The sequence below is a fragment of the Pristis pectinata genome, chromosome 5 (genome assembly GCF_009764475.1).
Source record: "Pristis pectinata isolate sPriPec2 chromosome 5, sPriPec2.1.pri, whole genome shotgun sequence".
Classification (NCBI taxonomy): Eukaryota; Metazoa; Chordata; class Chondrichthyes; order Rhinopristiformes; family Pristidae; genus Pristis; species Pristis pectinata.
The window spans coordinates 25,608,420-25,714,310 of NC_067409.1; the positions used below are offsets into that span (position 1 = coordinate 25,608,420).

Here is a 105,891-nt window from a genome sequence, read left to right on the forward strand (position 1 = left end):
AGTTCAAGAGGGATTTAGTGATTAGTTGGAGCATTTGGACATGTTCTTCATGCTAACATAACTTGTAGAAGCTGTGGGCAACAATGATGAAGAATAATGTGCAGTGATCTGTGAGTGGGAAAAGCCAAAATATCAGTAGAGGTGGGCTCCATCATTCACATAACATTGGCATCATATAGGGCAATGCAAGCCCCATTTCAAGCAGCCCACAGTTATAATTGTAGCAAAATTAGACATATTGCAGAGTTTGCAGAATCAAACAGAATGTGACTGATAACTGCAGTACATAGTTTGCTGGCAGGCAAGGAAAGTTCCTACTGAATACACCCAGAGAGATGCTCTGAATACCAAAGGAGTTAATGCTGACATAGAGGAATGATGTTGATCTCCATCTCTGGCTCTGATAGTGACGTAACAAAAGACATCAGTGAACTGGGTTAGCACATTGGCACAGCTGGTAGAGCTGCTGCCTCACAGCTCCAGCAACCTGGGTTCAATCCTGACCTCCGGTGTTGCCTGTGAGCACATTCTCCCTGTGACTGCATGGGTTTGGGTTTCCTTTGGGTTGCTCCATTTTCTTCCCATTTCCCAAAAATGTGGGTTGGTGGGTTAATTGACCACTGTATTACTGCCACCAATGTGTAACTGAGTGTTCGCAAGTAGAAGGGCAGGAGGAGTTAACGGGAATGTGACGAGAACAAAATAGGTTCAGGTAGGCTGAGTATGAAAATGGGTGCTTGATGGTTGGCATGGACTTGGTGAGCTGAAGGTTTGTTTCTGTGCTGTATCTCTTTATGACTCCGAGACTATGAGTTCACAACTACCATTAAAAAAACTGCAGGTGTTGGAAATCTGATGTAAAAGCTGGAAAGACTCAGCACATTAGGCAGCATCTGAGGAAGATGAAACAGAATTAATGTTTTGATCCCACATTAGATAGAGCCAGAATGTAGACTGTTCAATTAGTTAAAGAATTGGTCACGCCATTTAATTGGATCATTTGACCCTTCATCGAATGATTTACAAAGGTTCTAATGAAGGCCCAGGGCCTGAAACATTAACTCTGCTTTGCTTTCCAGTACTACTTTGTTTCTGTTAAGGTAAACAGTATAGTCATGTTAATGAGTGTGGTTGCTGCAGTAGATTGCTCTATAATAGGGTGAGATACCACAGAGACAATTTTACCAAGTTTTTCTAAAGAAAGGCAACGTTCTATTATTGAATTCAGTTTCAAATTTGAGAAGGAGAAGCTGATAACTGGTGCAACAATATTTCAGTGAAACAAAGGAAATTACAGTGGCATGAGAGAGGAGCTGGCCCATATTGATTAGAAGAGTAAGCTAGCTGGAAGGACGGCAGAGCAGAAATGGATGGAATTTCTACAAGAAATAAGGAAAATGCAGGATGGATATATTCCAAGAAAAAAGGTTTTGAATGGAAAAAAGGCACAAATGTGGATAACGAGAGAGGTGAAGGCTAAAATAAAAGCAAAAGGGAGGGCATACAAGGAAGCAAAAATTAGTGGGAAGACAGAAGACTGGGAAACTTTTAAAAACCTGCAGAAAGAAACTAAGAAGGTCATTAGGAAAGAAAAGATGAATTATGAAAGAAAGTTGGCAGATAACACTCAAAAGGATACTAAGAGTTTTTTTAAATATATAAGGAGTAAAAGAGAGACACGGGTTGATATAGGACCAATCAATAACAGTGTGGGAGAGATTATAATGGATGATAAAGAGATGGCAGAGGAACTAAATAAGTATTTTGCATCGGTCTTCACTGTGGAGGACATCAGCATTATACCAGTTAGTCAGGGGTCTCAAGGAATGGAACTGAGTTCAGTTAAGATTACTAGAGAGAAGGTGCTAGGAAAGCTAAATCGACTAAAGACTGATAAGTCTCCCAGACCGGATGAGGTGGCTTTAGAGATTGCGGAGGCACTGGTGATAATTTTCCAGGAATCGATAGACTCCAGCATGGTTCCGGAGGACTGGAGGGTCGCAAATGTAGTTCCGCTGTATAAGAAAGGTGGGAGGCAGCATAAAGGAAATTACAGACCTATTAGTCTGACGTCAGTGGTGGGAAAGTTATTAGAATCAATCCTCAAGGATGAGGTTATGGAATACCTAGAGGTGCAAGGCAAGATAGGTCCTAGCCAACATGGTTTTGTGAAGGGAAGATCCTGCCTGACCAACCTATTAGAGTTTTTTGAGGAAATCTCAGGCAGGGTGGATAAGGGAGAGGCGGTAGATGTTGTGAATTTAGACTTTCAAAAGGCCTTTGACAAGGTGCCGCACAAGAGGCTGATTAATAAGATGAGAGGTCATGGAATTACAGGTAGGATATTGGAATGGGTGGAGCATTGGCTGGTTGGCAGAAAGCAAAGGGATCCTGTTCTGGTTGGCTACTGGTTACTAATGGTGTTCCGCAGGGGTCGGTGTTGGGGCCGCTTCTTTTTACTCTGTACATTAACGATTTGGGTAATGGAGTAAATGGTTTTGTGGCTAAGTTTGCAGACGACACCAAGATAGGTGGAGGAGTAGGGAGTATTGAGGAGACAGGAAGGTTGCAGAGAGACCTAGATAGTTTAGGAGAATGGGCAAGGAAATGGCAGATGAGATTCAATGTTGAGAAATGTGCAGTTGTACACTTCGGAAACAGAAATAAATGGGCAGATTATCATCTAGAAGGGGAAAAAATTCAAAGTACAGAAGTACAAAGGGACTTGGGGGTACTCGTGCAGGATACCCTAAAGTTTAACCACCAGGTCGTATCGGTGGTAAGGAAAGCGAATGCTTTGTTGGCATTCATTTCGAGAGGTACAGTGTATAAAAGTAAGGAAGTGTTGATGAGGCTCTACGGGGCACTAGTGAGGCCTCATTTGGAATACTGTGTACAGTTTTGGGCCCCATATCTTAGGAAGGATGTGCTGATGTTGGAGAGGGTTCAGAGGAGATTTACAAGGATGATTTCTGGAATGAAAGGGTTTACATATGATGAGCGTTTGTCGGCTCTTGGACTACTCACTGGAGTGCAGAAGAATGAGAGGGGACCTTATAGAAACATTCAAAATGTTGAAAGGACTGGATAGAGTAGATGTGGCTAGACTGTTTCCCTTGGTGGGTGAGTCCAGGACCAGAGGGCACAATCTTAGAATTAGAGGGTACAGGTTTAAAACAGAGATGAGGAGAAATTTCTTTAGCCAGAAGGTAGTGAATTTATGGAATTCCTTGCCACGTATAGCAGTGGAGGCCAGATCATTGGAGGCGTTTAAGGAGGAGATAGATATCTAATTAGTCAAGGTATCAAGGGATATGGGGATAAAGCCAGAAATTGGGGTTAGGATAGTTTTTTTTCTGCTCATGGAGCAGACTCGCCCCCCACCCCCATTTCTCATTTCTTTTCACTTTTTCCCCTTTTCTTTGGAGCAGACTCGATGGGCCAAATGGCCTGCTTCTGCTCCCTTGTCTTGAGATTATCTACGTAGTACAGAGAAGCACCGTAGAAGCATGGAGAAGTATGGTGAGATGCTCCATAGACCAAGGTATTAGAAAGTTGAGCTGCTGAATCCATTGGTTGATGTCCATTTGCGGCATATTGCACCTAAAACCACCAATGTTGGACAGGGGCTGGATGCCAATTTACCAAGGACTTGGGGCTAACATCTTCTGTTCACACTGCATGTTCAGTGGAGCAGGGAAAGGTGAGGAGCAAACAGTCAGGTCTTTCCTTCCAGAGGCATTTGCTTTGCCTTTTGTTCTGCACAGTGGCAAGGAGAGGGGCAGATGCCCAGGGAAGTTGATGAGATGTCAGAATGGAAAGTCCTCATGGATTCGGTTCAGTTTGAAGAGATAGAAGGGAAGGGGGAGATCGGATTCAACTAAACTGGAGCAAGTGCAGCCGAGGTCTGGTAACTGCATAGAAAGCATAGTCCATAGTGAGGCTTCCGGGGATCACTCAAAGTACAAGATGAAACCACAATAAGCATCAGAGAATGAATAAGGTATCAGTCTCAAAACATGTGGAATTACAATTGGTTGAAAGCAAGGATGTAATGCTGAGGCTTTATAAAGTGTTGGTCATACCACATTTAGAGTATTGTGAGCTGTTTTAGGCCCCATATCTAAGGAAGGATGTACTGGCCTTGGAGAGGGTCCAGAGCAGGTTTACGAGAATGATCCCAGGTATGAAATGATTAACATATGCGGAGCATCTGATGGTTCTGGGCCTGTACTCGCTGGAGTTTAGAAGGATGAGGGAGGATCTCATTGAAACCTACTGAATATTAAAAGGCCTGGATAGAGTGGATGTGGAGAAGATGTTTCCAGTAGTGGGAGAGTCGAGGACCAGAGGGCACAGCCTCAGAGTAAAAGGATGTCCCTTTAGAACAGAGATGAGGAGGAATTTCTTTAGCCAGAGGGTGTTGGATCTGTGGAATTCATTGCCACAGAGGGCTGTGGAGGCCAAGTCATTGGATATATTTAAAGCGGAGGTTGATAGGTTCTTGATTAGTAAGGGTGTCAAGGGTTACAGGGAGAAGGCAGGAGAATGGGGTTGAGAGGGAAAAATAAATCAGCCATGATCGAATGGAGGAGCAGACTAGATGCACCAAATGGCCTAATTCTGCTCCTATGTCTTATGGACTGCTTTATGGATTACCTTTGCTAAGTCTGCCCTCCCCTCCCGCCAAGACTTTCCTTTTTGTCCTATCCATCCTTCATCTGGGTGTGGATGTGAAAATGCTACGTGGGAGTTCAGTACAGAAGTCAGCCGCAAACGCAGGTGGGGTGTCCACAACCATGGATCATACCCTCAAAATAAGGGTTTGTGTGTTTAGAACAGCGATGAGAAAAAATTCCTTCCACCTGAGGGCTGTGAAGGCACAGTCGTTGAGTACATTCAAGACTGAGTTTGAGATTTAAAGGAAACAAGGAAAGAGGTGCTGAAGTAAAAAATCAGCCATGTTCATCTTCAGTGGTGCAGCTGACACAAGGGGTGAATGCCCTACTTCTGCTTCTGGTTCTTGTGTTCTAATGTCACTGCCAGAGGAAGTTGTAGAGACGGGTACAATTACAATGTTTAAAAGATATTTAGACATGTACTTGGATAGGAAATGCTTAGAAGGATATGAGCCAAATGCAGGCAAATTGGACTAACTCAGATAGACATCTTGAACAGCAATTCTACGACCTCTTGACTGACTACAAAACCCTAGTCTCTGTGTTGGTGGCTCAGACCACATTTTTATTGTGGTGATCAAATAGCTCACTGGCAGAAGTACAGTACTTTTAATGCTGCAGGTTTTGTAACTACTGAAGTTCTGCGGTGACTGATAACCAAGAGAACTGTATTGTGTTCAGAGACGGGAGCTCTGATGAGATCATCAGGCAGAAATAATCAACTGTCAGTTTTAGGACAATAACATTTATACAACCTGCAAATACAGATTAAAGTCCATTTCAAATGAAATTGGGATAGATTTCCCTTTGGCTGGCATCTGTCAAACTTATCTATATCCTTGTAATAATTTCAATAACAACAAAATTGCACAAAATACTGACTTTTTAGTAATAGCAGAGATCTGCAAAAGTCAATAGATACGTTCATTTGTAGAGTCCTAGAGTTATACAGCACAGAAACAGGCCCTTCAGTCCAACTGATCCATGCCGACCAAGTTGCCCCTTCCAAGCTACTCCCATTTGCTCGTGTTTAGCCCATAACCTTCTGAACCTTTCCTATCCATGTACCTGTCCAACTGTCTTTTAAAAGTTGTTATTATACCTGCCTCAACCACTTCCTCTGGTAAGTCATTCCATATACATATCACCCTCTGGGTAGAAAAAGTTGCCCCTCAAGTTCCAATTAAATCTTTCTCCTCTCACCTGAAATCTATCCCCTCTAGCTCTTGATTCCCCAATCCTGGGAAATCACCCTGAGTGCATTCACCCTATCTATGCCCTTCATGATCTTATACATCTTCATAAGATCTTCTCTTAGTCTCCTACTCTTCACAGAAAAATGTCCTAGCTTGTCCAATCTCTCCCTATAATTCAGTCCTTTAAGTCCTGGAAACAGCCTTGTAAATCCTTTCTGCACTCTTCCCAGTTTAATAACATCTGTCCTATAGCAGGGTGGCCTGAACTGAACTGACAATATTCCAAGTGCAGCCTCACCAGTGTTTTGTATGCTGCAATATAATGTTCCAACTCCTATACTCAATGCCCTGACTGATTAAGGCCAGCATGCAAAAGCCCTCTTCACCACCGTCTACCTGTGACTCCATTTTCAGGGAACCATATACCTGAACTCCAAGATCCTTCTGTTCTATAATACTCCCCAGGGCCCTACCACTTACTGTGAAAGTCCTACCTGGATTTGACTTTCCAAAGTACAACACCTCTCACTTACTGTATCTGAATTAAACTCCATTTGCCATTCCTTGGCCCACTTATCCAGCTGATCTGTAATTTTTGATAATCTTCACTGTCAATGATACCAAACTTACTGACCAGTTTCTGGGAGTAGGAATGGTTTAAGTTGTACAAACAATTACTATAATTCTCAAGACTTTTTGTACTTGCTGATAAAGGTTTGTGGCTCCTATTGAGAATGACCTGCTGAACTTCCAAGCTATCAGACTTTATTTCTCATCAGAACGAAAGAAGCAGAAGCAGCCCTTTAAGCCTCTTCTGCCTGCTCTGCCATTTAACATCAAACCTCACCTGCACTAATCCCATATCCCATTTTCCCTATAATATCTAAAAATATATATTTTTGTGTCTTGAACACACTCGGTGACTGCGCCTCCACAGCCCCCTTGGGTAGAAGATTCCAAAGATTCATAACCCTTGGGTGGAGAAATTTCTTTTCATCTCCATCCTGAATGGCTGACTCTTTATTTTGATACTGTGACTCCTGCTTCTCGACACACGGTCAGGGGAAACGTCATCCCAGCAGCTTTCATGTCAAGCCCCATGGGAATTTTGTATGTTTTTTTGAGATTACCTGTTGCTCTTCTAAACTCAAGATTATAGGACCAGTCTCCTTAATCATTCCTCATACGGTAAACCCACTATGCCTGGAATCATGTGTTTTTGTTGCATTTCCTCTATTGGGATATTGTTCACCTCGTGCACAGTATTCCAGACATGGCCTCACTGGGGCTCTATATAATTGGAGCAAGATATCTCTTTTACTCAAATCTTCTTGCAATAACAGCCAACTTACTACTTGCCTTTCTAACAGCTTGCTGTACTTGCGTGTTAGCTTTCAGTGATTTCTGTGCAGGGACACCCAGAGCTCTCGAAACACCATTCAAGCTCTCACCATTTAAAAAATACCCCCCCCCCTTTCTATTTTTTTCTGTCAAAGTGGATGATGTCACATTTTTCCATGTAACATTCCATCTACTTTGTTGCTGCCCAGTTACTTGTCCATATCCTTTCTATATCCTCCTCATAAGCCACATTACCACTTGCTTTGTATCATCAACAAACTTAGATATATTACATTTAATCCCCTCATTAATATCATCGATAGTGATTGTGAATAGCTGGGACTCCAGCACCGATCTCTGCCGCGCTCCACTTGTCACAGCTTTCCAATCCAAAAATCACCCTTTATTCCTAATTTCTGCTTGCTGTCCATTAACCAATCCTCGATCCAGACCAGTATGTTAACCTCAATAATGTGTGCTTTAATTTTGTATAAAAATCTCATGTGTAAGGATCAGGGAATGAACAGAGAGAGTCATAGAGTCATAGAGCAGTACAGCACAGAAATGGGTCTATTGGCCAAACTAGTCCTTGCCAATTGTGATGCCTATCTATGCTAATTACATTTGCCCATGTTAGTCCCTATCCCTCCACTCCTTTCCTATCCAAGTACCTATCCAAATGCCTTTTAAACTTTGTAACTGTATCTGCCTCCACCACCTCCTCTGGCAACTTGTTCCATATAATAACCATATAATGTGTGGAAAAACTTGCCCCTCAGTAGTCTTTTAAAATTTTCAACAGTGATAGATGATAGGGGGGTGAAGCAAGGGGTGGGTGGTGTTGGTAATGTTTTTCCCCATTTCACATCCACTTTTCCCACTCTCTGACAGACACTGAGGCCTGACCTGGGTTCGCATGCACCAATCCCTCCATGCTCTCCACCTCACTGCACCACCCTGTCTCTTCACCATCTCTCCCTCTGGAACAGATGTCCAGCACAGACAGAGTCAGCTGCAAGGATGTTAGTTGAATCACATTTGGCACTGATGGCCCAGACCCAAAATATTACAGTAAACACCTAATATTGAGCAATCCACAACTTCTGCAAAATCACACTGTAGAGAACACATTATCCAAGAGCAATGTCCTCTCTGTTTACACTGCAATTACAAATCCTATGGAACTGGGAACTGATACTCCAATTGATTTAGTAGTCATCAGCAGATTAAATTTTCTCTATTTTTATGTTACACTTGTTATGTGCCTGTTATTGGAAAGTGCAAAAAAATTATTAAATTCATCGTAGCTGAGATCTAAAATGTGCTTGCATTTGTACTGCTCACAGATTACTTGAACATAAGTCACAGAACACTACAGTACTGGAACAGACCCACGATGTCTGTGCTGACAGTGATCCCAATTTAAACTAATACTATCTGCCCTCACATGGTCTGGATCCCTCCACTACCTAAGTCCTGTCCACCAGTGATATTTTCTGACCCTCCTTTGCCTTCCTACACTTTTTATACTCATGACAGGCCTACCCTTTCTTCACTCCTCTTTACCTGCTATAAGCTTCCTTTTTTCTCTTTATCCAACCCTTGATATCGCTCCAGGTTCTGGGTTCCCTTCCTTGTTAGCCCTGGCTTTTACCCTTACAGGATCATGTTGGCCTTGAGTTCTTGGTATTTCTCATTTGAATGCTTCCCACAGTACAGATGTAGACTTACCTGCAACTGGATGCTCCCAGTCTACCCTTGCCAGCTCTGTCTTATTTTATTGAAGTTCATCTTCCCCCAATTTAAGACCTTTATTCCTGGTCCATCCCTATCTTTTTTCCATAATCACTTTGAAATATACAGAGTTAGCCTCACCATCTCCAAAGTGCTCCCCCACTGACACTTCCTCCCCACCTGACCAGATACATTTCCCAAGACAAGACCCAGTAATGCTCCTTCCCTCATTGGTCTACCTATATACTGTGGCAACAAGCTCTCCTGGACACACTCAAAAATTCCACCCATTTAACGCTCAGGCAATCCCAGATAATATTTGGGAAATTGAAATCCCCCTGTACAATAACCCTATTTTTCTGCCTATATGTAGGCAGTTATCGATCTGATATCTGCCTACATATCTGTTCCTCTATCTCTGTTGACTGTTGGGAGGTCTGTAATATGCTTCCAGCAAAGTGACAACACCCTTTTTGTTCCTAATTTCTACCCATAAGGAGCAAAAACAGATCACTGAAAGTGTCAAGCAGCAGCTGTGGAGGCAAAAGGTTACATTGATGTTTTGGTTCAAGACCCTGCATCAGGATTGAGAGGAAACAGGAAAGATTGCCTGTATGTAGCATTATTGGGGCTGGGGTGGGGAAGATAGAAGCAGGTACGTGACAGGTGGAACCAAGATGGGGAGGGGATGATGGGCAGATGGGGAGGGGTGGGTGGGGAGGGATGGGGGGGGGGGGTCATAGTTCCTGTGGAAAGCAGAAAGGTGGGGGGGAGAAGGGAAGATGTGACTAGCAGTGAGATCCTGTTGCAGCAGGCAGAAATGGCAGAGGATGATGTGTTGGATGAGGAGGCTGGTGGAGTGAAAGGTGAGCACCAAGGGAACTCTATCTCTATTCTGTCAGAGGGGAGGGACAGGTGAGAACGTGTGAGGGCTCCATCAACTATAGCAGAGGGGAAGCCATGTTTCCAGAAGGAGGACATTTCAGAAGCCTAGAGCAGAAGGTCTCATCTTGAGAACCAATGCAGTAGAGATGCAATTGAGAAAAAAGGGAAAGCATTCTTACAGGAGGCAGGGTGGAGGAGGTACAGTCAAGGTCGCTGTGGGAGTTGATGGGTTTATAGAATATGTCGTCTTCCTTTGTTCGCCTCTCCCATACTCCTCCCACACCTGGATCCATCTGCTCATCATCCCTTCCCCATCTGGTTCCACCTATCACCTACCAACCTCTGTCTCAACTGAAAATTCTTTACCCCTGGATATTGAGTTGCCAGTCCTGCCTGTTTTCAACCATGTCTTTATGATGGCAACAATATCATAGTCCCACATGTTAATTAAAGCCTTGAGTTCATCTAACTTGTGGCAGGCATGGTAGTGTAGCGGTTAACGTAACGCTTTACAGTGTCAGCGACCCTGTTTCGATTCCAGCTGCTGTCTGTAAGGAGTTTGTATGTTCTCCCCATGTCTGCGTGGGTTTCCTCTGGGTGCTCTGGTTTCCTCCCACATTCCAAAAATGTACATGTTAGGAAGTTGTGGGTGTGCTGTGTTGGCACCAGAAGGTGGCAACACTTGCGGGCTGCCCCCAGAACACTCTACGTAAAAGATGCATTTCACTGTGTGTTTCAATGTACGTGTGACTGATAAAGATATCTTTATCTTATAAGTTAGACTCCTTGCATTAAAATACATGCAATTTAGCCTTGTATTCCCCTTATGTGCAATTTACCCTCCTGCCCTGCCAACTGGACTTACTAACCTTTTCTCCTTTAGGTGAATATACCTCCCCATCTGAACATCTGCTCAGAGCCCCAATATACACAACCACTTAAATTAACAACATTTTTTTGTGTTTTCCACTGCAGGGCCCTATTGTTGTAAGGCAATGCAGGATGCTCATGTGCTGGTAACTTTGGTCCTACCATCAAATGGAATACATGATGAATGAGTAACCTGACATCCATTATAACTGGATGTAGCTCTCAATCCAGAACAGTTTTTTGAGCTTTGAGAATGTTCTAAGTAGTCTACAGTGTGTTGTTCATTATGTGGAGACTGACAATTTTTCAGCAAACCAGATGCAGGTTATACATTTAGAGAAATCAGTCCCAATTTTCATGGTCAGTCTTTGTTTAGAATTTAGAAATAATAAAAGATCTCAGGGTGGTCCTCAGTGTAATTATTTCAGAAGCATCAAAACCAATCCATCTTCAGAAGCATTTACCAATCCATCTTCTGAATGATTTCTACAAGGAAGGTTTCTTTGTAGAAATCGTTCAGAAGATGGATTGGTAAATACATCACCTTTAGTGAGCTTTGTGCGTAATATGGTTTCTTTTTATGCAATTCCATACAAGGTTTCCATCTGCATGAATTTTACTTCTGTTAAGTGACTATCAATCCATTATTGAGCACAGCTTTTTATGGAACATGCTTAGTTTTATAGACCTGAGTATGATTTTTATTTTTGAACTCTCTATACTAAAATCTTTAGCATTTCAGCAGCATCAAATGGAGTGGTGGTAGAGTATTGTCTGCCATTTCTCTTATGGCCACATTAATTTTCAATATGAAATAAGGAAAAGATATACTTCAAAATACTCACCAAGTTAGGCAGTATCTGTGGAGAGAGAAAAACAAAGTTAATTTATCAGAGTCAATGATCTTTCATTCTGAGAAAATGTCATCAACTTGAAACATTAATTGAAATCATATTTTTAATCACAGTCCCTCAATCAATATCAAATCATATTTTTATCAAAATACTTGCTTAAGAAATTGTCTCTAAAGTCACATCAATTGCTGCTTCTTTTAGATTCAATAAATAACATAATCTAATCTTGATTTATGGCTTTTTTGGTTAATTCCCATCACAATCAAACCTAACAAACTATTGAGCCATATAGATCAGATTTGACTTCACTGAAGATTACAGAGTACCTGCCTAATTGGATAAAACAACCACATTAAGTTGGCTGAATGAATGGACCCAGATTTTGCAGTTGTAAATGCACTGAAACTGTCAACATTTGCCATTATTTCACCATGAAATGGACAGCAACATCTGGCGTGCACACATGCACAGTTAAATGTGAAATCCAGAACTTGCTGTCAGTGCTCCCAGCTCTGCCTTGCAGCTTTCTCCAGCATAACAAGGGAAGTCAGCAAACCAATGAGAACTTAAGGAGTTTAACAACTATTCCCACTGCAAAATATCCAGAAAATACTCCTCAGTTGGATAAAAGAGAGGTTTTAATACCATATTATTTTATTTTCTATTCAAAAACTTTCCCACACCTATAAAAATAATGTACCTGGGCTGTAACATCCTCAGATAATTTTTCAAAAATAAATATTTATAGCACTTTTTAATTTTAAAAATCAGTTTATGACACCTGGTTTTACTTTAATATCATGTGCACATTCTGAGCTTTACTATCTACAGCATTAGTTAAAAATTGGCTACATAGTCTATTGGTTGACATCATTTTTGCTGCACTGCAGGCATCCAATAGAAATGATGGCCAACAGCAAGCAACATCAGAAGGCAGGTACGGTAGTGTAGCGGTTAGCGTAACTCTTTACAGTGCCAGCAACCTGGGTTCAAATCCAGCCACTGTCTGTAAGGAGTTCGTACATTCTCCCTGTGTCTACGTGGGTTTCCTCTGGGCGCTCCGGTTTCCTCCCACATTCCAAAAGACGTACCGGTTAGGAAGTTGTGGGCATGCTATGTTGGTGCCGGAAGTGTGGCAACACTTGCAGCCTGCCCCCAGAACACTCTACGCAAAAAGATGTATTTCACTGTGTGTTTTGATGTACATGTGACTGATAAAGATACACACAAAAAAAGGAAGTTCAAGCCACAGAGCTCACTAGGTCTTTGTGAGAAATTTACTCCTACATTGACCACTAAATGCATCCCTTAATTTGAGACATTAATTCATTATGAATATGTATATTGTTGAATCATTTTAACCTTAGACCATTACATTCCATGTGTAGCTACTTCACTTCATTGTCTGCTTGTACCACACCCTACTGAGACATTGAGGCATTCAGATATGTAATATGTCCTGACTAATCCAGTTTTGGGGATGCTGTCTAATTCTTTATGAATAAGCTGAGATGGTGAATATTATTCATACATTTTGTTATACCTGAACTTCACCAAATATCCACAAGTAGGATCGTACCAACCAAGTCAATTGGAAGGTGGAGCTGAATGTTATCAAAACCAACAATTTGTTTGTAGGGCAGCAGTTGACCCTGTTTGATTCAATTAGAGAACAAGACAGAAGCTGGCTAAAACCAATCTGTTTGGAAGATTGTACTTGAGTCTTCAAATTAAAGGGGGTTTTAGCTCGAGCCAGAATGATTGTAATGCCATAATGATTCACTATGCTTTACTATTAGATGCAACATACAAATTACACACAGCAAGGCCACTCAAATAGCAATATGAATGGTGGATAATTAATCTGTTATTCACCATTGATGTTGTTGGTTGAGAAAGGACTACTGATCCTTGGGGAACCCATAGATTCCTTCCTCTATGGTGCCTTGGGAAGGGATGGATAAACCTTCATTTAACCTCCCTCAACTGAAAGGAGGAAGTATGAGAATCTTCTAAATCAAGGCTTGCACTGTTCCCTATGATAAAAATAGTTCAAAATTGTAGTTCATCTGGACCCTGCTTGTGTTCAATTATCAGTATAACTTCTTGTTTTAAATTGAAATAAATCTTGGAAGATCCTTAAGAGCATTGATGTACAGAGGGATCTTAGGTTGCAAGTCCATTGCTCCCTGAAAGTGGCAACACAAGAAGATAGGGTGGTAAAGAAGGTGTACGGCATACTTGTTTTCATTGGTCAGGGCATTGCGTATAAAAGTTGGCAAGTCATGCTTGGTAACGCCATAGTTGGAATATTATGTGCAGCTCTGGTCACCCCATTACAGGAAGGATGAAGAGGGTGTAGAAGAGTTTCACCAGGGTGTTGCCTAGATTAGAGGGTATTAGATATAAGGAAAGGTTAGACAAACTTGGATTGTTTTCTCTGGAGCACTAGAGGCTGAGGGATGACCTGATAGAAGGATATAAAATTATGGGCCGCATTGATGGGTAGTCAGAGTCTTTCTCCCAGGTGGAAATGTCAAATACTAGTGAGCATAGCTTTAAGGTGAGAGGGGGAATTATTAATGAAATTTGCAGGGTAAGTTTTATTTTTACACAGAGAGTGGTAGTTGCCTGGAACACCCTGCCAGGGAAGGTTGTAGAAGCCGATACAATAGCAACGTTTTACAGGCATTTTAACAGGCACATCAACAGACAGGGAATGGAGGCATATCAAGGACCATATGCAGGCAGATGGGATTTGGCATCATCATTGGCACATTCATTATGGGCCGAAGGGCCTGTTCCTGTGCTGTACCGTTCTACAGCCTATGTTCTAACTGAAGTAACTAAATTGCAGAATATATAACAAGTCAGCCAAATCATTAACAAGTGTAGAGACATTTTTCTCTGGAATTGACAGGGCAGTGAATACTGGTCTTGCCACTTATCTTCTCATCCTATGTCTAAACAAAGTTAAAAATTAGATGTCATCAAGACTGGATGTAAAAGATCATTTTAGCAAAGCCAGGAAATAAGGCCCAGACAGTAATGATAACCTTACAATTAAAAACAGAATGTAATTTAGCAAACAGGCTCTTCACACTTGTCAATTTAAGGAAGTGACTGTCATCTAGTGGCACAAAAGCAGACCTTTCTTTAAAACAGTGGGAATTCTTAATCAGCAGGCAGTAAAGCTAAAAGGGAGAAAGGTGCAATCTGTACATACGCTTGAAAATAACATTTAACTTTTTCCTCATTCCTACTTCCTTACATTTTTATTTAAATGTAAACCAGAAATAAGTTATTTTCTCTAGAGAAGAGAAGGCTGAGGTGTGGCCTCTCATGGACATCTTTAGCACTATGGAAGTGCTTGATAAGCTTGACATAAGAAGATGGTTCTGTTTGTAGGGATTCAAAATAAGGGATTATATGTATGGTAGGCATTAATAAATCCAATAAGGAATTCGGGAGAATTCTTATCTCAAGAGAGTGGTTAGAGTACAAAACTTGTTACCACATAGAATACTTGAGACAAATGACACAGATAGATGCATATTAAGAGAAACAGAGAGAGGAATAAACAGTAATACTTAAAGGATTGTAAGTAAAATGGGACAGTATTTCTGAAATAATCACACTGGTATAGACCAGTTGGATGGAATGGTCTGTTACTGTGCAGTAACTTCCATTGTAAAACCATAAAACTTTGTTGAAATCTCGAATGGAATATGAGGATAACAATGTAATTTTTCTTGTGTTATAATTATTTTCCATGAAGGATGAGTATGTTGTTTGGAAGGTGTTTGTCATTTCGCTGGTGGGCAAAAGACTTATTTTAGAAGCTTAAATATGTGGAAAGTGGCATATGTGTTATCCAGTGAAGTATTGATAATGGTGGGAATGAGTTCAATAGTCAGGTATGGTGCTGATGGAGCATATATAATGTGTGCTCACTAGTCTAGTGTTATCCGTGCTAAGGAATAAAAACAGAAAACATTAGAAACACTCAGCAAGCCAGGAAACATCTGTGGAAAGTGAAACAGAGTTAACTTTAGGGCAGGCAGGGTAGTGTACTGGTTAGTGCAATGCTATTACAATTCCAGCCACTGTCTGTAAGGAGTTTGTATGTTCTCCCCGTGTCTGCCTGGGTTTCCTCTGGGTACTCCGGTTTCCTCCCACATTGCAAAGATGTACGGGTTAGGAAGTGTGGACGTGTTGTGGTGGCGCCATAAGCATGGCGACACTTGCAGGCTGCCCCCAGAACACTATGCAAAAAGATGCATTTCACTGTGTGTTTCGATGGACACGTGACTAATAAAGATATCTTTTCAGGTCCAAGACCCTTTGTCAGAATTTGGAAAGTGAGAAAACAAGCTAGTTTTTAGTTGTACAAAAGGTGGGGAAGCAACGGGTAGAACAAAGAGAATGTCACTGATGTGGTAGTAAGAGGCAGGTTATACTTCTTTGCCCCTGTTGTGTCAAAGTGAAAGACAAAGTTGAGTTTATTGTCATCTGCACAAGTACATGTGTGCGCAGGTACAATGAAAAACTTACTTGCAGCAGCATCACAAGCACATAGCATCACATAGGCAGCATTCACAAGAAAAACGTAAGTTAAACATAAACACAATTTTCACAGAAAAGAACACAATTAGAACAAAAAAAAAACAAAGTCCCTTTTAGAGTTACGCACAGCAGTGCTGTGGGACATACACAGCAGATCAGTCAATTGTAATGTAGGGAGTAAAATGGAGCCAAAGTCACAGAAGGATGACTGCTAGAAATGGCCAGTTCTGAGACACAACAGAAAGAAAGAGTCTATCTAAAGTCAGAGAATTCAATATCTGGGCAATGTGCCCAGACAGAAGATGAAATGTTGTCCCTCAAGCTTGCCTTGGGCCTCATAATAGACCAAGGACAGATGTGTCAGAGTGGGAGTGGGATGGGGAATTGAAGTGACAGGCAACCAGAAACTCAGGGTCAATAATATTATTGCCCAATTTTCATTTAGTTTCTCCAGTGCACAGGAGACCAATTGCGAGCACAAGATGCAGTACACTAAATTGGAAAAAAAAGTGAGTCACTACTTCACCTCTCCGTCCCCATTTTTTCTCCAGTTTTCGCTCTCCATTAGTATAGCCTAGCCTGCTGGGCATCACAAGATCACAAGAAAAGGGAGCAGAAGTAGGCCATTCGGCCCATCGAGTCTGCTCCAAAGAAAAGGGAAAAAAAGAAAAAGAAATGAGAAATTGGGGGGGTGGGGGGAAGGGTGGTTAAAATAACCACTATTCTAGCCCCAATTTCTGGCCTTATCCCCATATCCCTTGATACCCCGACTATTTAGATATCTACCTATCTCTTCCTTAAATGCCTCCAATGATCTGGCCTCCACTGCTGTACGTGGCAAGGAATTCCACAAATTCACTACCCTCTGGCTAAAGAAATTTCTGCTCATCTCTGTTTTAAACCTGTACCCTCTAATTCTAAGATTGTGCCCTCTGGTCCTGGACTCACCCATCAAGGGAAACAGCTTGACCACATCAACTCTGTCCAGTCCTTTCAACATTTTTAATGTCTCTATGAGGTCCCCTCTCATTCTTTTCTACTCCAGTGAGTACAGTCCAAGAGCCGACAAGCGCTCATCATATGTAAGCCCTTTCATTCCGGGAATCATCCTCGTAAATCTCCTCTGAACCCTCTCCAACATCAGCACATCTTTCCTAAGGTATGGGCCCAAAACTGTGCACAGTATTCCAAATGAGGCCTCACTAGTGCTCCATAGAGCCTCATCAACACTTCCTTACTTTTATAAACTATACCTCTCGAAATGAATGCCAACATAGCATTCGCTTTCTTTACCACTGATCCGACCTGGTGGTTAACCTTTAGGGTATCCTGCACGAGTACCCCCAAGTCCCTTTGTACTTCTGTACTTTGAATTTTCTCTCCTTCTAGATAATAATCTGCCCGTTTATTTCTGTTTCCAAAGTGTACAACTGCACATTTCTCAACATTGAATCTCATCTGCCATTTCCTTGCCCATTCTCCTAAACTATCTAGGTCTCTCTGCAACCTTCCTGTCTCCTCAATACTCCCTACTCCTCCACCTATCTTGGTGTCATCCGCAAAGTTAGCCACAAAACCATTTACTCCATCATCCAAATCATTAATGTACAAGGTAAAAAGAAGTGGCCCCAACACCGACCCCTGCGGCACACCACTAGTAACCGGTAGCCAACCAGAACAAGATCCTTTTATTCCCACCCTTTGCTTTCTGCCAACCAGCCAATGCTCCACCCATTCTGTTATCCTACCTGTAATTCCGTGACCTCTCATCTTATTAATGAGTCTCTTATGCGGCACCTTGTCGAAGGCCTTTTGAAAGTCTAAATTCACAACATCTACCGCCTCTCCCTTATCCACCCTACCTGTGATTTCTTCAAAAAACTCCAATAGGTTGGTCAGGCAGGATCTTCCCTTCACAAAACCATGTTGGCTAGGACCTATCTTGCCTTGCACCTCTAGGTATTCCATAACCTCATCCTTGAGGATCGATTCTAATAACTTTCCCACCACTGACGTCAGACTAATAGGTCTGTAATTTCCTTTATGCTGCCTCCCACCTTTCTTATACGGTGGAACTACATTTGCGACCCTCCAGTCCTCCGGAACCATGCTGGAGTCTATCGATTCCTGGAAAATTATCACCAATGCCTCCGCTATCTCTAAAGCCACCTCCTTCAGAACCCGGGGATGCACCTCATCCGGTCCGGGAGACTTATCAGTCTTTAGCCCATTTAGTTTTCCTAGCACCTTCTCTCTAGTAATCTTAACTGAACTGAGTTCCATTCCATGAGACCCCTGACTAACTGGTAGATTGCTGATGTCCTCCACAGTGAAGACCGATGCAAAATACTCATTTAGTTCTCCTGCCATCTCTTTATCATCCATTATAATCTCTCCCGCACCGTTATCAATTGGTCCTATATCAACCCCTGTCTGTCTTTTACTCCTTATATGTTTAAAAAAAACTCTTAGTATCCTTTCGAATGTTATCTGCCAACTTCCTTTCATAATTCATCTTTTCTTTCCTAACGACCTTCTTAGTTTCTTTCTGCAGGTTTTTAAAAGTTTCCCAGTCTTCTGTTTTCCCACTAATTTCTGCTTCCTTGTATGCCCTCCCTTTTGCTTTTATTTTAGCCTTAACATCTCTCGTTATCCATATTTGTGCCTTTTTTCCATTCAAAACCTTCTTTTTTCTTCGAATATATCTATCCTGCATTTTCCTTATTACTTGTAGAAATTCCTTCCATTTCTGCTCCGCCGTCCCTCCAGCTAGCTTACTCTTCCAATCAATATGGGCCAGCTCCTCTCTCATACCACTGTAATTTCCTTTGTTCCACTGAAATATCGATACACCAGTTATCAGCTTCTCCTTCTCAAATTTGAAACTGAACTCAGTCATATTGTGATCACTGGTTCCCAGTGGTTCCCTTACCTTTAGTTCCCTAATCACCTCCGGTTCATTACACAGCACCCAATCCAAAACAGCCGATCCCCTGGTGGGCTCATCAACAAGTTGCTCCAAAAAACTGTCCCGTAGACATTCCACAAACTCACTCTCCTGAGATCTACTGCCTTGCTGGATTTCCCAGTCCACCTTCATGTTAAAATCCCCCATAATTATCTTCACGTTGTCACTCTGACACACTTTTTCTATTTCAAACTGCAACTTATGGTCCACTTCCTGACTGCTATTAGGGGGCCTATATATAACTGCTACTATTGTCCTTTTACCCTTGCTATTTCTTAGCTCCACCCATAAGGATTCCACCTCTTCTGACCCAATGTCCTTCCTTTCTATTGATTTTATATCATTACTAACCATCATGGCCACACCTCCCCCTCTGCCTACCCGCCTATCCTTCCTATACACTGTGTACCCCTGGACATTCAGTTCCCAATCACATCCGTCATAAAGCCATGACTCAGTGATTGCCACAATGTCGTATTTATTAACCTGTAGTTGTGCCACTAGGTCATTTACTTTATTCCTAATGCTACGTGCATTTAAATATAGTACATTTAGTCCAGTATCTGCTACTGATTTTGTTGTACTTCTATTGTTCAGCAAATTATCCTGACTTTTCACCTGCCTGTCCTTCTTACCGTCCTCACTACACACTATCTTAGACATGTTTCTATATACCTCATCCTCTATCCTAACATCCTGTATCCTAACATCCCGATTTGTTGTACTTCTATTTTTCAGCAAATTATCCTGACTTCTCACCTGCCTGTCCTTCTTGCCATCCTCACTGCACACTGTCTTGGACTTGTTTCAATAAACCTCCTCCCTTACCCTAACATCTTGTATTCTAACATCCTGGTTTCCATCCCCCTGCCAGATTAGTTTAAACCCTCCCCAACAGCTAAACTAAACATTCCCGCCAGGATATTGGACCCTTTGGAGTTTAGGTGTAACCCATCTTTAGTGAATAGGTCATGCCTCCCCCAAAAAAGGTCCCAATGATCCAGAAATCTGAAGCCCTGCCCCCTGCACCAGTCACTCAGCCACGCATTCATCTGCCAGATCTTTCTATTCTTTCTACCATTGACACGTGGCACAGGTAGTAATCCTGAAATTACCACCCTTGAGGTCCTACTTCTCAACTTTCTCCCTAACTCCTTGTATTCCTCCTTCAGGACCTCTTCTCTTTTTCTACCTATGTCATTGGTACCTACATGTACCAAGACTTCTGGCTGATCACCCTCTCCCCTCAGAATATTCTGGACCCGGTCCGTGACATCCCGTACCCTGGCACCAGGGAGGCAACACACCATCCGGGATTCGTTGTCGGTTTCGCAGAATCTGTTATCCGTTCCCCTCACTATAGAATCCCCAATAACCACTGCATTACTCTTTCCCCGCTGGACCACAGTACCAGGCACGGTGCCAAGGTCCCATGGTCTTCCTCTGTCAGGTCATCCTCTCCAACAGAATCTAAAATGAGATACTGATTTTCGAGGGGGACCGCCACAGAGGTACTCTCTACAAACTCTATAACTCCTGTCTATTTCCTGCTCGCTCTCCCTAATCAGCCGAAGGTCATCAAGCAGCTGCTCCAGACTCTCAACACGTTCCTTGAGGAGCCGCATCTCGGTGCACTTGGTGCAGATGTAGTTATCGGGGAGGCTGGTAGTCTCCCAGAGTCCCCACATCTGGCACTCCAAACATAAGACCAACCCCAGATGCATACTGCTAAATACCACTGAGATAAATAAATAAACTAATAACTTACCCCCTCTCTATAAATCTCGCCTCTTACCCGGTCTCGCCGAAGCCTGTTGAGCCAAAGCCCAAACCACTCTGCTCCCTCTCACTCCACTGACTGCTCCGACGCTGCCCGCTGGATATAGCAGTCTTCTTTTTAAATCGCCTGCGCGCTTCTGAGTGATGTCACGCACGTGCGTAGTCACTCGCCGCTATCCCGAACGCTATGTCCCATAGCCCTGCTTTAACAACGCATAATACAAGCAAAGAAGCACAAGATATATATTTCTAACTGCCACATTAACACATTTTGGTCTCACTCTATCACAGATCTTCCCTTTGTCCTACCCATGCTCCCCCACCTTCTCTATAACAAAAACTAGTATTTTCTCTCTTTTCCAGTTCTGGCAAAAAGTCTCAGATCTGAGGAGTTTACTCTATTTCTCTTTCTACAGGGTATGCCTGACCTGCTGTTCAAGTCAAGTTCTTAGATGTGAATATCACCAATAGCTTGTCCTAGTCCAATCATATAGACGTTATGACCAAGGAAGCACACCAGTGCCTCAGAAGGAGAAGGAAATTCAGCATGTTCCCGATGACCCTCACCTATTTTTATTGATGCACCATAGAAAGCATCCTATCTGGATGAATCACAGGTTGGTATGGCAACTGCTCTGCCCTACACTGCAAGAAATTGCAGAGTTGTGGACACAGCCCAGTCTATCACAAAAACTATCAATCCATAGACTCTGCCTACACTTCCCACTGCCTCAGGAAAGCAGCCAACATAATCAAAAACCCCTCCCACCCCGGTCATTCTCTCTTCTCCCCCCCTTCACAGGGCCACTGAGTAGGGAAATGCAGGATTTAGACCAAGTAAGTCCCCAACCATTGGAGTATTTTCTCTTTAGTTTCTATTGAGTTATTTTCCAAGTCTCTACAATGCCACACACAGTCAATGGTTCCTTGATGTCAAGGGCAATGTCACCTCTGTAATTAATCTCTCTAGTCCACGTTTGAACCAAGGCTTTAATGAGATCTAGAGCTGAACCCCAAACATACTCATTGATGAAAAGATTTGATGGGCAGCAGAGAGAGAGGAACAGAAAGAAGATTGAGAATACACATTGACGCACATCGACACAGATAAAATGTTGGAAATTCAACAATGTTGAAAGGATGACGTTAAGGTTTGTAACAGATTAAATTCATAGTTAGGGTTTATTCTCAGTGAGATGCAGAAACTGGTGTTATTTAACTGTCATCAGCCTTCACTGGAATGATAAATTGCTTCTATATCACTAAACCGTTTCAGAGCTGCAGGCTTTATTCAGTCAGCACTTCCTGGGCTTCCGTGTCCTTTAAATGTTATTAATATGCTTGGTTTGGGGAATTAATCTAAATTAGTAAAAGGAAACCATGTTCACTGATGCATTGGACACTTTTTTTGTAGCTCTCTGGCAACGTTTCCCTGACATTGTAGTGTCATTTACCACACACATTACCACAGATAATTGTTCTGTGATCAGGTGATTGTTTCTGTTATGTCACTGGGTGACCCTTTATCCACCATAACAGCCATTGTTGTCAAAGTCAGACCAAGTTTTACACTGAACCTCAAGTTAGAGGTTATAACAATCTCCATGAAAATTTGGCTTGGCCACTAAGTTTTATTAAGCTGGCAAATGGCACCAGCTTGGATGGGGCATCTTGGTCTGCATGGACCAGTTGGGCTGAAGGGCTTCTTTAAATCCAGCCTTGTCAAGTAGAATGGAAGTCTCCATTTTTATGACTCTTATGTAGAACTTTAATTCCAAAAAATACTTATGTTATCAGTAGTGGCTGTCCCACTGTGCTATTAGACAGAGGTTCCAAGATTTTGACTGAGCAATGATGTAAGAACAGGAACATATTCGCAAGTCAGAATGGTCTACAGCCTGGGGGTGCAGCATTCCCATGCATCTGGTGAGCTTGTCCTTCTAAGCAATGCAGGTCACATGGTGAAGGTGGTGATGAAGGAGTCTTGACAAATTGATGTAGATCCTGCAACCACTTTGATGATCTCGATTGCTTCTGGGTTGTGGATAATATTAGAGCAGAAAAAAATGGTCATACTCTTTAATACAAAAATTACACTTAGGGAGTAGGGTAAATCCCAGCAAACAATTATGTGCAGTTTTTTTTAAATGACCACACTTGTCAAGTTGTATGATTTACTTCAAAACAAAATTTCCCTCATATTAAATGCCTCGCTCTGTTAATAGAGACTTTTAAAGTCACTACAAACATCCAACATGACTTTTATATATCTTCTATGTCTTTCAGCACCTGTGTTATTACATTCGGTGTTCCCTAAGGAACCTTCTACTTCTTATCCGCATGCTACCCCTTGGCAAAAACACAGCATCTATTCCCCGTGTACGGGGATGTGGCAAAGACATAGAACATAGAACAGCAGCACAGGAAAAGGCCTATTAGCTCACCATGCCTGCACCAATCATGATGCCAATCTAAGCTGATCCCATCTGCCTGCACATGCTCTGCATCCTTCTATTCTCTGTCTGTTCATGTGTCTGTCTAAATGCCTCTTAAATGTTGCTTTTGTTGCACCTCCCTTGGCAGTGCATCCTGGATAGAGGTTCACCAGGACTGGAGAGGCTTAGCTACAAGGATAGGTCAGACAATCTTGGATTGTTTCCCCTGGAGCGTTGGAAGTTGAGTAGCAACCTGATGGAAGTATATAAACTTTTGAGTGCATAGGTGAGGTAGATAGACAGGATCTTTTTCCCAGATTATAAATATCAAATACTAGAGGGTTTAAGTTTAAGCTAAGAGGGGGAAAGCTTAAAGGAGATCTGCGAGGCAAGATTTTCACACACACAGTGGTGGGTGTCTGGAATGCATTGCCAGTGGATGTGGTAGAAGCAGTACGATAGCAACATTTAAGAGGCATTTAGACAGACGGAGAATAGAAGTACATCAATGCTCCTAAGGTCCTGCCACTTACTGCGTACTGAGGTTTCTACATAATTGTGTCTACTTTAAACAACATCACACAAAAATTGTTGATGAATTATTTGACATAACGAAGTATTTATTTGCTTTTGTTATTGTTAGAAGCAAGAAATGCAATAACATAGAAATCATTCTAACAAAATAGTGCAATGTTTCTTCTATATTATTAATTACTTTTAATGGTCCGTAGAACATGTAAGTGCACCTCTAACCACTGATTCCATCCCTCTCCTTGGCTTTCACGTCTGAATCTGAAGTAGGCTGCTCACAGTCTTGGTGTCAAGCAACTCAGATGAAACACATTTGGGTAACAAAATTAACTTCAAACTACTTTTCTCAGTGAAGATGTGGCACCTGTAAAAAAAAAAAATGCATGTCCATTACCACTGGACTTCATTACCATGTTTTGTTTTCCATTTACCTGTCTAATTATGGAATATTAACAAGTATTTCTTTGACTTAATCAAGATTCATTAAAAAATAAAATTCTGTAGCAAATTTATATTTTAGTAACTAAGTAACTATTCAAATGCTAATGTGTGCATGATTAATTAAAATGCATGACAGATAAAACTAAGTATGAAAGGTTTTTGCTGAATAAGATTATGTAAAGAGCTCATTATTTCTAAATTTATTAAAATCATTCAGCTGAGGCAACAGATGTTTTCAAAGGAACAATTGTAAAAATGTGAGTCCATCTCTCCTTCTGCAATAGGTAAGGTTTTTAAGAAAATAATTCACAGCAAAATGATAACTTTTAACTAACGCACAAAAGGTAAATACAGCAGCTGTTCAAAATATGAAATAGAAACTGAGGAGGTAGAAATGCTCAGCAGGTCAGGCAGAATCTGTGAAGAGAGATGAAGAAAAGAGCAGAGTTATTGTTTCAGATCAAAAACCTTTCTTCAGAACTGTAAAAGTTAAGAGATAAGTAAGGAAAGAGGTGGGGAAACAACAAAAACCATTGACCAGAAACTCAACTGGAGTAGCCACATTAATTCAGTGGTTACAGGAGACTGACTCACCTCCTGACACCCCAGAACCTTTCCACCAACTACCACACACAAATCAGCAGTGTGATGGAATATTCTCCATTTGCTTGAGTGAGTGTAGCTTTAACAATACCCAAGAAACTCAGCACCACCTAAGGTAAAGCAGCCCACTTGATTGGTACCCCACAATCAGCAATCCTAAACATTCATTCCCTCCACCACCAGCACATACTGGCTGCATTGTGTACCATATACAAAAGCACAGCTGTTACTTGCTTAGGCTACTCTGACAGCACCTTCTAAACCCAAGAAAAAATCTCCTCAACTTCCTTCTTCATTTGCCAATTATCTTAAATCTGTGATTATTGACTCTTCTGAGAAAGGAAAAAGTTTACCTTTACTTACTCTGTCAAAACTTCACATAATTTCAAACATTTCTATTAAATCTCTCCTTATCTAATTCAACTTGTCCTGTCTCAACACTTAATTGAAGTCCTGTGTTCTTGGGACCAGTCCATCAAATTTTCTCTGCAGCCTCTCCAGGGCTGTGAGATTCTTCTGAAGTGCAGTGCGCAGAATGGGAGACACTTCAGGCCTAATCAGTCATTTATGAATATTTAGCCATTTTCTATTCATGAGTATACTTGCTGATTTAAAGCAAACCTCAAACAGCTTCTTGTGATTCCACGGCTGAGCTAAGCACTATCAGGAGTCTGACAGGAAAGGTTTTCAATTCACATGGGACTTGTACTCCCCCTTTCTAAACATCCTTTCATCTGCATTCATTTAACTCAGTGGAGGACATGTCTCATTACTCAGAGAATATTCAGTGACAGATTTGTCTCAGATGCCAGAGATCATGGAATAATTATTGCCGTTGCTATGGTAATAGTGGTTCTAATTTCAGATTTGTGCTTTCAATAATACACAAGTGTAATAGAGACCAAGTTGCATTAGACTATCCATTTTCATTTTGAATGCATAGAATTCAAAGTGACATTCAATAAACAGAATGGTTTAAGTTTAGTTCCTGTTATTTTTCTTTGCCCTCTGTTCTTTGCCAAAATACCATAGGAAACAGGGTGGATATCCTGACTGCTCATTAAAGTTTGAAACAGATGAGCAGCACTTCTTATATTCTTCCCCATGTTTATTACTGCAAATGCAAATCAGCAATATAACATGATGTGCTATTGTCTATGTGACCTCATCTACAGGTCCTCCCCAGCCCATGAACGCCCAACTTACGTACATACAAATGAGCATCTGGGAGACCAGCGGGATGGATTTGTCAGCTGTTGCGGGGCTGCAGGCATCTTCAGTGTGAGAACTTGGTTTGCGGCTGCATTTCAGACTTGTGAACTGTTCAGGTTACAAACTGTTTGCGGGAATGGAACCCCACTATAAACTGGGAGGGCCTGTAAAGTCAAAGTTAATCTCATCAATGCAAGCACTCAGAAAAATAAGGGGAAATTTTTCCATCAATAGTTTTAAAGAAGATCGCTTTTATGTAATAAAAAATTTTTCTTCAGTAAAGCTATCATTGGCCAGTTTCAGCTGCACAAGTGAGAAGGTTTAATGAAATACTAGGAGCTTCCAATCGTTGTGAGCCATATGGCTGCATACAGTCTTTTTCCCAGGGTTGGAGAATCAAGAACTAGAGGACGTAGCTTTAGGGTGAGAAATTTAATAGGAACCTTAGGGTCAACTTTTTCACCCAGAGAGTGGTCCATATATGGAACAAGCTGCTTGAGACAGGTACATTAACAATATTTAAAAGGCACTTGGACAGGTACATGGATAGGAAAGGTTTAGAAGGATATGGGCCAAATGTGCGAAAATAAGACTAGCTTAGACGGGAATCTTGGTCAGCATGGACCAGTTGGGCCAAAGAGCCTGTTTCCGTGCTTATGACTCTATGGCTGCCGATCATGGCATTCTACTTTAAACCTTCTCTCTTTAAGTTAGATATGCTTTCAGTTTTGTTGATAATAGATACCGATATTCTGATTTAGGATTCATCCAGCGATGAGAACAAAGAGCAGTCCTTTCCAAGCCACTGCATAAATCAAATGGGCAAACCAACATGTATGATACAGAGGTGCTGAACTAATCAGGGCCATTGATAGATAGAGTCATGGTCCCAGGAGTATTTTGACATTCTTGTAGAATATCATTAGCTGATGAGAGTTTAATAAACATTACAGGATTGAGGTAGCTAAATAGAATGGAAGCATCTATTATGTGATCGGACAAGTAATTCAAAAGCTTCCAATAATTCAGAGTAGTTCAATAAGTGTGGACTAACCATTTGGATTTAAGAGTTCAAATCCCATATGGTAAGTGGGACATTTAAAATCAATTAGTTATATAATCTGGAATAAAGAGCTAGTATCAGTAATAGTGATCACAAAACTACCAGATTGCTGTAAAAACATCTGGTTCACTTACTCAGCTTGGCCTGTATGTGACTCCAACCCCACAGCAACAATTGGTGTTTAGCACCCCTTTGAACAGCAGTGTGATGGAGTAAAGGTTCAGACTACAGTCTCTCTAAGGCAACTTCTCCAGGTCATGGAGCAGAACTTCTGAGTAGCATAGAAAATGAGACATTTCCCTCAAATTCAAGGCAGTATTTCATAACTTCAACATAAGACAACTTTTTATTTTTTTTACAAAAGGTGAACTATTTTGAGCGACCATTTCACTCACCAGGTACTTGCTTCTACTTCATATCAATACTGTATCCTTCTTGATTCCAATTATCCTGTTAGCTTTATCTTCCCACCTGACTTTTCCAAAAATACTACAATAAAATGATATGTCAGCCACAAAACACAGAATATATTTTATGTTACTGCAACTGATTATTGAAGAGTCATAGGAAAACAGGGAGATCCTGCCCAGCACTCCCCACAGGTGAAGGTGTTGCCACACCAGGAGAGGGAGACTCTCACACATCTTTTCATGAGTGTAAAGAAAGAAAGGTTTACATCTATCTGGCATCTTTCACAACCTCAGAATTTCCCAAAGTGCTTTTACCACTAGCAGTACTTTTAAAGAAAAAGAACTGCAGATGCTGGAATCTGGATGAAAAACACGATGATGCTGCAGGAACTCAGCAGGCCAGGCAGCATCCGTGGAGAAAAGCAGACAGTCAATGTTTCAGGTCAGGAGCCTTCCTCAGGACTGAAGATAGGAAAAGGGGAAGCCCAATATATAGGGAAAAGCAGAGCAGTGATAGGTGGACAAAAGAGGGGAGGCGGGGTGGGTTCAGGGTGGTGATAGGTAGATGCAGGTAAGAGATAGTGATAGGCAGGTGCGGGGGAGGAGGGGAGTGTGGTGAAAATAGTAATGTGATCATAACCATGTCATTTGTCATTCAATGAACACAGAACAGTACATCACAAGGACAGGCCCTTCAGCCCACAATGCCTGTGCCAAACATGATGCAGAATTAAACTAATTCTCTTCTGCCTGCACATGATCTATATCCATCCATTCCCTGCATATTCATGCGCCTATCTAACAGCCTCTTAAACACCACTATAGTATCTGATTCCACCACCACCCCTGGCAGCCTGTTCCAGGCACCTACCACTTTGTGTAAAAAAAACTTGCCCCACACATCTCCCTTAAACTTTCCCCCTCTCACCTTAAATGCATGTCCTCTAGCACTTGAGAATTCTGTCCTGGGAAAAAGATTCTGACTGTTTACCCTATCTATGCCTCAGAATTTAAGAAAATTATATCAAGTCTCCCCTCGGACTCCACGCTCCAGTGAAAACAAGCCAAGTTTGTCCAAGCTCTCCTTATAGCTCATACCTTCTAATCCAGGCAGTACCTTAGTAAACCTCTTCTGCACCCTTTCCAAAGCCTCCATATCCCCCACCACCATTGGCAGTATCTATAGGAGGTGTTGTCTCAAAAAGGCAACATCTATCATCAAGGATCCCCATCATCCAGGCCATGCCATCTTCCCGCAGCTACCATCAGGCAGGAGGCACAGAAGCCTGAAGTCCCAAACCACAGGTTCAAGAACAGCGACTTCCCTTCAACCATTTAGTTCTTGATCCAACTGGCAAAACCCTAAACACTACTGTTCAGCAACACTAATATCACTTTGCACGAAAATGGACTTCGTTCTTTTTTGTTCTAATTGTGTTCTTTCTTGTAAAAATTGTGTATAATTTATGTTTAATTTATGTTTTTCTTGTGAATGCTACTTACAAGATGCTATGTGACTCTGATGCTGCCGCAAGTAAGTGTTTTCATTGCACCTGTGCATACATGTACTTGTGCATATGATAATAGACTCAACTCTGACTTTAATGGGGCAACCAGAATTGCACACAATAATGAAACTCAAAACAAACCTTGCAATTTTTAAGAGTAAAGAGCTGACAGAAATTCTACTTTCTCCAACTCTGCATGGAACAGCAGAGGTTGGCACAGGTGATCTCATTCTATGTTGCTATGATATGGGTGAGGAATCATCCACCTTATACTTTTTAAATAGTAAATTGGGTATGAGTGCATTCAGTGTTTAAATGTCCTACTTACCTTTAGCAGATCCAGGTGGGTGAGGTTTACAGTGCCAATGTCCTATACAGCTCTTGGCAACATGCATCGATGTGCTCTAAACATATTTAACAATGAATATTCTTTTGAAGGCAAATAAAACCTAATCTCTAAGTATATGAAGATAGACAGTGAATATATAACTAGTTACTAGGCAAAGAATATCAATTTCATGTGTTAGCTTTGCCATCTGCTGGTTAAACTAAAGTCTTTCAAATTTTAAGTCTTCCATTGTTGGAGAATTACCTCAGGATGTTTTTAGCTGTGACTTCATTCTCTATATTTGTTTGTTTTAAAGAGGAACTAACATTTATACAACGCCATCTGAGTCTCTTTCAGAATGTCCCAAGGTGCTTTACAGCCAATGACGTGCTTCTGAAATGTAGTCACTGTTGTGATGTAGGAAATGTGAGAGTCAACATATTTACAGCAAATTCCAAAAAACAGCATTGTAATAATCACTACATATAACACTGATCATTTGCTATCCCATTGCTCTTAAATCCTAATGGTTCAGCATCTGGTTCATTTGGTGCTGTAAACTCACTGGAGCCCTATTTCCTGAACTACCTTTAAACTCACTGGGGCCCCATTTCCCGCACTCCCTTTAAACTCCCCAGGACCCCGGTTCCCATGCTTCCTTTAAACTCACTAGGGCCTATTTCCGTGCTCTGTTTAAACTCGCTTATTTCACTGGAAGATTTATTATACTAGTGTGTTACATCTTAAAAACTGTGCAATAATTGTGTGTTGGAGCCTTAATGGAAATAACATCAAATAGTCTGGAAAATCTGCCAGCCTGGAGCTTGACAGATTGTCAGAGTTTTTCTGTTAACCTTTTCATTTAAGTCATGTTGGCTGAGGGATAAATATTGGCCAGGACAGAGGGGATAACTTAAATAAAAACAGACAATCCTGGAAATACAAATCAGCTCAGGCAGCATCAGTTGAGAGAGGAACAGTTATCATTTCAATGACATTCATATAAACGTGCAAATTAGGAGCAGGAGAAGGTTACTCAACGCCTCTTGCCTGCTTACTACGTTGCCCAATGCCTCATGCCATGCCATTCAGTAAGATTGCAGTTGATCTGATTGTAACCTCAAGCCTTGACCCCCTTGCTCATCATAAGAAGAAGGAACAAGAGTAGGCCATTCAGCTCCATGAGTTTGTTCTGGCTATCAACAGGATCATGGCTGGTCTGACATTCCTCAAGTCCACTGTCCTGCCTTTCCCCATCAGCTTTAATTCCCTAAGTAGAAATCTATCTCGGACTTAAATATACAAAAGGACTCTGCCCCTACAGATCCCTGGGGCAAGGAATTCTGAAGACCTACAACTTTCTGAGACAAAAATTCTTCCTCAGCTTATTCTTAAATGAGAGCCCCTTATTCTGACGTTATGCCTTTGGTTCTGGACTCTCCCGTGAGAGGAAACATCTCTCAGCATTTACCCTGTCCAGCCTCATAAGATCACTTCTCATTCTTCTAAACTCCAATGAGTAGAGACTCAATCCATTAAACCTTTCCTTCCAGGTCAACCACTCCAAACATGGGATCATCTCAGTAAACCTTCTCTGAACCACCTCCAGTGAAATAATATCATTCATTAAGCAGCGAGATCAAAACTGTTCACAGTATTCCAGATATGGTCTTACTGGTGCCTTATTCAGTTGCAAAAGGCTTTCCCCACTTTTATACTCCAACCTCCTTGAAATAAAAGCCAGCATTCCACCAGTTTTTCCTATTGCCTGCTGCACTTGAGTGAAATATTTCTGTGCTTCATGCACAAGGAGCCCCAAATCCCTTTGTGCTGCAGCCTTCTACAATTTTTCTCAAATAATACTCTTTAGTTCTTCCTTCCAAAATAAACAACTTCACATTTTCCCACATCATGCTCCATTTGCCAACTTTTTGCCCACTCATCCAATCTGCCAACGCCTCTCTGTAAATTGTCTCCTCCCTGCAACTTGCCCTCTCACCTATTTTTGTGTTCTTCACAAATGTGACTACCATACTTCCACTTCCTTCCTTTGTCAGTAATATCTATGCAAACATTTTTAGCTCCACCACTGATCCCTGTGACACACAATTAGCCACGAGTTGCCAACCTGAAAATGACCTCCTTATATCTACTTGCTGCTTCCTATCCGTTAGCCAATCCCCTGTCAATGCCAATGTGTTACCTCCAACACCATGAGCCCTTATCTATTGACTTAAACTCTTATGAAACACCTAATCAAAATCTTCTGAAAGTTCAAATGCAAAGCATCTATCCATTCTGGTAGAGACTTCCTCAAAAAACAGTCTATGACTCTCTACAGCACGGTACAGGTCCTTTGGCCAAACTCGACCATGCCAGCTAAGTTGCCTCCCTGAGCTACTCCTATTTGCCTGCATTTAGCCCATAACCCTCTAAACCTTTCCTATCCATTAACCTGTCTAAATGTCTTTTAAACATTGTAATTGTACCCGCCTCTAATACAGCTCATTCTGCATACTCACGGCCCTCTGTGTGAAATTTTCCCCTCACATCCCCTTTACTCGCACCTTATTGTCTGCCTGCACTGCGCTTTCTCTGTAACTGTAACACTTTACTTTGCACTCTGTTATTGTTTTCCCTTGTACTGCTTCAATGCACTGATGTGATGAAATGATCTGTACGGATGTCATGCAAAACAAAGTTTTTCACTGTACCTTGGTACATGCGACAATAATAAACCAATTTACCAATTTAAACCTATGCCCTCTAGTTTTAGACTCCCTTACCCTGGGAAAAAGACTGTGACAATTCACATTATTGATGCCCTCGTGACTTTCTATCCCTCTATAACGCCCACTACTCGGCCTCCTTCACTCCAGGGAAAAAGTCTGTTCGGTCTCTCCTTATACCTCAGGCCCTCCAGTCCCAGCAACATCCTTTGGAATCTTTACTGTATCCTCTCTAGTTTAATCACATTCTTTCAATAGTATGGCAACCAGAACTGCTCACAGTATTCCAGCTGTGGTTTCACCAATGTCCTGTACCATTGTAACATGACATCCCAACTTTTGTACTCAATACCTCCCATCTGACGAAGGCAAGTGTGCCAATCGCCTCCTTCACCACCCTGTCTAACTGTGTCGTCACTTTCAGGGAAACGTGTACTTATACCCCAAGGTCTCACTGTTCAACATCATTTCCCAGAGCCTTGTCATTTACTGTGTAAGTTCTGCCTCGGCTTAACTTCCCGAAATGCATCACTTCGCACCACCTATGTTAAATTCCATCTGCCATTCCTTTGCCCACTTTCCTAGTTCCTCTTGTGAAACATCTTATCAAATATCTTCTGGAAGTTCAAATACAAAACATCTGCTGATTTGCCTCTATCCACTTTTGAGACTTCCTCAAAAAAGCTTTAGTAATTTGCCAGACACTATTTCCCCTTCATGAAGCCATGGTGACTCTGTCTGATTAGATTATAGTTTCCTTAATGTTGTTAAATAATGATCCTAACAATTTTCCAACATAGATATTGGGTTAATTGGCCTGTAGTTAACACTTTTTGTCTCCCTCCCTTGTTGAATATGGGTGTCATATTGGCAGTTTTTTTAATCCTTTGGCATTTCTGCAGAATCAAAAGATTTTTCAAAGATTATTACTAATTCACCCACTATCTCATTAGCTACTTCTCTTAGGATCATCAGATGTAAGCCTTTCAGCCAGGGGACTTATCAGCCTTTCGCCCAATATTTTGCCTATTTCTGTAGTGATGCTGATGATATTTAATTCCTCCCCAGCATTATTCAGTATTAATGGGATGTTAATAGAATCAAGTAACTATCTCCTCTCTAACCCTACCTCAGCAATGGAACACTACGGACCACCTCTTGCACTAGCATGGACTTCTCTCTGATTGTGTCTGTCTTTTTTTCTCCCTCTCTTCACTGTCTTGTATAATTTATGTATAATTTATAACCTGTGTGTTGCCTGTACCTACGTGCCTGTGATGCTGCTGCAAGCAAGTTTTCCATTGTACCTGTACCTCACTGTATTTATGCACATGACAATAAACTTGACTTGACTTGATCTACCTCTGCTTTAAAAATATTCAAAGACTCGGCTTCAACTGCCCCTTGAGGAAAAGAGTTCCAAAGATGCACAACTGTCTGACCAAATGGCCTTTCATTCAAGCCGTCAACTGGAAACATTAACTCTGTTTCTCTCTCCACAGATGTTGCCTAAACTGCAGAGTATTTCTGGAATTTTCCAGTTCTTTTTCAGATGCCTAGCTTCTGAAATATTTTGTTTTTTGATTACCACAGATAACTTCCCACCAAGTCAACATAGAGCTAGTGGGTTTTGTTCCCATCCTCTTGTGAGTAGACAGACCTTGATATAACACCTCACTTAAAAGACATGATCTGAGTGGAGACCGGAAGGAACATGGATGCATTTGCAGCAAAGTGCTAAGCTTTCTTTGGCAGCAGGGCAAGAATGTTGAGACCTCTGTCACCTAGAAGCAAAGTGGCAATAAAGACAATGTGAACACCAATACCTCAAACCTCCCTCCAAATCATTCACCTTCCCTTCATCGATGTTGTGTGACAAACCCAATATGCCTCTCCTGAGGGCACTATGGCTTACCTTCACAACAGAGACGGTCCCATTCTGTAAAGCATACTCAGTCATTGACCATGTCTGAGACTGAGATCGATACATTTTTGGGCAGCATGGGAATTATGAGGTTGGGGATTGTAGGGGAGGAAAGAACTGTTCGATTGGTAGAACGGATTCAAGGGCCCATGCTCCTGCTTCTGTCCTTGTACTCTTACAATCTGACTGTGGATGGACAATAAATGAAGGCCTTGCTGGTGACTCCCAATGAATGGCTGGGGCGGGAGGGGTCTCAAGAGTGGGTACAGTCAACATTACGAACAGAAACTAAGTATTTTTTTAAATCATGATTGGATTAGCTCCCAAATACAAGCAAACAGGTACTGGGTTTACCAGATGTATATGATGGAAAAGTCCAATGCGGTTCTGCCATCCTTGTACAAGTGAATACACCTCATATTCCACCTGGGTAGTCAACAGCCCAATGGTATGGACATTGAATTTTCCAATTTCAGGTAACCTGCACTCACTATGCTCCTCTCTCCCTCCTCCTGATCCACCCAGGTTCTCCTCTCCTCCACATCTGCCCATCATCCCTTCCTTATTGTACCACTTATCATTTCCCTTATTTATCAGATTCCAGCATCTGCAGCCTTTTGTTTTCTCTCTCTCTCTCTCCTTATCTATCTTTACTTATCACCCACCAACCACTTGTCTCCCAACTCCACTTTCCCTACTCACCTGGTTCTACCTATCAATTACCAGCCCCGGTCTCACCCCTCCCCCTCACCTCTTTCTGCTGGCTATCTCCTCTCTACACTCTCAGCCCTGATGCAGGGTCTCAACCTGAAATGTTGACAATCCCTTTGCCTCCACAGATGCTGCTCGACCCACTGAGTTCCTCCAGCAGTTTGTTTTTGCTTGTATAAGTAAGCTTCCCCTTCTCACCAGACTGTAAAACTGGCAGGATCAGCGCTGTCTACAGGAGCAAAATGTATACCCTGCCTACATTTATAAATACTAATTTGGTAATGTAGTCTCAACCCATGAATTACTGTCAGTACATGGACATTGGATTTTCAGGGCCAAAGTCTTTATTGCCTCTTTGAAACTCTTCATTGTAAAATGTGCCTTGGGAACCTATAAAGCCTGGCATTCCTTTTAAGAACATATGATTATAGATGATCCTCTCCCTCAAACTTACTTTCCCAACCAATCTCCATTTCCTCAAAATTCCTTAGTGTCTGAAAAATTATAGCTTTCAACTTTGAATGTATTGAAAAGCCCTCTGCAACTGAGAACTCCACAAAGACTTACATTCACTGCGTAATAAAATGTCTTATTTCAGGCATAACTGGCTGATCCAAAGTCAGAGGAAGCAGCCTCCCAGCGTCCTCCCTGACAATCCCTCTAGGGATATTGTATGCTTCAGTCAGTTTGCCTCTCATTCTTCTCAACTCCAATGGTGATAATTCTTATTCAGTCTCACCTCATGGGACTATCCCACTATTCCTGGAATCAATCTAGTAAATCTATACTAAATTGACTCCAAGGCAAGGATATCATTCTTTAGGTACGGAGAGTGCAAGAGCATGCAGTACATCAATGAGTATTGTTTCCAACTGCTGGTGAAATTGCCTTACAGAATTTCAAAAAGGGAATCTTTTATGCCGGCTGATGCAAATATTAGCATAAATTTCATAAATGCTGGACTGGCAATCCAGAGAATGGGACTAATGATTCAGAAATGTGAGTTCAGATTCCATCACCAGAATTAGAAATTCACAATTGTTTAAATAAATAGTCAGAAATTATTATCAGTAACGTTTTGTCAATCATGTTCATTGGAAGTTAGTCCATCCGTGACCCCAGACCCACATAATTGGCCCTCTGAAATGTCCCAGCATGCTCTTGGGAGCAAATATAGATGAGCAATTAATACTAATCTTGTTTACATTCTGTGAATGAATAAAAACAATTGTATTTCATTCAGGAACTACTGAATTATGTTTGGTCTTTGTCAGCCTATCTAATGAAGTTAAAGTTTCTGAACCAACTATGTGGTGGTGTAATGCACTGGACTAGCAGCCAGTGATAAAACACCATTGATCAAAGGGAATGAGTACTTAAGTAAATCTGGAATTTAATTCTCAATAATGATAATGATGGAACTACCAGACCGTGTAAAAGTCCCAGCCTTTTGGCTAAGATCAAGTGTAGTATCGATTCGTGGTGGATCTTGACAGACACCGACATTGAAGAAAAGACATCGAGGACTCTTCGCAATCAAGCAGCTGCCTGACGAGAGTTTAACCTGCTGACACAGAAGAGGGTCCTAATGCTGACTGGGAAACCAGTCCAACTCCTCTGTTCAGCAAACAACCACATCGGGATGGCGGCAGTGACGAGCACCTCGGGAGGAATCCGCAACACGGTCCGACTGACGGTGAAGGATCTCAGCAAGGGGAACCCTTTCATGCCGGACCTCTTCATCAGAAAGGTCTTGCTGAAGACTTGCAAGTTCGAGGCGAAGGATACCTACTGCCTCCAGGACTTCACGGGTAACGGATACTTCGACGTTACCTTCAAGCACCCGATGTTACCTTCAAGCATCCCAGGATGGCAGAAGCTGTTGCAAGACTTTCGGGAGAAGGGGAATAAAGCTCCGCTGTCACTGCTGAAGGTGCAGCCACTCTTCACCCTCCCCACCCAGAAGGAACGCGTGGTAACGGTGCACATGTTTAACCCACATGGACCCGTGGTGGATGTCCTCACCTTCCTGGTTCATTACGTCGAGGGAGTGGGAAACTGCGTCGACATCAAGGACCTGTTTGGGATCTGGACCAGTGAGTGCCAGGTGAAGGTCAAGCTGAGAACTGACGCAAATGGACCCATCATCCACCCCCCCCACCCCCCCTCTGTATTCGCCATCAGAGGGAACCGTGGATACATGGTGTACACGGGACAACCCAGGGTGTGTCTCAACTGCAACAAACCCGGACACGTGGCGGCCCAGTGCAGCGCAGTCATCTGCAAGAACTGCAAGCAGGAAGGTCACCAGACAAAGGACTGTCAGGAGAGCAAACAGTGCAACCTGTGTGGGGAAGCAGGCCACCTCTACAAGGCCTGCCCAAACGGGTCTGTACGTAGGCACAGGCAATAAGAGGCAGTGTCAGCACCAACAACACCCCGAGGAACACCGACACACCCCCCACCAGCACAGTGGCCCCAAAAGAGACCAAGACTGGGGAGGGTGAGGACAGCCCGACCGCCTCGAGCTCCCAATCCCCAGCCACGAACTCCCAGCCCCTTCCCTAAGAGGAGGAGTCAATGGAAGAGGGAATGGGGGACAGACACGAAAGGGAATGGCAGACTGTAAAGAGGAAGAAGGCGCAAAAGACACCACCCAAGAGACAACGGGCCACAGAAAACAAGGGTAGCGGAAAGAAAAGAGTAATGCAGCAGACGGACACCAGCAACCTCTCCTCGTCAGAGGATGAAAGCAGCAGCAGAAGCCAACGACGGAGGCAGAGGAAGCGGCAAAATGGAGGAGAGAAGGTGGAAGAGAACCAACAGACAGGAACAAGTGAAGGAACAACCCTGCCCGTCGCCCCCCGGCTCCAGGAGACAGGGAGCAGCGCAGAGGCCGTCGCCCCCCAGCTCTGGGAGACTGGGAGCAGCACCGCATCCGATGCAACCCAGCACCGAGAGAGGAAAGAAACTGAACCACCAGGGAAAGGAACAGGGGCACAGTCGGATCCCCCCCCCAGCGACACCACCAGCCTCGCCACAAGGGGCCCCACACCCGGGGGAGACCCCTCCCAGTACCTGAGCCCGGAATCGGTGAGGCAGTTCACCAAAGCTGTGGGCATGAGGGCCCAGGACAAATGAAAATGGACTGTGTAACTGGAACTGAACTCCAAAAGAGCCATGGAGATAAAACTGGCATCTCTAAATGTGCGCAGTGTGAAGCGCACTGCACGATGTGTTAACACCTTGCAGTACCTTGGCAAGGTCAAGGCGGATGTGACTTTCTTACAAGAGTGCGGGCTGCCACACCTCCGCAACTATTGGGAAGGTGAAGCAGAAACTGGTACTATGGGAACGGCACTCCCTATCAATAACTGGGAAGAACCTGGTCATCAGGTGTGAGGTGCTCTGAGGGCTGCTGTACTTGGCGCAGGTGTGGCCTGTTCCTCGCTCCTCCAGCTTGGAAATCACCCGGGCTGTTTTCCGGTTCATCTGGGGATCCAAGATGGAGCGGGTCCAACGGGTCACCATGCACAAGTCCCTGGACAATGGGGGTAAAGTTGTCCCCAATGTCGCCCTCATCCTGACGACCACCTTCGTCTGTGGCTGCATCAGGTTGTGTGTGGAACCCAAGTACGTGGGCACCAAGTGTCACTACGTACCGAGGTTCTACCTGTCCCGGCTGTTGCGAAGGATGGGCCTGGCCCCGTGGCCACATGGCGTCCCAGTCAGCTGCACATTGCCGCACTACCTGTCCTTCGTGGAAAAGTTCTTCCGGACCAATCCCTTGGACCACAAGTCCATCAGGAAGTGGTCAGCACTAAACATCCTGCAGACACTGCAGGAGAAGGACTCGATGGACACTGTGGGGTGGTTCCCGGAGCAGACTGTCCAGACCATCTGGCAGAATGCCTCACCTCCAGAACTCACCAACAAGCACCAAGACCTCGCTTGGCTGGTGGTGAGAGGGGCCCTCCCAGTCAGATCCTTCTTGCATGGTTGGGGCATCACCCCTAGTGCATGCTGCCCTCGGGAGGACTGCACTGGGGACGAGACGGTCGCCCACCTCTTTGCGGGCTGTGGGTTTGCGAGGAGGGTGTGGCGAAAGACGCAGGGGTCTTTGTCACGGTTCATCCCCAGCAGCTGCATAACAGAGGATTCTCTGATCTATGGGCTGTTCCCGGGGACGCACACAGAGACAGACATCAACTGCTGCTGGAAGGTCATCAACTCGGTGAAAGACGCCCTTTGGTCTGCCTGAAACTTGTTGGTGTCCCAGCACTGTGAGATGTCCGTAGGGGAATGCTGCCGACTGGTACATTCCAGGCTGCAGGAGTACGTGCTGAGGGACGCACTGAAGCTGTGTGCAGCCAATGCAAGGGCTTGGCGGGGAAGGACGACAGTTTAGGGTTCTCCTGCCACAGGAGAGGGTGGGGCAGGGTCAGGCGAGGAAGCCCCTCAAATATTGTAAATATGGGACTGGGGTATCACCCCAGGGAGCCACACGTGTGGCATCGGTGCAGTGTTTTTTATATACCAAAAGGTAACACTAAGAATGGAACTGTACACGAATATAAAGGTTTGAACTGTTTTATTATTGTATATAGTTTCTTTTATTATGAATAAAGTTTATTTTGTTAAAAAAAAGTCCATCTATTTATTCACTTAAATCTTACATATAATTCCAGACCCACCACTGTGGTTCACTGTTAACTGATTCCATGTTTTGTGCATCAAATGCTTTCAACTAGGAGTTCCAGGCAGATAGCCAGGGAAATATTTTGAGGCGGAAACGTGTGCCCTCTACAGAGAAGGCATCAGGACGTCACATCACAAACCCAATCACAACTTCTCCAATCAAAACATCAACGCTGCCTACTTCTGTTGGAAATTTCTCTCCTCCTCACTTATGTGGAAAGTCTCTGTTCTTTTAAAATTATCTATTACATGCTCCAGCAGACTCTTTAATATCACAAGCTCTGTGATGTTAAAGTGTCTGCTGGAGCGTGTAATAGATAAATTCAGTGGCTGTGTTTTCATTTGCTCATGGTGCAAGGTACTGGTTGTAATCCAGCTACTCTTCCACTAGGCGGCAGCACAGACGATAAAATCACAGTCAACTGATGAGGTTTGCTATTAATCATTTTCATGAATGAATCCTTCAGTTCATACTCCTTTTCTAAATATTCAAAATAAATCCTATTTCATGAAAACAATAAAAGTGAGTACTTTTAAAACCACCTCCTCTGTTTCCTCGTCCAACAAGTGAGAGTGTTCTTTTTTCGCAGAGATCAAGACGCTCCAATTGTTTGCCTTTTCCTCTTACTTCTCTTCACCATGTGCACCAGACCAAACATTCCTAGATGTTCCCTGCTGCCTTGGTCCTTAAGTCACGTCTTTTTCTACATTCTGCGGTCTTGTTCCCTCCAAGCTAATCTTGGAGGGCACAACATGGTGGGCTGAAGGGCCTGTTTTGTGCTGTATGGTTCTATGGTTCTATGAGACCCACCTCCCATTCACTTGATCCTATTCTGGCCAAACTATTAACCAACGAACTTTCCTTCCTGGACCAATGTTGTGTGATGTTGTTGGTGTTTCCCTGTTCTTGGTTAAACAAACACCCTCGACCCCACTGTCCTTGGAAATTACAGCCCTATGTTCAACCTCCCTTTCCTTTCCAAACTTGTTGAATTGGCCTTCCAAATCCCCATCCACCTTTCCCTCAATTCTAGGTTTTAATCCCTTCAATCTGGCTTCCAGCCTTGTCACAGAGTCAAAGTTACAAATAACCATAAACATGCACTGACCTACACCCACACATAATGGCAGCATTAGCTGGCCCGCACCGGCTCTGACCCACACATAATGGCAGCATTAGCTGGCCCGCACCGGCTCTGACCCACACATAATGGCAGCATTAGCTGGCCCGCACCGGCTCTGACCCACACATAATGGCAGCATTAGCTGGCCCGCACCGGCTCTGACCCACACATAATGGCAGCATTAGCTGGCCCGCACCGGCTCTGACCCACACATAATGGCAGCATTAGCTGGCCCGCACCGGCTCTGACCCACACATAATGGCAGCATTAGCTGGCCCGCACCGGCTCTGACCCACACATAATGGCAGCATTAGCTGGCCCGCACCGGCTCTGACCCACACATAATGGCAGCATTAGCTGGCCCGCACCGGCTCTGACCCACACATAATGGCAGCATTAGCTGGCCCGCACCGGCTCTGACCCACACATAATGGCAGCATTAGCTGGCCCGCACCGGCTCTGACCCACACATAATGGCAGCATTAGCTGGCCCGCACCGGCTCTGACCCACACATAATGGCAGCATTAGCTGGCCCGCACCGGCTCTGACCCACACATAATGGCAGCATTAGCTGGCCCGCACCGGCTCTGACCCACACATAATGGCAGCATTAGCTGGCCCGCACCGGCTCTGACCCACACATAATGGCAGCATTAGCTGGCCCGCACCGGCTCTGACCCACACATAACGGCAGCATTAGCTGGCTTACACTGGCTCTCTCCCACATATCTTAATTTTAGAACTCTTCTCTATTTTTAAGTCCTTCTATGGCAGTGATGCCACATCCCACCGCACCCCACCCCCCGTCACTATTCTATGCAATGTCTGTCCGAGCTACAAATAGTCATCTAACCCTGGCCTCTGCCTCACTCCTGATACAAATCACCTCACCGTTTATGGTCAGGCTTCAGCCCTCTGCACCCTAACGTACTGGATAAAAAATTTTTTTAAAACTGCAGATGGTGGAAACTGGATATAAAAACAGAAACAGAAAATGCTGGAAAGCTGGATAGTATGAACATACTTGTGATCCAAATGGTAAAAGTGGAATTTCAGCTGGAATCCAGTGGAATGAGTTGGAATCAGAGAGATTTGTTAAGGAAAGAGATGTGTCTTGAAAGACAAGTAGTTTCTGGTTTAACTCCCAACTCCAGAGTTCTCTCCCCCAAACTGTCCACTTCTATCTCATCCTTTATGATCCTCCTTAATATCTGCAACCTTGGTTGAAGATTTTGGTCATCAGTCCTTTCAAATCACATATTAAATGCATTTCATTATGTTAAAGATGACATATATATGTTTCCTGTCAAAATGGCAGGTGTGTAAGAAGTTGTATGCAAAGTGCAGTTAGGAGCAATGTTATTTCAGTCTTGTTTTGGCACTAAAGCCAGAAATATACTCACAGGTGAAATCTTTATCTGGAGAGGATGGATGCCATGTAAATGTAGAATGTACTCAGTGATTTACATTGTCCTGTAACTGGAGAATGTACTCAGTGATTTACATTGTCCTGTAACTGGAGAATGTACTCAGTGATTTACATCGTCCTGTAACTGGAGAATGTACTCAGTGATTTTCATTGTTCCCAAGGCTTGAGGACACTTTCAAAGCGACCAGCACAAACTGGTTAAGTGACTGGTAGCTCCATATTTTCTTTGTGCTCCTTGAAGGATAATTGACGGCCTAATAATTGAAAGAACTGTTGCTCTTCTGTTCCTCAAAACTGGAATCAATGCCAAGATTTCACACCGTTTGACTGTGGCTTGAATAATTTTTGAAGTGCCTTTTCTTGATTCGAAAAGGAACATCAAAGCTATTTGCCAGCGCATCAATGCCAGTGACAGTATCTACAGACAAATTCTCTCCACTTTACCACATAGTGCTTCCCTGTTGTCTTTTACCTTCTATTATGGAGACTTTGCGAATATAATGCCAGCCACCTAGCATTCCCTCCCAGGCCAACATCCCCAGTGCTGAGGCCCTAATTACACTCAGTCAATTCCACTGGGCATTGTTGTACACATTTCTGATCCCCAAAACAGACACTCTTTTCCAAGTTCTGTCACAGAAAGACATTACCAGGCTGATAAAAATTAAGGATGTTCTCAAAACCTTTGAGAAAAAAATGCAATGACCCTACCCGCTCTGCGAATCTCTGGTCAATGTCTGTTCAAAGTTGAGACGGTACTGTGAACCTCGGGTCTTTGCTTTGAGAGTACACAAAATCCCTGCATGAGCAGCAGAAGGAGTGCACCACCTCATAAACAACAGACCCCATGCCCTGTTGGGTATCTCCTGCCCCATCTGTGGAAGAGTCTGCAGTTCCCACATTGGCCTTACCAGTCACCTCAGCACAAAACCAAAGTGGAAGCAAGTCATCCTCAGTCCTGGGGGACTGCCTATGAAGAAGAAGGTTCCTTCTAATTGGGCTTAGACCGTGAACTGATAAACGGAACAAGTCAAGAAGCACATCTGGAATAAAATGCTTGTAACACAATGACCTTTCATCTCCTCATTCACAGGCCAGAAGTGGTGGCACTCCAGACTATGAACTCTTCATATATGGTCCTGCCCTAACCCAACCAGAGGCCTGCTCTCGGAGACTTGAGCATTGACAGCAAATGGAGAGTTAGAAGGTTAAGGAGAAAAACACGATGATGCTGGAGGAACTCAGTAGGCCAGACAACATCCGTGGAGAGCAGCAGGCGTCAATGTTTTGGGTCAGGACCCTGCTTCAAGACAGGACCCTCCTCCAGCATCATTGTGTTTTTCATCTAGATTCCATCATTTGCAGTCCTTTGTTTCTCTAGAAGGTTAAGGAGATTTGGCTTGTCACTAAACTAACAAACTTCTGCAGATGTACTGTTGAAAGTATCCTGACTGGTTGCATCATAGTCTGGTACAGCAATTCGAATACATAGGAACACAAGAAGCTGCAGAGAGCTGTGGACTCTGCCCAGTAAATCACTGGCACATCCCTCCCCACCATTGGTAATATCTACGTGAGCCACTGCTTCAACATCTATCATGCCCACCATCCAAGCCACGACATTTTCTCACAGCTATCATCAGGCAAAAGGTACAGAAGCCTGAAGTCCCACATGAGAGATTCAAGAACAGCTACTTCCCTTCAACCATTTGGTTCTTGAATCAACCTGCACAACCTTAACTGTTACCTCATTATAATAACAACACGAACACTTTGCACTACAATGGACCTTTTTTTGTTCCAATTGTGTTCTTTCTTGTATAATATGTTTTTCTTGTGACACAAGTAAGTTTTTCATTGCACCTGTGCATACATGTGGTTGTGTACATGATAATAAACTAGACTTTGACTTTGATCACCTTCTTTTATCACATCCACTTCAATTACACTATGAGGATGATACTGGGGAGGCTGTCATTTACTGCCAATCCTGAACAGTCATTCAGAGGTCAGGTACTTCCACAGTACTGCTGGTGAGGGAGTTCCAGGACGGAGACCCAGTGATGATGTAAGAAAGACAACGTACGGGTGGTAGTGCCCTTGCTCCTGCTCAGGCACCTGCTGCCCTTGTCTCTTCTTGATGGTCAGGAGTGTGCACCGGTATTTAAACATGACTTCTTTTGAAAGGGGACGGTTAGCGGGCAGCACAGTGGCACAGCAGGTAGAGCTGCTGCCCCACAGCCCCAGTGGCCAGGGTTCAATGCTGACCTCCGGTGATGTCGGTGTGGAGCTTGCACATTTTCCCTGTAACAACATGGATTTCCACCAGGTGCTCTGGTTTCCTCCCACATACAGGTTGGGAGGTCTATTGGCAATTGTCGATTACACCAGGTTTAGGTGGGTGGTAAAATCTGGGGAAGTTGATGGGAACCTGGGAAGAAAAGATTACAGGGAGAATTAGTGGGGGGATGGGATTGCTCTGAGAGCCAGCATAGACTCGATTGGCCGAAATGGCCTCCTTCTAAATCATGAGGAAGTATGAAATATGGAAAGAGATACACATTCTGATTTGTATTTTATGTGTCTAGTGTTTACTGGGAGCCTGTGCTCCCACTTGTACACCACAGTCCCATCACCTCCGGTGCACACACTCCTCCTTTAGGTGGAAGTTGCATGTTTGGGAGGTGCTGTCAGAATTGCTCGGGCAAGTAAATGCGGTACATTTTATTGAAGCACACTAGTAGATGGAATGAATGTTTAGGATGTGAATGGGGTGCTTGAAGCCTCTCATCTGCTGAGACACAGAGCAGAGAGATTTAGTCATATCACGGAACTCTGTCCCTTTCTTAAACCTCATTCGGACAAATTCCGTGGTGACTTCAATGCAGTGGTGTGATTAGAGTCCAGATTAAGCCTTGGATGGCAGCTGTTTGAGCTGTTAGTGCAGACTCTCTTGTGAGATGCTGCAACACAAATAGGTTCACAGTTGATGGACAGGAATCAATGAGCTGGAGTAAATTGGTGCTGCTCTAAATGAGGAAGAGTTGCATGCTGTGGCCCCCAGGGGTCAGTGCTGAGTCCATAAATACCATGAAGGGTTTGAAGCCAATATAGATGCAGTTTAAATACACAATTCCCTGACAGTGTGAGAGATCAGTTGTTTTGACCAGAAATCTAAACAGCACTCACATAAATACTGTGGCCACAAGAGTAGGTCAGAGGCTACACATCTGACTTGGCTTCTCCCATCAGGCAAAAGATACAAAAGCCTGAAAACATGTACCACCAGGCCCAAGGACAGCTTTTATCCCACTGTTATAAGACTACTGAACGGACCTCTTATACAATAAATGGACTCTTGACCTCACAGTCTACGTCGTCATGGCCTTGCACCTTGTTGTCTTTCTGCTCTGCACTTTGTCTGTAACTGTAACACTATATTCTGCATTCTGTTATTGCTTTTCCCTTGTGCTACCTCAATGCACTGATGTGATGAAATGATCTGTATGGATGGCATGCAAAACAAAGTTTTTCACTGTACCTTGGTACATGTGACAATAATAAACCAATTACCAATTTTAGAATGCCAAAAACTTTTCACCATCTACAAGGCACAACACAGGAGTGTGATGGAACGCGCTCCCCTTTTGTTGATGAGCACAGCTGCTGCAACAGGCTCAACACCATCCTATCCTGGACAAACCAGCTTGCATGACAGGTATTCACCACGCTAAAAACTGATTCCCTCCTGCACTGGCACACCCTGGTGGCAGCGTGTACAATCTACAATTTTTTTAGTATTCATTTTTTGGGAGCTGGGCAGCTCCAGCAAGGCCAGCTTTTATTGCACTTCCTTAATTGCCCTTGAGAAGGTGATGGTGAGCTGCCTTCTTGAACTGCTGCAGTCGTTGTAAAGACAAGGGGCAGTCATTTAAAAGAGAGGTGAATGGGAATCTCTTTTCCCAGAGAGTGGTGAATCCCAGGAATTCTCTATCCCAGAGGGTTGCGGAGGCTAGATCACTGGGGGCATTTAAAGAGGAGGTAGATACATTTTTGAAAGCTCAGGGCTATGGGAAAATGGCATAAATAAGGTTAGTCTGGGGCAGATCAGCCATGATAGTATTGAATGGTGCTGCACCCTCCTAGGGCCAAGTGTCTACTCCTATTATTTTCTTGTATTCTTCTGGTGAAGGAATTCCCACTGTGTTTCTGGAGAGGGAGATGCAGGATTTAAACCCAGCAACAATGAAAGACTGGCAATATACTTCCATATCCGGATAGTGTGCAAATTGGAGGGGAATCTGCATATGGCAGTGACTCCAGTACTTCCTGCCCTTGTCCTCAATGGCATTGGAGGTCGTGGGTTTACTAGGTGCTGTCGGAGTAGCCTGGCTGAGTAAATGTAGCGCATTTTGTAAATGGTGCACACTACAGTCACTGTCTGAGGGAATGAATGTTTCGGGCAGTAGATGGGATGCTTTGTCCTAGATGTCAAACTTCTTGAGAGTTTCTGGCATAGCATTCATCCAGGCAGGGGGAGGGACTTCCTGAATTGTGCTTTGTAGGTAGTGGAAATGTCTTTGGGTGTCAGGAGGTGAGATACTCACCACAGCCTCTGGTCTGGTCTTAGTAAATGCCACAGCATTTAAGTAGTCAGTCTTGTTGAGTTTCTGGTTACTGGTAACCCCAGGATATTGACAGCTGGGGGACTCAGCAAGGGTAATAGGTGGTTAGATTCTCTCTTGTTGAACATGGTCATTGCATGGCACTTTGTACAGTGAACAGTAAACGTTAGATGTTATCTGGGTCTTGCTGCATACTTCATTTGTTGCAGAGTGGCGAATGGAATTGAACATTGTGCAAGCAACAGCATTCCTCCCTATATCTGATCTTATGATGTAAGGAAAGTCATTGATGAAGCAGTTGAACGTGGGTGGGCCTCAAAACTGCCCTGAGGGGGCAACAGAGTGGTGCAGCTAGTAGAGCTGCTGCTTCATAGTGCCACAGACCCCGGTTCAATCCCGACTGTTCTCCCTGTGGCCATGTGGGTTTCCTCTGGGTGCTCCGTTTTCCTCCCACATCTCAAAGATGTGTGGATTTTTAGGTTAAATGGCTGCTATAAATTGTCCCTAGTGGGTAGGTGAGTGGTAAAGTTTGGGGGGGGGGGGAGAGGGGGAGTTGATGAGAATGTGGGGAGTATGAAAAAAAATTGGATTAGTGTAAATGGTGGTTGATGGTGAGCATGGACTTGGTGGACCAAAGAGCCTGTTTCCATGCAGTGTCTCTCTATGATTCTATAACTCCTGCAGTGATGTCCTGGGACTAAGATGATTGACCTCCAACAGCCACAACGATGTTCCTTTATGGGAGGTGTGACTACATCCATTGGAGTGTTTTCCCTTTGATGCCCATTGACTTCAGTGCCACACTCAGTCAAACGCTGCCTAGGTATCTCTTGACACTCTCGCATAACCTTACAATTTAGCTTGTTGGTCCACGTTTGGAGCTCGGTCTGGAGGCAAATGGTCCTGGGAAAACTCAGACTGTGCATCGGCGAATAGGTTATGATGAGTAGGAGCCATTTGATAGCACTGTCAATGGCACCTTCCATCACGTTGCTGATGGTGGAGAGTACACTGATGAGATAGTAATTAACTATGGATTTTTCTTCTTTTTGAGAATGGGACATATTTGGGAATCTTGCACATTGTTTGATAGATGACATTGTTGTAACTGTACTGGAACAGCTTAGCTAAAGGTACATTTAGTTCTGAAGCACAGATCTTTATAAGACTATTGAATGGACCTCTTGTACGATAAGATGGACACTTGACCTCACAACCTACCTTGTCATGCCCTTACCCCTTATTATCTGCCTGCACTGCACCTTCTCTGTAACTGTAACACTTTATTCTGCATTCTGTTATTGCTTTTCCCTTGTACTACCTCGATGCACTGATGTGATGAAATGATCTGTATGGATGGCATGCAAAACAAAGTTTTTCACTGTGCCTCAGTACAGGTGACAATAATAAACCAATTACTACAGCTGGTTGTTTCACTGCAGGTACTGCAGAACAAAATCCCAGCACTGCACATCCCCTCCCAGCATTGCAAAATCCACTGAAGGTACTCACCTGAGCTACTCCGACAGTTACTCCCACACCCACAACCTCTTACCACTAAGAAGAATAAGGGTAGTTAAGTTGGTACAGGGCAACACTATTGCCTGCAGGTTCCCAATGTCACCTGGTCTAAATCCTGGAACTCCCTCCCGACAGTACCACAGGAGTATCTTCTCCAGAAGAACTGCAGCAGTTCAACAATGTTGCTCTCCATCACCTACTAAATGGTAATTAAGGATGATTAATAAATGCTGTTCTCATCCCATGAATAGTAAAAAGTTCAATCGCACTTAACTTTATAAACAATGTACAGAATAAAGAAGCAACAATGGAATCATAACAAATATTGTTTTGGCCACAGTCAGAGCATTCTGGGCACTACCCACCCCGACAGCCTCCACTGCACCTGATCCCATGGTCACCACTGCGGACATAAGATCAGTCTTCTGGAGAGTGAACCGCGGAAAGCATCTGGCCCAGATGGTGTCCCTGGCCGTGTGCTCAGATCCTGCGCAGATCAGCATGCGGGAGTATTTGCAGACATTCTTAACCTCTCCCTGCTTCAGTTTGAGGTTCCCATCTGCTTTAAGAAGACCACTATCATCCCGGTACCTAAGAAAAATAAGGTAACATGCCTTAATGACTACCACCCAATGGCTCTGACATCCACCATCATGAAGTGCTTCGAGAAGCTGGTCATGGCACACATTAACTCCAGCCTCCCAGACAACCTCGACCCACTGCAATTCACCTACTGCTGAAAAAGGGTCTATGGCAGATGCTATCTCCCTAGCCCCACACTCATCTCTGAAGCATCTGGACAGTAAAGACACCTACGCTAGACTATTATTTATTGACTACAGCTCCACCTTCAACAATATAATTCCAAGCAAACTCATCACCAAACTCCGAGACCTGGGACTCACCACCTCCCCTTGCAACTGGACCCTTGACTTCCTGACCAACAGACCACAATCAGTGAGGATAGGCAGCAACACCTCCGCCACGATTATTCTCAACACCTCTGCGCCACAAAGCTGCATCCTCAGCTCCCTACTCTACTCCCTATACACTCACGTCTGTGTGGCCAGATTCTGCTCTAACTCCATCTACAAGTTTGCATAGTGGGCCGTATCTCAAATGAGTTGGAGTACAGGAAGGAGATAGAGAGCCTGGTGTCATGGTGTCATGACAACAACCTTTCCCTTAATGTCAACAAAACAAAAGAGCTAGTCATTGACTTCAGGAAGGGCGGCAGTGCACATGCACCTGTCTACATCAATGGTGCTGAGGTTGAGAGGGTTGAGAGCTTCAAGTTCCTAGGAGTGAACATCACCAATAGGCTGTCTTGGTCCAACCGCATAGAAGCCACGGCCAAGAAAGTTTACCAGCACCTCTACTTCCTCAGAAGGCTAAAGAAATTTGCCATGTCCCCTCTGACCCTCACTAATTTTTATTGATGCACCATAGAATGCATCCTATCTGGATGCATCACAGATTGGTATGGCAACTGCTCTGCCCATGACCGCAAGAAACTGCAGAGTTGTAGACACAGCTCAGCACATCATGGAAATCAGCCTCACCTCCATTGACTGTGTCTACACTTCTCGCTGCCTCGGTAAAGCAGCCAGCATAATCAAAGACCCCACCCACCCCAGACATTCTCACTTTTACCCTCTCCCATTGGACAGAAGATACAAAAGCCTGAAAGCACGTATCACCAGGCTCAAGGACAGCTTCTATCTCACTATTATAAGACTATTGAATGGTCCCCTAGAATGATAAGATGGACTCCTGACCTCACAATCTACCTTGATATGACCTTGCACCTTATTGTCTACCTGCATTGCACTTTCTCTGGAACTTTATTCTGCATTCTGTTATTGTTTTACCCTGTACTACCTCAATGCACTGTGTAAGAATTGATCTGTATGAACGGAATGCAAGGCAAGTTTCTCACTGTACCTCAGTACATATGACAATAATAAACCAATTTACCTTTAGGTTCCCATTGTGGAAAGGGCATTAACACACCGTGAATGGAAACATTAGGGGAAAGTTCTAATCTAATTCACCTGCCAGAAAACCAATTGGATTGGCTGCCTATTTCGTACATCGTCAATTTTATTTTCTTTTAAAGTCAATCCTTGCTGTTATGAAATCCTAGAACTACTTCTGTTGGAGCAGAGGGGAGGAACAATCAATAGGAACAGTTTGCAGCAAGTCCCCAAGGAGCCTGTTCCATAAATTATTCACTCACCTACTGAAATATTGTTTCCACAAATTTGCTTACATTGGCAGCAAGAAGGCACCAATTTGTGGGAGTCCATTGGACAGATAAAAAGATTATCTGTGCCATTTCCTTCAGTGCTATTGTATGCTATTCAGTGCCAGTGTGGTGTGCTGGTGCTGAAGGGAACCAATGCTATTCTATGTCCCTCCCAATACTGTTTATAAAAAAAGCTCTGGAAAAAATGTTTAAAAACAGTGTTGTCCAGCTCTTTAGTGCATCAGCATGTGCAGTTTCAGGGATATCAGGTGTTATTGGTCAAATATCTCCCTATAGCTGAGAGCTCATCTGTCAGCCCTTAAAGGCACACACCCACACAATACCACCAGCTCTCTTCCTATTACAGGAGAGTGTTTACTACATGCAGATGGCAGGGGACATGCTCCTGAGGGCTGGACCTACAGGGACCTACAATGGTGAAGTACTCTGTTCAAAGAAGCTGCAGCAAAGTCTCCAGCCTCACAGCCAACTGCTCGTGGCAGGAGACTGCCAGGTATGTCCCTGTGAGAATGTGAGTCCAGCTTGCATGTGGCTACTCTTTCAGGATGTAGCAAATGCATGTGCCTGCTTTGTGTGTTCCTGTGGGCAGATGGAGAACAGGGGCAGAGAAGTGTCAATAATCCCTCTAATGCAGTTGTGATCAGTAACCTGTGATATGTGGCATGTATCAGCAGATGAGGATTGGAACGATCCCAGAACCAGGATGTTAGTGTGACCCTGATAGTGCCATGTAAGCGCATATGTGAGTTTGTATAAGATATTTATTTACTAGTCACATGTACATCGAAACACACAGTGAAATGCATCTTCTTGCGTTACTGAGAATGTGCTGGGGGCAGCCCACAAGTGTCGCCACTCCTCTGGCACCAACATAGCATGCCCACAACTCCTAACCTGTACATCTTTGGAATGTGGGAGGAAACTGGAGAACCCTGAGGAAACCCATGCAGACACGGGGAGAACATGCAAACTCCTTACAGACAGCAGCGGAAATTGAACCCAGGTCACTGGCGCTCTAATAGCATTATGCTAACCGCTACACTATTGTGCTGCCATCTACACTATCGTGCTGAGGTTATATGAGGTTACAGATGTTAGAAAGCATGGCCTCCAAGAAGTACAGATCAGAGCATGGCTCCTGGTGAAGCCTATAGGTGGGTAGAGTGTTGGATGCTGTGTCCCTGTCCTCTGATGTAATGCCAGTAGGTGTGATATGTGCCTGGGAAATGTCCTTTTCATGTCTGTGTCATCCATGAAGAAGTGTTGTCCAAATGCTGGACATTGGAAGGGATTCTGGATGCAGCAGAGTGCTTGAGATGCAAGTGTTGACAGCGAACTATTATATAGTCTTCAGTGAATCAGTCTGGAGACTGGCCTCCTTAGTCCACTTGAGTGGCTCAATTGCATACTTGTCTTTGACATACACTTTCCTAGAACTTCCCAACTGAACTCACTATTACCCTCTGACTCTTGAACAGCAGTTGAGTCTGTATCAGTGTAGGAACAGATTCATTGCTGTACTTGACTGCACCTTCTACAGGTACATTCCTTGCCTTGATCACTTGATTTACATTTTGAGCACAAATTCTGAGAAGGGCTAAATAGCTTTTTAGGACTACAGATTTGGACTATTTCATCCACTGTGTTTTGCCCACCGGTTTAATGACTCTAATTTCCTTACTAATCAAAATTGCATTCCATTTCCTTGAAACATTGATCATTGCTTCATTAGCAGCCTCCCTACTCTCCCCTCTATGTTACGCAGTACCAAGCTCAATCGTGAGCAAAAACAAGCCACTGACAATTCTGCAAGAAACCAGTAGTGGAGTGTGGACTCATAGTATTCAAACAAGGTAGCCAATTGATGATACGTTGTGTAGCCAGAATAACTTTGGCTGCTCCTAATTCATATGCAGATCTTTCTCCTGCCCCAGTGGAAGCTAGGTGCAATGTGTTCAATGCTCATCATTTAAAACTCTCAAATAAATGCAAAGTGAACTGTGGTCCATTGCCAAACACTAATTCTGTCAGTATTCCACATGTAGCTAAGATCTACCTCGACTCTTCAATGGTACACTGCCATGTGCAAGTATCTACACGTCGACCTCAGTGCAGATGAGTACAGGAAATGATCATTTCCCTTTCAATAAAAAGAGACACAGAATCATGTTCGTCATTTTCCTGGCTGTAATGGTGTTTTTGGTGGTATTGCTCTGCACTGCTAGCAAACTCTATAAAGGCCATCTCCTGGTATCAAATAAGTTTCATTTTTATAAACATCTTTAAATCAATTTTATCCATAAGTCAGAAAATACACAAGATTCACTTGATGCGGTATTGCAATGAATGGCACCAAAAACACACAACGCTGATAAGAAAGAACAATTACTAAAAGTGGAAAGAGAGTCTTTACCTCTCGCTGTCTTGGTGTAGCAGCCAGCATAATCAAAGACCCCACCCACTCGGGACATTCTCTCTTCTCTCATCAGGTAGAAGATACAGGAGCCTGAAGGCACGTACCACCAGACTTAAGGACAGCTTCTACCCCACTGTGATGAGACTATTGAACAGTTCCCTTATACAATGAGATGGACTATGGTCTCATGATCTACCTTGTTGTGACCTCGCATCTTATTGCACTGCACTTTATCTGTAGCTGTGACACTTTACTCTGTACTGTTATTGTTTTTACCTGTACTACATCAATGCACTCTGTACTGACTGAATGTAACTGCACTGTGTAAGTGACAATAACAAGTGACAATAACAAACCAACACCAAACTAGTTCTGCTGTTCACAGGAATGAACATAGGTATGTACGTCAGACTTTTGAATTTAATAATATCATGGGAGCTTGTTCGTATGTACAGGTGTCTGTAAGTTGGGTGTTTGTAACCCGGGGACACAAGTTACTCCAACCCCATCACTATTCTGTCAAAACACTTCTGGAAAAGGTCTTCATATTCACAATTCCAGTGTGTTCAGCTTGTAGCTCAACCACAGTCCTTCTCCTGAGAACACTTATGAATACTCAATGTCCCTGTTTTAGACATCCTTTTTGTTGGTTGATAATTCAACCTTACAGGACAGCTATGAAGCTTCATGAGGGCCCTTATCCATGCTGATCCAAGTGAGCTCAGGGACCTGCTTTCCCAATGCATCCTACTGAATCACCTAAGCAATCTCAGTGGCTGTTACTGAGAAATCTTGGTCTACTAGTTGTAGTGTGAAAATCAAACTTCCATCACCAGGAACAAATGATTCCTGTGGTAATCTGGACAGAGATCAGCTGTAACACTTTGCCTTGGTGAACACTGTTCAATCATACAAGCATATTGTGACAGCAAAACAGCCCACCTTTGTATCCTGGAAACTCCCACTGTTGGAGTTGCTATTTTAGGACAAAAACTCCCAATAACAGAACAAAGGTAAACGCAATAGGAACTGATGAAGTTTCTTCACACTGAAGATAATTGCTAGCTCTTTTTTGCAATTTGCACACAGCATTGCCATTTTTGTTAAGGTTGTGTGAAGCAGATGGTTCTACCTAAGTATCACCCATTATATCTCATACAAGCATTAGGGTTCTCATATTACAGTGAACTAGTAAAAAAAATTGATACTCCCACTATTTTTACATTGATAAGACACTTTCTGTTTTGCATCACTTCAACTCTATTTCTTGTACTTCTTAAGAAATTGGTGCATGGTTAGCACCATGCCTATAACAGTCAAGAACCTGGAACAAATCTGAATCATTCCAGGATAAGAATTAAGCTCTGCAACATTAAAGGCTTGGATTTCAAAATAGCATCAACCTTGATCAAGGACTGAGATGAAAAGAAATTTCTTCAGTCAGAGGTTAGTAAACCTGTGGAATTCACCATCACAGAAGACCCCAGAGGCCAAATAGCAGAATACGTTAAAGAAGGAGAAAGATAAATTTCTAAATGCCAAAAATATCTAGGGGTATGGGGAGAGAGCGGGAGTATGGTATCAAGATAGATGATCAGCCATAATTGTGTTGAATTACAAAGTAAGCTTGAAAGGCCAAACGGCCTACTCCTGCCTCTATTTTTGGTGTTTCTATTGTGCCAAATAAATGGCAATCCACTATCTCAAACAATGTAGGTTGAAATATTTGTCCAATTTCTGAACTACTTCTGCAAATATGCTACCTGTAACTTTGTGCAGAGCTCCTACGTTAGTGAATGAGTGATACACTCCGGAGCTGACTTCTTTCTGTAAGTAATACTGCTTTCCTATGTTCTCTCACTGCTGCATACAATGCCTGCACATTCTTAGTGCTGTGTTGGACTAACACTGTGTAGCTGTAATTTTGCTTTAAACTTAGTTGGAGGGAGCCTATAAAATCAAGTGCTGTTATGTAGCATGCAAATATAGCCACCTGCAGTTCTCCCAGTCTGCCTTTGATCTAACCAGTAGGACCTGTGCACTTACACAGCCTGAACTGAATGTTTTGAATCCATTGACTTCCATTTTTGCCATTTTGTCGGGTCTTGAGAGGTCTGGAACAGAGAAGCAACACTTCAAAAATAAAAGAAAAATTTGCCTTCTGCCAACTTTTCCTATCGAGTCCGTAAGTTCAAACAGATTGACAAATGCTGCTTTTCAGAAGACCTTGTACACGAATAACTGAAAGTTAACATGTAGGTACAGCAAAGCAATTAAGAAGGGAAATGATATATTACTTTTAGGGCAAGAGGATTTCAGTATGAGATTAAAGATGATTTACTATAATTATATAGGTCCTTGATGATACTGCACCCGGAGTACTGTGTAATGGTTGGTCCCTACTTAAGGAAGGATATACTTGAGATAGAAGGAGTGCAACAAAGGTTCACCAGATTGATTCCTGTGACAGGGTTTTGGTCCAATAAAGAAGAATTAGGCAGACTGCGCCTATACTATCCAGAGTTTAGAAGAAAAAAAGTGATCTCATTGAAACACATAGAATTCTGACAGAGTTTGGTAGGTAAATGCAAGGGTGATATCTCTCCACAGAGGCTGCCTGACCTGCTGAGTATTTCCAGCATTTTCTGTATTCCAGCATCTGTAATTCTTTTGCCTTTCTACACCACTATGTCCTCTGACTGTCTGAGTCACATACATAACTAAATACAAATAAACTGCACTGAGCTCCTCGAGTGTCACTGGAGCCACGTTCATCCAAGCAAGAGCTGAACATTCCATCACACTCCTGTATTGTACCTTGACGACAGAAAGACTATGGGAAGTCATGACGGAAGGCACGTGCTGCAGGTTATCCAGACCTTCTCTTATAGCCACGGTATTTATGAGGCTGGTCCAGTTGAGTTACTTGTCAATTATGAGCCTCGGGCTGTTGATAATGGGAGACTTGGTGAAGGTAAATGCATTGAACATCACGAATAGGTAGTTAGACTGTCTTAAGTTAGAGATAGTCATTGCTTGACCCGTTATGACACATATGGGAATTCTCACATCTGAATGTTTTCTAGGTTTTGCTACATGCAGTCATGGACTGGTTCACTTTCTGAGGAATTGAACATTGTGCAATCATCAGCAAACATCTCAACATTTGAACTTATGAAGAAAGGAAGATCCTAATGATGCAGCTAAAAATGGTCAAGCCTTAGACATGGTCCTGAGGAACTTTTGAAGTGATATCCAAGGGATAACTGACCTCCAACAATTGCAATGATAATCCTTTGTCTGAGATATCTATCTAATGCATTGTTTATTCAATGTTGCCCACTGATTTTAGTTTTACTGGGATTTTGTAGTCAAACAAACTCAACAGGGATCTCAACTGTGCCTGTTCCATTTACCATGTTTCTGATCTCTCCTTCTCTCTCTTCCATCTCTACTAATACTCACTCCTCTTTCCATTGCACCTTCCTATGCATCACCTTCCCTTTTACCTCCTCTCTTCCCACCATCCAGAGTCCCAAACCCTCCTTTGAAGGGAAGTAGCAATTCACTTGTACTTCTTCTAACTTAGTGTACTGCTTTTGGTCCTTATAAAGTGGACTCCTCCATACTGGAGAAACCAAACACAGATTGACAAGTAACTCTGCTGGACGAGCCACATGAATACTGTGACTACAAGACCACTTTCTAGAACATGTTCATTCAGACTGCAAGGATGACCTTAGACCATAACGTTATAGGAAGCAGGAACAGAAGTAGGCCATTCACCCTCTTGAGCCTGTTCTCCCATTCATTGTGATGATGGCTGATCCAACATCCACTTTCCTGCCTTTCGCCATAATCTTTGATTCCCTTAATGATTAGAAACCTATCCCTCTCAGCCTTAAATACGCACAAGGACTCTGGAGTTCCTTGCTACAGAGAGCTATGGGGACAAACACTCACAACCCTTAGAGAGTGGAAAATTGTTCTTCGCCTCAGTTTTAAATGGACACCCCCTTATTCTGAGACTATACCCCCTGCCATTCAGATTTAAACCCTCCACAACAGTACCAGAAAACACCTCCACTAGGACATTGGTCCCAATCCTGACTGAGTGTAAGTCAGGACTGGGACCACTTGCACAAATCTCACCCTCCTCAGAACTGGTTTTGGTGTCCCAGGGATCTAAGTCCATCCCTCCTGCACCATATCTTCAGCCATGCATTCATCTGGTCTATTCTCCTGTTTCTATACTCACTAGCACATGGTCCTGGAAATAATCCTGAGATTTCTAACTTGAACATCCTGCTTTTTAGCTCATCTCCTAACTCATTAAACTCATTTTGCAGATCGTTGGTACCGATATGGACCACAACATCTGGTTGTTCATCTTCACCTTTCAGGATCTTTGCAGCCGCTCCATGACATCCTTGATTCTAGCACCAGGGAAACAACAAACCACCCTGAAGTCACATCTGCAGCTGTCAAAGTGCCTCTCTGTTCCCCTTACAATGGAACCCCTATCGCTGTAGCTCTACACTCTTCCCCACCACTCTCCCACCTCACTGCCTAACAGAACCTTCTGTGTTGCCACAATCTTGGCTCTCACTACTTTCCCCTAAGAAGCCATCTCCTCCATACAGGATTGGAAACAGTATAACTGTTTGACAAGGCACTGACCACAAGGGACTCCTGCACTACTTGCCTTCCTCTACTTAAGCTTCCAGCCGCTTATCACTTTAATTTTCCACCTCACTCCCACTCTGACCTGTCTCTTTTTGGTCTCTTACAGTATTACAACAAAGCTCAAGAAAAAGCAACTTATCTTCCAAGTTGGCACATTACAGCCCTCAGAACTCAACATCCTGACCAGCAGTTACAGACAACCAGCCTTTCCAGTTTGTACAAGAACGTTAACTCAGGTTTTCTCTTTCCATACAAACTCTCTGACCTGTCAGGTAGATCCAGCATTCTCTTCTATTTCATATTTGCAGCAGCTGCTTCAGTTTGTATTTCACAGTCCCCGTGTTATTATTTTTCTCTCTCTCCTCATTCTTCTCCCTCCATTTACCTGTCCTTCAAATTAGCTCCAATTGGCATGTCTCCATCACCTTATGTCAGGCAAAGAGCATAAAACAGTACAACACAGGAACAGGCCCTTTGGCCCACAATGGCTGTGCCAACCATGATGCCAATTTAAACTACACACCTGCCTGTATGTGTCTATATCCCTCAATTCCTTACCTATTCACATGTCTGTCTAAATGCCTCTTAAACATTGCTATCATATTTGCTTCCACTGCCTCCTCTGGTAGCACATTCCAGGCACCTACCACTCATAAATAAGAAAACTTGCCTCATAAATCTCCTTTAAACTTTCCCCCCTCACCTTAAACCTATGCCCTGTAGTATTTGACATTTCCATCCCGGGAAAAAGGCTCTATTTACCAGTCCAGATGAAGGGTCTTGACCTGAAATGCCGATTGTCCATTTCCCTCCACAAATGCTGCCTGAGCTGCTGAGTTCCTCCGGCATTCTGTGTGTTGCTCTATCTACCCTGTCTATGCTTCTCACCACCACGGTGGCAAAGGCACCATTATCTGCATCACAGTTTCTCTTGGTCTCACCTTGTAATAGGCATTCCCTTTGTCTTTATCCACCCCTTCCCCTTCTTTATAACTTACCTTGTACAGTAGTGTAGTGGTCAGCGTTAACGCTATTACACCGCCAGCGACCCAGGTTCAATTCCGGCCGCTGTCTGTAAGGAGTTTGTACATTCTCCCAGTGACTGCGTGGGTTTCCTCCAGGTGCTCCGGTTTCCTCCCACAATCCAAAGACGTACGGGTTAGGAAGATGTGGGCATGCTATGTCGGCACCGGAAAAGTGGCAACACTTGCGGGCTGCCCCCAGCACATTCTGCACAAAACACAAAAAGTGCTGGAGGAACTCAGTAAGTCAGGCAGCATCCATGGAGGGAAAAAAAACAGTTGACATTTCAGGCTGAGACCCTTCATCAGGACTGGAAAGGAAGAGGGCAGACACCAGAATAAGAAGGTGGAGGGAAGGGGAGGAGCACACGCAGGCAGGGGATAGGTGAGTTCAGGTGAGAGGGGGAAGGATGGGGGGGGGAGATGCAAAAAGCTGAGAGGTGATAGGCAGAAGAGGCAAAGAGCTGAAGAAAGAGGAATCCAGTAGGAGAGGGCAGTGGACCATGGAATAAACGATGGAGGAGAGGAGATGGGCAGGTCATCAAGGTAGGGGAAGGGAGTCACAGGAATAAGGGAAGACGGGTACATGTGACTAATAAAAAAATGTTATCAAGATATCTTTATTAGTCACATGTACATTGAAACACACAGTGAAATGCATCTTTTGCGCAGAGTGTTCTGGGGGCAGCCCGCAAGTGTCGCCATGCTTCCGGCGCCAACATAGCATGCCCACAACTTCCTAACCCGTACATCTTTGGAATGTGGGAGGAAACCAGAGCACCCAGAGGAAACCCACGCAGACACGGGGAGAACGTACAAACTCCTTACAGATAGGGGCCGGAATTGAACCCAGGTCACTGGCACTGTAAAGCGTTATGCTAACCACTACACTACCATGCCTGCTATCTTATCTTTCTCAGTTCCGATGAAAGGTCGTCAACCTGAAATGTTAACTTTGTCTCTTGCTCCACAGGTGCTGTCTGGCTTGCCGAGTACTTCCAGCACTTTCTGATTTTATTTCTATCAGGTACTGCCTTGACACCAAGGGGAGTCTGTTTCATGTCACCTCCAGAAATTAGGACTGTCAGCTCAGCATAAAGCCTGGAGGAGTATGGATGTATAGGAGTGAAACGAGAAAGGGAATTAGGAAGCCAAAGAGAGTTCATGAAAAATATTGTCAAGTAAAATCAAGAAAAATCTTAAGATCCTTTATAAATACATGAAGTAAAAAAAGTTAAGAAAGGAAAGAGTGGGTCTGCAAAAGACCAAAATGGCCTCAGTATGGAGGCAAAAAATGTGTGAAGTTCTGAAATAAAAACTTTGCATTCATCTTCACAGAAAAAGGAGGTGATAAAGATTTTGACATTAAGGATGAAAAATATGAAGTATTAGAAATGATAAAAACTGAGAGAAAATGGACACATTAAGGGGCATATCATCTATAAAAGTAGATAAATCAACAGGCCTATATAAAATGTCTGCCTGTTTTTTTTAAAAGAGGAATGGAAGGAAATAATTAAGATTTGACTACAGTTTTTCAATGCTTTTTCGTAAAGGGGTGGCACTAACATTTGCTGATATGGTACTGTTGTTTAAAATGGGAGAAAGGATAGAACAAGTAACAACAGGCCACAGTCAGTCTGAGGAGTGGCATAAACCTGCATGCAGTGAGTTGCAGCTTAATCAGCATGGATTTGTTAGGGGAAGGTCATGCCTGACTAACTTAATTGAACCTTTTGAGAAGGTCAGTAATCTATCATTGCTCCAGGATACATTTATGGTTCAAATATTTTGGCTGCAGGACTCTTGCGTTACAAGATTTCCACTCATATAAATTAGAAACAGTGGTAACCTCTTGATCTTCTCAGTTTGGGTTCACATTCAGCCAGAATCTTGATCTGGAGTGGGCTGCTGCTGGGAGAGCACTCATTGTGGGGGAGAGTGTAAAATCTGGCACAGCTTTAGCTACAGCTGCCACTTAAAAGGTAAAATCAATTTGCTGGAATTAAGAGGATTGCAGGCAGCAAGTGAATCACTGGAAAGCAATGGCACAGCTGTGCAAAAGCTCCAGTGTCCAATTTTTCAGCTGTGGAAGTGGGCCAAATAATATTTTCTGTATTTGGCTCTGAAGGGCAGTTTCCCCAAAGGATAACTGTAGGAACTGCAAGAGGTAATATAGCCCAAAAACAACGTGATAATGACCAGATAATCTGCATCGGTGATGCTGAAGCGGCAAAAATGTTGGCCAGGGCAATTGGGGATAACTCCCCTGCCTTTCACATTTAATGGACCTGGAATCAGATGATGAAGCAGTTTGCTAACCTCAGGAATATCAGCCAAGGATCTTTAGTATTTCTCTGCAGAAAGAATGTCACAAGGAATTTCCTTTCATACTGACACTTCATGCAAAAGCACGGGCACCTGGCAGCACTTACAAATGTACTGGGCCACACAGATCAGAATGACTCAAATAATTGAATTGGTCTTCCTAAAAGAAAAAGAATTGCATTTATGAAGCATTTGTCACAAGCAAGAGTCCTCCCAAATCACTTTGCAGCCTTTGAAGTCACAGTTGCAATCTAGGAAATGCAGCAGTCAGTGTTCACAGAGCAAGCTCTCACCGACAGCAGTGTGATTGTAGCCAAATCACCTCTGCATGTGATGTTGACTGGAGGATCAACATTGTTCAGGATACTGAGGGAAGATGCCCCCAAGCTTTTTCAAAATAATTGTATGAGATTTTCTTTGTCCAGCTGAGAGATATTCAAGTGAAAGCATGTCTGAAAGTGCAGCACTCCCCTCAACACCAGAGCATCAACCTACAGTTGTACTTCAGTCTCTTAAATAGGACTTAAACCCATGAATTGTGACTCTAGAAGAGTTCTACAAGCTCACTACCAGCTCTTTGTGCCTGCCCAATCTGCAGCAGGGCATGATTTCACTTTGAGGATACAATACAGAATGAAGTGCATAATACGAATCAACAGGGCAGGTGACTATAGTAGAAGTAGGTTAGCAAGGATCTGCTGCTCAATGGGTCAGTTCACATCCTTCCTGAATGTCCTGAGATATGGATTTCACTGGGACTGCCTGTAATTATCACCACTGGAAATTTGGCTCACTTTGTGTTTCTTTGGAGGTCCTGACTTTGGTAAGAGGGATATGTTTGGTTTGAAGGATTGACTCTGAGAAACAATCTACCTTATTTTTCAACTAACAAAGGGACAGACAATTTCCTCCAAATGCAGGAATCACCACCTTGTTGAAGGAATGGATATTCAACTGCAAGAAATTGGGTTGCCCTTCAGTAACTAAGAAATAACAGGAGTAGGCCTTTGGACCATCATGCCTGCAGCATCATTCAATAGAATCAAAGGTAACCTCTTGTGTCAGTGCCATTTTCCTGCACTAACCCCATATCTACCCAACTCTGTTTGGTATATATTCAGTGACTGATCCTCCACAGCCATTTGGGAAGAGAATTCTGTAGATTTACTACTCACTGAATGAAGAAATGTTTTCTTATCTCTGTTGTGAATGACAGATGTAAAAACTGTAGGTGCAAAAATCAAACTCAGTGGGCTGAGCAGCATGTGTGGGGGATAGGAACTGTCAACATTTTGAACATCATGATGCAAGGTCCCGACCTGAAACGTTGACAGTTTTAAGACAGTTATTGATAAAGATAGGAGTGGTCCTTGGGGCAGGGAGTATTAAATTCAGGGAAAGACTAATTACCCTTGGGAGATACAGAGGGAGCAGGAAAGGTCTCATCAGGGAGGGATATGCTGATGTTCTAGAGCACCTTGATATCAAGAAGGAGTATGAGGCAGGAGCTGGGGAGATTAGATTGGGAGCAGCTGCTATTGGGTAAGATCCGACATGTGGGAGACGTTTAAAGGCCAGCTGGTCAGAATTCAAGACCAACCTGTTCCTTTGAAGAAGAAAGAGGAGGATGGTAAGGTCCAGGAACCTTGGATCATGAAAGATGTTGCAAATTTAATCAAAAAGCATAAAGAGAGCATATGTAAGGTTCAGGAAGCTGATATAGGACAGGACCCTTGAGAAATATAGAGGGAGCAGGAAAGAACACCAGCTGATATTCTAGAGCATCTTGATATCAAGAAGGAGGAAGTGTTGGGTGTCTTGAAGAACATTAAGATGGATAAGTCCCTTAAGCCTGATGGGATCTATCCCAGGTTATTGAGAGAGACCAGTGAGGAGATTTCTGGGGTCTTGATGGAGATCTTTGAATCTTCTCTAGCCACAGGCGAAGTCTCAGAGGACCGGAGAGTAGCCACTGATTTTCCTTTGTTTAAGAAGGACGATAATGATAACCCAGCAAATTATAGGCCGGTGAGCCTTAAATCAGTGGCAGAGAAATTATTGGAGGAAATTCTTAGGGATAGGATCTACTCGCATCTGGAAAAACATACACGTATTAGAGATAGTCAGCATAGCTTTGTGTGGGGGAGGGCATGTCTTACAAACTTTGAGTTTTTTGAGTATGTGACGAAGATGATTGATGAGGATAGTCCAGTGGATGTTGTATACATAGACTTTAGTTAAGCATTCAACAAAGTTCCTCATGGAAGGCTGATCTAGAAGATTAAGGACATGGGATCTATGTTGACTTGGTAGATTGGATTCAAAATTGAGTTGGCCAAAGAAGACAGAGGGTAGTGGTGGAGGGATACTTCTCTGACTGGAGGTCTGTGACCAAAGGTGTTCCGCAAGGATCGGTGCTGGAACCTCTGTTGTTTGTGATATACGTTTATGAATGATTTGGATGAAAATGTAAGTGGGGTGATTAGTAAGTTTGCAGATGATACAGAAATTAGCAGAGCTGTGATTAGTGAGGAAGGTTGTCAAAGGATATGGAAGGATGTACAACAGTTAGAAATATGGGCGGAGAAATGGCAGATGGAGTTTAATCTGGACAAGTGTGAGGTGTGGCTCCTTGGGAGGTCAAATGTAGATGTATCCAGTAAATGGCAGGACCTTTAGGAGCACTGATGTACAGAGGGATCTTGGGGTGCAAGTCCATGGCTCACTGAAAGTGGCAACACAAGTAGATATGGTGGTAAAGAGGGTGTACTGTGTACTTTCTTTCATCATCCGGGTTATGTCCAGGACAGCCTTTTGACGCAGTCTGTAGATAGACCAATGAAGAAGGAGCATTACTGGGCCATGTCTGGGGGAATGTAGCTGGTCAAATGGAGGGAATGTCAATGGAGGAGCATTTTGGAAATAGTGACCATAACTCCATATGTTTTTAAATGGTTATGGAAAAGGACATTGATGGACCAGTAATAGAGATCTTAAATTCCGGGAAGGCCAATTTCATTAACACATGGAGGGACCTGGCAAAGGTAGATTGGGAGCATCCACTTGTGGGTAGGTCTACACCTGCACAATGGAAGCATTCAAAGAAATAGCACAAGTTCAAGGTCAACATGTTCCTGTCAGGGTAAAAGCCAGGGTTAACAAGTATAAGGATCCTGGATGCTGAGGGATACCAAAGGTTGGATTATGAGAAAAAAGGGAGCACATGACAGGTATAGGGACTAAAGACAGGGAAGACCTGACAAGAATAAAAGAAGTATAGGAAGGTGCTTAAAAAGGAAATTAGAAAGGCTATGAGGGGTCACAAAATATCATTGGATTAAGATAAATCCGAAGGAGTTTTGTAGGTATATTTAGGGGAAATAAAAGAGAAAGAGTAGGGCTCATTAGGGACAACATGAACAATGTGTGTGTGGAGCCAGAAAGTATAGTTGAGGTCCTAAATGATTGGAATTCACACAGAAAACAGAATTTGTCATTGGAGGGGTAGGAGAGGTGTCATTGGAGAATTTGTCAGTGACGAGGTAGGTGCAAGTCAAGTGGAGGTCTACACAAGTAAAGAGGAGATACTCAATGCCTTAGCATACTTAAAGGTGGATAAATCCCTAGAGCTAGACAGGATTTATCCCAGGCTGCTACAGAGGCACGGGGCTCTGGCTGAGATTTTTAAATCTTCGCTGGACATGTGAGGTACCAGGTGACTGGAGGACAGCAAACGTGCCGTGGCTTGCCCCGCACCCACCCACCTTTCAAGGAAGGCAGCAGGGAAAACCCTGATAACTATAGATCCGTGTGCCTAACATCAGTGGTAGGGAAGGTACCGGAAAAAATTCTGAAGGAAAGGATTAATGATCACTTGGAAAGGCAGGGACTAATCAGAGACAGCCTACATGGCTTTGTCAAGGTCAAATCCTACCTGACCAATTTGATTTAATTCTTTGAAGAGGTAACAAATTGTATCAATGAGACCGGGGCAGAGGGTGTGATTTACAAGGACTTTGACAAGGTCTCACATGGGAGACTGGTTCAAAAAGTTAGGGCCCATGAGATCCATGGCAAGTTGGCAAACTGGATCCAAAATTGGCTTGGCGATAGGAGACCCAGTGTTATGGTAGAGGGTTGTCTTTGCGATTGGATGCCTGGGATTAGTGGTGTCCTACAAGGATCAATGCTGGGACCCTTGCTGTTTGTAATACATGTGAATGACTTGGATGTGGGTGTGGGAGGCAAGATCAGTAAGATTGGCGGAGTTGTTGATAGTGTGGAAGATAGGTTGCAGAGTGATATTGGTGAAAAGGGCTGAAAAATGACAGATGGAGTTTAATCCAGACAAATGTGAAGTGATGTATTTTGGGAGTACTAATGAGACTAGGACATGCACCATGAACGATTGGGTCTTAGGCAGTGTTAAGGATCAGATGGGCCTTGGAGTACAAGGTGGCAACACAGGTAGATATTGTGATTAGGCATATAGGATACTGGCCTTCATTAATCAGGGCATTGAATACAGAGGTAGGGAGCAAAAACAAACTGCTGGAGGACTGCTGACAGGATGAATGTACACAGTCTTTTTTTCCAGGGAAAGGGAACAAAAAACTAGAGGGCATAGTTTTAAGGTGAGTGGGGAAAGATTTAAAAGGGACCTGAAGGGCAACTTCTTAACATAGAGGGTGTTGTGTAAATGGAATGGTAGTTGAGGCAGGTACAATAACAACATTTAAAACACATTTGGATAAGTATATGGATCAGAAAGGTTTAGAGGTATATGGGCAAATGGGATTAGCTCAGGTGGGCACCTTTGTGGGAATGGATGAGTTGGGCCAAAGTGCCTGTTCCCATGCTGTATTACTCTACAACTCTATGACCTCAGTGAATCAGGCAGCATCTGTGGAGGCAGAGCGATAGTCAATGTTTCAGATCAAGACCCTCCACAGATGCTGCCAGACCTGCTGAGTTCCTCCAGTAGTTAGCTTTTTTGCTCCAGATTCCAGCACTTCTCTTGTGTCTACAGAAGTAGGGAGGTTATTTCCAACTTCATAAAACCTTGGTCAGACCTCAGCTGAATTACTGCGTCCAGTTCTGTTCATCATGCAGTAGAAAGGATGTGACAGTGCTGGAGAAGGTGCAGGGAAGACTCACCAGGATGTTGCCTGGCCATTTTTGTGGTGAGACTGGAGAAGCCAGGTCTGTTTTCCCTGGAGTGGAGGAGGTTTAGAGGGAACATGATTGAGGTATATTAAATTATGAGGGGTATAGATGGGGTGGACTGCAGGAAAGTTTTCCCCATATCAGAGGTAGATAAAACTAGAGCATAGAGATTTAGGGTAAGAGGTGACAGAATTAGCGGGGGACCTTCTTCGCCCTGAGAGTGGCAAATACCTGGAATACACTGCCTGAGATTGAACCTGGGTTAATGACAGCACTTAAGAAGTGTTTACATGAGTACATGAATCACCAAGGCATAGAAAGCTATGGACCAACTGCTGGGAGATGGAATTTATAATAGAAGGATGCTCAATGGTCAGTGTGGACAAGTTGGGCTGAATGGCTTGATTCTATGCTGTAAGGTTCTAAGACTATATGATTCTGACTTGATGGTTCTATAAATTAAGATTTTATTGATGTTGCTGGAGTATCCATCTATGGTGTATAATGAACCTTGTACATAAAAATTCAAGACCCTGATGACCTTTACTGATGATCACAATGCTGTCCCATTGGTGGAAGTTATTTCCATGTCCAGTTTCAGCAGATAGCATAACTCTTATCACTGTCTCCTTTGCAAAGTGTGCGCACATACTCATGCTCCAGGAGAGTATGCCTGAACAAAAGACACAATTATCTAAGAGAAGATACTGAGAGACCTCAAAGCTACACAACAATCTTTCTTTCAGTCCTTTCTTCTCTCTCCAAAAATAGTCTCAAATTGAAAGTTCAGGCTGCATCTGTGGGAAGAGAAACAGAGCTTGTGTTTCAGGTTGAAGACCCTTTGTTAGGAGAAAAAAGATGCTTGTGAAGCTGTAGAGAGGGCAGGGAAAGCTAACAGGGTGAAACCGGGTGACCATGGGGATAAGCTGTTAACAGGTTATCTGATAAGTGTGTGAATGGGAGCAGTTAGAGAGTGGGAGCATAGACAAAAGAATGTAGGAGTTGTGAAATGCAGAACAGGAGGTCAGGCCTAGCAGGGTCAGGCTGGGCATCTCCTCCAATCCCACAGAAAGAGAAAAAGAAATGAAGAAAAGGGGAGAAAAGACAAGCTGAGCTAATGTCATAGATGGATGGCTGACAGACAAGTTACTGGAAATTGTAGAATTCAATATTGAGTCCAAAAACTTTTCAATTGGGTAGGGAAAACAAAGAAACCAATCTGCACATAGTAAGATACCACAAACAACAAATGAATGAGTAATTAGATAATCTCTTTTGGTATCACAGAATGGTTACAGAATGAAACGAGGCTATTTAGCCTCCGGAGTCAGTAAACATATAATGTAAGAGCAATCCAGTTAGACACTCCCAGCCCTCTCTCCAACATCCTGCAAGTTCATCCCTGTCAGATATCATCCAGCTCCCTTTGAACAATAAAGTTGAATCCACCTTCAATACTACCCATAGCAGTGCATTCTATACCCTAACACTTACTGTGTAAAAGTATTTTCCTCATGCCTGAAGACCCACACTCAACAATTTAAGAGCAGCTCCTTCCCCTCCGTCATCAGATTTTTGACTGGTCCACGAACACTACCTCATTGTTCCTTTTTCTTTTGCACTATTTATTTTGTAATTTATAGTAGTTTTATGTCTTTGCATTGTACTGCTGCCACAAAACAACAAATTTCATGTCATACAAGACAGTGATAATAAACCTGATTCTGGTTCTTTTGCTAATCACTATCAATCCATGTCCACTTGTTCTTGATCCATCCATCAATGGGAACAGTGTCTCTCTATCTACTCTGTTTATATCCTTCATGATGTTGTCTACATGGACTTTAGGAAGGTTTTTGACAAGGTCCCGCATGGTAGGCTGGTCTGGAAGGTTACATCACATGGGATCCAGAGTGACTAGCCAATTAGATACAAAATTGGCTTGGTGGAAGGAGAGAGGGGGGTCATAATGGAGGGTTGGAGTTCTGATTGGAGACCTGTAACCAGCAGTGTGCCACAGGAATCGAAACTGAGTCCCCTGCTGTTTGTTATCTATATTAACAACTTGGATGACAATGCTGTTAACGTGGTTAGTAAGCAGATGACACCAAAATTGGTGGTGTAGTGGACAGTGAAAAAGGCTATCTAAGATTACAACAGGATTTAGAATAACTGGGAAGTGGGCCATGGAATGGTAGATGGAATTTAACTTGGACAAGTACAAGGTGTTGCATTTTATTAAGTTAAACCAGGACAAGACTTACACAATAAATGGTAAGGCCCTGGAGAGTGTCGTAGAGCAGAGGGACCCAGGGGTATAGGTACATAATTCCCTGAAAGTGGCAACACGAGTAGACAGGGTGGTGAAGGTGGTGTTTGGCATACTTGCCTTCATCGTTCAGGGCATTGAGTTGGCAGTTGGAACGTCATGTTGTAACTGTACAAGACATTGATGAGACCACACTTGACATATTGTGTACAGTTCTGTTCACCCAGCTAGAGGAAGGACATCATTAAGCTGGAAAGGGTGCAGGAATGATTCACAAGGATGTTACCAGGACTGGAGGGCTTGAGTTATGCGAGGCTGGCTAGCCTGGGACTTCTCTTCTCTGGAGCATAGAAGGCTGAGGGGTGACCTTATAGAGGTATATAAAATCATGAGGGGTCTAGAAAAGGTGGATGGTCACAGTCTTTTCCCAAGGTAGGGGAGTCTAAAACTACAGGACAGAGATTTAAGGTGAGGGGAGAAAGATTTAAAAGGAACCTGAGGGGAAACCTTTTCACATAGAGGGTGATGGGTATATGAAACGAGCTTCCAGAAGAAGCTGTAGAGGTGGGTACAATTACAATGTTTAAAAAGGTATTTAGGCAGATACATGGATAGAAAAGGTTTAGAGGGATATAGGCCACATGCAAACAAATGGGGCTAGCTCAGATAGACATCATGATCAGAATGGACAGGTTGGGCCGAAGGGCCAGATTCCATGCTGTATAACTCTGATTCTATGATTTTAAATAGCTCTATCAGATCTCCTCACAATCTCCTCTCTTCCAGGAGAAGAACTACAGTTCCTCATTCCTGGAATCATTTGACTAAATCTTTCCTGCACTCTCTCCAAAGCCTTCACATCTTTCCCAAAACATGGCAAGAGGAGGAATGTTGCCCTTCACACTAGGGAAATGCCCAACTGAATTCAAACATGGTCAAATGATTGCTTCACTTGACAGGTAGACAGGGCCTCAGTTTTACGTGCTATCCCCAACAATAAAGCACTCTGTCAATATAAGATTAAAGAGGGTCATACAAGTACCAATTGCTTCAATACTTCAATTCCTGAGCTCATCCCACTTCATATGCTGCGCATTACGTTCAATTCCTTCTGGGAGGTGCAAAACAAACAGTAAAATTTGGAAAGAACTTTAGGAATTTTTCTTCCACTGAAAGCAGTTAAGCTAACTCAAAGATATCATGGTGATGTCATTGGTCCTGGGCAGCACCTCAATGTGCTGTGCTGTGTGAGAAGCTAAACAGGCATAGTATCAAGGCTTGTATAAGCTAACAATGAAATTTCCACTGGGATCTGGTCATACTTTCTCCATCGTCATTCCCAGATCCTATTCACCAATACCATTCAGTTACATGGAAAATTTGCCCTTACATGTCCAGAGTCACATGTGAAGGACGACAATGGGCAAAAAAGACAGTCAGTACCTGTGGCTACAAAAGGGAGGAGAGAAAAATAAAAACAGAACATAGGAAATGAATAAAGTAAATGATCTCAATTGCTCTTAGGGAGAAGCAGTGAAACTGACATACCGAGCTGCCTTCTGAACAACAATAATCATGAGAAAAAATCTTCTGACATCACTTTCTAATTAATTCCCACCCTGGATGATAACTGGAAAGTGCCACAGAAGGTGAGCATCAAACCCTTCATTGGCACCAGCTTGGTGAAATTTGTGCAAAGCTGACTGTTCATACGCTCTTGTCACACATGTCAAACAGTGCTTACTTATTAAATCTAGGCTCTGAAATCATTGGTTGTCAGATCAATAAAATTAATGTGATGATTGTAAATCCTGGGGGAAGCCTGTTTTCGTGTAATGCCTGCATGGCTGTACTAATAGGCATTCTGAAATCAGCAAAGAAAACAGAAACCTATGTACTGTGGCATTATTTATTGATGAATCCGAAGCTGAGCCATTTTATGCCTCTGAATTTTCATTCTATGCTGCAGTGCCTCATTAACAAACATCCAAAACAGACTGTCACAAATATAACTTAATGTAGAAGGAATCTTGAGAATACTAGCTATCCAACAATGACTCATCAATGCGTCAAATACTCGATTACACATTTTAACCCTGAGTATTAAGAAATTCATTGGATTTGAAAATCTAAAAGTAAAAGCTACTTATATACATACTTATAGGTTAAAGCAAAGCAAGTATAGAAAATCTCTATTTTATAGGTGGGAGAATTTTTCTGATTTGCAAGTGTGATTTTTAGAAAGTGCAGAAATTTTGGTTTTATACCTGGTAAATATTTAGTTATGTATGAGGAAAAATATCAAACGTATTCGGAAGAAAAATATTAAGGCTATAAATCATTCATGGCAAAACCGAAACCACCACCGAAGGAAACAAAATGATTTTCTGTGCAATACTCTGTGTGATTTAATGGTGAGCTGCTGCCACTCAGCAATGGGTTTGTATAAGGCTGAATAAATTTACTTGTACTGTCACCTTATTAATCCATATTAATTCCAAATGGTCTAAATGATCCTCTGCGCTTAAATTTTTCTTCATAAATCAATGCAGTTTTCTCCACCTTCCTTCCTTGATAGTTGCTCCTTACTGCCACATCACATTAGACTTTCCCACACCCTCTATTAGAAATCCCTGACTTAACCTTGGCATCCTGCCTTCTGAACTAAAAGAGGAGGAACAAAGAAAAGGATAAACAGATTAAACACTAGGGAGCCAGTAACAGAGACATGTACAGGTAGGCCAGAAAGCTCTCCACAATAAATATTTCTCCTCTAATGATTAATTCGTCACCAAAGCAAACTCATCACCAAACTCTGAGACCTGGGACTCAACACCTCCCTCTGCAACTGGATCCTTGACTTTCTGACCAACAGACTGCAATCAGTGAGGATAGGCAGCAACACCTCCAGCACGATTATTCTCAACACCGAATAAGGCTACGTCCTCAGCCCTCTACTCTACTCCCTATATATTCATAACTGTGTGGCCAGATTCTGCTCTAACTCCATCTACAAGTTTGCAGATGATACTACTGTAGTGGGCCGTATCTCAAATAACAATGAGTTGGAGTACAGGAAGGAGGTAGAGAGCTTAGTGAAATGGTGTCATGACAACAACCTTTCCCTCAATGTCAAGAAAACAAAAGAGCTAGTCATTAACTTCAGGAAAGGGGGCGGTGAACATACACCTGTCTACATCAATGTTGCTGAGGTCAAGAGGGTTGAGAGCTTCAAGTTCCTGGGAGTGAACATCACCAATAGCCTGTCCTGGTCCAACCACGTAGATGCCACAGCCAAGAAAGCTCACCAGCGCCTCTACTTCCTCAGGAGGAGATTTAGCATGTCCCCTTTGACACTCACCAATTTTTATCAATGCACCATATAAAGCATCCTATCTGGATGCATCACGGCTTGGTATGGCAACTGCTCTGCCCAGGACCGCAAGAAACTGCAGAGAGTTGTGGACACAGCCCACCACATCACAGAAACCAGCCTCTCCTCCATGGACTTTGTCTATACCTCTCACTGCCTTGATGAAGAAGCCAGCATAATCAAAGACCCCACCCACGCGGGTCATTCTTTCTTCTCCCCTCTCCCATCAGGTAGAAGCCTGAGGGCACATACCACCAGGCTCAAGGATAGCTTCTATCCCACTGTGATAAGACTATTGAACAGTTCCCTTATACAATGAGATGGACTCTTGACCACACAATCTACCTTTATATGACTTTGCACCTTGCAAATGCACTTCCCTGTAGCTGTGACACTTTACTCTATATTCTGTTATTGTTTTTACCCTGTACTACCTCAATGCACCCTGTAATGAATTGATCTGTACGAACAGTACGCAAGACAAGTTTTTCACTGTACCTCAGTACAAATGACAATAATAAACCAATACCAATTCTTAAGTTACTCAGAAGGTATATTTTGCAGGACTGGTGAAAAGTGTTTTGTATGCATTTAGCAAACTGGATTGACAAATGACAGATGACACATTAAGTGAATTGGACAAATGAGACACAATTATCCCATGGCCCCCTATAATGTGATCTGTTCATACCATACATTCAAAAATAATCAGGACTTAATTGGTAATTAAAAAAAGTGGATTGAATGAGAAGTTGTCGTTTCACTACAGCTCGAATTTAAAATCTGTATCACTTTCCAGACAAAAGGTAATGGAAATGTGAACAAGGATAAGAAAGAACTGTGGCTTCAGAGCCAATAGTTTAAGACTTTCTGATTGGTTTTTCAGTTCTGATGTTAAATTAAATTAGGCCTAAACCCTGGATCTCCCTAACTAATAAAATAATGGGAGTAAAAAAAATACAATGATGGAAGAACTAAGCGGCATCTGTAGATCAAAAGGTGTTTGTCGACATTTTGGGTTGAGACCCTACATCAGGACAGTGGGAGTATCACAGGTGTGAGCAGCACTATGGTAGTTCAAGAAGGCAGCTCACCACTGCTTTGTTACATCTAATAACAACTTGATCTGTCCTGCTGCCTAGTCAGTCTATATCCAGCAATCCACTCAGAGGCTGAGAAAGTTGAAGGAGGAAGTACATAAAGAAGAATAGACTGAGGGATCAATGTGGTGACCAGATACTAACTCAAGTTTTCCTAGACCTGATGAGGCTAGAAGTTGTAAGTTTACTGTGTCTGCCTTCAAGTGAAACTACACATCTGACTCCAACTTTTCAATAGCTTCTTGATACAGTGGTATAAACACCTTTAGTCTGAGGACTACCCCAAAGCAGCCCATTGATGCGTAAAGCACTGTTTGGTCATCAAAGCAAATTGCAGTGGTGGATATAATGGATCCCTCCAGGGCCATCTGTACATAAAATAGAAGTGCTAGTGAGAAGTCTGACTGGAGTTACAGTCACAGTAGGCTCAACTCAGTCTTGAAAGCTCATTTGGCATGGGCAGAATAAGATAGCAGCAGAAGAATTAATTATTATCTTTGGTAGCTGATGATGAACAGATGTCAATGGTATTGATCCATTTTAATCAGATAATTGTGAATGTTAATATTTGGACATGAATGGGACAGGTTCTTATAGAGAGGCCTTGATAATTAGAGTGTGCTTCAATTCATTGTGCCTAAAATGGAGGTTCAGCACTTGGAATCAGTGGCTATCATCAGCATGTAAATATTTTGGAATATTTATTATAAACATAAAAATGCAACATTTCTTTCCCTATAAATTATGCCCTTACTCTTTAACAATGCTCCTCAGCCCTACAAGCTCACCCATTAATAACTACGGAGTAACAAGTTAATTGGATCACAATTACCTTTCTATACACATATTCCATACTTTCTTTTGACATAGAAGACCTATTGACCAATCTGGTCTATGCCAGTGCACAAAGCAACCCCATTTCCCCCACTAATTTTCCCTCTAACCTATTCCCCCACATTCCCATCAACAAATACTACCACGTATCTATATACTGGGGACAATTTAGCCTGCACTTTAATCTATCAACCCACATGTCTTTGGAATGTGGGAGGAAACTGGAGCACCCAGAGGAAACCCACACAATCAAAGGAAGAATGTGCAAACTCCACACAAACAGCAGAGGAACTCAGGATTGAACCTAGGTCACTAGCGCTATGAGGCAGCAGTCTTACTAGCTGCACAGCTCACGTTGCACATCATCTTGACATGGACATTTTCCAACTGTCCTTGAATTCCCTTCCTGAAAACGTTGCAGAAAGCCTCAAACAATGCATCAAAGTCTCACAAGAACTGCAAACAATTGAAAAAGGTTCATCAACATGTCCCTCAGGGCAGCTTGAAATGAGCAAAAATAATTTGGCTTTTCCAGCAGGAGTATCATTCGATGCATTCATTCTGGGAGCTGAGCTCATACATTTCTCTGCAATATAGTAACAGTACGTCATCATCACGTTCTTCCTTCCACTGGTGTTGAATGTTTGTGAACCTGTGAAACGTAGGACTGATGTCACCTTTAAAATGTAAGGGTATAAGTTCTATGACTTATTTAAATAGTGCATTATTATGTACTTAATAAATATTTAAAAACATTTCCAACCACTAAATCCAATTTTGAACTTCCATTTCAGGCAGAATTAATTGAAGCATACTGTTTGAGTGTGACTGAAATACTGTCTGTGTTTACCAGCAATGACATCATCAGACTGGGCATTAGTCTCTTAGATGAAGAGGCATCAGCTGGCAGTCAAGTCAACACATCTGCATTCTGACTGTGCTGCCCACTCTTGGACCTCAGAACGTAGTCTTACACTGACAGTGTTAATGCCCATCTGTACACTGACTGAGTCCACTGCAGTAACTCCCAGCACTCATCAAAACATATTCTGCATAAGTCTGACAATTAAAAAAACTTCAGATGCTGGAAATATGAAATAAAAACAGAAAATGCTGCAAACACTCAGCAGGTCAGTCAGCATTTGTGGAAAGGGAAACAGAATTAGCGTCTTCAGGTCAAAGGTGAAACATTAAGCAGTTTTTATATACACTGTGACCAATTCTGATGAAGATTGATTGGCCCAAAACATTAACTCAATTAGTCTTCTGATAGATGCTGCCTAATCTGCTGAGCGTTTTCAGCATTTTCTGTTTTTATTCCTGCAGAGGCTTGTGGTCCATGAAAATTCTTTGAAAACTTCTATGAAAACTCTGCCTCTCATAGCAAACTGACTTCCAAACTTCTCAAAAAAGTATATAAAAAAAAGAGTTTGTTGTGTATCTCCTTTAGCAAATCTCTTCTGAGACATCACCAGGGAGAGAAGCCTGGTCTGGAGAGTAAGGTAGATGGGTACTTGTTACTTATTATTCTCCCTTTGGTGCAACAACCTTCCTATTCTTCTTGGTCTTGTTCTCAGAATCATATAGCATGGAAGTAGGCCATTTGGCCCACCAAGTCCACACTGACCAGTGGGCACCCATCTGTATTAATTGCATTTTCCAGCACTTAGCCTTCTATGCCTAGATGATTTAAGCTCTAATCTAGATACTTCTTAAATGCTGTCAGCGACTGTGTCCAACACTCTCTCTGAACTATTCCCCTTCTTTGAGTTGTATCTCCATATTAATGAGGTTTATGAAAAAGATCACAGTGAACCCAAAAGTAAGAACTTGGGAAGTAAGAGATTTTCCTGTCTTAAAATGTTTGAAAGCAACTTGTAGAAACTTTACTTGGTTACAGAGCTGACTAAAGTATTTCCATGTTTCAGTCACAGCCCTTGCTTCAAACAAAATTTGTGATACTGAAAGCCTGTGAGCTCAACTATTTCCTAATTTGACAAGTCGGACAGATAAATTACCGTTCTTCCCCACAAACTTAATTTAAGTTATCTGCAATTGTGGCATAAATAGTGGAATTTCTAGGATTATGGTTTTAGTTCTCATTATCCTCACATATACATCACTTTGGAGACAGACACATCTTCTGCCAGTGGCTACTTTGGTTGGAATTAACTGTGCATGTTAGAGTGGGTTTAGTTCAGGCACATCTGACTTATGGCCTTAATTTCTAGAAGGAAATTACTTTTATCAGGTCCCTAAAGTTTAGTCAGCGGTGAAGCCTTAATGAGGATAAAGCTGGCTGTGGTAGAGAAGGATAAGGATGGGCAGGTAACATTCATTTTATTTCTTAAAATGCTTATGGTTCATATATTTTAACTAAATATGATCTATTTAACATTAGCAAAAAGATAACTGAGGTGGATAGTTCCCAACCAGCATCTGCCAGTTAAAACTCCAAACTCAATTGGTCTTCAAGTCTGTAGTTGGTATTGGTGGAGAAATGAACACATTAAGTAGAAGGCTATCCTGAGGCAAATGACCTTTCCTCTAGTCAGTTATGTTTCTCCAGTAGCTAAATGGTAATGAGGCCAAGGATAAAGTCTAGTCAGAAAGTAAAGATCAACATACACTGTAAAATTAACTTGGATTTTGCCCCTCAATACAACAATTCCATTTCCAATAACTGTAGAATAGTATTCACCCAATATCTTGTACATAATTCGAAAGAGATTTAAGGTCAATTTAAATCTCAGTATCCATTTTCAGCTGTAAATATCTACACTCTCTCAGCCCCAGACTAAAAGGGTTAATGAGACCTAGTTCAAGGGTCAAAGAGTAACCAGGCAGCTCCTATGAAAAAATTACAGTATATCATGCTTTCAAATTATAATGAATGATTAATGATCTTTTCCAATGTATAAAATATCAGAATCTTTAGTTATTTTAATACAATGAAAAATAGTCTCTGCAAATGCATGGAGTGGGCTACAGAGCACTGAAATATATTGAACATTGCAATATACAGGATCCACTACAATATACCAGGTAAATTGAAATACACTGAAGCCACAAAAATATACTGAGCACATTGCAAGATACCGAACATTCTGAAGTACATGGAACATATATATTGAGTACACTGTTGGACAAAAGAATAAATGGATTTAGGATTAGTTAATGGGCGAAAAAGAGAGTCGGAATAAACAAATCATTCTTGATATGGAGGTTGTGACTAATGGGGCGCCTCAAGGATTGGTTCTGAGGTTCAGCTGTTGACAGTCTGTATCAATGATTTGAAAGAGTGGATCAGGTGTATTATAGCCAAGTCTGCTGATGACACTAGTTTTTTTTTAAACATTTGTTTTTGGGAATTGGGCTTTGCTGGCAAGGCCAGCATTTATTGCCCATCCCCAACTACCCTTGAAAAGGTGGTGGTGAGCTGCTTTATTGAACCACTACAGTCTTTCTGGTGAAGGTACTCCCATATTGCTATAGAGAAAGGAGTTCCAGGATTTCGAGCCAGTGACGATAAAAGATTGGCAACAATTTCCAAATCTCAGGACGATACACAACTTGGAGAGGAACCCAGAGGTTGTGATGTCCCCACTGACTTTGTCCTTCATGGTGGTAGAGGTCATGGGTTTGAAAAGTTTTGTCGAAATGCCCTGGCTGGGTAACTGCAGTGCATTTTGTAGGTGGTACATGCTGCAGCAACTGTGCATCAGTAGCAGAAGAAATTAATGTTTAGGGTGGTTGAGGATGATGTAGTGTGAGGATGATTCAGGGTGACACACATAGGCTAAGTAAATAGGCGCGTTCATAGCAGATGAATGTAATGTGAGGTCTTCCATTTTGACAGAAAAACAAGGAAAAGTAAAGTATTTTTTAAAATAGTGAGAGACTGAAAGGTGTTAGTGATCAGCAGAACTTGGGTGTCCCTGTACACAAATCACTGAAGATTAACATGCAGGTACACTTGGGAGACTGAACAATTGATTGTCCTCCACTGCAAAAGAATTTGAGTACAAGAGTAGGGACATCTTACTGCAATGTGGGCCCTAGTGAGACCTCATCCAGGATCCTGTGAGCAAAACTGGTCTCCCTAACTATTGAAAAATATACTTGTGAAAGGGTACATCATTCCTGGGATGGGATCATTGTGATAATGTCATAGAGTCATACAGCATGGAAACAGGCCCTTCGGCCCAACTGGTTCATGCTGACCAAGATGCACATCTAAGCTAGTCCCATTTGCCCGCATTTGGCTCTTAAACATTTCCTATCCATGTACCTGTCCAAGTGCCTTATAAATGTTGTTAATAAATCTGCCTCAACCACTTCCTCTGGCAGCTCATTCCATATACAGACCATCCCTGGGTGAAAAAGTTGCCCCTCAGGTTGCTATTAAATCTCTCTCATCCCATGCCTTCTAGTTCTTGATTCCCGAACTCTGGAAAAAAGACCCTATTCACCCTATTGATGCCTTTCATTATGCATCCCTATAAAGTCACCCCTCACTCTCCTACGCTCCATTGAATAAAGTCCTAGCCTGTCCAGCCTTTCCCCATAACTCAGTCCTTCGAGTCCTGGCAACAATCTTGTAAATCTTTTCTGCACCCTTTCCAGCTTAATGGCATCTGTCCTAAAGCAGGGTGACGAAAACTAAACATGATATTCCAAATATGGCCTTACCAACATCTTGTACAATTGCTGCATAACATCCCAGCTTCCATACTCATTGCCCTAACCAACAAAGGAGGCATGGCAAAAGCCTTTTTCACCACCCTGTCTACCTGTGATTTCACTTTCAGGGAACCATGTACATGTATTCCTTAGTCCCTCTGTTCTACAACATTCCCCAGGGCCCTATCATTCACTGTGAAAGTCCCATCCTGATTTATCTTCCCAAAATGCATACAGCACAGAAACAGGCCCTTTGGTCCAACTGGTCCATGCCGACTAAGATGCTTCATGCAATCTAGTCCCATTTGCCAGCATTTGGCCAATAATCTTCTAAACCTTTCCAATCCATGTACCTGTCCAACTGTCTTTCAATCAACAGTTGTTATTGTACCTGCCTCAACCACTTCCACTGGCAGCTCATTCCACATAGATAACACCCTTTGTGTAAAAATGTTGCCCTCAGGTTTCTATTAAATCTTTCCCCTCTCACCTTAACCCTATGCCCCCTAGTTCTTAATTCCCCAACCATGGGGAAAAGACTAACTGCATTCACCCTATCGATGCCCCTCATGATTTTAAACACCTCTATAAGATCACCTCTCAGTCTCCTATGCTGTAAGGAATAAAGTCCTAGCCTGTCCAACCTTTCTTTATAACTCAAGTCCTGGCAAATTCCTTGTAAATCTTTTCTACAGCAGGGCGACCATATCTAGCTAGCTTTTTTTGTATCCCATGTAATCTAACTTTCCATAATAGCAGCCTACCATGCGGAACCTTATCAAAGGCCTTCCTGAAGTTCATACAGACTATGTCTACCACTTTGCACTCATCAACTTTCTTGGTTATTTCTTCAAAAAGCTCAATAAAATGATCTCCCTTGTGCAAAGCCGTGCTGACCATCCCTAATCAATCCCTGTCTTTCCAAGTGCATGTATATCTTATCCCTCAGAATACTCTCCAGGAAATTACCTACCAGAGATTTTATACTTACTGGTCTATAGTTCCCAGGTTTTTCTCTGCAGCCCTTCTTAAAGGCACAACATTAGCCATCCTCTAGTCCTCTGGTACTTCACCTGTGAATAACAATGATGCATATACCTCAGCCCCCTCAGGGCTCCCCCAATTTCTCCTCTAGCTTCCCACAGTGTTCCTGGATGTATCTGATCAGGTGCAGAGATTTATCTATCTTCATACATTTTAAGATGTCCAGCACCTCCTCTGTTGTAATGTAGACTATCCCCAAGACATCCCCATCAACTATTTCAAGTTCTGACGTTTTCGTGACTTTCTCCATGGTAAAAACAGAGGAGAAATATTCATTGAGAACCTCGCCTATCTCCTGCAGCTCCACACATAGAAGTCCTATTCTCTCACTCTATCAAGCAAGTTAGGCATAACTTATATGCATAAAAACCATGCTGGCTCTCTCTAGGTTGTCCACCAACTGCAATTCCATCTTGATTGTTTTTGGAAATTTCCCTACCAGAGGTTAAACTGACTGGTATGTATGTACTCACTGAGTTTATCCCTACTTTTTTATGAACAAGGGTGTAACATTTGTGATTTTCTGGTTCTTGGGCACCACCTAGAATCCATGTATGTTTAGAAGGCAATGGCCAGGGTCTCTGCAATTTCCTCCCTTTCTTCTCTCAGGGAAATGCATTAAGGAAAAGCAGCATGTTGCTGATCATTGACTTGATATTACCATAATTCTAATAATACTAACACTAATGTAACTTCTAATAATAAAACTTATTTATCACTAAATTTAATTTCTGTGCTGAACAAAGTATAATGTAAAGTGGAAAAGATTCAAAGATGTATCAAAGTTTCCTCGAAAAAAAATGCAGTATCACTAATAACTTTTAAGAATTTCTGGCCCATGATCACACAGAGTGGAGAAAGAGCGTTCAGGATGATATTGAGTTCTTGCATTGGGAGCCCATAGAAGTGTAAATGGTGGAAGATGCACAAAACTACCCATCCTGCCCTCCATCCCATCAGGCACCTCCTGCCTATTCATGGCATAATCTGCAATTCCCACCAAAGAACCTATAAAACCAAGGTGGAAGCAAGTCTTCCTCGAACCCAAGAGACTGCCTGAGGAGAAGAAGAATATAAAAGTAATAGTTTAGAGGAAGTATAAGATAAGTAATTTAAATAATTACAACTGAGAGTAATTCAGATGCAATAACCTTAACCATTAGCCTCACAGTGTTAAAGAGGATACATAACATAGGCCTATTTCATCAGACTTTAATCAGTAAATAGTTAATTGAAAAAATTTAATTAATGAAATTCTTTCAATTTCACTGTTATTTTTGAATATTTCAATGAATACACAGTGACAGTACAAAACCACTTTAGAATAATTGATGCCCCCTTTATAATACACACATTCTTCAAGTGGATGTTTTTAATGGATTTCACTCAACAGGACCAGCAGCAAAAGTGTGGGTTCTTGTGAACTTCTGATAATGACATTGAAATAATCCATAAAAGAGTCTTTTGCAAAAATCTTATGGCTTAGATGGATCTATTGGAGTAGACAGGGTGCTCAACCATCTTGTTCTTAGAAAATCAGTGGCATAAACCCACACTTTGCATCAATGAAATTGATGCGACCAGTGAAGAAGCCAAAGACCAACTCCTGGATGGAGCTTACCTACCTATCCAATGAATAGTCACCATTACACTACTGACGCAAACTCACGTCTATTGCAGATAGCAGCATTGTTAAATAATGGAGGATATTGCTAGATTGAAGTTTGGTAAATTCTTAATCAAAATCTGTCAAGCCAGTCCTCCAATGATATTGCCTTCTCCTTAATTACCTCCAAATTGCCATTGTGTAGGAACAGTAGGCTGGGTGGTAACGTCTCAAATCTGTTCATCCTCAAGGCAAATAGATCCTAAGATAATGGGATAGAACATTGGATATAAAAAGCCTGCAAAAATATAAGAACCAAATGGCATCTCGAAGCTTAGTGTGACTCCTGATGGATGAATTCAGAGGGACTCAAATGGTTTTCTTTATGTATAATTATGTTGTTATAATTTGAAACCAGTTTGTCTCCTCCAGCTTAGTCCACTGAGCAAGAAATGCCTCGGAATTAGGGTAGTACAGTAGTGCAGTTCCAGTGACACAGTTCGATCCTGTCTCCTGATGTTTGTATAGAGCTTTCATGCTCTTCCTGTGACTGTGAGGATTTCTCCTGTCGGCTCTGGCTTTTTCCCCACATACAAAAGACTTGCAGGTTGGTAAGTTAATTGTAATTTACTCCTGCTGTAGGTAGTTGTTAGCAGAATCAAGGTGGTAGGAGAGAGAGTGGTTCATGGGGAAATGGGATTGCTCGAAAATTGGCAAAAATTCAATGGAGCAAATGTCCTCCTCTGTTGTGAGAAATGTGATGACAATATTAAAACTGTAACATGCTGAGCTTTATTTTACAGTGCTGTGCAATTCAAAATTAATTTTACCAGAAGTAAGTCATATAAGCCATCATCTCTGGGTGAAATCACCAAAATGAACCAGGCACTTCCAGTCCCAATCCACATTAGCGTATCCGACATTTGTTCAGTGTCAGACATGCACTAAATGGCATCAATCATCATGCAGCACATGGTTCAACCACTTGTGCCAAAATTGGGAGCTCCCAGGTTCAGAAAATGATCATCATTGAACAGTTACCAAAAAACAAAGAGTGCAACACACAGGGCTCTTCAGTTAGGTCCCACCTATAGATTCACTCTGTTAGCATAACGTACTTCAGAGGCAGCTCACCTACTCACGGGGGGAGGGGGTGTTCATACACATTCCAAAGTGTTCAGTCTGTGCTCAAACTATCAAGTACTTTTTGGAGATTACAACTAATGAGAAAATGTTGTATCATCTCACAGGCAGGAGAAGCATGGAACTAGGTTTGGCAGGTGACTCCAAGACAGTAGCTGATCCCAGGGGAGGTGGCCGAGAAATGCAAATTGCAAGGACCCTCTTCCCTGCTGCCTCCCTTTCTTCCATGGCAGCTTTTGTGCTCTTGGTATGAGGCTGTCTTTAAGGGCCACTGAACTTTGAGTGCCAAGCAGACAATGCTCATGGAATTGTGTCACAACAACACAGCTCCCATTGGGATCCACGCAGTTCAATGCATCACCTGATATGCAGACCACGCCTACAGAGTTGTGCGCTTGTTTTTAAATGATTTCAGTCTTTTAGTGCCAGCATGACACACAATGATACTTCAGTGCAACAAAAAGAATATTTCTCAGCAAAAATGCTGTAAATCCTCAGAAGATCATGCAGCATCTGTGATGGGTGAAACAACAGTTGGTCTCCAGTTGATAACCTGAATGTAAGGTCATAAAAATGAAAAGTTAACTATGTTTCTCTCTCTACATATGCTGCCTGACTGGCTGAGTATTAACAACACCTTGTTTTAAGATAAGATATCTCTATTAGTCACATGTACATTGAAACACACAGTGAAATACATCTTTTGTGTAGAGTGTCCTGGGGGCAGCCCGCAAGTGTTGCCACGCTTCTGGTGCCAACATAGCATGCCCACAACTTCCTAACCTGTACATCTTTGGAATGTGGGAGGAAACTGGAGCACCCGGAGGAAACCCATGCAGACACGGGGAGAATGTACAAACTCCTTACAGACAGCAGCCGGAATTGAACCCGGGTCGCTGGTGCTGTAATAGTGTTATGCTAACAGCTGCACTACTGTATATGATGCATCTGCAATATTTTACTTTTGGATTTCAATTGTTGGCCTTTATTCCTCACCTTATCTAATCCTGTGAATACATAACATCATTGCTATGATCCAGTACAGTGTCCAAAAACCTGGGAGTCCTGTCTCTTCCATTGTGCCACTTTTTAATATTCCCCAGATTCACCATTTCCAGGATGAAACAAACATCACCCGAAATCTGTCTGGACACTTCCAGTCAAGTTTCAGCCTTTCACATCTGGGGCAATTTATGGTGTGGATGCACCACAAATGATGTGATTCCTTATGCAATGCTCCTATCAGAGTGTGTCAGAGAAATTAGTCTAGGAGTGTCCATCATGTATTAATTGCTCCAGATCGCACTACTTACCTCATCTTGAGCTCTCACATCCACAATGGTAACAAATCACTCCCCACCCCAACCCATGGTTCTCACCCTCCCAAATTCATGATCAGTCCACACCCAAATCATCTCTGGAACATCATTAGCCTTGGCTTTGATCCTCTTGATTCCCTAATCAGCAAAGGGCCCAGGCCCTAACTCCCTAATCACCACAAACACCGAATGCCTTGCCACATCAGCCCAGAATTCTGACCCATCAATTGGTTCAAGTCTTGGTTTTAAGCAGGCTAGTAATAAGCAGCACAGACTGGCTTTAATTGAAGCTAGCCACTCAGTATAGTGCAGCTGAACCAGTAGCATGGTTACACTGAAATGAAAGAAATAAGCAGTCAAAGTGAGGTTGGCACGTTTCTGCACTGCAATCAATAGTAGCCATTTAATTAGACATCGGAAACCACACTTCCATTTTTGGGAGCGATCAAATTTAGCCTCCATTGTTGTTGTAATTGCAATGGCATCTCCAATTATTCCAAATAACTCTACCTGCTCCACTTTGCTTCAGCGCTGTACTTTATAGGAGGAGCTTAAAAAACCCAGTTTTATTTTTGCTTAATTGCATATTGTGAAACTAGAGATTAGCATGGCTGTAAAATGTAGGAAATCTACCTAATAAAATTATGTCTAAATCACTGTCAAATTATCATCACAGTCACTATGCTTTCCAAATCCAATCTGCCATTATTGTCTCCGCTAATGCACCTTGGCAGAACACTTTGACCTCTCCACTGGTCATTTTGAAAATTCAATGCACCACCAACCTGATATCTGTCAGCAAATTACAGAGCAGTCACTTGCCTTGAGCTATGATCTGTTACAAATTTATGAAGATTGATGTCTACTAAATAAAAATGTACATGCCTTTGGGATGAGTCAACGTGTGTGTGCGTGGTTATCAGTCATGACTGGATCAGCTAATTTCAGATATGGTTGCAGCTGCTGGAGACTCCATGCTAAAACCAGTACCTGGGTAGCTACTCTTCATACTCAAGCAACATTTTTAGTCTCTGATAAGGGGGAAACTGTGGCTGTAATTCTAAGCTCAGTGGCAAAATATTGGTGCAAGACAGTCAGACTTCTGAATGACCACTTACTATCATCAGGAGCCCAAATATAGCTTGGTGTTCTCTAAAGAGGACCTGAGCCTTATGTGAAGAGGGCTGAGAGTCTCATGGTTACAAAAGAACATAAGAAACAAGAACAGTATGCCCATTGGCCCATTAAGTTTGCTCCACCATTCAATGAGATTATGGCTGATTCAATCTTAGCCTCAACACCACTTTCCTATTCTTTCCCTAGACCTCTTGACTCCCCTGTAGTTCAAATATCTGTCAATCTGCACCCTGAATATATTCAATGACTCCACCTCCACCACTCACTCAGAAAGAGAATTCTAAAGAGTCAGGGCCCTCCTTATCTCCTTAAATGATTGCTCCTCTTATTCTCAAACCATATTACATACCTACCCAGAGGAAGCACAGTTGAGATTTATGAAATATTTCCTTAAATACCTGCTACTGCTGATCTATGGCCTTAACTTTTAATCTATTTTCAAACTGCATTTCCATATAATTGTAGTTACCTTAATTAAGGACACCACTTTCAGACCCAAGTCTCTCACCTTCAAACTGAATATGAAATTCAACCATTCTATGATCTCTTTTTGCTTTACTACGAGATCATTAATTAATCCTATATCATTGCATAATTCCAAATCTAAAATACCCTGCTCTCTGGTTGGTTCCGAATGTATTGCTCTAAGAAATCATCACAAATACACTCTATGAACTTATCCTCAAGGTAATCTTTGTCAATTTTATTTTTCTCAATCTCTGTAATGATTAAAAATCACCCATGATTATTGCAGTATCTTTCCTACAAGCCACCACGACATTTTTACGTACTCTCTCCCACAATATAACTGCTGTTAGGGGGTTACCAGTGACTTTTTACCCTTATTATTTCTCATCTCCACGAAAACCTATTCTACAGCTTGATCTTCTGAGCCAATATCATTCCTCACCACTGCTGCGATCTTATTGGTTTTTTTTAACAGAGTTGCCCCTCCTCTTTTACTTTTCTGACTCTCCTTCAGAAATGTCTCATACCCCTGAATATTCAATTTGGTCACCTTGCAACCATTCCTCTGTAATGGCTATCAGATCATACTCATTCTTTTCTATTTGTGTAATCAATTCATCTACCTTGTTGTGAATGCTACATGCATATTCAGGTAAATAGCATTTAGTTTTATTTTATCATTTTTCTTCACTTAGATCCTATTTACTTGTGCACTCCAATGGCTGTATGCCTGCGTTTCTAAATACACTCTGATTATTGCCCTGCACAATTGCCTTTTCCTTTCTTTCTGCCCTCCTAAATATTCCTGCACCTGAACCCCTATCTTCTATGTCCAGCTTAGCATTTCTCCCTTCTGATTCTCTCTACAGGTCCCCATCCACTGCCAAGCTGGTTTAAGCTCTCTCTAATGCAAAATTCTTTCCAATATTAATTTTTCTTTGACTCAGGCAGGGAAAACTGGGACTGGCTTCAGTTCTACTGCCCTGTACAAATTGCAAACCTCGTAGACCTGTATTTTTAATAAAGGCAACATATGTAGGAGTTTGAGTTCTTAAGTTACAAAAAAATTGACAATTACTCCCTTCAAACTTTTCTTTTAGTTACTTACACCAAAAATGTTATTCATTTTTGCACAAAGGCACTCAATTTTACGTGCTCAAACTGAATAGTGATGGATACTTGATTCAGAGATTATAACCGCCGAAAAAGCAGATGCACCAAGGTTAATATCCAGTATAAAAATATGAATAGAGCCTTTGAATGCATAAAAGTGGGCCAGCTTGACGATCAGAATCATAATATGCTATTCAGGTCAAATCAATTGGAAATTAAAATGAAATATCTGATGCTGAAAATAGTGTTTATAGTCATTTCTGTCAGAAGAGAATACATAGCTTGGTTTACATGGTTATTAACTAATACATATTATACTTTGGAATTCAATCTCTGATGCATCAATTCCTTTTAATGGCTCACTACAGCTGAACTATCATTCAGATCTATAATTGAATTTAGTCAACTCTGAAGGTTCTGGAAATTCAGGAATGATAGAATGTATATATGCGATTCCTATTGCCCAGTGGGTCATTTGGCTAAGATACTGGTAAGTCTTACCACTCATGAACATTCCAGAATCAATCCACAATCTTTTCTGAGTTAGCTGATCTTTTCCAGGCTGACAGGAAAACAACCAAAATTTACATCAGCAAATTTATGTTGGGAAGGAGAAATTCGGAGTACTCATTCCTAATCCCCACTAATCATCCTTCGCTGGAAAGGATATATGTGACTCTCCTCATGGGCATGACCTGACTTGTCTGTGATGCTCACTGTACTTTGCAATTCCCACTGCAGCTGCAATTCAGAGCATAAAATACTGACAAGAATGTTATAAAAAGAGGCACAAGGAAGCCCAGGTCTCAGAGGCACCAGGTCTTAAAGTCACGGAGTCATAGAGCACAGAAACAGGCCCTTTGGCCCACCCGATCCATGCCACTCAACAAATACCCATCTAAATGAATCCCATTTTCCAACATTTGGCCTCTATATCTTGGTGATTTAAGTGCACCTCTGGACTCTTCATAAACATTGTGGAAGTCTCTGCCTCCACCACCCCTTCAGGCAGTGCAGCTGCTCTCTGAATGGAACACAAATTTCCTCAGATCCCTTCTAAACTTTTGACCCTTACTTTAAATCTATGCCCTCTAGCTTCTTACTATGGGTCCTCCTCAGGTTACGAATGCCCAACTTACGTACAGTCCATATATAACGAGCAAGCATTTGGGAGACCAGCAAGATGAATTTGCCAGCTGCTGCGTGGCTGCAAGCATCTTCTGCCACCTGGGAACTTGGTTCGTGGCCATATTTCTGACTTGCAAACTTTCTGGGTTATGAACAGTTCACAGAAAGAGAACCCTGCCGTAACCTGGGAGGACCTGTATCTACCTTATCTAAGCCTCAATCAGGTACCCCCTCCACCACCACCAACCTCTGCTGCCTTCAGGAAAACAATCCAATCCCTCTTCATAAATGAAATACCCCATCCCAGCCAATATCCTGCTAAATCTCCTCTACATCCTCTCCAGTGCAATCGTTCGTACATAGTATGGTAACCAGAACTGCACAGAATACTCCAACCAAGGTTTTATAAAGTTGCACCACAACTTCCCTGCTCTAACTAATGAAGGCAAGCATCCCATCTGCCTTCTTGACCACCCTATCTACCTGTGCTGCCATCTTCAGGGATCCTTGGACTTGTACATTAAGGCGCTTTGTTCCACAATACTCCCAGTGGCCCAATAATTCCTTATTAGTCTTCTCAAAATGCATCACATCGCACTTGACAGGATTACATTCCATTTGTCAGTACTCCACCCATCTTACCAACTAATTAGTATCATCTTGTTGCCACTGACTACCCTCCTCACCATCAACAACTGAAACAATTTTTGTGTCATCTGCAAACTTGCTAATCATATCTCCTACATTCATATCCAAATCATTAATGTTTGTAAAAGTAGTAAGGGTCCCAGCACTGATTCCTGTGGTACACCACTAGTCATAATATCCCATCATCACCCTCCGCTCTTATTACCAAGCCAATTTTGGATCTAGTTTACCAACTTGCCCTTATCCCAGGGTTTTAATCTTTCAGCCAAGTCTCCCATATGGGATCTTATCAAAAGCCTTACTGAAGTGTACATATACTACATCAACCACACTGCTCTCCTCAGTATATTTTGTTACATCTTCAAACAATTCAATCAAATTGGTCAGGCTGGATGTCCCTCTAACAAAGCCATGCTGACTATCTTTGATTAATTCCTGCCTTTCCAAGTGTAGATTAATCCTGTCCCTTAGAATGTTTACTAATTGCTTCCCTACCACTGGCACTAGAGTCACAGGCCACAAGACATAGGAGCAGAATTAGGCCATTCGGCCTATCGAGTCTGCTCTGCCATTCAATCATGACTGATTTATTTTTCCCTCTCAACCCCATTTTCCTCCCTTCTCCCTGTAACCTTTGACAGTCTTACTAATCAAGAACCTATCATCCTCCACTTTAAATATACCCAATGACTTGGCCTCCAGAGCCGTCTGTGGCAATGAATTCAACAGATCCACCACCCTCCTCATCTCTGTTCTAAAGGGATGCCCTTTTATTCTGAGGCTGTGCCCTCTGGTCCTAGACTCTCCCATTACTGGAAACATCCTCTCCACGTCCACTCAATCCAGGCCTTTCAATATTCAGTAGGTTCCCCCCCTCACCCTTCTAAACTCCAGTGAGTACAGGCCCAGAGCCATCAAATGCTCCTCATATGTTAACCTTTTCATTTCCAGGATCATTCTCATAAACCTCCTCTGGACCCTCTCCAATGCCAGCACATCCTTCCTCAGGGGGCCCAAAACCGTTGACAATACTCCAAATGTGGTCTGACCAACTCCTTATAAAGCCACAGCATTACATCCAATATTAGCATTCCCCCGATATGAATGCTAACATTGCATTTGCCTTCCTTACTACTGACTCAACCTGCAAGTTAACCTTTAGAGAATCCTGCACTAGGACTCCCAAGTCCCTTTACACCTCCGATTTCTGAATTCTTTCCACATTTAGAAAACAGTCTATACCTTTGTTCCTTCTACCAAAGTGCATGACCATACACTTCCCTACGCTGTATTCCATCTACCACTTCTTTGCCCATTCTCCCAACCTGTCCAAGTCCTTCTGCAGACCCCCTGCTTCCTCAACACTACCTGCCCCTCCACCTATCTTTGTATCATCTGCAAACTTGGCCACAAAGCCTTTATTCCCACTCTTTGCCTTCTGCTAATCAGCCAATCTTCAGCCATACTAATACCTTTCCTGTATCTTGGGCTTCTATCTTGTTTAGCAGCCTCATGTGCGGCACATTGTCAAAGGCCTCCTGAAAATCATAGTAAACAATATCCACCGACTTTCCTCTGTCCATCCTGCTTGTTACTTCCTCAAAAAATTCCAACAGATTTGTCAGGCAAGATCTCCCTTAAGGAAACCATTCTGACTTCGGCCTATCTTATGATGGGCTTCCAAGTACCCCAAAACCTCATCCTTAATAATGGACTCCAACATCTTACCAACCACTGAAATCAGGCTAACTGCCCTATAATTTCCTCTCTTTTGCCCTCCTCCCTTCTTAAAGTGTGGAGTGACATTGGTGATTTTCCAGTCCTCTGGAACCATTCCTGACTCTAATGATTCTTGAAAGATCACTACTAATGCTTCCACAATCCCTACAGCTACCTCTTTCAGAACCCTGGGGTGTAGTGCATCTGGTCCAGGTGACTTATCCACCTTCAGACCTTTCAGCTTCCTAAGCACCTTCTCCTTAGTAATAGTGACTACTCTTACTTCTGCCCCCCTGACGCTCTCAAATTTCTGGCACGTTGCTGGTGTCCTCCACAGTGAAGACTGATGCAAACTACTTATTCAGTTCATCTGCCATTTCCTTGTTCCCCATTACTACTCCCCCAGCATCATTTTCCAGCAGCCCAATATCCACTCTTGCTCTCTTCTACTCTTCATATATCTGAAAAACTTTTGGTATCCTCTTTTATATTATTGGCTAGCTTACCTTTATATTTCATCTTTTCTCCCCTTATTGCTTTTTTAGTTGCCTTCTGTTGATTTTTGCTTCCCAATCCTCTAGCTTCCCGCTAATTTTTGCAATATTGTATGCCTTCTCTTTTGCTTTTATGCTGTCTTTTACTTCCCTTGTCAGCCACGGTTGCCTCATCCTCCCTTTAGAATGCTTCTTCTTCTTTGGGATGAAATGATCCTGCGTCTTCTGAATTACTCCCAGAAACTCCTGCCATTGCTGCTCCACCATCATCCCTGCTAGGGTCCCCTTCCAATCAACTTTGGCCAGCTCCTCTCTCATGCCTCCGTAGTTACCTTTACTCAACTGTAATACCGATACATCCGATTTTAGCTTCTCCTGTAATTACCTGCTTTATTGCTTCTGTCCTTTTTGAATAAAGGTACCACATTTTGATCTGTACTGCCAGTATCTACAGAGCCTTGTAAGGAATGGAATAGTGGCTTCCCATCCAGAAGGCACCCATATATTTCCAGTATTGAATCGATGGATCAAATGGAGACACAAGAGACTGCAGATGCTGGAACCTAGAGCAACAAACAGTTTGCTGGAGGAACTCAACAGCATTTGTAAGGGGGAATGAATTGTTGACATTTCAGGTCAAAACCCTGCATCCTTTCCCTTCACAGATACTGCTCGATCCGCTTAGTTCCTCCAGCAGACTGTTTGTTGCTACGATGGATCAAATGGTTTCCTTCCATGCTGTAACTAATCTATGATTCTATGGTCTGCAGTCTTATGGTGACTGAGCATAACTTTACAGGCCAGTACGAGTAGGGACCACCACAACAGGTCATGCCTGAATCTCCAAGGGCTTACAGGTCTCCCTTCAAAAGAAACCAGTTAAAGTGGATTAAGGTATTCCATATCAACAACCAGTAGCTTATGTAGCTGTAGCTTATGAATTTTCAAGAGTCGTCATTTAGGCTTACATGAAGACTCCCCAGTTGATCATAGAATTGGTGAATGACATCATACAACATCAGAAAACTGTAGAGCCTGCTCTGTTTCCAACTGTGCAGGTTCATCTGCACCTCAACATACTAACTGAATCTCACAGCACAAATGAAGGCCATTCAGCTCAATGCTGTGCCAGGTCTTTGAAAGAGATATCTATTTAGTGCTTAAACTTTCCCCACAGTCCCACAAATGTTTATATTTCAAGTAGTTATCCTATTCTCTCTTGAAACTTGCTATTGAATCTATTTCCACCACATTTTCATTTTTAAAAATCTCCTCATTCCCCTTTCATTCTTTTGCCAGTAAATTCTGTTTACCAGCCCAGTCACCAGTGGGAACAGTTTGTCCTTACTTATTCTGTCAATAACCTTCATAATTGAAAACGCTATGTAATCTTCCCTACTCTAAGAAGAACAACCACAGATTCTACAGTCTTACCAATATATTACAGGTCCATCCTGATAAAGCTTCTCCACCATTTCTTCAGGGTCCTATCATGCCATGCCCAAAACTGTACAAAACTTCTCCACTGGAGGCCTGATATCTGATTTGTAAGGGTTTAATATAATTTCCTTGCATATGTACTCCAAATATCTATCTTTAAAACCAATTAATTAATACATTTTCAAAGATTTACGTATATCCCAAAAATCTGCACAAAATAAACTTCACGTGTAAATACATGCTTTAAAGACATCCTCTCAAGTACATCTTCATCTGGAAAACAAAATTTAACATATAATTTTAAATAATGCTTGCTGGAGTAGGATATCGGAAAAGTGTGTTAGTTAATTGGAACTACATTATGTATTGGCGCTGCAGTTCAATTTCTCCAATTGGTTCTATGATCACGTCAATCACCAGGGTCACTCTTGTGAAACATCTGTGCTTATTACAATATGACCTGCCAGTCCTGTTTTATGACTGAGGAAACAATTAAAATAAACATAGCCTGAAAATGTAGTTTTGCTGTTGAAATCAGCATTTAAGCTCTTCTTTGCGGCACGGTAGCGTAGCGATTAGCGCGACGTTATTACAGCATCAGCGATCAGAGTTCGATTCCCGTCGCTGTCTGTAAGGAGTTTGTACATTCTCCCGTATCTGCGTGGGTTTCCTCCAGGTGCTCCGGTTTCCTCCCACATTGCAAAGACATACGGGTAGGTTAATTGGGTTTAAAACGGGCGGCGCGGACTCGTTGGGCTGGAAGGGCCTGTTACCACGCTGTAAATAAAATTAAAATTAAATTAAAAATTAAATTAAAATTAAAAAATTTACATAGTGCTTCCTCCTCTATCAATCACAAAGACTTATCTTATTATTTGCATCAACCATTTGTATTTGGACGAAATGCTAATGTGAACTCAAATAATAATGTCCATTGTATTTGTAGACAACTCTTGGATATGAAATCACTGGATATGAAAACATGGGATCATTAACCAATATGTTCTTCCTGCACGGTACAAATGATCCTCACTTATGCCGGTATTGTGGCAATGTTTTACCAACTGAAATAAGTGAAGTTGTATTGATGTAAAAAAAAATCCTCCTACTTGGGTTTACACAGTGAAATATGTTCACCTTTCAGTCATTAGTGTAAATAAAAGCCATTTTCAAGTTACATCACTTTAGATGGCACGGTAGTGTAGTGGTTAGCGTAACACTTTACAGTGCCAGCGACCCGGGTTCAAATCCAACCACTGTCAGTAAGGGGTTTGTACATTCTCCCCGTGTCTGCGTGGGTTTCCTCCGGGTGCTCCAGTTTCCTCCCACATTCCAAAGACGTACGGGTTAGGAAGTTGTGGGCGTGCTATGATGGCGCCGGAAGTGTGGCAACACTTGTGGGCTGCCCCCAGAACACTACGCAAAAAGATGTATTTCACTGTGTGTTTCAATGTATATGTGACTAATAAAGATGTCTTATCTTATAAAATCCTGTTACATCAAAAAAAATTCCTTAAAGAACTCACCTTCAAGAACATATATGACTGTTCTGTGTGAACTGAAAAACAATTATTTACTTTCATCTCTGAAATATAGAGACAAGCACTGAATCTTTATCTTCTCCACTGTGCAGCCAAACTCAGAAACTACCTTCAAATTCTGGTGGTAAAGAACTGAAATTTTACAAAAACTACCATATGCCTCTTTCAAAGGAAATTGAAAAAAGGGATAGGAAGACCAATTAGGCACATCAGATTGGCACATTACTTAAATGGATTGAGACCACTAAACACAAGTGTTGTGAGAAATCTGGATATCCAATTTGGGAATCAGAGGACGTTAGCATAGAGGTAAAGCAATAATTAGGATGACAAATGGAATGTTGTTCTTTACTCCAAGAGGGATGGAGAACAAGTGTAAAAACTTATTTCAAAAACTGTTCAGAGACTTGCCAAGGCAAGTCTGGTTAACTGTGTAGAGTTATGATCTCCATATTTAAGGAAGGATGTGTTTGTTATAGAAGTGGCGTGAGGAAGGTTCATGCTATTGATTCCTGGAATGAGGGGAGTGCCTTTGAGAAAAGGTTGAGGACAATGGGCCTAAAATCACTGGAATTTAGAAGAATGAGATGACATTGCAACAAGCAAAATTCTATAGGGCTGGTCAAGGTAGATGCTGCATGTCTGTTTCCATTGCTGGGAAGGTCTAGACCAGGGGAAAGAGTCTCAGGTAAATCAGCCAAATACTTAAGGCTGGGACAAGCAGTAATTTCATCTCTTGCAGTACAGAAAATCTCTCCGTGAGTGCTGTTGATGCTGAGCCATTAAGTATATTCAAGGGTGAGATTAAAAGATTTTTGGGGCCTGCAGGGGATTTAGGGGTTATGGGGATTAACAGGAAATTGGAGTTGAGGCCAGTTCCAGTATTAGTGGATAGTGGAGAAGACTCAAGAGCCCATATATCTTAATACTGCTCCTATTTCTTGTGTTCTTCTGTACTTATTCATTTAAACAAGACAACAATGATTTCAGTACACGGAACACAAGGAAACAGGAGCAGGAGTAGGCCACCAGGCCCTCCTAGTCTGTCCTGCCATTCAATCTGATCATGGCTGACAACTCTTCTGTGTTAGATCCCTCTCCCTCAATTTCTATGCACCTCAGTTTTAAATAACCAGTCCTTTATCTTGTAACTCTTCCCCCTTGTTCGAGACTCACTAGTGAAAAAATCTCAGCATCTATGCTGTCACTCCTCCCAAGGGTTTTATATGTTTGAATAAAGTCATCCTTCATTCCTCTAAACTCCAAGGAAATACAGACCTAAACTGTTTAATCCCACTTGATAGGCCAACTCTTCTCATCCCAAGAATTAGCTTTCCTCTGGATTACCTCCAATGTTACTATATTCTTTCTTTTCAGAAAGGGGACCAAAAGTGTGCACAGTACATCAGATGTGGCCTCATCAACAATTGTCACAAAACCTCCCTAGTTTGAAACTCCAACCCCTTTGCAAAAAAGGCCAACATGCTGTGTGCCTTCTTAACCACTTGTTGGACCTGCCTGCTAACGTTTTGTGATTCATGCACTTGAACACCTAGATCCCTCTGAGCTTCATTCATTTGCAGTCTCTCTCCAGTTAGATAATAATCTGCCTTTTGATTCCTCCGACCTCACACCTTCCCACATTTAACTCCATCAGCCAGCTTTTCGCCCAATCTATCAACTGTCCACATCCTGTTGCAAAACCATAATGCACTCATCTGTTGTCCTTATACATTTTCTATATTTCTGCTTCTCATCTTCTTCAACTGTATAAACTAAAAGTTGCAGTTGATCCATTTATTATGGAGCTAAACATTTATTTATCCAGCTTTTTCCGGCTCTTTATAAGTTAACTAAAAGATGAAAACTGTAATTGTCACAGTGCACACTTGCAGTAAGTCCTGCCTTGAATCTATATTCATGAAATATTTGGGGAAAAGACTGCTGGCAGATATCATACCGGTTTTGTCAACAGATGCATTCAATCAGCTCCTGTCATATGAAGAATATATTTTTCCAATAAGGATTGATATTTGCTTGATTTGATATGATATGATAAGCTCAAAATCTGTTATTTGTTGGAATGACAGCCTTGCATATGATAAATATTCAGGTACAGGTTTAGGCACTGGTTTCTGACATGGGCTCCCATCTCTTGAAATCTCATAGTGGAATGAATTCCTTGCAGCATGGAAGGCTAATCAAATTATTTTCTCTTCCGGTTGAAAGAATAAATTAAAGAAGCTGAAAAGTTATTATGTAATGTGGAGACTGGAGATATTTTTGCACTTTCACATTCAAGACAGTGACATTTGTATGGGAAAATACTGAAATGTACTTGCTACAATTCATAATGCCATTTTAACAATGCTTCTAAAGATTTATTGTGTCTAGAGCAAGATGTCAGGCTGATTCATTGACACAGATTTAACTGTGTATTGAGGCCATTGCAGCTTGGGTTATTTTCATTAAAACAAAAAGAAGGAAGAATCATTAATGTTGTACAAGGACCAGAAAAATATGATAGTGTAGCTACTCACCGTCCGAGCAAGTGAACCAGCTCGGCGGTCTGGGCGCGCGCCGTCACAACGGCAAGGCCTAAGATGGCGCTGGGCCTTTGTCTTCCCCGAGCGACGGGGGAGAACCCGCGCGTGTGAAAAGTTGATGACGTAGCGCATACGTCATTTCCGAGTTCGGAGGGCGGGAACCGTGCTCCTTAAAAGGCTCATGGAAGGCGCGAAAATAAATCAGTCTTGTTCAACAGTTCACAGACTCACATTTTTATTTTCCCATCATGGTAGCAGCCGCTACAATAGGATATTATTGTAAAATTAGGGAGGCATAGTGTAATACAGAAAATTTCAAAGCTGGATAAAGCAAACATCCATTTTTTCTCCTTGTCTCCTTCATTTAACTTTTCCATCCCCCGCTACCGTATATCTACTCTGCCCACTCTTTCCACTCACTCAAAATCACTGCCTGCCTGCACAGTCAACCTTACATGATTAGAACATGGTTATTTCTAGATTCAAGTCCAACATTACTCTTGCAGCTTGGTAGAGACCTTTACACAGGAATGAGGTGGAACTGAAACAACTGCTGCAGGCCTGAGAAGTCCATAACAAAGTTACCTGGCAGCCTCCTGGCTGCTTCCCAATAACTTTTATCAGAATATTTCCAAGCTTATTGCCAGGGGCTGATGTCCTCTGATTGCACCTTCTAAAATCTTCCATACTAACCAATTCTTTGGCAATCGCCAAAGATGTGTTTGTCCAATGCAAGGTAAGAAAAATATGTCTGGAGGCACAGTTTGTTGTATCCAGTAAGATAACCTTCACAAAAGTGATAAAATGACACTTGCTCTCCAAACCTGGCCAAAGTGATTATTGGGTATACAGGGGGGCCCCATCATGGATTTAAATGACTCCAAGGATTTAGAATGGGGTCATGTCAATGATAGATCTGCACCTCAAATAATGTAAAAAGTTGTGAAATCCTGTGTGTACATAATCTTGTCCAGCTTATTCTTCTGCTTCTTATTACCAAATCAAGCTATACCAGTTGATTTTACAGATGTGTAAACCTAGGCAGCAATTAGGCAAGAGCTGATATGTGGCAAGTAACATGCATGGCAGAAGAATGTCAAGCAATGAGAGTTTAACCTCTTACACTTGATATTTAATGTCAAGTCCCCAACCATCAAAATTCCGGGGGGTTACTGCAGACTAGAAACACCAGGTAGATGAAAAAGCAAGTCAGAAGATGGATATCTGCTGGCAAGTGATAATCTAAAGTCTTTCTACTATCTAGATGGCACAACTCAGGAGCGTGAGAGAATACTCTCAATTTGCCTGAATGAATGCAACTCCAACAATACTCAAGACAAAGCAGCCCACTTGATCGGTATGCCATCTACCATACATGCATTCCCTCCACCAACTGCCTGCCATGGATGCAGCGACTATATTAACAGCACCATGACTTCTACACCAAGACAGACAAAGTCAACGTGGATGGGAACACCATGACCTGCAGGTTCCCCTCCAACTTTGTAAATCTATTGCTGTCCTTCATCAGCACTAGGTCTAAATCTTATCCAACAGCATTTGGGAGGACCTTCATCAGAAGCACTGTAGCGTTTCAAGAAAGTGGCTTACGAAAACATTCTCATGGACAAGTAAGGATGGGCAACAAATGTGACAGCCGTAACATGTAAAATGAATAAATAAAATAAAAAGAAATATTTGTTTGAATATTGCCACATTCCACTTTAATCCTTCTTTTACCAGTGACAAAAGTCTATCATAAAAAGAAGTTAGCTTACATTTTCTTTGCATTAACTCTTAGAATTATGATACAAACATGGATTTGGTTCAGAAAGTAGTGGACAATTACCAGCTAGACTGTAAGAAGTAATGAAGTGTTTGGAGCACAGATTTAGACCTAATGAGCTATATAATATGAATCTTCAGATTCGTCCAAATATTCCTTGCTTATTCTCAGAGCATTGGAAGCAGGAAGCATTTGCAAACCACATTTTCAGAATTATTTTAACCTCAGGATGTGCATAAATGTTCACATTGACTGAATTATTTTCTTCCACAAAAGGAAGAAAGTACTTGCATTTATTAATTGGGTTTAAAAAGTGGGATTCCTACCTTTATTCACATTGAAATCTTCCACTCATTAAATTGTTTGGAAATTCAGAATTGGATGACCTTCAAAATACAAGAAAACTGGCAGAATGCTCTCATGCTTTTTTTTGCTTGATGTTTTACAATGACCCTAAATAATTCTTTTTTGAAAAATCTAGGCAAATGGCCAAGGGCCAAAGTGCAGGATCTCACCAAAATGTCTAAGTGTAGCTCAGATAAATCTGTGAGTGTTGCCTTAGTGATGTCAAGCTTGGATTTAAGGAGGATAGCGAGTTCCCCATTGTGCAAATCAAAGTTTAAAAAAAATTGCAGATGGTGGAAACCTAAAATAAAAAGAGAAAATGTTGGAAACACTCAACAGGTCATGCAGCATCTGTGGAAAGAGAAATATTATTTCAAGATGAATACACTTTGTTGGAACTGGGAAAGAGAGAAAAGAAGGGAAGGCAAAATTCTCTCCATTTGTACAGCCTTACCAGCCCTGCATTTTGCACCTTCTCACGTCCCTTTCTCTAACTGCCCTCATTCCATACCTTTTATTGCACTTTTTTCTCTCTAACTGCCCTGTGAAGCTATTGACCAGAAGATCTCTACAATTCCTATGCCAATCCTGGCCTCAGATATCCCCTTTGTCCTGTCCATTTCCCGTTCGACGCATTCCCACAAGCACCACCTTCTTTGAAACCTAAAACTAACTTGTTTTCTCTCTTTCCCAGTTCTGACAAAGGGTCTTCGATCTGAAACATTGACGCTGCTACAGAGTGTTTCCAGCATTTCCTGTTTTCTCTCTGTGCAATACTTCTTGATTTCAATGTAGTGAGAAAAGAGGGAAGAGACAAAACTCACAGTACCCTCCTTCAAGTGTAGAATTCATCACCTTTACTCCAAAATGTTTCCTCCAAAATGAAGGGTCATTATTTCCACCAGTTGTTAACATAATATTAACATGATATTTGATATCATGGAATGAATGGATGTTTAATTATATAATGCTGGGCAGTAAAGGACATTTTAGTTCCATAGAATTGCATTTATATGAGAGCAGGCATTCAATAAATGCTTTGAAAGTTGGTTATTTTCCACCTTTCTAGGATGCATGAGCTGAGTTTTGCTTTTCCCTGGATGATATTCAGACAGCCATCATGGCTAAAACTATCACTGTTTTAAGTATGTCAACTTAATGTGTCAACTTGCTAACACCTCATAAGAAAAAATCAGCTCTTCTCGCAGGAGTGCTAAGTTATCATTATTATCCAATCGGATCCAGGGTGGACGGAATCGGGGAATGAAATGACCAATCAGATGGACCAAAAGCCATGGCCGAAGGACGATTGGTTGAAAGGTGGGTCTGCGGCCTGTCGCCGCCAATCAGGAAGAGCAAGCCGCCAGCTCGTTCAAATAGGTCAATGTTCTGTGAAACAAGAGCATCAATCCTTAAGGCAGTCGTCTGTGGTGGCGAAAAGCAATTATCCCCACCTTCATGTGATTAAAGGTGTCAAAAACAGAAAACGTTCGAAATAAATAGATAGAAGGCTGCTCACCGTTCTGGCGGTTCTCCTGCCATAGGCTTCACCAGACGTTCACGAATTTGACCAGGACTGTCGATCCCGGAACTTGCACTTCACTTTCCCCGCGGACGTGCTTGGGTGGGTGAGGGTGCGCTTCTCTTGCCCCGATTGTGGCTGACCCCGGTACGAGTATCATCTACATTAAGGTCCGCGCAATCTTGGCCCTCAAGAGGCATTTCTGCTAAAACCCACCATTACGAAGCACATCAAGAGGAATTTCATTGGCTGTGAGCGAACTTGGGAAGTCCCGAGACTGTAAACATTCGTATTAAATGTCTTTTGAGCTGGCATGGTAGGTTGTCTGCACGTTAGGAGAGTCCAGAAAGTTCAGTATAAACGTTGCGGGATCATCTTTCCGTCCCTGCGACAACAAAACCGCACAAAGGGAGGAACGCGCTGTTATTCTCACTGCCACTCGTGGCACCCGAGTGTGTGCGAGGTGCCAGTCACGTTCGCCCACAGAACAATGAACAACAACAAACCTGATGTAACACTTTTAGCACTTGCTACACAGTGGCATTGTTAAACAATTTGAAACCAAGGCACATAAAATGATCAGTGCTCAAAGAGTTATTTGGTATTGATTTATTATTGTCACATGTACCGAGATACAGTGAAAAGCTTTTGTTTTGGGCATCGAGGTCATAAAAAGAAAACAGAATGCAGAATATGGTGTTTTAGTTACAGAGAAAGTGCAGTGCAAGCAGACAAATAAAGTGCAAGGGCTGGGGCGAGCTGGATAGGGAGATCAAGAGCCATCTTTTTACACATGAGAAGACCATTCAAGAGAACAGTGTTGTCCTTTAGTCTGGTGGTACGTGCTCTCAAGGTTCTCCCGTCGGGAGAGGGGAAAAGAGAGAATGGCCGGGGTGGGGGGGGGGGGGCGGAGAAAAGAGTCCTTGATTATGTTAGCTGCTTTGCTGAGGCAGCGGAAAGTGTAGACCAAGTCAATGCAGGGGAAGGCTGATTTGCGTGGTGGCTGCACTCTGCAGTTTCTTGTGGTCTTAAGCAGAGCAGTTGCCACATCAAGCTGTGATGCATCCGGATAGTTTTTAAGAGCATCTGAAAGGCAATTAATAAAGATATAGGAGTGGAATTGGTTTAGGGAGAGAATGCCAAAGCTTGGACTTAAGCAGCAGAGGACAACCACCAATGGGGAATAATGCAAACTGGGGCTGTACAGGGAGCCACAGTGGTCCAGCTGTGGCCTCACAGCTCCAGTGACCCAGGTTCAATCATGACCTCCAGTGCTATTTGTGTGGAGTTTGCACATTCTCCCCATCACCACATGTTTCTCCCAGGTGCTCCAGTCTCCTCCCACATCCAAAAAACTGGTAGGTTAATTAGCCACTATAAATAGTCCCTAGTGTGTGGATGAGTGATAGAATCTTGGTGAAATTATAGGAAGAATAAAGTGGGATTAGTGCAGGATTTCTGTATATGGGTACTCGATGGTTGGTGCAGATTCGGTGGACTGAAGGGTCTGTTTCTGCACTGTATCCAGCATGGAAACAGGTCCATGGCGACCATGATGTCTATCTCAGACGTTTTCAACCTGTGGTCTGCGGACCCCTGGGGGTCCGTGGCAGGTTGCCAGGGGGTCCACGAGCAAGCCAAGAATAAAAAATGGAAAAGTGACCTGTTACAAAGACGTAGCTTGCTTGCTCCAGTTTTCCACTATTCAGAAAATTGGCCATATCTATTCTATCTGTTATAGGCGACAATCTTAGAGACTTAGACGGCGTTCCCTTCTGGTAAGCTGCCGCTTAATATTCGATTTGTGTAGTCAGAGTAGTCAGTAGTGTTCATTACTCACTACTATTCTGTTGTGTGCTGTAGTGTTAGCGAGACTGAGTGATGTTGTTGGTGTGCCTTAATATTGCTTACTTACCGTGCATTTACGCCACAGTGATGTCACTGTTAAACGAAAAATGCGCAAGTGTGTAAATTTTAGATTAGTTTTGATAATTTTGTTTATCAGTAATAGTAATTAAACTGTCCAGCGTGTATTGCTGAGTATGGAGAAATTTCTGAAGAGAAAAGCTGACCAGAAACCAGAAGGTTCTGATGACGAAGGGGATAAGGGTGACCGAAAGAGAAAACAACGCAAGTACGATCCAGAATACATTTCATATGGCTTCATCGCAGTGGGGACAAATGTGGACCAACTTCTCTGTGTTGTGTGTTTGTAAACACTGTCCAACGATGCAATGAAACCAGTGAAATTGAAGCGCCATTTAACAACAGTGCATCCAGATATTGCCAGTAAGCTGAAAGAATATTTTGAGCGGCAAAAGGCTGTACCTCAAGCAGAAAGGCAAAATGACAGCCTGTGCCACCGTAAATGAGAAGGCCCTTCGCACATCATATTTGGTAGCATTACAAATAGCACATTCCAGAAAGCCTCACACGATTGGAGAAGAGCTTATACTGCCTGCAGCAGTAGATATGTGCGAAGTTGTACTGGGAAAAGAATCCAGTCAAAAACTGAAAGCCATTCCACTGTCTGATAACACAGTAAGCAGAAGAATTGGCGATATGGCGGAAGATATACAGAGCCAGCTGATAGCACGTCTTCAGCAAGTCAGATTTGTGATTCAGCTCAATGAAAATACTGATGTTGCCAATGCTACGCAGTTGTTGGTTTATGTTCGATATTGCTGGGAAGGAGAGGCTTTGGAAGACTTTTTGTTTCGCAAGGCGCTCCCAGGGCATACAACCAGTGAAGAACTCTTCTGTGCGCTTGACACTTTTTTTGTACGATCAGCATTGGCATGGACACAGTGTATTGGAGTATGCATGGATGGTGCTGCTGCAATGACGGGACAGAAGTCGGGTCTAGTCGCACGAGTGAAAGAAGTAGCTCCACATGTAGCAGCAACCCACTGCATGATTCACCGTGAGGCTTTGGCTGCAAAGGATATGGATGAAAATCTTGCGGATGTGTTTTCCCCATGCATTAAAATCATTAACTTTATCAAAGCCAGGCTGCTCAATCATCGTTTGTTTGAAAACATATGCTGTGAAATGGAAGCCCAGCATAAGCATTTGTTGCTACATACAGAAGTCAGAAGGCTGTCACAAGGCCGTGTTGTGCAGCGTGTATATGAATTGCAAGATGAACTGCTCATTTTTCTAAATGAGCATAACGGATCATTGGCACAGTTCTTGACAGATGAGACGTGGGTTGCCAGATTAGCTTATCTTGCAGATATTTTCAACATTTTGAACAGCTTAAATCTATCACTGCAAAGACCTGGCTCAAATGTTCTGAGAACGCATGACAAAATCAATGCCTTCCAGAAAACACTCCATATCTGGAAGGGAAGATGCGAGTAAGGAGTCTATGACATGTTTCCGTTGCTGGCTGACTTTCTGACAGTGAACGAGACTAAGACAGAGGCCATTGCGAGCACCGTTTTGAACCATATTCAACAGCTGTCACATTATTTCCATGAGTATTTCAGCGATGATGACACAAGCACGTTTGATTGGATTCGAAATCCGTTTGAATGCATGCTGACTGATTTAACTGGACGTGAACAAGAAGAATTGGCTGAACTGTCATCTGACAGGACTTTGCGCTTGCAGTTCAACCGAATGTCACTGTTGTCGTTCTGGATAGCATGTTCCCAGGAGTATCCACTGCTGTCCGGCAAAGCCGTCAATGTTCTGCTACCATTTGCAACCACTTATTTGTGCGAAATAGCATTTTCTGCAGTCACTGCCATGAAAACCAAATACAGATCAAGACTGAATATTGAGGATGACATACGCTTATGTTTGTCGCACATACCACCACGTTTGGACAAACTCTACAGTGCAAAACAGGCACAACCTTCACATTGAACTGAACACTGAAAGACACCGCTGGTAATTATTGGTGATTGAAATAGTCACTATTTCAATAGGGCCTGTGTGCAGTACTTTAAGTGTTGTATGCATGAATTATCAATTGTTTGATTTTGTGGGCTTTGGGGGTCTGCCATCTAACAAGGACATGTTCTGGGGGGCTGCAGCATGAAAAAGGTTGAAAACCACTGGTCTATCTCAGCCAGTCCCATTTGCCTGCATTTGGTCCATATCCCTCTAAACCTTTTCTATACATGTACCTGTCCAAATGTCTTTTAAATATTGTAACTGTACCCGCCTCTACAGCTTTCTCTGGCAGCTCATTCTATATACAGTACTTACCATCCTCTGTGTGAAAACAAATGATAATTTTTAAGTAAAGGGACAGCCAGTTGCTCCTCAAAACAGATCATTGTCCAATGAAATGGCTGATAAATCTGAACTAGGTGGGATTGTGAGTGCAGAGAAAACTGTAACGGGGTTTCAGAGAGATATGATTAAGCTGAGTGAGTGGGCGAGAATATGGCAGGCAGAATATAATGTGGAAAAATGTGAGTTCCTCCACTTTGCTGCTTGCAGTGGAAAAGCAGAGTTGCATGGCAAGAGTTTGGGTAGTGTTGATAGTCATAGATAGAGTTATACAGTATGGAAACAGGCCCTTTGGCCCAACTCATCCATGCCAACCAAGTTGCCTACCTGAGCTAGTCCTATTTGCCTGCATTTGGTCCATATCCCTCTAAACCTTTCCTATCTAATGTGCCTATCCAAATGTCTTTTAAACGTGATTGTACCCACCTCTACTACTACTTCTGGCAGCTGGTTCCACATACCCACCACCCTCTGTGTGAAAAAGATGCCCCTCAGGAATCCTTTAAATATTTCCCCTCTCACTTTAAATCTATGCCCTCTAGTTTAAGACTCCATGAACCTAGGAAAAGGACTGTGACCATTCACCTTATCTATGGCCCTCATGATTTTATATATGTCTACAAGGTCAGCTCTCAGTCTCCTATGTTCCAGGAAAAAAAGCCCCAGCCTATCCAATTATTCCTTATAACTCAAGCCCTCCAGACACAGTAACATCCTTGTGAAATTTTTCTGCAGACTTTCCAACTTAATGGCATCCTTCCTACAGCTAGGTGACCAAAACTGCACACAATACAAAAGTGGTCTCACCAACATCTGGTACAGTTGTAATGTGACATTCCAATTCTTGTACTCAATGTCCTGACCTATGATGGCAATCATGCCAAATGCCTTCTTCACCACCCTGTCTCCCTTTGTCGCCACCTTCAGGGAACTATGTACTTTCTTAAGTCTCTTTGTTCACTTGCCAGGGCCCTGCCATTTACTGTATATGTCCTGCCCTGGTTTAATTTACTGAAATACTTCACACTTATCCAAAATAAATCCCATCTGCCATTCCTTGGCCCACTTTTCCAGTTGATCTAGATTCTGTTGTAATCTTAGTTAACCTTCTTTACTGTCCACTTTACCACCAATTTTGATGTCATCTGCAAACGTACTAACTGTGCCAACTACATTCTAATCCAAATCGTTAATATAGATGACAAACAACAGTGGATCCTGCACCGATCCAGGCAGCACACCACTGGGGCATAGGCCTGCAATCTGAAAAGCAACTTCTGACTCCTACCACCAAGCCAATTTTGTATCCAACTGGGCTGGCTCACCCTGGATCCCATGTGAACTAACCTTCTGGATCAGTCTACTATGCGAGGCCTTCTAACACCCATGTAGACAATGTCTACTGCCTTACCCTCATCAATCCTCTTGATCACCTCTTCAAAAAACTCAATCAAATTTGAGAGGTACAATTTCCCACGCACAAAGCCTTGCTAACTATCGCTAATCAGTTCTTGCCTTTCCAAATGCAGGTAGATCCTCTCAGAACCCCCTCCAGTAACTTTCCTGCCACTGGTGCCAGGTTCACCAGCCTTTAGATCTCTGGCTTGTCCTTGCAGCCATTCTTAAATAAAGGCACAACATTAACCACCCTCCAGTCTTCCATACCTCACCTGTGGCCAATGATGATACAAATATCTCTGCTAGGGCCCCAGCAATTTCTTTCCTGGCTTCCTAGGGATACATTTGGTCAGGCCCCGGGGACTTATCCACCTTTATGCTCTTTAAGACCTCCCACACCTACTCTTTTGTAATTTGGATATAATTCAAGATGTTTAACGGTACCTGCGTGAGCTTATACACAAGTCACTGAAAGCTAAAGTGCAGGTGCACCTCATAATTTGGAGGGAAAATGGGTATGTTGGCCTTTATTAGAAGAGGATTTTATTACAGAAGTCTTATTACAATTATGCACAACCTTCATGAGACCACACCTAGAGCACCATTTACATTTTTGGTTTCCTCACCCACAAAAGGATGTTCTTGCCAGAGGGATTGCAGTAAGGGTTCACTAGACTGGTTCCATGGATTGTGAATTACCCAAAGAGGAGAGATCGAGTAGACTGGACCTGATTCTCCAGAGCACAGAAGAATGAGAGGTGATCTTGTTGAAACTTACAAATTCTTAAAAAAATGACAAGAGAGATGCATCTAGTTTATTAATGTCCTTCAGGGAACAATTTCCGTCATTGCATGGTTTGGTCAATATGTGACCCCAAAACCAAAGCAATGCGGTTGACTCTTAACTTCTGAAATGGCCTAGCAGGTCACACAATTTA

General features: G+C 42.5%; 1 long non-coding RNA gene across 2 annotated transcripts; it reads right to left on the minus strand.

Annotated features, from left to right (window-relative positions):
* Positions 1 to 13,469: 13,469 nt before the first annotated feature.
* Positions 13,470 to 99,741, minus strand: LOC127570291 (uncharacterized). 2 transcript variants are annotated; one of them, XR_007956329.1, is made up of 4 exons: positions 99,308 to 99,741; positions 26,097 to 26,258; positions 24,023 to 24,202; positions 13,470 to 13,595 (listed from the first exon to the last, which is right to left on the minus strand). It is a non-coding gene; the product is annotated as an uncharacterized LOC127570291 (long non-coding RNA). The 2 variants fall into 2 exon arrangements; XR_007956328.1 differs by having other exon boundaries at positions 26,093 to 26,258.
* Positions 99,742 to 105,891: the final 6,150 nt, after the last annotated feature.